The 144,179-nt window shown below is 32.1% G+C and overlaps 6 protein-coding genes across 7 annotated transcripts; 2 read left to right on the top strand and 4 right to left on the bottom strand.

Annotated features, from left to right (window-relative positions):
• Nucleotides 1–30,711: 30,711 nt before the first annotated feature.
• Nucleotides 30,712–33,703, bottom strand: LOC134705445 (carboxypeptidase inhibitor SmCI-like). The gene is made up of 4 exons (XM_063564173.1): nt 33,455–33,703; nt 32,333–32,503; nt 31,351–31,527; nt 30,712–30,824 (listed from the first exon to the last, which is right to left on the bottom strand). The coding sequence occupies exons 1-3, from the start codon at nt 33,585–33,587 to the stop codon at nt 31,358–31,360; spliced, it is 474 nt and encodes a 157-aa protein (XP_063420243.1). The 5' UTR covers nt 33,588–33,703; the 3' UTR covers nt 30,712–30,824; nt 31,351–31,357.
• Nucleotides 33,704–45,437: 11,734 nt separating this feature from the next.
• Nucleotides 45,438–53,170, bottom strand: LOC134708119 (DNA-directed RNA polymerase I subunit RPA12-like). Of its 2 annotated transcripts, none has more exons than XM_063568422.1 (5): nt 53,145–53,170; nt 48,660–48,810; nt 47,517–47,620; nt 46,895–47,004; nt 45,438–46,176 (listed from the first exon to the last, which is right to left on the bottom strand). In XM_063568422.1, exons 2-5 carry the CDS (start codon nt 48,790–48,792, stop codon nt 46,152–46,154), a joined length of 372 nt encoding a protein of 123 aa, XP_063424492.1. In that variant the 5' UTR covers nt 48,793–48,810; nt 53,145–53,170; the 3' UTR covers nt 45,438–46,151. The 2 variants fall into 2 exon arrangements, with proteins under 2 accessions (XP_063424492.1, XP_063424491.1); XM_063568421.1 differs by having other exon boundaries at nt 53,060–53,164.
• A 204-nt stretch (nt 53,171–53,374) lies between these two features.
• On the top strand, nt 53,375–61,382 carry LOC134708118 (multifunctional methyltransferase subunit TRM112-like protein). The gene is made up of 4 exons (XM_063568420.1): nt 53,375–53,492; nt 59,817–59,918; nt 60,334–60,426; nt 61,025–61,382. Exons 1-4 carry the CDS (start codon nt 53,415–53,417, stop codon nt 61,124–61,126), a joined length of 375 nt encoding a protein of 124 aa, XP_063424490.1. The 5' UTR covers nt 53,375–53,414; the 3' UTR covers nt 61,127–61,382.
• A 6,195-nt stretch (nt 61,383–67,577) lies between these two features.
• Nucleotides 67,578–81,170, bottom strand: LOC134708116 (uncharacterized). The gene is made up of 8 exons (XM_063568419.1): nt 81,063–81,170; nt 74,104–74,227; nt 73,616–73,650; nt 73,157–73,283; nt 70,673–70,921; nt 69,785–69,883; nt 68,766–68,864; nt 67,578–68,228 (listed from the first exon to the last, which is right to left on the bottom strand). The coding sequence occupies exons 2-8, from the start codon at nt 74,214–74,216 to the stop codon at nt 68,057–68,059; spliced, it is 894 nt and encodes a 297-aa protein (XP_063424489.1). The 5' UTR covers nt 74,217–74,227; nt 81,063–81,170; the 3' UTR covers nt 67,578–68,056.
• A 2-nt stretch (nt 81,171–81,172) lies between these two features.
• LOC134706031 (uncharacterized) lies at nt 81,173–97,402 on the bottom strand. The gene is made up of 5 exons (XM_063564740.1): nt 97,236–97,402; nt 94,825–94,984; nt 84,418–84,515; nt 83,550–83,723; nt 81,173–81,347 (listed from the first exon to the last, which is right to left on the bottom strand). The coding sequence occupies exons 1-5, from the start codon at nt 97,307–97,309 to the stop codon at nt 81,173–81,175; spliced, it is 681 nt and encodes a 226-aa protein (XP_063420810.1). The 5' UTR covers nt 97,310–97,402.
• A 10,090-nt stretch (nt 97,403–107,492) lies between these two features.
• On the top strand, nt 107,493–142,498 carry LOC134708115 (uncharacterized). Its single transcript, XM_063568418.1, has 11 exons — nt 107,493–107,566; nt 109,092–109,194; nt 109,701–109,894; nt 123,454–124,539; nt 124,890–125,049; nt 126,457–126,604; nt 128,276–128,379; nt 128,963–129,082; nt 133,797–133,937; nt 136,445–136,556; nt 141,374–142,498. The coding sequence occupies exons 3-11, from the start codon at nt 109,721–109,723 to the stop codon at nt 141,864–141,866; spliced, it is 2,538 nt and encodes an 845-aa protein (XP_063424488.1). The 5' UTR covers nt 107,493–107,566; nt 109,092–109,194; nt 109,701–109,720; the 3' UTR covers nt 141,867–142,498.
• Nucleotides 142,499–144,179: the final 1,681 nt, after the last annotated feature.

The following is a 144,179-nucleotide window of genomic DNA, read 5'->3' as shown; positions in this document are numbered from 1 at the left end:
TAGTCTATACTTTTTTGGTAATATAAAAAAGGGATAATTAATGACCCAATGAAATAAGTTCGATGTTTCGAAACATTGTTTTGGTGGTCATAACTATTTAGTTTGTGAATTAAATAAAGGAAACTGTAGTATACCGCTGTCCGTAATTCATAAATCTATAGGGAATGTAACAAAACCGAGTTACAAACTAAAACTGAGGGAAACGCATCAAAAAGAAAACTACGACACAACAAAAACACAACATTAAAATGTAACACACACAGAAACGAACTGTAATATAACAATGGCCATTTCCCTGACTTGGTACAGGGCATTTGAAGGTAAAAATGGTGGGTTAAACCTTATTTTGTGGCATTCCAAACCTCCCGCTTTGACGGCTATGTTAATTATAACATTAAAAGGATAATATTACATGACAGGACTACAATACAATTAAATGGGAGTACATATCGGACAGAGAAGAAAATGATTAATAGCCAACAGCCACGCTAGCAGGTACCTGGTTAAAAATGTAATACGCAAGATGCCGCCACGTCAACACAAGACTAACCAGCGACGCCATGATGAAAAAAGTTTGAAAATACTGAAGACCAAAAGTTATACGTATGCATGTTTTGCACTTATATAATTCTATAAAATGCAGACACAAATGCGAAAATATCTTCGTTTCGAGATCTTGCCATTATTTTTTTTGAAAGTAACAACCGCATTACATACAAAGTCACTTTTCTAGAAAATATGTTTATCAACGTCGTAAATGTGTAATTAAATATCTTTTGGGTTACAGCTAGAACAGTTGCTTATATATATACATAAGTACGTCCGAGTCAGTGACAACCCTACAACAGATGTATCCATCGGATCGCCATCAATTATGGTGATACATGGCTGTGTACATAATGTACATATACAACTCGTCTAAACATCAACCCAACAATGTTAGATCTGTAAATTTGCTTTCGCAAATTTTTGGTTCTTCCCTCGCCGGGATTCGAACCAATGCTACTGTGATATCGTGACACCATATGGGCTCTAAAAAAAGAGCTTTCGGTGGGCATGTGTTATCTTTCCACGTCAGTTTTAATCTAGCGGCGAACTACAGTACATGATATATAAAGCATGAAGATGTTATTGTTACAGGTCAGCTAAATTATCTATAGTTAATTATCTATGATACATCTGTTGTAGGGTTGTCACTGACTTAGACGTACTTATGAATATAATTATTTTCTGTGGCTGTATCTTACATTAATTTGTAGGATCCTTTACTACAGATAATTTAGCTGATCTGTAACAATAACATCTTCATGCCTTATATATCATCTTAACTGACCTCATGGCATATATTAATTTCAATTTTTGACATTTATCATAAATTACTGACACATGGGACCTTCCGACAACATAACGATGCATTTGTGATGCAAAATTCGAGCTATGGTTTTTGAACTATTTCTTGCAAATGAGGGGTTTTCCAATATAAATAATATCCCATCGTTGGTGAAATGAATTGTTTTCACGCTTTATCAATAAAATACGGAATAAAAATATAATTAAGATAAAAAATCTCGACGTCTCGATCTTTAACTAGATAAACATGAGTTTGAGTCCTGTATTCATTACTGCTACAATGGTGGCTTTTTTACGCCCTGGTCTAATAAGTGAAAGCACACCCATAAACAAATAGTGTTAGCATTTAATGTTTGTCAACCTGGATTTAAGTCTAGACATATCTTTTTCTCAATCGGGCTAAATCTAAAAACACCATGTTTATTTTGTATTTATTTAATGGCATCGATCATTCATGACTTTTCTCGTGACTTTCAAATACTAAGGGCAGAGGACAAGAGAAAGTGAATATCAAGTGATAGAATTGTTTTTTTCTTGATTTAAAGACCTTTTTTTATTAATTGTCCTTTATTGACCATTTGCTGATATGCAAAGAGATATAGGTTAGTTTCTAAGGTATACACTGACATATACTAATCGAGGTGTAAATTTCATCTAGCTGCAAATTTTATAAACATATTCATGACTAATATTAATATTATGATGGCATATATTTTACTAAAATTTGATCTCTTTTGTGAAATAAACCGACTTTCGCATCACTAATAAATCCTTTGTTCTATATCTTGTCAATCTGCTTTTAACGTGTGAATACAAAGGTGTTAATTTTTTGACATTATCAAACGTTGCGTATTTGATTTTCAGACATGATTATACTGCATTTAACGTGGCTCAGTACTTGTACATCTCGTCATTGTGTTATTGTTCAATGAAAATTCTCGAATCTTTGTCTTATGTTTTTGGTAAGATACTTTTTCTGTTTTTTTTTTATACATATCACGTGGCTATGTACGTATAAGTCCCGTTATTGTGCTATTGTAAAACTGTTTTGTATTCTTGTCTTTCAATTTTGCTAATGTGATATATTTAATGCCTTTTCATGTTTCTTGCAAACAGATTTGACGTGGCTCTGTACTTATACATCCCGTCATTGTGTTATTGTACTTTGGTAAATTTGGGTATTCCTGTCTTTAATTTTTGCTAGTTTGCTTGGTCTAAATGCCATTTTGTGCTTCTTTGTTACACATCTGGGTGTTTTATAGTGTTTTATATATTACGATTATAACACATTGTTGACTGCTGTAACTCCATTTCTGACTTTTTTACTAATACTGTCTGTTATTTGTTATACATAATTGTCAATATAATGGAATTTGTTGCGACTGGCATACTGTGAGAGGTTAAGCTACCTTTAAAATAATCAACCATTTTCTACATAAGAAAATGCCTGTACCAATTTAGGAATATGAAAGTAATAATTCATTCGAATGATGTGTTCGAGCTTTTGATTTTGTCATTTGATTAGAGACTTTCCTTTTTTAATTTTCGTAGGAATTTATTATTGTTGTGATTTTCTATTTGTTATTGACGATGCAATTTTAGAGTAATTTTGTTTTAGGCTATACTGGTAAATGAAAGTTTTGCCAATAGAAAGTATTGCCCATTGTTTTTGCACATGCATTTGATGTAGCTAAAAATGAAAGTACAAATGTAAGAACAAATGAAGAAGTCCTTCGGTCTTTTTTACGCGATAAATATGAGTGTGATGAACTCACATTTACATTAGATTTTTTTTTACTTTCATTATGTGTTTTGTTTCTTTCGTCTGGAAGTTTATAACACAATTATTGTAAAGTTTTGTTTTGAAAATCCTATAATTTAAGGGAGCTACCATTTTATTTTTATTAGGAGGAAGGGGAAATGTTATCTCCCTTATAGACATTGATATTTTCACCCGGGGTTTCAGTCCAATCATTGTTCTTCTCTCTTTTAGGCATTAATAGTGCAACATTAAAGTAATTAATATAACGCGTTTTAATGCTTGAATTTTAGGTAAAGTACTTTTGAAAAGAGCTTGACTAATTTCGTAAGTTCGGACGTCTTTTATATGCGATACAGAAAATAAGTTGAAGAACTATTAGGTACATTTAGCCGTTTTTTCATAACTTCAGCAATATTTTGTGCCAAGACGTCACAAATATTTTCCCCTACAATAAAGTGTTAGAATTTCATATTTTTCACCCAAAATTCACATCTAGACATTGTTTATTTTCTCTCACTTTTCAAATATAAAACACGATGTTTACCATTCTGTTTATATAATATTCATATCTTTTGGCTAACACGGATGCAATGCTTTCGTTTTTATTCTATAGCTAGTCACCACTTCAGTTTAATCATGTATATATATTATATACTAGTCATTTTATAAAATTTACTGTTTGCATAACTATGTATTATTCTTGATAATTATGATGTTTTTGTCCCAGGCGGATAACCCTGGCCGTATTTGTCACAACTTTTTGGAACTTTTGGTCCTCGACGATCCTCAATAGATATAGGAAGATGTGGTGTGAGTGCCAATGAGACAACTCTCCATCCAAATAACAATTTAAAAAGTAAACCATAATAGGTTAAAGTACGGCCTTCAACACGGAGCCTTGGCTCACACCGAACAACAAGCTATAAAGGGCCCCAAAATTACTAGTGTAAAACCATTCAAACGGGAAAACCAACGGTCTAATATATATAAACAAAACGAGAAACGAGAAACACGCATATATTACATAAACAAACGACAACTACTGTACATCAGATTCCTGACTTAGGACAGGTGCAAACATTTGCAGCGGGATTAAACGTTTTAATGGATCCAAACCTTCTCCCTTTTTCTAAAACAATAGCATAACATCACAACATAGAAAAACATACGATAAAATATCAATTGGCAGACTTAACTCAATAAAAAAAAGTATGATTACACAATGAACGAATAAATTTAACTCTGCACTTGTTTTGGCTTTCAAACTTTTTTCTTCTGAACAATTTTTGTGTGGACACACAAAATGTACGTCTGGCGTATAATTTGTTTAACCTGGTACCTTTTGATGGCTATTATTCGTTTGTTTCTCTGTCCTATATTTTCTCCCATTTATTTATTGTAGCCTTGTCGTGTTATGTTGTCATTTTAATGTTATAATTAACCATGTCATTAAAGCGTGAGGTTTGGCATGCCACAAAACCAGGTTCAACCCACCATTTTTTCATAAAATGCCCGGTACCAAGTCAGGAAAATGGCCATTGTTACATTACAAATAGTTTCTGAGTGTATTACATTTTAATGTTGTGTTTCTATTGTGCGGCAGTTCTCTTATATTTGATACGTTTCCCACAGTTTAAGTTTGTAACCTGGATTTGTTTTTTCTCAATCGATTAACGAATTTCGGACAACGGTTTACTACTGTTGCCTTTATTATATATCTCCCACACATTAAAATATACAAACACGTTGTTTACCGATTCCTTTATGTAATGGCTTGTTTACCGTGCTGTTCAATGAAAAATATCTAACGCACATTCTTCACTCACAGAAGGATAAATGGTTCCCTCCTCCAAGCTGGGAGCCATACTTGGAACCAGTTAAATTCAATGATTTGGTTTCTATGAACAAGTGAAAGGCGTGGTCTTGTTCCCTTCCAAACAAATAGGTTTTCGGGTCAATGCAACATACTATCTGCATCATATTCATTGTTTAAAGGAGAACATGCAAAGATTCCATACTCCTCTGGATCGCTTTATACCTTCCAGAATATATGATTTTTTACACTGGAAACTTTTCAATAAGACTATTGTTCCTTATAAATATGTTTTACGCATGCCTTAAATGCAATGTAAAAAAAAGGTTTGACCAGTTTCGGCAGTTTGGACGTCTAGCATTCGCGATACAATGTATCAATTTACAGACTACGATGTACATTTAGCAAGGTTTTTTTCCCTTTTTTTAACTATGTTTTATGCTAGAACAACGCCCACACAAATTATAATTTTTTCTATCTTTAAAGCAAGTGCTAGAATTTTAAGGATTTACGTCGACACTTTTTTTTTTACACATTTCAAAAAAAAACAAAACATGACGTTTTTCATTTCTGTTTGTGTAAAAGACATTGTTTTGTTTTGTCTCTCACACATTTAAATTATAAAAACGTGGTTAACATGTTTTTTTATGTAATAGGCATTTTTGTCTCCCACCATTGAAATATAAAAATACGTTGTTTACCGTTTCCTTTATGTAAAGGCTTCATTTAGTCCATCAGCTAGTTCTCAAAAGCGCTCTAGTTAAGGAGTTTGTGTTACTACCCGGGGTACCGCGATTTTTTTTGATAGAATTCAACTTCATTATCTTATTGATAAAATACAAGGTGTTATACTAAAAAAAAAGTGTCCAAAAGAGGTTTAAAAACGTCCCTTTCAATGGTCCCCTCATTAAGCAATGACGACTAAGTAATTTTCAATTAAATTTTTTTAAATAAAGCGGTTAAAAAAATTAAAGTATAGGGTTAATCAACTAAAACAGACACAAAACTATCATATTAAATGTAACTCGGAAAGTTTTTTGTTTTAAAAAAAATGTTTTTTTACATTACAAACAATCCGATTTGTTTAGTTCAAATTAAGGCATATTTTCTCCTTTCATAAAGAAATTCGTTATACAATTACCCGTTTTATTTGATTAAACTTGAGAATTAAAAAAAATTTGCAGTATTTATATGTCGTCTAAAATATGAATTATTTGATAAAATATATGTACGTGCAAATACTCGAGAAATACCGGAAATCATCACATTACCGTCTTTGATTCAGTATACAACATGTCCAATGTATTCACACATAAGCATTATCAATTTGCAACTGAAAACAAACATTTAACTGTCGATTTATGATGTTTTTGTGAGACAAATTAGTTTATAAAGTGAATGTGTAACGAAATATTTATGAAAAAATACAAATTTAGGTGATTTTTTTTCCGTTCCGAAAAGGTGCACTCTATCGAACTCAATAAAGGTGTGCTTGATAAAATTTTGTGTTTTAGCTATGTAGTGATTGACTTAAAATTGTTAAGTCATTCAATCGACACACATGGCTTTGAACGATAGTCAAATAGTCAGTTGTGGGATTTGGCAAAACTTTTTACTTTCTTAGGTTTCTTAGAGATACCCCCCTAAAAATAGCTTTGTTGGTTTCAGTTTAAATAAAGATCTCGATTCTGATAAACGTTGGTTGCTAAATGCTCATGAAACAGCTTCAATATCCTTAAAATGTATAGATTTAGTAGGTATGGTTAACCTTGAAACATCCGCCCAAAACACACTCAGAAAAACTCGAATGAAGCGAGACGAAACTAATGTTTGAAATTGTTTTAGACACTGCAAAGCTGGACAAATCCTTTTAAAACACCTGAGCAGATATATGGCTTGTTCTTTGGTTCTGTTGCTTCTTCGGTATTAATGTGCGACCTTCAAAACGCGTATGAAAAGGGAAATTTTGCTTCAGAAATTTTCATTACGGAACGGCTTATTCTAACGTCAACCAATATCTTCTAAACGCTCAAAAGAAAATCATTGCTTATATTTAACAGAAAGAGGAAATAAAAGGCAAGCAGATGGCTGATAAGAACAACAAAACATTGAGAGCAGATGAAAAAAAAATGTCGACTGCTTGTCATATCCCAGACAAGATAGTTGGTTATGCGATAGGTTCTCCAGTTTGATTAAGTCCTCTTCCAATGTATCTTGCAAACTTTGATGGTACACATGTAATGAAAAATTAAAATCTGTCCTGGTGCCACTTGGTGGTCTTTAAGAAAAGGTTAATTCCTTAGGAAAGCATGTGGATTTTTGATGACATGTCAGTTATTCAATCCATTACTAGGATACTAAGCACTTTTTTCGATTTGGCAATTATTATTTTAAAACCTTCCTTTTAGTTTTGAAAAGAGGTCCCGCATTGATTTTGCCACTGATTAGTATCCCACAATATTCATAAAGAAATAAGAACGGCAGGTCCTTGGGAGGGCAAATCGTTACGATAAGTTCTAGATCATCACAATTGTGTTTTGGGGAAGGAAAGAATGTGTGTAAGTTGGGGGAAACAAAGTTGCTCTTGTTGAATACTTTGGTTTGGAAAAGAGTAAACAATCCTTTAGATTTACACTTGAATGTATTGATTTATTTGTATCACATGGAAGTATGTGCCACAAAATATATGTTGAAAATGAAATAGCGTAGAATGGTTATAGCTTATAATCAAACAGGAAGAAGCCGATAAAATAGGTTTCTTAATCCAAAAAAATGCAGCTGACAAAGGTTACGACTCAATTGTGAAAAAAACCTTCTGACACTGATGTGGAAGTATTGGCTTACTATTTTCATAGTTGCATATCAATTCTCACATTGTTAGTCTGACAGATACATCTTCCAAATGCAGATTATTAAATGTGCAATCAATGTGTGCGAAATTTGGTGAGAAAGTTTGTAGAAAACTGGCAGGATTTCACGCAAAGATAGGTTGTGATTCAGTTAGTGTTTTGTCTGGTAAAGAAAAAAAGCAAAGCATTCTGCTTTTTGACATGTAATGTGGACTTTTCTGAAGGTCTATTCCATCTTGGTGAAACCTTTGAAGAGGTGGGCGAAGAGTTGTCAAAACACTCGAGAGGTTTTCGTGTTCTATATATGGCTACGAAATAAAAAAAAAATCGATGAATAAAGATCAGAACGTTTTGAAATGCATTAGATGCGATGTTTACGGATATTAAACAAGCCAACTTTCAGACAAAGATTAGGAAATCTGCTCTTAAACACGAAACTGGTCTGTTGCCAAACAACTATGATTGGATTGTTTAGAACGCTTTGATCAGTATCAATTGGCTAGACCAACCACCAGCGTTAGATGCTTTGATAATTCTGATGTGCTGTTCATGTTAAGCTGGTTGTGCCAACAAAAGATGTTCATGTGTTCAACAAGGTTTTATCCTGAACAGATAGCTGTATGTTATTGCTCGAAAGCTTTTAGATATAAGGATTATCAAATCGTTGATACATATGCTAACGAAGATGATGGAAATGATGATAATGAAAATTCGGTAGATGCAGGTGACCAAATTAAACTGATGATGATTCTATGGATTGATTTTCTGCCTGACCTTTAAATGTGGCGATTCGTTTGTTAATTTTTTTTTTTAAAAATAGAGTTCTAGAAACCCTGACAGTTTTTGTGTGTTTTAATTTGTGAGTTATTTCATGAATGTAAAGTATAAATTTGTGACAGAATCGTCCATTACTGGTTGCTTATAATTGTGTTTGTCGTTGATTCTATGTTTTTGTTTCTTAACTTATTTTTTTTTTCAACAGCCTTTAGTTACTTTATGCCCTATGTTGCAATGTAAAAACATGTACCGTTTTTTCAAGAAAACTAGTACGTATGCTTCTTTTCATTCAAAATCATGACTTTTGAAAATTACCCTCCCCCTTTTTTCTTTGGTCCTCTACGATTTAAAAATTAGCCTGCGTTTTAATAAGATATGATATGTTCCATTTAATAAAAAGAATAGTACTGACTACCTGGTTATTTTTTTACATTTTTCTGTAAATATGTGCAAAACAAATTTTTTGATATACCCTTAAATATGTCCCCTTTTAACCCCTTGTGGACACTTTTTCAAAAGTCTAACACCTCTTAAAATATTCTTCAGATACTACTATTTAAATTTATGCAAAACAAATGCGGTACCCTGGGGTGTAACACAGAATTGAAATTTTGCCCTACCAGCTGATGGACTAATTCGATAACGCTTCTTTTGAATGTTATTGACAAACAGCAGGGGATAATAAGAATTTATAATTTACTGAGAAAACATTTTTTTCTCAAGATATTTTGTAAACTATATATCGGCACAAATATATGTAGCACTATTACAAAATTCTTAAGGTGGTACCTATATAGCTAACACTTCAGTCAGATGACTGTGTGTAATCTGACTGCTAAACATTTTAATCATGTTGTATTGTAATTTTTATATTTTTGTCAAAGGGTTGTCAAAATTTTATAAAAATTGAAAGAGTCCAATTAATATAAGTCAAGTTTTTCGGTATCACCTAAAATGTAATATTTTCTATAAAGGTTAATGTACCGTCGTCCATAAAAAGTAAAATCACAAAAATACTGAATATCGAGGAAAATTCACAAAACAAATTCCTTAAACAAAATAAGATGCATTTTATGCACGCCTTCTAAATAAAATCCGAAACATAAAAAATGATTAAAGTCGAATTTGTGTATGTCTTGATCTAATGCGCTAAAAAAAGGAGTTTTATCTGTGTTTTCTTTATTTTTACAATGGTGTTTTTCTTCCGCCCTAGTTAAATAAGTAAAAGCACGCCTATATATTGTTGGCATTTTAAAATTATCAAACTGGATTTAAGTCTAGACATTTCTTTTTCTCGCACATTCGAAATCTAAAAACAGGTGTTTACCTTTAATTTGTTAAATGGCATTAATCAATTTGACTTTTGCCGTAACTTTCAAATATTATTGGCATGTGGAAAAGGGAAAGTTACTATTTAGTAATAGAAAAGTTTTTCTTCTAACAGAAAGATCTTGTATTCCTTTCCCGATCATCTACCGACCATAAAATATTTCTCTGTTCGGAGGAATGGTCGTCCTATCTCTTGCTGTAATGATGAGAAATAAAGAGGGACGAACAAAAAATCTAAATTAAAAGTATAGTTCAATCAATAAGGTTAAATATATAAATTTAAAAGAAATGATCAAAGCGAAAAGTATCAATTTTAATTCCTGCTTTAGCACAGTAAGTAAAGCCAATTACGACTGCTGTTCAAAGAAATTTAGGTCGGATTTCTGGGATATTCACTGACACGTATTAACTGAGTTGTTAATTTGATACATCTGCATTTTATTTTTGTATTAAATAAACCGATTAAAGTATCAAAGACTAATCGTGTATTCTATATTTTGTCAATCTGTTTTTGATGTGCGAATACAGATTTGTTATTTTTTGACATTATCAAAACATTACTGACGTATCTGACTTTCAGACATATTTATATTGCGTTTGCTAATCTGCATTTAGACAGAGTTTCCTGTGTGAACACAGGGGTCCGAATTTTTGGCTTTTTCAAACATTGCGCATGTGAATCTCAGGCATGCTCATAGTGCATTTGTTATTGACGATGCAATTTAAGAGTAATTGTTTTAAGTTTTACTGGTAAACGCAAAATTTGCCCATAGATAATTGTCCATTGTCCTTGCAAATGCATTTTAAGTACGCTTTTAATGTAAGTAACATAAGGAGGTAAAACAAATGTTAGAAGTCCTGCGGTCTTTTCTACGCGATCAATATTAGTAGGATGAACTAGAGTTACATTATCCGTTTGTTTTCTTACTGCCATCATGTGTTGTTTGCTTACATGAAGTTTACAACATAAACCCTTCAATTGTTTTTGTTTTAAATTCTTCAAATGTTAGACATTGATATTTTCACGCAGGGTTTATGTCTAGACATCTTTTTCTCTCTTAAGCATTTCAAATCTGAAACGCAATGTTTACTGGTTTATTCATGTAATGCCATAGACATATTAGAAAGATGTTAACATAAGACAGGCGACATATACCAATGTGACAGTCAAACTCATAAATTGAAAACCAACTTACAACGACATTGCTTAAAAAGAAAGAAAAAGAAACAACAATACATACAAAAAAGTCTCAGGAAAGATTTTGTAGAGTCCCAGTGTTATTACTGGAATATCATTCAATGCTGTATATGTTGATGGGTGTGATGAAGAATTCATATTGCTGATTTATACTACACTTCTACTGTATCGACAACTGGAACCCAAAAGAAAAGTAGAAATGATTGCAGATTTTAAATAATGGTATGAGTAAGTTTTGATCTAAACATGTTATACATTTTAGTACCTAGTACTGTTTTGTAGTAGCTCTTTGTGCTATCTTGTTTGGCGCAAATTACACTGTTGATATACGATACATAGACTGGTTGTAAGAATTCTATAGACATTCATCCATACCAAAACGAACATAGACAAAATAAATAACAAAAAACAGCTTATCTCTTAACTATTCTAGAGTGCATGAAATCACCTCTGTTTTGATTGATTTCTGATAAAACATTTTTTTCTCCAGATATTTTGTAAACTATATATTGGCACAAATATATGTAGCACTATTAAAACTTCGTAAGGTGGTTTCTAACACTTCAGTCAGATTACTCTGTAAAAATATGCTAAACGTTTTAATCACGTTGTATTGTAATTTTTTTATTTTTGTCAAAGGGTAAAATAAACTTTTAACTCAAAATTTTATGAAAATTAAACGAGTCAAATTAATATTAGTCCAGTTTTTCGGTATCACCTAAAATGTAATATCGAATACCTCATGCTTTTGCAATATGATTTTAGATGTTCTTATTCGTGTTGATGGAATGAAAACGTTTAACTTGTTGAAAATAAAAAATGGCTTACAAAATAACTATAATCAATTAATGGATTATAAGGTATCAATCGTATGACTTTTTAGAGACAAAACCTTAACTGCCATGTGTCATATATCAATTCAACTTTCGATATTTACCATGAATTACTTGGTAAACATTGGACTTTCAAAAATACTTAATTGGATTGGTAAATATGGGTGATGCATCATTCGCAATATTGTTTGTTTGAACTATTTCTTGCAAACGGTGAATTTTCTAATAATTAATGTACCATCGTCCAGAAAAAGTAAAATCACAAAAATACTGAATATCGAGGAAAATTCACAAAGGAAAGTCCTTTGTATATACTAAATTTAGTCCTGGTATCTATGATGAGTTTATTCCCTAATCAAAATAAAATTCATTTTATGCACGCCAACTAAATAAAATCCGAAATATAAAATGATTAAAGTCGAATGTGTGGATGTCTTGATCTAATGCGAGAAAAAAAGGAGTTTTATCCGTGTTTTCTTTATTTTTACAATGGTGTTTTTTTTTCTTTCGACCTAGTTTAAACAGTCAAAGCAAGCCTATATATTGTTCAAAATTTTTGAAAATGTTGGCATTTTAAATTTATCAAACTGGATTTCAGTCTAGACATTTCTTTTTCTCGCACATTCGAAATATAAAAACAAGTGTTTACCTTTAAATTGTTAAATGGCATCAATCAATTTGACTTTTGCCGTAACTTTCAAATATTAATGGCATGCGGAAAAGGGAAAGTTACTATTTAGTAATAGAAAAGTTTTTCTTCTAATAGAAAGATCTTGTATTTATTGTCTTTTCCTGATCATCTACCAACCATAAAATATTTCTCTGTTCTCAGGAATGGTCATCCTCTCTCTCGCTGTATTAATGATAATAAATAAAGGGGGACGAACAAGAAATATAAATTAAAATTAAAGTTCAATCAATAAGGTTAAGTATATAAATTTAAAAGAATTGATCAAAGCGAAAAGTATCAATTTTTATTCCTGCTTTAGCACAGTAAGTAGAGCCAATTACGATTGTTGTACAAAGAAATTTAGGTCGGCTTTCTGGGATATTCACTGACACGTATGAACTAAGGTGTTAATTTGGTACATCTGCATGTTTTAAAATATTAAATAAACCGATTAAAGTATCAAAAATGAATACAGAGTTGTTAATTTTTGACATTATCAAAACATTACTAAAGTATCTGACTTTCAGACATATTTATAATGCGTTTGCTAATCTGCATTTAGACAAAGTTTCCTGTGTTAACACAGCGGTCCGAATGTTTGGCTTTTTCAAACATGGCGCGGGGGACTATCAGGCATGCTCAAAGTGCATTTGTTATTGACGATGCAATTTAAGAGTAATTGTTTTAAGTTCTACTGGTAAACGGAAAATTTGCCTATAGATAATTGTCCATTGTCCTTGCAAATGCATTTTTAAAGTACGCTTTAAATGTAAGTAACATAAGGGGGTAAAGCAAATGTTAGAAGTCCTGCGGTCTTTCATACGCGATCAATATTGTCGCGATCTAGTATGATGAACTAGAATTACATTAGCCGTTTGTTTTCTTACTGCCATCATGTGTTGTTTGCTTACATAAAGTTTACAACATAAACCCTTCAATTGTTTTGTTTTTTTAAATTCTTCAAATGTTAGACATTGATATTTTCACGCAGGGTTTACGTCTAGACATCTTTTTCTCTCTCAAGCATTTCAAATCTGAAACGCAATGTTTACTGGTTTATTCACGTAATGCCATAGAAATATTAAAAATATGTTAACATAGCAACGTTTTGTAATCTCGTGTGCCCTGGAAAAATAGATTCTGCTACACATGTGGTACATGTCGAGTTAATACAAATTTTAAGAAAAGGCACAAAACCCGGGGATAAGTAGAAATCGGTAAGTCACATTCAAAAAAAGGGGGAATGGATCAAAAGTGACGATAACGCGCCATCCTCTGACAACAAACAAATGGTAGTCGAGGGTTTATAGTTACTGTTAAGATATTTAATAAATATTAAAACATAAACTTTTAGCTTCCGCTTACAAGCAAACCAAATGCAATGAAAGTCCCAACTATGTATTGGCTGCCGAAGCTCCACAAAACTACTTACAAATATAGATTTATTTCGTCTTCAAGCCATTGTTCCACAACTAAATTGTCTATTCTTCTTACCAGTACACTTGGTACTATAAACAAAAACCTGATAATAAATTGTTCAAATAAGGCTTTCTAAAATAGTGAAATTAATTACTTTTGGAGTGTCAAGTACTCGTTGGAAGTACTTGATAAGTTGCATGCTTATATTGGTGATTTTTAATCTGTTCAAAATTTTGATTTTTCTTCCCTGTATACCACATTGCCTAACATTCTCATTAAGTAAAAAATCACCCACCTAATTAAATGGGCATACAAAAAGTCAGAATGTGAATATTTATGTTTAAACTCTTTTAGGTCATTTTTTAGTAGCGATAAACAAAAAAACTAATGTCAATTGGACATGCTTTGATACTATATATGCCCTTGAAATTTTACTAGATAAAAGTTTTTATTCGCCTTGGAGATTCCGTATATCGTCAGGTTATCCGAATTCTAATGGGAACTAACAGCGCACAAACTGGTCAAAACATTAACTAAATCTTATCACCGGTATAAGGAAATAATGCGTAAATATAACTCAACATGCAGACATCTTATACGTTCAGGTATTACACATATATTTTTTGGTAATATTCTTTACAAAGCACAAAAATGTCAGTATTCACCTCAAAAGCGTACAAAACCTTTAAACAGACTTATTAAGAAGGGATATAGTTACGATATTGTTGTCAGGTCATGAAAGATTGCATATTTCGGCTTTAATATTGATTCACTTATAGGGTCTTTGCATCGGAACTAAATACATTTATTTTTTAAAAACACTTTTCGGAATGACACGGGTTATGTTCTTCTCATATATATATTTTATGATAGTATGATACTGAACCCCTAACGGGAGGGATTGTACCTGATATTAATATGATGAAGACAAAATCTTTAAATCAGTTTAATTCAGGTCTGGAGCTGGCATGTCAGTAAACTGCTAGTTGTCTGTTGTAATTTATGTATTATTGTCATTTTATTTATTTTCTTTTGTTACATCTTTTGACATCGGACAATACTTCTCTTGAACTGAATTTTAATGTTTGTATTGTTATGCGTTTACTTTTTTCTACATTGGCTAGAGGTAGTTGAAGATCTCATAAGCATGTTTAACCCCGCCGCAATTTTGCGCCTGTCCCAAGTCAGAAGCCTATGGCCTTTGTTAGTCTTGTATTAATTTTAATTTTAGTTTCTTGTGTATAATTCGGAGTTTAGTATGACGTCCATTATCACTGTACTAGTATACATATTTTTAGGAGCCAGCTGAAGGACACCTACGGGTGCAGGAATTCTCGCTACATTGAAGACCAATTGGTGGCCTTCGGCTGTTGTCTGCTCTATTATCGGGTTATTGTCGCTTTGAAACATTCCCAATTTCCTTTCTCAATTTTATTGACTAATTTCGAAAATTATGACGTCTTTAATACGCTATACGATAAATATGTTTACGAACTATGATGTACATTCAGCCGTTTTTTTCTAACTTTAGCAATGTTTTGTGCCAAGCCCGCACAAATATTTTCCCCTAAAATGTGTTAAAATTTCATATTTTTCACCAAGACATAACGGTATTCTCTAACACTTTTCAAATATAAAAACTCGATGTTTACCATTCTGTTTATATAAAATTCATATGTTTTATATCTCCCACATATTAAAATATACACACACGTTGTTTACTGTTTTCTTTATGTAATGGCCTGTGCTGTTCAAAGAAAAATATCTAACGCACATTCTTCACTCACAGAAGGATAAATGCCCCCTCGTCCTACCTGGGAGTCAGACTTGGAACCAGTTTCTCGATTAAGAATTCAATAATAGAGTTTATAGAACTAAGTAAAAAGTTGGGCCTTAATCCCTTCAATTACAGGTTTTCGGGTCAATGCAACATATATTTCTGCATCAAATTGATTGTTTAAAGTGGAATATGCAAAGATTTAAAACCCCTCTAGATCTCTGTTTCGCTTTCAGAATATATCCTTTTATATTTTTATTGGACAAGATTCATGCCAGGCACTATCCTTTCTCTGTCCTTGTGCCATATTTCAAATGAAACGTGGATTTGAGCCTGCTGCAAGTTAAACATATTCACGACTCTAACAATGAAAACATAAAGGCCTGTATATAACTTAAGATAAGCGGCATATATGACACAACCAAACATAGCCATCTTTATAAGTCCATTATCTTGTATTATTTCACTCTGATCTAATAAAACTTTGAAATGAAAAAAAATTTGTCAAAAAACGTAAGTTCCTTCTTTTATAAAGCGATTCAACATTTAAGTTATAATTCTTTGTGGTTTTTCGAGTACACTGGACATTTTCAATATAAATAGTGTTCCATCGTCCTTTTAAATACTTATTGTATGCATACATTGACCAATTTAACTCACTGTAGCAATTTTACCTCACCATATCGGTAAATAGGTATTTAGTCGGATCTTAACACGTATATTGTGATTTGTTTAAACCGGTTTTAGATAAAAAAAAAATATACGAAGAAATGTCAAAATGTTCAGGACCTAATTTAATCCGTATTTCGGTAAGATTGTGCAAGCATACGATTTTAATTGGGTCTTACACTTTGAGAAGCGAATAATCTGTAACTACTTTATTCAAATATTCTGTAACAACGTTAATTTTGAGCTATGAAAGTCAAATGGCTTGAGAATTTTTCTGAGGAATTTTGAAAAAAAGTGCAAAGAAAATTTTTTACAGTGGGTAAGCTTTCATTAGTCTTCACTATCTATAGATTAACAACTTTTGGTTATATTTATAATTCAGAATCATCATTGAAGGTGGAGCACGATTGCGCAGTTAATTAATTATATAGATGTGCTATTTGTATGAAAGAGTGACATTCCGTGGTATTATGTGCCAATTCGAAAAAGTTATACGAGTATTGTCTCCCCTTAACAGGTTCATTTTTTTATAATTATGTTTAGATTTCTGATATAATTTTGAATAATTACAAAATGAATCAATGCAATATATTTCAGTTTTTGTTATTAATGTATCAAAACAATTGATGTACGAATATAATTTCATAAATTTGAAACGTTTAATATTTTTACATACCAATATAAAGAACCGTTTATCATTTTTGAAATAGAAAATGAATAAAATTTGCAATAATTATCTTCCCTTCATGATAGATTGATTGGGAAATGAGCCAGAGTTATCTATTTGTGATGACAGAGAGGGACTGGCAAGCAAATTATAATTGTAGCTAATTCATTGTTTAAACAATTTCACACTATAAATGAATGTTACTATATACAAATATAAGGACTTTGTTAGCTAAATCTACACATTTTATTAGACATTATGATTTTTTATTGCAATAGATTAATATGCTTATTTCAGATGTTCGAATGTCTTTAATATACGAGATAGTATATTTACGAATTACGATAAACATTAAGGCGTTAATTCCTAACGTAAGCAATGTTTTTGTGCCAAGACAAAATCAACACAAATATGTCTTTCCCAAGAATAAAGCAAGTGATATAATTCTATGGGTTTTTTTCATCCGGGATTTACGTCTAGACATTTTTTTCTTTCACACATTATAAATACTAGAAATAATAGATCCAAGATGTTTACCATTCTGTTTATGTAATAGTCATTTCTTTTGTCTCCCACACATTTGAATACAGAAACAAGATGTTTACAATTTGCTTTATGTAATGACTTCATTCATCGTCATGTTCTTCATGAATTTAATTGACAAATAGCAGGGGAAAAGAGAAAGGTAACAGTTAGTGATTAAACATTTGATTTTGATATAATTGATAAGTTGAGAAGAATTCTATTGTCATCTATATGATATATTATTCCTTGGTTTCACAGATTTTTGTACTTTTTTCCCGGTATAATAACAAAAAAGGGAACAAATAGGACATTTTTAAACAAAAAATCTTTTTCAATCAATAAGGTGCTCGACTCTTACGTTTGCCGTCAATAACAGAATCTAAAATTTGTTGTTTAAAGTCTATATAGTAAAGTAAAACAACATTTGGAGCTAATATCTAGGAGATCATATATTGATTGAGATGGTACGTGTAGTATGAATTGAACAGCAATTAAACTACGATAGTATTAAATGTGCATCCTTCATATTGCACATTATGAAAAGTCCATGACTAATGATGAATGCTGAGATATAGGTCAGTTTCCTGGTAAATACACTGACATACAATTACTCAGGTGTTGATTCATCCAGGTGCGAATTCTTCACACATGACTTGAATGATAATATGATAAAGACCTACATTCTATTTACTGTATATTCCTAATATAAAACACTTTAACTAAACCATCCCTTAGAAACTCTTTATCTTATATTTCGACATTCTGACTTGATTCAAAATTGAATGTCTGAAGTCCATACTAATAACATAAGTCAAGCATTACTTCATTTAGTCCTGAGTTTTCTGTAGTATTATATGTACTGTTGATTGTATTTTTTTCTTTTTGTTTGCCACTGATTGCTCACTTGCTATCTACATCTTTATTTCTAACCTTTACTCAATAGATTCAAAGTAATATGAAGATCCAACCCTTGTGTACAAATTTGTTTTTTAAATGTTTAAGAGTCTCGTTTCGTCGTACTTAAAATTCCTAAACAAGGTATTATAATTATATTCCTGAATTTAAATTCAGATGTTATGGTATGAGCGTTTAGATCAATTAAGTAAAGTGTTACTAGCTTACGAGCCATGGCATTGTCAGTTTGTTTTAAATTTACGAATTTGACTGTCCCTTTGGTATCTTTCGTCCCTCTTTTACTAGTTTATAAAGTAAGATTTTAATCACTAACTGTTCTTATGGTATCCACTTTTTGCAAGTTATATGATGAAAACCATTTCAATAAACATATATCTAAACCTCATTATAGTCACCAAACCCATGAGATCACTTACTCTATCGCAATTAGACAAACAAAATAATGTTAATTCTTTTGTTTTCCTCTTGTAAGCCCTCTGTTGGAAGTCTGTCCCAAATGAATAATAGAACTAATCGCAGAGAAGGGCTGAGCAGAATATTCGCGTTAAAAAATCAAATATTGGTTAGAACATAAACACACTTGAAAAATGCATTATTTCTGAAAAGCAGGAATATAATTTTCCTACTGCACTTTTTGCATTATTTGATAAAGTTGATTGACGTTTTCAAGATGTTAGAAATTTATAAAGAATATATGAAAAATGCTTAAACTCTGCAAGGGCTAAATTGGACCGCAATTTAGTTCCAGCATTTTTTCTTTACTTGATTACATAGTTCAAGCCACCGTTTTTCAATGCCAAGAGAACTTATCTAATATGAGATAGACTTTTATTTGTTTTATTTCCTGTAATATATATCAGTAAGTGGAAATTTCACGTTGATTCGTGCAACCTTAGTCTACGGATGATTCAAACGTGTGTATAACAAGCAAATAAATGAGGGAATCTGACGAACTTCAAAAATGCAAGATGGTGTGCAGTCCTCTCTTGCTAAGCATGCATCATCAGCTATGTACATTAACATATAATTCAAATGTATTACTCGAGCGAAGGACATAATCGGTAAAATTACAGATCATTCGACTATACTGGATCTTAAACCGGCAATAAATGTCGTTAGTCAGTTGATAGAATTAATTTGACGATCCTAAAGAGAGCCTAACAAAAATTTAAGAATGTGCACCTCTGAGAAGCCAAAAATTTCTAGAATTAAAATCTGTTTCTTAACCTGATGTTGATATGACAATAAATAAATTTGGTGTATTTACTGTCTTCTGATTGGCTAAAATAATTAGCTTTATTTTCAATGTTATTAATTTTTATGGCGACACACTTCGCGGATTATTCAATGTGAAGAGTCAAAAATTAATTTTATGGTTCAATAAATTCAAAATAAACAACAGCCATTCATTAAATAAACAAATAATTGGTGAAGAAAATATCATATGATGGTGCACTTCTTTTTATTGTACTTTATGGAACAGCCCTTTTTAAGTACCCAATGTTAATGATTTCCCCATTTTTCATCTTTTTTTCTCCTATTTTTGGGTTATTATCATGAAGAAAAAAAATCATAGTTCCACCATCTAACTTTTTCTCATACTTTCAAAAAAGATGAGGTGGACCAATCTGAATAAAAACTTAAACAAAACTATACGTAGGTGTAAATATAAGTGTTATCATTATGTTGATGCTTTTTTGTGTCAAATTTACCATGATGTCAATTTCAACTTTTTTGCTATAAATGATTGAGAAAATACATATCTAAGAAGTTTGAAAAGAAAAAAAATGATATGGGATGTACATATTCTGGTAAAATCATTTCTTGTACATTTCACCCATTTTCCCAAAAATTTTGCTAAAAAGACGGACTTATTTGGTCGTAGAATTTGAAAAATTTATTACTCAAACTTTCTTATTGGAAATACACAATTTTTTAACAGAGTTAAGTTTGATTATAACACATTTAAAATTCATTAATATATTTCACTTGTATCACATAATTAGGAAATAATTCCAAAACGAGATTTTAACGAGACCCAAACGTCAGAAGAATACATCCTCAAACTCATTATTCGAAAATTAAATAAAAACGTCATGACCAAAATACAAAAATTTCCAAAAGACAAACAATACAAAACACAAGATGGACAACTAAAATCTAAGCTAACAGAAAATCAGTAAACACCTGGAATGAACGTCTGGGAAACAGTACAAACATCTGAAGGTCAACAATAAGGCTTAACTGTTTGCAAAGGTTGTATTTCGATTTTTCTCTCATTTTCGAAGGTCTTAGTCGTTTAGATCGTTTCAACTTATTTGCCATAACCTTTATAGTCTACATTGTTTTTAACCATATGCCAAGGTTTAATCGTCTAGACTTAAAGCCATAGTTCATTGTTATCGTTAATTTTTTAGTTGAAAACTGCTAATATGTTAGTCGAGGAACGACAAACTTTAAAAAAAAAAGAGTTTACAAATGATCAGCATGCTAAACTGTTAACAAGAAGAAAAAGAAAAACAAAATAAGAACGAAGGACAAATATATAATCGAAACATAAACAAACAAGCAACACGAATATATAGAATAAGTCAACTTGGATTTCAAAGTGTTCCTAAATAAGACAACAAAGAAAACTGATATTACAAACATAATTATTGGGTACAGGTGATTACAACAAAAAGATAACATTACGCAAATCATGATGTTTGTCAACAACTATGTGATTGATCAGCTCTGCATATCTTCGTTTATATATATAACCCTAATCCACTCCTTATATCTTATAAACGTTGCTTTTTAAGGATGTTTGCTCCTCTACTTTTTGATTTTTTGCAAGATTTTCAGAATCCTCTGGTTTTATCCATGTATTAACATTAAAAAAAAAAATACCCACTAACCCCTACTTTTCTTTTCATATTTTTATTACATATTATTTAAAAAGCCATATTTTAAAATCTTATGAAATCCTAGTTATTTTTTCATAGTTTTTTTTCAACAATAAAGGTGCCAATGTTAAGTGAAAGAAAAATCTAGATATAATTATTTCTCGCCAAATCTTTAACGGCTTATATCTCATAAACAAGCACACAGACCCTCCATTTTTATCTGCTTTTTCAGTTCCTTTTTTATATACTTTCAATTCATAACAGTCTTTTAAAAAGCTTATTACTTCAAACAGAGTAGCAAACATCGTTAATTGGTTTTAATGTCAACATATGTAGTGGGTATACGTCGTTAATGTACGTCAAAGCGTTACTTTATACACTAAACATTTCAATGATTGATGATCATTGATGAAAATCAATCAAAGTTTTGGGAGAATATTATCCAACTATAAGTTGTTATTGTCTTTGGAGTAGCTTTTAGATTTACAAGTATTCTATATCTGTCTTTGGCTTCTAATGTCTGTATGCTAGTTGTTGTTTCATTGCCAACTAATTATAATTTGTTCTCATGCTTGGCTATTACACCGCTTACTCGGCTTTCTAGACGATTGAGCGCTCGCAAACAAGTTTTACACACATAATGCATGCGTATGGTCCATTTCAGAAGTTAAGTAGTTGACGTTGTTGACTGTTTGTTGTTTATTGTTTTGTCTTTTAAATCAAACCGCCTATGTTGACGGCCGTATCATGACATTTATATTCATGTCAATTGTTCTCTGTTATATAATTTTCCTACTGGCAATCATTCCTTAACAACTCCTTATTTGTAGATCAAATTTTGAGTATCGTCAGTCTACCGGTAATTGGATATTATTGACGGGAAAATCAAAATATAACAAAATTAAGAGTATAACACAAAATTATACCAATTTCTTATTCAAGCGCTGTTTTTTCACTATGATGTTTTTAAAACTAATATATCTTAATTAATAAGGCATTCAAAATACCACGAAAACATATCTATAGCCAGTAAGCAAAACTATTTTTATTAGTTGTTTAGTATAAAACATGCAACATAAATAATATATAAAAAAGACATCAATTAATATTAGAAACTTTTTTTTTTTTTATTGAAATCTATTTAACAATATTTTATTTAATAATCATAATATTTTGTCCCAATCAGTAGCCTCTACTTCAATGGGTGTCGTTGATTTGTTTCTGTCATATTCATGTTTCGTTAAATGGGTTCATAAATTAGGCCGTTAGCTTTCTCTTTTTGTGTTTTTTTCGATTTTCGTCTGGGGGACTTTTATTACCAACTACACGGGAAGAGTCTTATTTCATTTTTGAGGGTATGATGGATGTCTTTAATTGCTTACATGAATTTCATCGGAATTGTGGTGGATATGAATCTCATTGCCAATAAAAGTAATCTCTTTTTTTTAAAACTGAGGAAAACACATCAACTTTAAAAGGAAATAAAACGGAAGAAAATAAACACTTAACTGCTACAAATTCAAACACCAACATACTATGCATCGGATGGATACGACCTCGAATACATGAATGCGTTTTTTTCATAAAGACTTGGGGGATAGTTACGATAATGATATATAATAATTTAATAAGTACAGTTTACGTATCATTATTGGTCTTCGACGTAACTAAACACATACATCATGTTGTGAATAGATATATGTATAAAATTGAGAAAGGAAATGGGGAATGTGCCAAAGCGACAACAACCCGTCCATAGAGCAGACAACAGCCGAAAGCCACCAAAGGGTCATCAATGCAGCGAGAAACTACAACACCTATAAGTGTCCTTCAGCTGGCCCCTTAAAACATATGTATACTAGTACATGTACAGTGAAAATGTATGCCATTTTTTCATGATTCGGTTATATGGTTCTTACTGTTAGTATCTTCGATCTCTTTTTTTAAACTCATTTACAATTTTATAAACTGTGAACGATTCAGAGTTAAACATAATAAAGAGTGCATTTTTTCTCTTACAGAAACTTTACAAACGGTATGTCTTTTAATTAGCATGTATTGTTTACATGCTGTTTTATATACGTTTACTCACTTCTCCTAATTTATTATCTCATAAGATCAGTGAATTACTGATGAAAAACTTGAATAATCTTGTAAAATAGCTGGCTTCTATTTTAACCTACAATGCTAATAATATACGCTAGTAAAAATGGTATACCAATTATGAATTATGGCTACTAGTATGAATATGTTTTACACGGAACACAAAGTAAAAGGTTGTAGTGTACAAAAAAGGGACGAAAAACACCGCAGAGACAGACATACTCATAAATCGAAACGTAACATTGATTATTTGAGAATCGTTTATTACATCATTGGATGCTCCGAAAAAGGTTAATGAAACGAATGTTGTACAAAATCTTCACTATTTCATACTGGTTATTTTAATTTCTTAACATCGTTATTCAAATTCAAGAAACAAATACAAGTAGTTCTTTATTCATTTGTATGATTGCATATTCATATCATAATGTTTCTTTATAAAACACGAACATTACTTTTACTCAGCTTATTCTAAAATAATCTTAAGTTCATACTGCATTAAGGCACACACATTGATATCTCAGACAGAATCTAGGAGACAACGATAAACACTTCATAGCATTGTTTCGTTTTCTTCACAAGGTGTTCTGTGGATTGGTGGTGAATGATTTGACTCACTATAATTAAGAAAAAAATGAGTTTATGGTAAACATAAGTTGAATCGTATAAAAAATATGTTTCTTGTCATGAATAACAGTCAGTGGTCAATTGTTACTTTTGATTTTGTTTTCAAAAAAATATATTATTTCCGTAAATGACAGGTATATATTGAGATTGTTGTTATTTTCAGATAGCCTCGATTACATTTCATGTTTTGGTTAAGCGATACACTATATTAACGATTTAAAACATCTCAGCTATTCAATTCATTACTGAAGATTATAGCGTATAACGCATGTTGACACTGGAATATATTACTGAAGATTATAGCGTATAACGCATGTTGACACTGGAATTCATTACTGAAGATTATAGCGTATAACGCATGTTGACACTGGAATTCATTACTGAAGATTATAGCGTATAACGCATGTTGACACTGGAATTCATTACTGAATATTATAGCGTATAACGCATGTTGACACTGGCAGGTGATAGATAATAGCGTATAACGCATGTTGACACTGGCAGGTGATAGATTATAGCGTATAACGCATGTTGACACTGCAGGTGATAGATTATAGCGTATAACGCATGTTGACACTGGCAGGTGATAGATGATAGCGTATAACGCATGTTGACACTGGCAGGTGATAGATTATAGCGTATAACGCATGTTGACACTGGAAGGTGATAGATTATAGCGTATAACGCATGTTGACACTGGCAGGTGATAGATTATAGCGTATAACGCATGTTGACACTGGAATTCATTACTGAAGATTATAGCGTATAACGCATGTTGAAACTGGAATTCATTACTGAAGATTATAGCGTATAACGCATGTTGACACTGGAATTCATTACTGAAGATTATAGCGTATAACGCATGTTGACACTGGAATTCATTACTGAAGATTATAGCGTATAACGCATGTTGACACTGGCAGGTGATAGATTATAGCGTATAACGCATGTTGACACTGGCAGGTGATAGATTATAGCGTATAACGCATGTTGACACTGGCAGGTGATAGATTATAGCGTATAACGCATGTTGACACTGGCAGGTGATAGATTATAGCGTATAACGCATGTTGACACTGGCAGGTGATATATTATAGCGTATAACGCATGTTGACACTGGAATTCATTACTAAAGATTATAGCGTATAACGCATGTTGAAACTGGAATTCATTACTAAAGATTATGGCGTATAACGCATGTTGACACTGGAATTCATTACTAAAGATTATGGCGTATAACGCATGTTGACACTGGCAGGTGATAGATTATAGCATATAACGCATGTTGACACTGGCAGGAAATCTACATATGAGCTCATCAATATGAAATATATTTACTGACAGTTTTATGTAATTATTCAAACAAACAAAATTTATCGTGTTTACTTTTATATTTTTATGATTAAATCGGATGCTCTCTATTTCATTTGAGAGGGTTTATTTATGAAGATAGGTGTAAAATATACTTCGAAAAGTTGTAAAAATTTAAGAAATTTTCAGAATAAGGTTAATTGATATATATCTGACAGTGTGAATAGCTTCCTGTACTGTATCAGGTAGCTTGGTTTTTCCAGTTTCCGGCAAAAATATGGCAAGTAAGCCGGCTAAAGTTCCAACTGAACCAAATATTATCAGTGGTAACGCTTGGCCAAAACCTTGTGTCTACCAATACACCCTAGAAATAAATAATTCGAAACCATTGAAAAGTCGATCAAAATTTATATGATATTCTGTTCAAATTATTGACGCGCGTATAACTTTTTGTCTAATTCCAAATCTGATTTTGTTAAAAATATCATCTTTTACCTTTTGGTCGTATATTTTAATAATTCCAAAACAAAATATTTCATTCTAAGCAAACTAACAAAAAACAATTCAATAGAGGCCTATATGTGATATATTTAATGACCAAATAAAAGAATATATCTTTAAATAACGTTCCATCACTGAACCGATTTCGTTGCAATAAAGAACGAAGTTGAAGGGCATTTGGGACCCTTCATTACGAAAGAAGTAACGTTCAAATAGAACTCAAACGGGTTTAAATTCTAATAATCAATTTCAATATTTTAAGTGCTGAGGGACATTCAAAACTCATAGGTTGAGATAATTTGACAACGCCATGACAAAAAACACGAAAGACAAAGAGAAGACAATACATCATATACAAAACTAAATATTAAACAACACAATCCCTACCCAAATTTTTCGGCGATCTCAAGTGCTCAAGAAAGTTAAGCAGATTCGAAAGTGTAAGATGAGTATAAGTATCAACTTTACTAAATACTATTTCTAGGCATATTATTTTTTATTTATATGGATCTTGTCTGTACACCAGCTTTGATTATTTGTAATATCTTCAATTTTTCACTTATTCTTACTCCATTTGTATAAGCTTTAAGATTATAATTATTTTTTTTAAACCGGTTTTTTTTCTAAAGTGAATATTGATCAATATTTTCGAAGGGTTAGATCTATTTCTCAGTGGTGTCCTGCCATGGCTTTGTTTGAATTTGTTTGTTAGCTTTTTGGTCATGAATGTTTGTCTCTAATATTTAATTAACTGTGCATTTGTATTCAGATATCGCAGATCAAATTTATTCGATCATTGTATAATCAGACATTTTTTGATTGAGTTAAGTCTGCCAATTGATATTTTATCGTGTGTTTTTCTATGTTGTGATGTAATGCTATTGTTTCAGAAAAAGGGAGAAGGTTTGGATCCATTAAAACGTTTAATTCCGCTGCAAATGTTTGCACCTGTCCTCAGTCAGGAATCTGATGTACAGTAGTTGTTGTTTGTTTATGTAATATGTACGTGTTTCTCATTTCTCGTTTTGTTTATATAGATTAGACCGTTGCTTTTCCCGTTTGAATGGTTTTACATTAGTAATTTTGGGCCCTTTATAGCTTGTTGTTCGGTGTGAGCCAAGGCTCCGTGTTGAAGACCGTACTTTAACCTATAATGGTTTACTTTTTAAATTTTTATTTGGATGGAGAGTTGCCTCATTGGCACTCACACCACATCTTCCTATATCTATATAAATAAATACTAAAAAACTATATATAGCCGATAGCCCAGTAATACTGGTGGACCCCATATGTAATTAATATAAATGTAATGGATATACACAATAGAAATGAAGCATAAGTATCAATGCACTATAAATAAACTTTCATAAAGAATTCTTTAGGAAAACTAGTAAACTGTGTTAAAAAATATGGGCTCTGTCATCAACGATCCCGCCGGCCAGGAAAAACCAACAAAAACGAGTTACCTCGGTTCAAACTCCATTTAAACTGCATTCAAAAGACTACATTTTAAATAAAGTGGAAAATTTTGGAAACCTGTGTCCAAACCCAAATGCTCGGAAGACTGTATATAACAGAATAAATTTAACTATATGGAATAAGTAATAAATCAAGTTACTTTTTAGTAAAATATAAAAATACAAATAGAATAACAAATCAATTGAACAGGAAATTTATGTCACTGTTGTCCAGTCTGATGCTTGGCTAAAAGTGATCAACAAAGGAAAATATTTCCGCTAAATATCAGTATCACGTGATACATGTATCAAATTTGATCACATTTAAACTAGTCAAAGGGGAATAACTCAAATTAATAAATACACCCAAAAAAAACCACGTCTATCAATACTTGACCGCCGTTAGATATTCTTTCACGATCATTTCTCTCGATAAACCGAATGACACCCGTGCTTTATATAAGTTCTTAAAAGCTGGCCAGAATTGTACACACCAGAGCATTTAAGATGCAATTTTCCAAATAATTAATGTTTTCCAAAGAGAATAACTCTATTAAAAATAATTGATAGTCGTCGGATGTTCGTGCTTGTTCATGGCATAGCTGATATAAACCTATGATAACGTTGTTCAAAAAGTTTAGTAAAAGGTCAAACACGTAAGTGCTCTAACAAGAAGGAGGAATGCCCGGTATTTTGTTTACGCGCATCTAAAAAATTCATCATAGTTACAAGGATGTAATTTTGTATTTGCGACAGACGCGAGTTTCGTCTACACACGACTGATCAGTGACGCTCGAATAAAATATATAATGATAAAATGACCAATAATAGTAAGAAGTTAAAAAGCATTTAGCGGGGGACAATAATAAACGTAGTGTACAGCAAAAGAGGTACAAAATAGTAGGCTTCAAAGAGCTTGAATTGCACACATGGTAATAAGTATGCCATTTTGATATTTCTGTGTTTCCTTTATTTCAATCAGTTATACTTAGAGATGATAAGATTTCAGAAATTCTTGTAATGTATTTCCTGAGAAAATGTGACGAAAATGTTCAACCCTGATGTCAAGTGTAAAATGATGCAAGTGCTCGGTAAACGGGAAGTTTTAGAGTGATGAATCTGAAAACGCATCACACGGTATAACGGACTTACTTTGACGATGTTTGATGTTATATTTGATAATCTCATAGGATTTTGTCCAATGCTTGGTTCGTTTCTGTGTGTGTTACATTTTAATGTTGGGTCGTTTTTCTTCTTTTATATTTAATGCGTTTCCCTTAGTTTTAGTTCGTTACCCTGATTATGTTTTTTGTCCATGGATTTATGAGTTTTGAACAGCGGTATACTACTGTTGCCTTTATTTGACTTTCAAACAGCGATATACTAATGTTGCCTTTAATAATATAAACCCTGAAACCAAATTTCAGAAATCCTTGTAAGGTAGTTCCTGAGAAAAATGTGACGAAAACTTTCAGCTTGGATGTCACGTGTAAAAGGATGTAAGTGTTCAGTAAACAGAAATGCGTTGGATGATGAATCTACAAACGGACCAAACGTTATAGCTGACTTATATAAATCCTGAAACCAAATATAAGAAATCCTTGTTATATAGTTCCGAAGAAAGATGCGACGAACGGACAGGCTGACGGATGGATGGAATGACGGATTGATGGATGGATGAACGGATGGACGGACACACAGATGTAAAACAATATACCCCCACTTTTTTAAGCTGGTGTGTTTAAAGTCAGTAAATGGCTATATATATTTAAGTATTGTAAAACAAGTTCGATCATGCTGATTTTGCTAAACAATTCAATTTTCCCAATTTCTCCTATTCAAGTTTCAGCAAAACAAACCCTCAAAAAACGAATGAAATGCGTCTTTTGTGTTTAAAACTTGCTGTGATGGTTAAATTGAGGAGTCTGCAATGTTTATTTATTTGTAAATCGTATTTTGCGTAACACTTCTGAGGTTGTTTTTTTTATACAATATCTCTTTATTGATTATAATAGTGTATGTAATAACACCAGTAAATGTCGTCTGTTTAGAGCAATTAGGCCTAAAAAGAGATATTGGACATGTGTGCATAATGATTAAACCTGGGTTATCTTACTGTTCCAAAAAATTGTTTTTTGTTTTTAAATATTTACCAAACACTTGTACTAAAAAAAGATAAACATTCAGGGGCAATAACTCAAAAACGTGTGGTTTGATTTTCTGAAAAGTTGTAATGATAGAACTTGACCTGGGGATATCTTTACCTGATGTCAGATCTGATGTTCCTGATTTCGATTTGACATATATTTAGGTATATAATAAAACAAAGCGGCAGTATTTGCAGACGGATTAAGTCTCCATATGCAAGGTTTAAGCTTGATACTATTAGGGACATTTTGATAAAGTTTGGCAACATTTACCCCAGTATATTCATAAAAGAAGATTATTTTACGATCGGCGAAGAAGTTCATCAACCATTCTCCTTTGGTTTGATTGAAGGAGGGATCTTTTCATAATGTCCAACAATATTTTGGTCACCTTCTTAAGTAATTATACCAAATTCCACTCACATTTATGAATAAAGTCTATTGTTGCTGGTTGACAATCAGACCCAAGGGGTTTCGACAGATCAGTAGTCAGTACTTCTGTGTTACTTAATTCACCACGACTCTTTTTAATATTCTTCGTTTGTAATTTTGGAAATTGTAAAGAAACTAATCTTGGGACATAAAAGCTGACTAAGAAAGCAATATTTCTAGTTTTCTTATAAAATTCAAAATGATAAAATAACTCGTAATGTACTCTATTTAAATATTGGGCTGCATAAGAAAATGTCTGTACCAAGTCAGGAATATGACGGTTGTTATCCATTCGTTTGATATGTTTGAGATTTTGATTTTGCCATTTGATTACGGACTTTCCAATTTGAATTTTCCTCGGAGTTCAGTTTTTTTGGTGATTTTACTTTTTGGCCAATATAGTTCACCGTTTGATTTTTCAGGTTTTGTGGACTTCTTCCCTTTTGCATTTAATTTGCAGATCGGTGTTTTTGTCAATACGGTTTGTGTATACAATTCTTATATTACATGTATTATTTTTTTGTATATATGCGGTATCTTGTATCGATCGATTTTACTAACATTGCATATTTCTTTAATTTTGAAAGGGTTTTCGTTTGCAGTGTCAATTTGCTGTCTCGTTTTCATGTTACGTGTATAATTCTTTTATAAAGGTAACACATAATTGAAATGATGATCTGGAAAAAATAAGAGTTCAGACATCTTTAATAAAGAATATCTGCAAAATGAGTCAATCCTTTTAATATGGCATCCACCAATCGTATCGTCAATTTATTTTCACTGATTGTCAAATCTTCAAAAATTCCTAAAATTCAAAAATGAAAATTCAAAATCAAATTTTTAAATTAAATATTTAGCTTTGTAATTTGGCAAATGCATGCATTGTATTTAGTTAAATGAATTAAGAATATAATTATGAATCAGACAACCAAAATATTAGACTTTACATCGCTAGTAGTTAATTAATGACAACAATAGTATACAGCTGTTCAACATTCATAAAACGAATCAGAGAAAACAAATCCTGGTTACAAACTATCATTGGTTGTCTTATTGTCTTGTCTTTTAATCCTGCCTTGTTATTGTTCTATTTGTATAGCATTTAGCACTATATTTCATTGTCTTTCAAAGTATGTACAGTGTTCGAGATAACGTGGTGTGTTGTTGCTTTTGGTTTTGTATGCTAGTGTGTCACATACAGGCACACTATATCTTCAAATTCGAACTATGCCATAATAGGTGAAAACGTCAAATACATTTGCAAAAACTATGTCCAACAGAACTACAAGGATTGTCTCCATTAGATAAGTATTTGTATTAAACAGGCTTACCATTGACTTAAGCCAACTGCTTGCAATACTCTTCACATTCCTCTTTCTCGTAGAATCTGTTTCTATTACCCAAGGCTCCTTTGTAGAGGAACGTTTCACACGAGCCCGTCTGTGCGTTATAGTGGTAGAATGAGGCACTGTAAGGACCAACTCCTGGATCTGCTGGGAGCTTACAGTCTGTAAATACAAATACATGTTATGTAAATTTTAAAGTACTCTTGAATATTGGTAGAACTACTATATACGTGATCGTCAGAGAACGATTCATTTATGTATATAACTCGATAAATGCCAATAGACGTATTTAAAACAGGAAAACTATATCACAGTTTTACCTAAGCTGTATTTGGCAAACTTTTTAGGAATTTCAGTCCTCCTTGCTTTTCAACTTCGTACTTTATTTAACTTTTCTAACTTTTTTAGATTCGAGCGTCATTGGTGAGTCTTTTGTAGAAAAAACGCGCGTCTGGCGTAAACACAAAATTTAATCCTGGTATCTACAAAGATATCAACCACGAAGTAAGTGTTTTAATATTGACATATCTATCAAAACTGTTTAAATTTTGTTTGTAAACTTGCAAGCAGTTCATACATAATGTGATTGTATCAAATTCTTTGTTACTTAGAGAATAGTTGACATTAAGCGGATTTGACTGTTTTTGTTAAGAACCTGAGTGTCCTCCTCAATTGTTATCCCTAAATACTAAATAGTTTGTATGTTTGTCTTTTAAATGTTTGGTGTTTATATCGTTTTTCATTGTTAGGTATTCCTGACTTAATCCAGAATCGGCGCTATTTAGTGCAAGACAAATGATATAAAGAAAAATTGGCTAATGTAGTGTTTACTTATTTGGGTGATTTTGTTGTTCCATTCATGTCTCTTTCGTGTGTGTGTGTGTGTTTTACGTCTCTCGTCTGTTAGGTTCGTACAAACTTTGTGAAGCCAGAGACAAACAAATTTATGATATGCTATTTGTCTTACCATCTTCTGGTATTTTACAAAGATCCTCACAACTATCACGGTCATGGAACCGATTATTGTTTCCATAGCAACCAGTGTACACAAACGGTTCACATTCATTTGTTGTTTGGTTGTAGAAGTACTGGTCGAATTTAAATGGACAGTCTCCGATTGACCTTGGTTGATCACATACTAGCAAAATGAAAAAAAAATTAGGGTATTTGAACAGAAATGTACATTTGGTAAAGAGCTATCAAACGATGTTATTTGACTTATTATTCAGGTGCATAATGTGTCAATCTAAATTATAGAAGCCAGATAATTGAAAGGTCTGTAAATGGACAGTGAAAACATGTTGTGTGTTTTTTGCAATCAAGTCTTTCTCGTGCTTCAATAAAAATTCCACAAGTATGTGCCTTCAAGCTTTGTATTTATAATTATTCAACTTGATAAATAATGTGCATCTCATTTATGCAAATTTTTTACAGATGGGAAACACCTGCTGGCTATGCTTTGAGCAAGATCATGTTATATCAATAAAACTAAATTCAGGTATTTTGATGATAATTTAGAATATATGTGACAAAGAAAATTATAAAAGGAAATGGGACCATTTTCCAAAGCGCCTTTCTACCGGCATTAACCGACACCATATTATTAGGTTATGTAGTCGTTAACATGTTTAACCACTGTGACACCACATTCTGTATGTATGTGCCTTTCTCAAGTCAGCCTGACAGGAGTCTGTAATTTAACGGTTGTCTATAGCAAGCCGTTTTACTTCTTATTTCAAGATATCTCATATAATATATAACAGTCTAGTATCTTGTTTAATATGTAAGATATCTTGCCATAGTTGTCGTGTTACATACTATATTTTTTGTTCATTGTATTGTTTTGTACTTTTTTTTGTCAGTGAATGTTAAAACTAAAGTTCTGCAGTTTTAGGTACTGATTTTCATGTTATGCTTTAATGTCCTATGTAATTACATATAATGTCTTAATTAAGCATTTAGTTATTGATTAATTTAAGTAAAAAATGACACCAAAAACACTTTTTTGTCAGTGAATGATAAGATTGAAGTTCTGCAGTTTTTAAGGTACTAAGTTATTTCACACATATAACGTCTTAATAAAGCATACCTTCTGGTGATTGATCTTCCACGTGACAAGCTGCCTCGCATTCCCGATAATCATAGAACCTATTGGCATTTCCAAGACAACCACCATAGTTAAACTTCTCACAGGTTTTAGTATCAGAATTATAATAGAACATTACAGAGTTAACATCACATGGGCCTGCATCCAAAGACAAATTGCACACTGGAAATAGCACAATATAATCAGTTTACCCATAATAACAATATCAAAGTAGAACATAGTGCCCTATATTTAAAGCGAAACTAACATCAATGTGTCTCTGTGTTATATGATGATAGGGACGCCGGGTTTTTTGTTTGTTTATTTTGTGGTGTTTTTTAAATGTAAAATTCATACATTCCCGTCAATAAAGAAAAAAATCAGACATGTAATAAAACAGACATGCGTGTCATATATTTTTGCATAACATTCTACATTCAGATTATTTTTGTTGGTTAAATAAATCGTTGAAACACACTATCTGTGAGAAAAGTATGCTTTATTTTCCATCAAATATTAATGAACTATTCTTTAATTCTTTAAATATAAAAATAATGAGATGTGGAATAATTGTCAATGAGACAACGCAATCATAGGTTTGAGTTTAGTACTTCATGCCTTATATATAATGTACTGTAGTACGCCGCTAGATTAAAACTGACGTGGAAAGGTAACACATGCCCACCGAATAAGCTCTTTTAATGAGAGCCCAGGTGGTCATGTGGTCTAGCGGGACGGCTGCAGTGCAGGCGATTTGGTGTCACGATATCACAGTAGCATGGGTTCGAATCCCGGCGAGGGAAGAACCAAAAATTTGCGAAAGCAAATTTACAGATCTAACATTGTTGGGTTGATGTTTAGACGAGTTGTATATACATTATGTACACAGCCATGTATCACCATCATTGATGGCGATCCGATGGATACATCTGTTGTAGGGTTGTCACTGACTCAGACGTACTTATGTATATATATATATATATATGTGTATCTACTGAAATCTAGATTAAACCCAGTCCCAACTATAATGATACATAAACCATGTTTTCCCAGATTGAAATATAAATCAGTACACATCCAACAGATTTCCGAAGACAACCGAAAGCTATCTTGCTAATTCAAGCTAATTACTAATTACTAATGTACCGTCGCGTACTGTAAGGTCTATACTGTATACTTTGTTATAACTTAAAGAAGACTAACAGACGCTACGCGCGATGTTCGAACATGTAAGAGTAACACAACGTCGTAAATATTTCGTAACGTTCTAACCAAAACTTCGACTGAAACGTTGTTTTTAAGCCAGTGCGACATTATTGTAAGACTCCGCAAAATCGACGGTGCTTTTTAACTACTTATTAAAGATTAATGTATTTAAGATTTTTGAAAAATTAAGAAAAATATTTTTTTTTAAAATCATAAAATTCTACCATTATAAGAGCTCTGATCAGCGAACAATTGACGTAAATGTGAGTTGAGTTCGTTTTACGTCAAAAAATGGCGGTGCGACAACCTAGTCAGCCTATGAAAAATCGCTCATAATTTACCATATATGTCATTTTTGGGATATTTGTCTTTAAATTAATAAAATTAAGCAAATTAACATTGATGTAGTAAAAACAAATACTAACTTTTTTTCATTTTAGATACATGTTTTTTTTATTCTCAAATCTGGAATCCCATTTGTATTCCCCGTGGGACAGATTTGCCCTTGTAGTATGGAACACTTTTTTTTCTATGACGTCATCATAACGTCATAAAAAAATGCATAAAGGACTGTAGAAACCTTTCTGTCAAATAATGGAAAAAAATGTTTTTCAAAATATTAAATAGTTTAGACGAAAATCATAGTTTAGTGGTTACAATAAATAAAATATGTTACGCGGGACAAGCCTAAACATAGCCGGTTTTTTAAAAAGCGAAGCGTGTCGCATGCAGCATAATATTAAACATGCATTATTGTTACATTAAAAAAAACGGCAATGTACGATGGGACTAGTAATATGTACTAAATAATAAAAGTTGAAAACATTTATTTTATATTATTTTACAATACATACAATTATAACATACAATACACATCCAGTAAGTGGTTTTTGGAGCATTTTAAAGTTCGACAAATTTTGTCGAGCCTTCGACTTTAGTCGAAAAAGCGAGACATAGCGATCCTACTTTCCGTCGGCGTCGGCGTCGTCGTCGGCGTCGTCCACAAATATTCACGCTGTGGTTAAAGTTTTTAAAATTTTAATAACTTTCTTAAACTATACTGGATTTCTACCAAACTTGGACAGAAGCTTGTTTATGATCATAAGATAGTATCCAGAAGTGAATTTTGTAAAAATAAAATTCCATTTTTTCAGTATTTTACTTATAATTGGACTTAGTTTTTCTGCTGGGAAACATTACATTCACTCTGTGGTTAAAGTTTTTAAAATTTGAATAACTTTCGTAAACTATCCTGGGTTTGTACCAAACTTGGACAGAAGCTTGTTTATGATCATAAGATAGTATCCAGAAGTAAATTTTTTAAAAATAAATTTCCATTTTTTCCGTATTTTACTTATAAATGAACTTAGTTTTTCTGCCGGGAAACATTACATTCACTCTGTGGTTAAAGTTTTTGAAATTTTAATAACTTTCTTAAACTATACTTGATTTCTACCAAACTTGGACAGAAGCTTGTTTATGATCATAAGATAGTATCCAGAAGTAAATTTTTTAAAAATAAATTTCAATTTTTTCAGTATTTTACTTTTAAATGGACTTAGATTTTCTGCCAGGAAACAACACATGCACTTTGTAGTTAAAGTTTGATTTTTTTTAATAACTTTCTTCTTTCCTATACCATTTTGGATTTGTACCAAACTTGGACAGAAGCTTTTTACGATCAAAAGATAGTATCAACAGGAATAATTTTATTGATTTTTTTCCTCATTTTTGTTGAGCCTGTGATTAACAGCAAAAGTAGGCGAGACACTGGGTTCCGCGGAACCCTTACGAATTTTTTTTATAAAACCTCTCCAAACAATATTTGTATGTAGGTATATAGATTTAAAAAAAAGGGAAAAAGTTACCTTTGGTTTAGGCTCAATCTGATTTTGAAACGAAATACGTCCTCCATGGATACATGTATACAGAAGTTCACAGTTAGCAAACTTTGCTTATATACTAGTATCATTTTTTCAGAACTGCGTTTGTATAGTTGTATGACATTTGTGTCTTGTTATTAAATCAGTTTCGTTTCAAACCAATCCAAAGTTTTAAAATTTTCACCCAAAACTAAATTGGTAATAGGAATCTCTTCATCTTTTGTTCAAAGTATAATAACAGTTATGAGAGTAGGTGTGCAGTTAAATACTGAGAAAAGGACATTTCTCTCGGCCCGACTCGGTTCCCAACAACAAACCATTGAACTATAATTTTCGCCTTTGACACTACTTATCTTAAATAAAATTGAGAATGGAAATTGGGAATGTGTCAACTTAAAAGTGACAACAACCCGACTATAGAGCAGACAACAGCTGAAGGCAACAATGGGTCTTCAATGTAGCGAGAAACTCCCGTACCCAGAGGCGTCCTCCAGCAAGACCCTTAACAAATATGTATACTAGTTCAGTGATATTGGACGCTAAGCGAAACTCCGAATTATACACAAGGAACTAAAATTAAAAATCATACAAGGCTAACAGAGGTCAGAGGTTCCTGACTTGAGATAGCATGATCTTAAAGAACATCAAAACCATTACGAAAAACTAATCAAACACAATGTGTTGAATAATAATATTTATTATTTGTCATTATTACAAGTATTATTAGGTACATATGAAAGAATTCAGCAACAAAACTATAGATTTACATTTAATAAATCCAGCGTATATTGTTGTTTTTCATGTAACAATAACCGGCAATGTAACCGCAGCCTCAATAATTATTGTTACATTCGTATTTTTATTATTGTTACATTTCCATGTAACCGTAGCCAGTGCCAATAAAAATACCAAACGAATGCGGAAGATGTTCATAAAATAGAAAATAAAAAATAGGCTGACAAAAGTTTTGTTTTGAATAGGCGTATTGTAAACCAACTGTACATTTCGAGACCCATTTAATTTTACGACTTTCGCGGTTAGGAAAATAATACTTTTTATGACTTACGGTAATCGAAAATATGGAATAGACAACGAAAATTAGAAAATCCCGGAAAAGTCGACTGACAATTCACTATTGCTATACTCTTATTAAAGTATCCGTGAAAATAAGTTGGTTAACAAGAGTTATTTCTACATACCGTCATCGGGATCGTCAGGCCCCGAGGTTACTAATCCTTTAGTTGTTTCTAGTTGTGAATTAGTGGCACGATCATTATCCAAATCCGTAGTCCTAATTATATTTGCCAAAGAAAAATTCAAGAAAACAAGAGCTACTACAAAACATTGTGTAATCATCTTTACACAGATATTGTTTGAAGTAAACTTAGAACATCTTGTGCTTATGAATCAATGTTGTACGTACATGAATCATAAAATTTCAATAATAAACAGGAAGAAATCACCATAAAAAGTTAATCGCTTCTGTTAAAATCATTTCGACTTGACGTTTTTCAGACACGCAGTGTAACCATACATAAATTATTATGAATCTTAGTAAACATCAGTCAAAGGATATTTACATGATAGTACCGAGTGCTTATGACTACAGCGATGACTACAGCGATGATTCAATTTCTTTAATTTGCCAAATTGTAAAGTTCTACCACCATAAATCTCTAAACGAGTGTAAGCTTACTGCGTTGTAAAGTTTGACTGTTAAAACTGAATGGGTCTCACTCATGCAAAACAAACTGAATGTGAAACTAAGTTTGCTACACAAATGAAAAATAAAAAACTAAAACTAAATGTATCCGAATTTTTCGAAAAAAATACTGAACTAAAATAACAAGTAAAATCACAAAAATACTGAACTACGAGGAAAATTCTAAAGGGAAAGTCCCTCATCAAATGGCAAAATCAAAAGCTCAAACACATCAAACATAAAGATAACAACTGTCATATTCCTGACTTTGGTACATGTATTTTCTTTTAAAGAAAACGGCGAATTAAACCTAGTTTTAAAACTAACTAAACCAATCACTTGTATGATAGTCGCATCAAAGTCCATTATATTGACAACAATGTATGAACAAAACAAACAGACACAATAGATAAAAATGTCCAAAATAGGGGTACAGAAAGGTCAACATTGAATTATATTCTTAATCATTATAAAAGCAAACATATATGCAACAAAGAGGCATAAAATGACATACACTAACAATGGCTAGGGGATGTATAACTACACAGCAACCTCATACATGTATCAAAGTAATAAAAATAGGGCATAATGTATTGTATGGAGTGGAGTATTGGAGTGGAGTGTTGAAGTGAACTTTTGGAGTGAGATTTTGGAGTGAAATTTGATGAAAAATTTTGAAGTGAAGAATTCAAAAACAAACTATACTGAAATAGAAATAAAAAAATGCATGCAGTGAAGTATTCGAATAATAATGTTTCGAATAATTATGTGAACGACCTCATATTAACAGTCCTTTATAAATAATGTCAAATTCTCCTGATCTACTGATGCATTACTAAGAGTTATATAATTATTTAGCATTGTGATTTCCAAATCTCTTAAGAATCTGGCAGCATCCTCATTAGGAGAATTTTACATGCTCGTGTATTAGGTTTAGTCCCCATTTCCATTCTTTATTATATTATATTATTTTGTTAAATGAACAAAAAATCTTCACATTAACATGTTTAAAAGTATCATATTAATTGTTTTTTCAGAAAATGTTTTTAGACATAATTTGTAAAACACGTTTGAGCCAAACTTTGTAAATTTATTTTCTGAAATCAGTATTTGTTTTGCAACATATATGTTATATGGTCAAGTAAAGAGTGTTAAGATTTCTAGATTATTATTTTCATGAACTTAATTAAGCAGACTGTCTAAATGACAGTTAAATTTAATGCATTGATGCAGCTGTGATCTAACTCGTCACATCCTCTATATTTTATGACTTTGTTTATTTATATTCTGTCCCTATATTTGATAAAATGGCAAATTACTCCCCTAATATGAGATTTGTCAATGACCTTATCATTCGGCAATAGGAATTTGAGAACTATGCACAACTTTGTTTTCAAAAAGTCAACAGCCTCTGAATAGAATTGTCAATATTCAGTATTTGTTTTTATACAATAGAGTTGTGTTGGCATTTTAGAACAGTAGGTTTATAAGTAAGCCTCAGTTACCCTCTGAAAAAATAAAATAAAATTGAGAATGGAAATGGGGAATGTGTCAAAGAGACAACAACCCGACCAAAATAAAAAAAACACAACAGCAGAAGGTCACCAACAGGTCTTCAATGTAGCGAGAAATTCCCGCACCCGGAGGCGTCCTTCAGCTGGCCCCTAAACAAATATATACTAGTTCAGTGATAATGAACGCCATACTAATTTCCAAATTGTACACAAGAAACTAAAATTTAAATAATACAAGACTAACAAAGGTAAAAGCATAACAATACGCACATTAAAATTCAGTTCAAGAGAAGTCCGAGTCTGATGTCAGAAGATGTAACCAAAGAAAATAAACAAAATGACAATAATACATAAATAACAACAGACTACTAGCAGTTAACTGACATGCCAGCTCCAGACTTCAATTAAACTGACTGAAAGATTATGATTTCATCATATGAACATCAGGCACAATCCTTCCCGTAAGGGGTTTAGTATCATACCATCATAACATATATGAGAAGAACATAACCCGTGTCATGCCAACAACTGTTTTTAGAATAAATGTGTTTAGTTCCGACGCAAAGACCTTATCAGTGACTCAATATTAACGCCAAAATATGCAATCTTTAATGACTTGACAACAGTATCGTAATTATATCCCTTCTTAATAAGTCTATTCAAAGGTTTTGTAAGTTTATGAGGTGAATACTGACACCTTTGTGCTTTATAAAGAATATTTCCATAAAAAATTGGATGTGAAATACCTGAACGTATAAAAAGTCTGCATGTTGAGCTATATTTACGAATGATGTCTTTATACCGATGATAAAATTTAGTAAATGTTTTGACTAGTTTGTGATATCGAAAACCCTGGTGTAATAATTTTTCAGTAATACATAAATTTCTCTCGTTAAAATCTAAAACATTGTTACATACACGAGCGAATCGTACAAGTTGAGATATATAAACACCGTAAGATGGTGACAAGGGAACGTCACCATCTAAAAACGGATAATTAACGATAGGAAATGAAAAATCATCCCTTTTATCATAAATTTTAGTATTCAGCTTTCCGTTAGTGATATAGATATCAAGATCGAGGAAAGGGCAGTGGTCATTGTTAGTATTAGCTTTATTTAAAGTGAGTTCACCAGGATAAATTTCATTAATATACATACTGAAGTCGTCATTATTGAGAGCCAACATATCATCCAAATATCTAAAAGTATTATTAAATTTGTTTATCAGATGTTGTTTTGATGGGTCTTTGCTTATTTTTGTCATAAATTGTAACTCGTAACAATACAAAAAGAGGTCCGCAATAAGTGGTGCACAGTTAGTCCCCATTGGAATTCCGATAATCTGACGATATACGGAATCCCCAAAGCGAACAAAAATATTATCTAGTAAAAATTCAAGGGCATATATAGTATCAAAGCATGTCCAATTAACATAGTTTTTTTGTTTATTGCTACTAAAAAATGACCTAAAAGAGTTTGAACATATATATTCACATTCTGATTTTTTGAATGCCCATTTAATTAGGTGTGTGAATTTTTTCTTAATGAGAATGTGAGGCAATGTGGTATACAGGGTAGAAAAATCAAAACTTTGAACAGATTCAAAATCACCAATATAAGCATGCAATTTATCAAGTACTTCCAACGAGTTCTTGACACTCCAAAAGTAATTTATTCCACTTTTTTCGAAGGCCTTATTTGAACAATTTATTATAAGGTTTTTAATTGTACCAAGTGTGCTGGTAAGAATAATAGACAATTTAGTAGTTGAACAATGGCTTGAAGACGAAATAAATCTATATTTGTAAGGGGTTTTGTGTAGCTTCGGAAGCCAATACATAGTAGGAACTTTCATTGTATTTGGCTCTGCTTGTAAAGCGGTGGCTAAAAGTTTATGTTTGTTACAGATTTCGTTTTCTGAAAATGGAGTCAGTTGGAATGTTGGTGAATTGGTGATTTCCTTTTTCAGAACCTCGATGTAAAATTTACGTCAAACAATAATAATATTATTAGCAGCTTTATCGGCCGGGACAAAAACAAATTCCTTTGCTAGTTCTTTTAGTTTATGTTTGATACGAGAAATATGTTTATTACGAATTTTATTCTTTGCACAAAGATATGAGCATTTTTATGATATTCTGGTTCAATGAGTTTTCCCAGATTTTTCCCATTAGGACTTTGAAATTCTGTGCAATTCAATGTGCACTTTGTCACCACAAGTCAAATGACACTCCCACAAGGTGAGTTAATGAGAGGAGCATATTTCATATTTTTAAATAAACATGACCAAATAATTATTCTGTGATCAAAATTTAAATCAATATTTTGCACTGTAACTTTTCTTTATTAATTTTCAATGAATACTTGTTCAAATAAACAAAACATTTAACCCCCTGACATTCTACTACTTCTAGAATAATATACTATATACTCTAAAATTTCACACAAAAAAAATCACTCCAAATCACTCCAACACTCCACTCCATAAAATACATTATGCCTAAAAATAGGCATATAGACAAAGCATATTAGCAAAAAAGAAAGACAAGAATACAAGAATTATCTGACCTTTCTGTGCGTGTGATAGGATATTTACCAGAAGATTTTAAACAATTTCCAGACTTCGAATACATTATTTATTTGAATAATTCCATATTCCTTGTCGATTTAACCAATATATGTTTTCAATACATAACACAATATTATCAAGTATTGTTTTCAGTTATTTTCAATTGGTAATCTGTACAATTGCTACTCGTAATTTATAATATACCTGGTTTGCTTGATACTAGTAACTGGTATTTTCCCCGAATCAAACCAGGTGCTCCGCAGGGCGCAGCTTTATACGACCCCAGTGGTTGAACCCTATACAGTTGGGTCAAATTTGGTCACAATATTCAAGCTTGGGTTATTCAAGGGAGGGTTGAGATCTCATAAACATGCTTAACCCCGACGCATTTTAGCGCCTGTCCCAAGTCAGGAGCCTCTGGCCTTTGTTAGGCTTGTATTTTTTTAATTTTAGTTTCTTGTGTACAATTCGGAAATTAGTATGGCGTTCATTATCACTGAACTAGTATATATTTGTTTAGGGGCCAGCTGAAGGACGCCTCCGGGTGCGGGAATTTCTCGCTACATTGAAGACCTGTTGGTGACCTTCTGCTGTTATTATTGTATTTTTTATATGGTCGGGTTGTTGTCTCTTTGACACATTCCCCATTTCCATTCTCAATTTTATTGATTCTGTCTGAATTTGGATTGTGATAAAATTTTTGACATAATATAGAATTTTGGCACACAATTAATGTGATCGAATATCTAACAAATCTATTGCACAATACTGTGCAATTGAAGATTTCTTCTTGAAACTTTTCAGAATTCGAAATTTGAAGCCCTTCAAAAAATGGCAAACAACCCCACCCCACCCACCCCCTACTTTTTGAAACCCCCGTGGAGCAATAACCCTTAAACTCAATCCCATGCTTTCCATTGCAGTATTAAAAATCTTGGTAGTACTATTTCAGAGAGATCCATGGACTTAAACACAAGTTATTGTCATGACTGTTTGGAAACTAAAAACATGCTTCTTTTTGGCCCCTAATTCCTACATATTTTGGGCAATTAACCCAAACCTTTATCCCAGCCTCCCCTTTGTTATATGGTACATTGTGGTACAATTTCAGAGAGATCCATACAATTGCACATACGTTATTGTCATGAAACTAGAAAAATGCTTGTTTTGACCCCTTTTTGGCCCTGAATTCCTAAACTATGGCCCTGTAACCCCTAAAATGAATCCAAACCTTCTACTTGTGGTATTAAACATTGCGGTATGATTTCAGAACAATTGAAATACTTCTACACAATTTATTATCCTGAAAATAGTTAAATGCTTGTTTTGGGCCCCTAATTTCTAATCACTTGGGACCAGCATCCCCAAAATCAATCCCAACCTTCCTTTTGTGGTATTGAACCTTCTGAAAAGATTTCATGAAGATCTATTCACTTAAACTAAAGTTATTATTCGGAAACAAAATAAATAAATTTTTTGGGTCGTATAAAAATGGGAGAGCTGAAAAAGTATAATAATGTTGTGGTTTATTGTGCCTCTCCAATTTTAGGAATCTTGTCAATTTTGTCAATGTCTTTTTCATGATTTTCAGTTCTGTTTTTTTGTTGATTGCATTTGTCATAACCACTTCATCTTAATTTTATATGCAGTTTACAAGACAAATTATGGTAATAAGTAATTGATCTTTTTTCTTTGAAATGCGATGGGAGTATTATGCTATACAATTAGATTTAACAAAATTTTTATGAAAACTACATGAAGAACACTATAATCAATTTAGATTTGCTTTTTTAATAATTCATTCTTGTTTGTTTTTAAAACAATGGGTCAATAGCTTTAAAATTATTACTTCAAAGCAATAAATTAAAATTAGATAAATTACATCGCTATGCGCAGCTGGATACGACCACAGATCGAGGTCCAACCATGAATATTTAGGGCAAATATGGACACAATATTCGCACTTGTATACAGGTCTGAATTTGGATTGTTATCAAATATAAGGCACATAATAGGTTTCTGACACAGAACAACTGTGTTCAAAGGAACTAAGAATTGATTATAGGATTGTAACTTTTTTTTTCAGGTGGAAATTTGCTTTCAAGGACATGGCATGATGCTTTCACTGCTTTGAGACAAGGTCTATTTTGGGGGAGTTACCCCATCAATCAAAGCAATATTTAAGCTTGTTATAGAATCAAAATTTCTTTCAGAAGAATTAAAAAGGTTACTAAATTAAAAAGATAAATATATATAAATTAATTTTAGATGTAACACATCTTCTGATTCACTGAAATTTTTTGGCTATCAGCTCATAGACATTTTGTTATGTGAGTGTTAACATTTTGTCATGATTCACTCCTTAAAAATTGAATTTAGAATTAAATTATAAGGAATGAGCTTATACTTTCTTCTGTTTATTAGAATTCACCTAAAATATGTGGTGCACACTTTTGAATAAACTGCTTTGCTGGTTATCTGTGTGCACCACATTTTTTAGGTTTTTTCTTCATAGACAGAAAAAAAATTTTTTGTCATTCCTCATACTTCTTTAAAACCATAAAAAATGTTGATTTCAAATGACACAAAGATCATATGTGAATTCAAGACACCTCCGAGTTTGTATTTATAAAGCAACAAGTGCCACATGTGGAGCAGATGCTGCCTATCCTTTTTGGAAACATATGTTCATGTCTTGCTTTTGGTGGGGTTCTTAGTCATCAGATTTCTATATTATGTTTTGTATAATATAGTTTGTCTTTTGGTAATTTTTCGTTTTTTAAGCTGTATCTTAGACATTGGCATACGATTTTGAATATCCCTTTGGTATCTTCCATCTCTCTAAATCAAATACACAACATAAAGTGTTTGGTTCATTCAACCAAAGAGGTGTTTTAACTTATCTAATTTGAAATACCTTTTACACAATTGCTAATTAAGTCTTGAACATCTAAATTGAGTGGAAGTTTCTTTAAAGATTTTGGTAATAAGGAATTATGACTGGTTTCTTGAATCAATAAAATTTTACAAAAATAAACAAGTTTTAGTCTTGTTTTATTATGTGTTTGATTGCAATCCCTTTGATGTTCAACACACAACTATTAAACAAACATTTCTAACTTTTAATGTTTCCATAAACTGCATGTATTTATCAAACTTTACAAGTTCAATTCAAAATAAAATATGTGAAACAGCATCTTCTTACTTTAGGTTCAGGTAGACTGATGTTTATTAACACTTTCAGCACTATAAGTTATTTTGTGGCATTAAGTTTTTCTTGGTGGAGGATCAAAGTGCCCGGAGAGAGAACCATGACCCTTAACAGAAAAACTGACTTTCCTAGTCAATTTAGATTGGGTTGAACCCACAGCCTCAAGTGCTGACAGTATAATGATAAGTAGTTTGACTACTTAGACCACTCAGCCACTGAGGTCCATGTTCAGGTAGAGTAATCAGCAGGGATTGAAGGGAATTTTGTGTGGTTGTCTAAAAAACCCTCCTAGTATTAACTTCAGAAAATATCCTCATTGTGGTTAAGTTTTATTAGGCCAACATGTTTATCCACTAGAGCAGAGACACCAGGACATGTGTACACAATGTCTATATCTTATTTAAACATTATAACAAATCCAATATTTGGTCTTAATAAATATTTTTTTATACAAATAATAAAATAACAATGTAAATATTTAATCCTTGAAGATGCCCAGTCTTGTTGGTCAAAATGTTGGTACAGCATGTGCCTTCTAAAGGAAAAGTTCCACTGGGGAAAAAATCTTTCCACGTAAGAGTAGGTTTATATCTGCAGCTTGGTACTCTGACCTTTAAGAATATTCTATCTCCTGGTGGCTGCAAAAGAAAAAAACATTTCAATATATATATACCAAAATGAATTTGTTTTTTCAAAATTTAACCTCAGCTGCAGATCCTTTACTTGCACTTTTATTTTTTAATTAAGACTGTAAAATGATAAGTAAGACTAAAATATACATGCCCCACGTTAATAACCTGTTAAATAAGTGCATTTTACATATATTTTATGTTGTTTAGCCTTAAAAAAGGTCAACAAATTTTGTTTGCCCAGCTTATATCAGCAAAAGATTATATTCCATGCCCGTCTTTCAAAAATCCTGGATCTGCTCCTGAACATAGGTGTTTACAATAATTGTTAGCAGACTGGGTGAGTGAGTAAATGTAAGTTAGACACACAGTGATCTGCATATAACGTTTGCCAAAGAACTTGTTTAGTACATAGTACGTATTAGTTCAGAGAGGACTTTATGGATAAGCAATTTATGCTTTTTATTTCCATTTATTGATCCTGAGAGCGAGACTGGAAGAGATAACTGTGTAGAAATTTTCCTAGATGTCTATTACACTAAATCTATGCAATAAAGAACATAGATGTGAGATAACAACAAATAACTAAGACATACTGTCATAACTTGTCCGGCATTCTAAAAGTAGTTTGTTTTAATAACATGTATAACTGGAAAAATTAAAAGGCTCTATGACATAACCATGAGATTTAAATATGGTAGGAGAACATAAAATCAGTATAGCTTACGAGCATTTAGGACATGTATAAAACACAGTCTGTCCTTCATCTGCAGATCTTGTTTGCATGGTAGTATAAACCATACCATCATTACCACACTGTGTACACTTCTTGTCTGCCTACAAATAAAATACACATGTATATATTTTATGACAGGTTACAAATATCAACAACTAGTCATAATTTAAATAATTGTGATTAAACAATAAATAGATAGTTTTAGTTTTGTTTTTGTTGTGCTGTTTCACCACTGTCCTAGGTTAGGTGTTGGTTGAGCGCTCACAAACATGATTATAAACTGACACACAGTGTACATGGTGTATAGAAGTACAAAAATGTACAGTTCATCAAACTCAGTATTCTCTACCAATAAAAATCTTACTTATTTTTGTGTGTAATGTAGATTTGTCATACATATGTAAATGTTTTGATATAACAACATTATTATAAAAATAATTATTTTAATTTGAAGTATTTTCAAAAGCCATTATAATTTCTAAATGAATTTACAAAATTATATCAAAATTTATCATTTGAATAAAAGATCATATATATAACATATTGAATTAATTTATTCCGACTAAATTGGTGTAGTGTTCAAGACTGTCTATAAGTGGACAAGACAACATACCATGGGTCCTTTCAGTTCTTTTTCTGCCTTGATCTCAGATGCTGCCTCTTTAATGTCTGCTTCATTAAATATTATTGTTGAATTTATCTCAATTCCATCAAATTCTGCAAGTAAAATATAAGATATATTTGTATTCCATTAGGTGGAATATCATGAATATAAAAAAATAAGCTCTGTTTCCTACCATAAGTTGTGTGAAGAGTTCTGTCCCATTTAAAATGAACAATATTTTTTCTTGAGATCCATAAAATAATATAATCTTCGAGTTCTTACTTGATATTTGGAATCAAAAATAAAACAGAGGGTTCATATGATTGACACATGGTGGAGTTTTTTGTTGTTGCTAATTCTATGAAATCCTTCTTTCAACAGAAGTCGGATCATGAAAATCATGAATTTCAAATAAAAAAACTCAACTGAGCACAATGACCATAAAACAATGTAGAAAGACTTCTGTTATACAATAGGAGACAACTCATGACGGAGAATATTTCTCTCAACTCACAATTCATACCGAGTCAGGTTCACATATCAAATCAATATTACAATTGGCAAGTCCTTAAAACCTTACACAAAGCTTGTTTAATTGATTAGGACTGTTAGGGCTAACACTTATTAGACTTAAAAAGGTAACTAAAATTTTGGAGGTAGAGTTATCTTCCTTTAGTCATTCATGATTTTATTTTTTGACAAGACATATTAAATGACAAATTTTTCTGAATTGCTGTTGTCAACTATAGAGAAATATCATTTTCACATAATTTTAACCATGAATATGTTGTTGTGTTTTTGGTCAAAGGCTTAAGATCATTACACGTATTAATAATTCTCAAAAAATTACATCTAAGTGACTTTCACATTATCTCCCTTTTTTTAACATTTCTAAATAATGAATTTTGTGTCTTACTGGTTTTAATATTGATACATCTCTCTAAAGTGTAATCTAAATTGTCATGATTGTAGGTGTTGACTAACAATAATTACAATTCGTATTCAGATTATCTGTCCCAGCAAACATATAACATCAATTTCTAGAAAAAAATGTGTTACATCCTATAACATATTTCATGAAGCTCCTGTAATCATGGTAATCAAGATAAATGTAAAATAGTCTGTCCCACATTCTGGACAGAGATCACATACCTTCTACTCTTATTTCATATTGACATTTTTTACATGAAACCAAGTCTTGTAGCCCTGGTAAAGGTAACACTGTTCCACATTCTGGACAAAAATCAAGGTCACTTTTAAACACAGCTCTTTTCTTTCCTGACATTCTACTAGATACTTAAATCTGCAAATAAATACACATCTGACGACATTAATAATTTGATACCTTAAGTTCTTAATTTTGAAAAGGCAATAATAACCATGATAACTACTGAACTAGTGCCCAGTATATATTAGAATAACTATATGAATTCTGCTATTAGTTATAGAAATATTCAATGAGCTGATGAGTGACTGAACAACAAATTAATTCATATATGCACATAGTGCACGAGTTAACTGTCAGTGTTGTTCGGTCACGAGTTGAATATTTGAATTCTTATTTAGTTATTCTTTTTATTACAAAAAGTAGCATTGGCAAATGACTTTTTTTTTTTTAATTCTAAAAGTTGAAAGACATTTTCTTCAACAAACTATAACTTTAAAATTCACTAATACATGTACTTTATTCGATATCAATGCACCAAAACGTGCACAATTAAATTCCCTTTCCGAAATGCTAAACAGTTAATAAATCGGACCAACAACCAAAGAGATACCATTTTAAATCCTGGTGGTGACAATTAAAATTGTCATGATTGTAGAGTAGATACATGCTCTCCAGTTACATTTGGCGCCCAACGTAAAAATCCATGAAGGTTATCTGGAGTATAGCCAGGGTTTGTGTTGTTAAGAGACATATATATATTTAAAAGATATGATGACTCTTTTGGTGGGGGAATATATAGTGTAGCAGGGTTTTAATTCCCCTCCTTAGTACAGGTAGAACAAATTAGAAAGCCAGTCTTAATCAACTGAGCTAGAGAATCCATTCCTTGGCTTGGGTTAATGCAATGACTGTCACGGAAGCGACCGGGGTTGGAATACACCTAATCGCTATTTATTCCATTCCGGATAAGTTCTAAAATTACACAACTTTTTCATCCAGTTGAAGCTATCTGGGACCCTGTTTAAACAATTCACCATGCATGATACTTTTTAATGAGACCTGTTTAAACTACCATTAATACTTCAAACAGAATATTTTTTTACTTCAATTTTAATTTCGGAAAAAGTGGACCATACTATATCAAAGTTTCTTGATAATCACTTTCTAAAGTTTATTCTCCCGCAGCTCTCTCCTGATGTCCTCCATTTTTCGGTGAACTAAACAGGAAGGTGTAAAAATGTCTGTTTTTTTCCCAGAATGGACTAAATAGCGATAAGGTGTATCCCGGTGGTGACGATAAAAATTTGTAGAGTAAATAAATGCTCTCATGTTACAAGTGGGTCTCATTGGGGTCTAAGCGTGACGCGGGATTGCTGATTTTTTATTGTGTCGTGAAAACCGTAAATAAGGTCTTGCGGGACCCGGGAAATGACAAAATAATGAGAATTGCTTACGTATATAGTGTAAGCGGGATACGGGAATCTGACAAAACAGTAAGCGGGATCCGGGATCAGAAACCTCCAATGCGACCCCCTTACAAAGTAAATGAACAATTGAGGATCTCAGCTAATATATAATTTTTATGATGTTGCTCAGTCTTTTACTAGATTAAGGGCCATGCCTTTAAAATGTTAATAGATTTTTTTTTTATTTAGCTTTTAAAAAAAAAGTTCAGGAATATTATGGGGACGAAGTCCCCAATTACGGTAGAAAAATCAATAAAAAAAAAAAAAAAAATCGGGAAAATTTCCCGAATTTTTCATTGTACTAATGAACTCAAAATCGTTATCTTTTTTTGTCAGATCTAGTTCCTGTTCCGGTTTTCCCGCATTTGCGCAAAATTCTGTCTTGTTTGCATGAGACTTTTATTTTTTTTTTTATTTATCAGTCTAGTAAGATATAAGATTGGATCTCAATGCAAATTCAATTTTAAGGATGTTCGCTGCTCAGTTTCAGAATAAATATTTTTTCATAAAACTAGTATGTATTGATAGGGAATAAATTGAGGAATCAAAATAGCAAAAAAGATATAGGGGTCCATGTGCTTGTTTTCGAGATATACGCCATTGGAATTTTGGCGGGAAAATGTTCTCTTTTGATTTTTCATTGCTTCATCATTAACCAGTTAACGTTCTCAAATACTATTAATAAATAAATAAAATGTTATAAGACATTTACAAATGACTTATTATTATACATGTAAAAGATTTATAAAAAGAAAAATGGGGGTTCATGGGGAAAATTTTTCAAGGCATTCAAATGGATAAAACCAGAGGTTTCCGAAAATCTGACAAAAAATCCAAAACATGACAAGCAGACATCCTTAAGGTTCATGTGGACCCTATGGCTAAAATGGCCGTATTTTCACCTCAAAATTTTCTCTGAGTACAGACAAACATGTGCATCTGGAAAAGTTTTAAGGCATAGCATGCCCTAGTTAAATATATTTCAAATGCATTGTAGGATTTAGAAAATTCATAACTTAACTGGATTTTACCGTACACTTTTTTTCGTCTCTGCAGAAGATGATAAAATTAACAAACAGCTGAGTTTACCTTGATATGGTCCACTCAGGTTAAAAAAAAAATTGTTGTTGGTACACAGTTTACATAACCAATTATTGTCCATCTAATGTCCATGTCAATTAAAAACGCTCACTTTAATTTTTACCTGTGGGGAAGTTCTCAAACCTGTTTCCCAACTTAGTTTATTTTGGCACCTTCTGGAGGAATGAAAAAAAGTGCACGGCAAAATCCTGGTAAGTTTTTATTTTTCTAAAACATAAAACATATTTAAAATTCATTTATCTAGGGCATGCTATGCCTGAATTCTTTTACAGATGCCAAGGTTTGTCTGTGCTCAGAGTAAATTTTGAGGTGAAAATACGGCCATTTTAGCCATAGGGTCCACATGAACCTTAATAATTGTTTGATATGAAAAAAACGTTACCTGATGAAAGCGTTTCTTTGTTTACATCGAATAGAACAGAACAGAACAGAACATATTTTATTTCCAATTAAGGGCCCACAAGGGGCATACAGAGCATACATGAATAAGGAAAAAGAATATTAATTTGATAGATACATACAATGTAGATACAAACATTATTTTACATACAGTAACAATACAATTACTAACTCATATTCACTTTAATAAATTTACCAACAGCATTAAGGACTTGATTGTCTTCACAGTTTAATAAATAAATAAATTTATGCTGATTATCCAGTAAAGAAAAATTTGGAATTCTTTGGCAAACAAAGTCAAAGAGAGCATCTCTATCTGATTTAGAATTTTCACAATTAGTTAAAAAATGGATTTCATCTTCAACACAGCCAGAGGAGCATTTTTTGCAAATTCTTTCATTTCGTGGAATATTTGAAAAACGTCCAACTTCAATTTGAAGCTTATGAGCAGAAATACGTAATTTGCATATAGATCTTCTTAAATCAAAGTCCTTTATTAAAGAAAGATAATTTTCATAACCAAAATTCTGCTTAAATTTCACATAATTAAACAGTTTTCCATCAGAAGCTTTATTTTGGCTAGCATACCAATTGCTAATATATTTAGTGTGAATTAATTTGCTAGATATGTTCAAAAATTTATATTGTCCAAAATGTTTTACTTCTGGTTTAATTTCAAAAACTTCTAATACTTTCTTAGCAAATGAGTACCAAGAAGTTATGTTAGATTTGTGAAGCTCTTGGCTGCATTTATAAGCATCTTTCAATAGACTGAATTCAGTTGTAAGATTTTCAAATCTATACCAGTATTTTACAATTGACTTTACAATATCATAATGTAAGGGGAAACGCCCCAGTTCTGATAATACAGCAAAATTGACACTCCTTTTGTGTACACCAAGTATAAACTTAGAAAATTTAAGATGGAGATTCTCACACTTAAGATTTTTAAAAATATTTTCAAGATTAAATAAGGAAGACTGTAATTTATTACAAGAAACATTATAACCTCCCCATACCTCTGCATTATATAACAGAATGGGTTTAAGGGTATGATCAAAAATATGAACACAAGATTTTATTCCAGGAGACAAATTGATAAAATCCTTTCTAAGTTTATAGTAGGCCTTAAGAGCCTTATTATAAAGTTCAGTTTTAGCTAGATGAAAACTTCCAGATGCAGTAAAGTGAACACCCAAATATGACGTCATAACTTAAAGAACGTCACAGCTAATTCCCTAACAACAGAACCAAAATCGGGAACGTTACGTACGGTATTTCGGTTTCTTTTATCAACATGATTGAATTAAAAAAAATGATACATACAGACTTCGTCCCCATTCACAGGTTTTGCCTGCCTCATATTATAAGCTAATGGCAATAATGTATTAATTGAGCAACAATATGAAAATTCTTACATAAATTGAACACTGTTACTTGCAATTTCAAATGTGTTTTTATATGTCACGCAGTTTAATTCACATTGGAAAAATAAACTCTCACATGTTTAATGGGCGCAGACATCTTGGTTAATAAAAAGTAAGATTATTTAATTTTCTACTAGATAAAACGAAAAGTAAAAAGAAACACATTTTATATGGATAATAATTATTTTGGATCTGATAAATATAAAAAATATTTTTTATGGATTCTTAATAGCATTTGTAAAAAGAAATGAATTGAAATACATATTTGATGAAACAAATTTTATTTTCGTTTTGATCGAAATTTTGCATTGTTAAGTAATCAACGTAAATAAAGCGAAAGAGAAAGATGAAGCTCCTTACTCACAACATGCTTACTTCTAGTATTATAAAAGGTGTAAAGAAGGGATATCCACTTACAATTCAGGTGAAAATTACAAGTGCAATTACCATCTGACAAAGATTGTATCATAGATGTCATCTGGGTATTACCACAGGCGCTTGGGTCTATGATACAGATTTTTTTTTTTTTTTTTTTTTTTTATTAAAATATTCAATTTTCTATATTTATAATACAAATCTATCACTTCTGTACATGTCTCACCTAGTTTCGAGTGATTTGAACGACCCAGAGAAAATACCTGGGTCGTTTAAATCACTCGAAAATAGGTGAGACATGTACAGAAGTGATAGATTTGTATTATAAATATAGAAAATTGAATATTTTAATAAAAAAAAAAAAAAAAAAAAAATCTGTATCATAGACCCAAGCGCCTGTGGGTATTACATCTATGATTATATGAAATTGGGAAAGTTGTTGCAATGCTGTAGTTTACAATGTAGAAATTGACAAATGAACCTTCTAAAACTCCCCATTTATAACTTGCTAACCCTTTTAAAATCATGTCCTGCTACATTGTATAAATAAGGCAGCTACTATACAGGGGGGACTTTCATGCCGAATAACAGTAAAAATTCTTGCTAAATGATGCAAACGCCATAGTAATTTTTGGTGCATGACAATAAAATGTGTATTTTCTTTATGATGATATAAATTATCGACTGATTTTGACGAATCATGATCAATTTTTTTTTCAAAAAAATTAAGGAAACTGATAATATTTGAAACCTCTGAAGAAATAGGATATTTTTATGAATCACATCAAGTACCTATAATTACAATGTATACTATATCACAGGCACTAGATGTTCTGTCAATGGTATAAAAATATATATTGGCAATTGGAAGAAAAAAGTGTCCATATATATAATATAGCTCTTTACTATTTTCTTCCAATTGCCAATATTTTTATACCATTGACAGAATGTCTAGTGCCTGTGATATAGTGACTATATATGGGCAGGAATTCACTAATGCTACTTTAGTGTGACATTGTAAGAAAAAAATAAAAATCATTATAAGCTTCTAATTTTTTTACAAATTATTGCTACAAATGGTGTCCTTCTATTTGTAACCAAAAAATCATTTTCAAACTTGCGTCAGTTTGGATTACCAATGCAAATAATGAATTTGGAGCATGTAACATGGACACTTTTTCCAAATTGAGATTAATGATTCCTTAACTTATTCAACATTCAATATCATATATATTGATCACAAAACATTGTCTATCATCAAAACTCTAAAATGTATATTTTCATTTCTTTCAGAAATTTTGTGAAAACAAGTTTCCTCTACTTTTCTGTCAATGTTACATGCAATGTTTAAGAGAAAAATACAGTAAGAATCATTTTCTTTCTGAACATGTAAAGGCTCTTTTTCATTGTGTTACCCTCACATTAAAAAATTGTATTAGTATTTTTGCAATTATCTCATTTCTGTCATAAAATAGTGACTTAAATGTTGCATGTAACGTGGACACAAAATATATGAATAATGAACCATGCCAGAATTGACCTTAAAAGATATAAAAAGCCTCCAAACAACCATCTGAATGTAAATTATACAATAATACTGCCACATTTCTCATATATGATATTATTTAAATAGTGGTTAATACCAAAACCATTCACCTACATTTCAGACAGCAGACATATTTTTTAACTATACCAGTAGTTATGCTTGTTCATGGTGGTACACTATGGAAGGCTATTTAAAAGATATTCAAATGTCAAAATAACCAGAAAAATCAAATTAAGACCAAAGATAGATCAATTGATGAAGGAGTCATCCAAAATTTCCACAACATGAAACATTTTTATATCAGTAAGTTTAAGCAACCCGTTTTTTTATGCACAGGGATGAGATTGATAAGAAGACAACCACACAACCATCAGCATCCACAAGTTTCTCACTCAATAACTAATACTGACAAAGTAAGGGTACAAAATGATTACATGTATCCCTCATTCATGTGACACAGTTACACTTAAAATTAATAGTATGAAAAACCAAGACAAAATATGGACAAATCTACGAGAGGTTGATACAGCTGCATTTATTGAGAATCTTATTTTCAATCGTTTACATAACTTCTATAAAGAACAATTTGGGTTTCATCTTTGAGGTTGTTGTCTGATAGACATATTACCCAATATCTCGTTTTATTTCTGCTGGTAAATCTTACATTTATGATAACTTTTTAAGGTTTAAACAATAAATTTTATTTCAAACATTCAAAACAAGTTTCTTGTTTCTTGTTTTCTGTCTCCAACATTTTCAACTATCTATCTGAAAAACAACAACAAAAAAACCCAATTAATCTACCCTTAATCAGAACCAAAATCCATGCATAGATTATAAAATTTACAATAATATAGAAACTCTCAAATATCTGTTTCGTTTTTTCAATGCCATTTCATCTTGAAAACTTGTTACCTAAACTACAGGAAGCCACAATTTAAAGGGCCCCATAATGACCAGTGTAAAACAATTCAGAAGAGAAAACCAACACCCACTAGACCAAAGTCCTGTTTTCAACTTTATTTGGCCTTCTTTTACTTTGTTGTTTTATAATTAGCGTCACTGAAGAGTCTTTTGTAAACGAAAAGCGTTTCTGGCCTACAAAATTTCAATTCTGGTATCCATGATGAGTTTATTATTATTATTTTGAAATCAGAAGGAGCCTGAACCTCTTATAATGCAAAAGATATTCTGGAATGTCAATTATTGGCATAACAATTAAAAAAAATATGTTACAAATGGAATTTCTCATGATTTCTATAATGAGCATCAGTAAATACACATGATACATGTGTTGACTGGTGATTGAAAAGGGATAAATAAACAAGATTTTGAAATAACTATCTTCTACACTGCTGTAGAATGGTCAAATTGGAGATCACTAGTATGTCTGCATACACAGTCACCATCATCTGGTTTTCTGACACAGACAAACACTACTATCTGACTGGCTTAAAGGACCGTCACCACCTGACTCACTAATAGGGACCTTATCAGACTGGCTAACACAGACATCATAATCTGCCAGGCTGATAGCTAGGGTTATCACCATTTGACAGGCTGAAAGGGATATCACCATCTGACTGGCTGACAGGGACATCACCATCTGACTGGCTGACAGGGACATCACCATCTGACTGGCTGACAGGAACATCACCAACTGACTGACTAATATGAACATCCCCATCTGCCAGGCTGACTAGGACATCACCATCTGTTGGCTGACAGGGACATTACCCTCTGACTGGATTACAAGAACATCACAGACTGACTGACTGACAGGAACATCACCAACTAACTGATTGACTGATATTTACATCACTATCTTCCAGGCTGACAGGGACATCACCATCTGTTTAGCTGCCAGGGACATCACCATCTGACTGGTTGACAGGGACAGTATTTTTTTGCAGCATCTTCCTGAGAGTTTTCTTCATCACATTTATTGCTGATCAACTTTTTCCTTTTTAGGTTTATATTGCCTGTAGTTTTTTTTATATTAAAAATTGCATGTAAATTTTCAAGACCGACACCAATTTTGTTGTCAATGCAGAAAATACACTTCTAAAAAGAATGTCTAAATTTAGAAATAAAGATGAAGTTTGATGGTGGTAAAACAAGTTAAATTATCAATAATCTCTTAATAGAGCAAAGGAGTTAGTAAATGTTATCAGTTCTGTTCATGCATGTAACATTGACAGAAAGTAAAAGGTTGTATGTCAATGTTACATACATGAAGACCAGAAGATGAAAGTGGTGTGCTTAATAGTCAACTTTGGAGAAATAATATAAATGCTGCCCAGTAATATCTAATTAATCATTTAGGTTATAAAATGTTATAATATAAATGTCTGACTTTAAGGAAGTAATACCTTTGCATGTAACATAAAAAAATCTGGACACAAAATATTGTTGTCAATGTTACTAACTAGTGTTAAAAGACAAATTAAACAGGAAAACATAAAAACGCTTTAATTTTGTAAAATAAAAAATAAGATAATAGCTCCATATGGCAGTAAGTTTTGTTTACGCATGTAACACTGGCCTGAACATGTGAAAGTCTAAATAATAGACTCTGTCAATGTTACATACACAATTTCTTAATGAAAAAAAAGTTTAATTTGGGTTTACTTTATACATTATTTTTTAAAATAAGTATCATAATAATAACTTTGTATATTAAAAATTAGATTAACTGTTGATTTCAACACAGTAAAATCTTCTCATGTAACACAAAAAAGACCTGATACAAAAATCGTAGTCCATGTTACTCATAAAGTTATCATAGGAGCATCAAAGAAATTGTGTGATGACAATATTTCAGATGTTAGTCATTTATAAACTCAGATAAACTCATTTTAAAGCTCATAACAGAGGTTTGGAAATCAATGCTTTTAAAACATTATAATTCTGGGTTATGTATGTAACATTGACAGGAACACCAACAAATGATGAGGAAAAATTGCTAGTCAATCAGGAAAAAAATAAACACAAATAATTAAAACTCATTTATCTCTTTAATATCATTTTAATGAAGCAAATTTTAAATTTCAACAAGATTTTATTGATTGAATAATTGTATGCACATTTATTAGGTTGTAGCATGTAACCTGGACGCAGAAGATGTGTCAATGTTACATGCCTTTAAACGATAAGAATTACAAGTAAATATTGTAAAGTCTAGAAATCAAGAAAGATCAACAACTTCTCTGTTAAAAATTCAGCATAAATTTACATTTGATTTAATATTATGCACTGGCCAGTTATGCTTTAAGTGTAATAAAGTAATATTGTTTTTATTCTGGTGTCAATGTTACATTTCATGTTTTCAAATTAAGTGGCCAGTTATCTTTATAATGCTGAGAATAAATACAAGTACTAGTTAATCAAATTGGCAATTAATCTGTGGTATTTCATGTAAAAAATTAGATTGATAAGGCAAACCGTACAAAAAAAAGCTTTTGCATGTATCATAGACACCTTTCCTTGGTAAATATTTTCGTGTCAATGTTATGTACAGAAATCTCTCCAGCAATAAAATGAATATCGTAAGGGTCAAACCTGTTTAAATACAAGATAAACTTATATTTTTTGACAAAATTGCAAAGCAAGTCACACATCATTATCAAAGAACCTAATTTACACAAAAAGTGCATGTAACACTTCATTGTGAGGTCAAAATTAACCTGGTCCCACTCTCTTATCATCTGCTTGATCACTGGTAGATGCCAAGTGTGAAAGATGACAAAGCCACATTTTAATGTAATTATCAGTGGGTTGAAATTTGAAAAAAATAGTTATGTTAATGCTTACTATAAAAAATTTACAACTGTTATAAAAAGATGAGTATTATTGGGCAGTATTGACACGAAAATGAAATAAATTTTCTTACCTTCTATATTTTTCAAACTTCAGTTGATTGATAAAAATCATGAAATCCAAATTGTAACCATTGTTGACACCTTTCAAAATTTGCCATGCTGGACCAATAACTTGCTTCCAAAGCTAATCAGCTAATGAAAAGGTGCATGTAACATTTGTTGACCCGAAAAGTTACATGCACTTGTCCATTTTCAAACGTATTTTATTTGCAGCAATAATCGGATTCTGTACAAAATGGGGTTTCTAAATGATAGACCGATCATTTTGCAGTTGATTTTCAACTATTATAGTAGAACAATTCTTCAGGCATATTCTAAATATGACTAGGGGTTTTGCCACTGCAGAAATGTCACACTTTTTGTCTACAGTTTTCAACTGCCAGCACATAACAAGTGCTGATTTTTTTAATTTTTTTTTAATTGGATCCATTTTTTTTGCATGTGGCAATAAAGACTAACCCACTTTGCTATTTAAACAATGTTTATTCTCCATATTTGCATGATTTCTTTATTTTTTAATTGGATAAACACTATTGACCCTAAAATTTCACTAGTGAATTCCTGCCCATATACATGTACGTCCTTAATCACATTAACATTTTAACCAATTTGATTCTTACGAAAGCCATAACTGAGCATTTGACTCTGATGGTCACAAACTATTCCTCCGGTTATACAAATGTACATAGTGCATGAATTTGTGAAACCTTTATAGTTTATTATTACCACAATGACATGTATCAGATTGGCAAGCAGCTCTTCATTTCAACTTGGTTTCATTTTTCCTCCTTCCAAGGCAAAAGAAAAGTTTTTTCTATTCACACAGTGTTTTATTTACCATTGATTTACTCAGCACAAACCACAGCTATATATAAGTTTAGACACCTTGAATATACTTGCATAAATACAACTAAATTAGAAAAACACATATTATTTTTTATTATAGGCAACTAAAGTGGAGGTGAAAGAGGTTGATTTTAATCCAGAGTTCACAGCCAGAATGATTCCTAAAGTTGATTGGCCAGCTTTATGTCAGGCAGCTGAGTCAGTAAGGATATACTCAATATAGTTACATGTAGAAAATACAAAGGGACACAACTCATAATTCTAAGAATATCTGAAATAAATTGATTTTAATTTTAAGTTCTTTACTCTCTGAATGATCAATTAATAACTTGTACATGCATATTTCAACTGGATTAACTCCAGCATGTTCATTTTGAGAATAAATATTAGGTAAATAAACGTTGTAATATTGTAAGGTTCTTTATATATTTACAAATTGAAAGTAAATCTCCTCCTCAGTGCTAAGATTTTCAAACATTGAGTTTGACATCTAAATATATATATAGGCTTCTTGCAATTAAGTTGATCAATGTCAGGGATTTGATCCATAATAATCAAAATATAATATACGGTTAGGTACACTAATCTGTAAGTTTTGTTTCTTTTTATACATTAAGGTTGGTCATAATGAAGGTTTACCAACAGAAATAGCTGAAAGTTATGAATCTGATGAAGATTTTTTGAAAAAGGCACACAGAATTCTTATGGAGGTATATATATATATATGATAACAAGAAGATAAATGTACACGTTAAGATGTATATATGATCATAGTTATATATATAGTTTGCACCAGTTTAAAAGTGAAACCAATTTCTGATATAATCAATTTTACTCTAGAATTATAATTTTAAGTCGGTTATCTCCCTTTTTAGGAAAGTGGAACTGATAATCTGTTTACAATCCCTGTTGATTTAATGATAATACATTGTATTTTGTTCATATTACAATTTTTATTGTATTTTGACATCCAACATACTTGTTATTAAACTCCATTATCAAGCTAGAAATGTTTGTAACCTAAAGTAACATATTGTAAACTCACAGCTGTGACACAAGTAAAGACATGTAGACAACACCATGGCAATATATATTAAGAAATTTGATGAAGCCGTAAATCTGATGACATAATTAGAAATGGGTCGGGAAATTTCACAAACGGAAAAAAAAAAAAAATAAAGATTTTTTTAGAGAACATTGAGATCAAGTGAACAAAACCATAAGGAATATAGTTTCAGCCATGAACACACATATTATGTAGTTTTATGCATCTTGTATTGTAAAATACATCCACATTTTTGTTGACAGGTAGAAGTTGTAGAAGGAGATCTGATCTGTCCTGAGACAGGAAGGAAATTCCCAGTCAATAGGGGAATCCCCAACATGTTGCTGAATGAAGACGAGGTGTGACAGAAGCCATTTTAAACAATCTTATGATAACATTTTTGTGTCATACATTTTCTATGACTTGATTATTGAATATACAACATTATTGTGATAATTCATCATGTGAAATGTAAAGTATCATTGGAAATAGTTGTGTAAAGATATGAACACAATCTTCATATGTTCTTTGTTACAGAATTTGATAAAAAATTTCCTCTATTGTAGAATGCTTGTTTTAAGCATGTGTCTGTTAATAAAGGTATAGCCAAGTATATATTTTATTGAACACTTTTAATTTAGTACCTCCTAAAACAAATGTGGATTCATTTATTTTTGTTGGAACCAATCCTAGATTCAGGAACACATATTTTTGTGGATATTTGATTTTATGGTTTTACAAAAATCTACATAGGACGTCTTTATAAAATTTGAAGTTTGTTGAACATTTAAATTTGTGCTTCATCTGTACACACAATACATGGATATTGGTTTTTAACGAATAAAAATGAACAGTATGCAGGCTTCACCCGATCTGTTTGTCCATGTGCCCTGCTTAAACATGTGGATAAATATTGATGAAATGTTTTAAAATAAAATTGAGAATGGAAATGGGGAACGTATCAAAGAGACAACAACCCGACCATAGAAAAAACAACAGCAGAAGGTCACCAACAGGTCTTCAATGTAACAACAAATTCCCTCACTCGGAGGCGTCCTTCAGCTGGCCCCTAAACAAATATATACTAGTTCAGTGATAATGAACGCCATACTAATTTCCAAATTGTTCACAAGAAACTAAAATTAAAATAATACAAGACTTACAAAGACCAGAGGCTCCTGACTTTGGACATGTGCAAAAATGTGGCGGGGTTAAACATGTTTATGAGATCTCAGCCCTCCCCCATACCTCTAGCCAATGTAGAAAAGTAAATGCATAACAATACTTACATTTAAATTCAATTCAAGAGAAGTCTGAGTCTGATATCAGAAGATGTAATCAAAGAAAATAAACAAAGTGACAATTATACATAAATAACAGACTACTAGCAGTTAACTGACGTATGATCTAATCTTTTATAAGGGGATATCAAACCTACTACTGTAATATTGCAAAATGTGGCAATATTCTCTTGTCAACACAATTCCTCTTTAACCACAGAACAGATATTGATGAAATATTGCATTGATGTAGAATGCCACCTGAGAACTTAAACAAAGAAATATGATCCTTTAATATTGTGTCATGCATGTTTAAGGGGAGATAATTCTAGATTTTTCAATATATGGTTATTATCAGTTGACAGCTGTTCTGATATTGATAAAACTTTACATAGACGTTAAGCACGTTATTGTGTCAATGCCGTGAAATGCGACAGAGCAATTTGATAAATAGCTCTTCTATGAAAACTAACTAGTTCAGCTTTATGAAATTTATATCCATAGATTAGGCAGGTATTAATGTTTCCAAAAATATTTAAAATATTCTTTAACTTTTCATAATAGTTTCAAATAATGATACAAATAATACCAAAACGTCAAAAATATGCGTGTCAGACGTAACAAATTATTTGCAAAATAACTGTTGCGGGAATTTTTGTGGTCTAATAAAAAGTTTATAATCTGCGAAAATTCGCATGAATGATAAACGTCTAATATAATTTATGACGCCATTGCTGTTTTTTGTGTTGATCGAACTGTAAAATTTTTTTTTTTTTCAAAAATGAATTATCCTCGCCATGGTCAGGTTTCAGAAAATGGTAAGTTATCAAAATTTATTGCTTTTTAAAATATCAGATAATATAAAATTTTGTTTTTATAAATTATTCCTACAAATGTGCTTAGATAGACCATTTCAAATCTGGAATTTTACAGCACTCGCACCACAAATAAAAACGCATTGGCCTCGGGGAAAATGTCTTGCAAGATTGTCCAATGTCGAATTTCGCCGCTTTTTACAAAAACACTGTCAGTTTCAACGTCATTTTATTAAATACTCAATTTGTAGCATATTAAACAGTGCTTTTTCGTAATTGTGCTTTCACCCCACAATACGATAACATACTTTTTGATAAGCTGTTAAGTTGAAATGACTTCGTTTTTTAACAAATCAAATGTCTTGCAAGTTTGTCCACTGAGCAATTTTCTTACGTTTTCGATTCGGGACACTATACGTATATGTGTTTTCAAAATATTTCTAAAAGTTTGTTCTTTGTTTTGGTGTTAAACACCACATCATGTATAAGCGACATTTGTTGTATTTTATTGACCTGCCATCAAAGGTAGGAGAAGCCGCGAACTTAAGTTACAATATAGTTGCAATAACTTGATTAGGATCGGAGTCGAACAAATCTCGCCAAGAGCGTATCTTAAAATTACCATGCTTTTTATAACTTTATACGAACTCATTAGGCCAATCCTCCTTCTAGGCCATCGAATTTGAAAGCAGTTCGTATTATCATATGATATATGAACGATATTTCATTGTTTCTAAATAACAAGTACGGTTCGATTTTATGTTTTAAGATCAGAGGACAAAACAAAATAAACAATTTACAAATTTCGAAAATAAATAGAATCATAGAAACCACGATAACAACTGCAATATATAAAAGTAGTTATAATCAAATAGAAAATGAATAATTATCTAACATGAAAAAACAAAAAATGGTTATTTGTCAATAAATAGGTAAACTATTAATTACAGAACAGAAGAATTTCATATCGGAGACAGACAGAATTAAATATTGTAAAGAGATAAAGAAACTAAAAAGAAAAGGGCAAAAAAATAAAAGTTGCAATAAATATAAAGAAAAATACAACACAAGCCGAACAGTTCATTTGCTTGCGTATCTACCAGTAGCAAATATTTCATACATATTCAAGACTTTGAAGTATCCATATCAATCAAAAATGATTACAATCAAAACGAACAAAGTATACTCGATTACCGACATAAAACGTCAAATTTTGACGTTACCAATTGGGATGCAATATCGTGCGTAACGTCATAGTAGTAGAGCCATAACTGAGGTGGTTCAAAAAGATATAAAAACCTGGACCTTCATGATAAAGAGGAGATAATTCACACACATATACTCTGTATTTCAATATACTGTTGTGTGGTTAATTTTGCAGCACATTCATGTTGACATTTATAATGTAGAACCATTTTGGAGGGTTTCTTTCGTTATGTTACCTGTTCCTGTCCATAAACATAAAATTTTGCAAATGAAAATTTTACTTCTTACAGGACAGAAAAAATATGGTTTTGCAAATTTTTCAGTGTCAAAAGGTGACCTTTAGTTGCGTTCAATCATATCATTTGGCCTTTTTATTTAAAATTCCACATGTAAATGTGTATCTGATAAAATATTGCTAGTGTAAATTAATTGATTATTTGTTGGTGTTTTAACACCACTTTTTGGGCTATTTCTTAGCAGTCGGCGTTTATAAGTGGAGGAAGCCAGAGTGCCCAGTGAAAACCACTGATCTTTGATATAAAGAAAGTTGACCATCCAAGTCAATAATGATTGGAGTTCAAGTGCATCGAAATGTTTTGTTAGGTTATGGTCCTTTTCTGTATGCCAAATGTCACTGTTGTTTTGTCGATATAAAGACAGCATACTGAGGTGTTTAAGTAGTTTATTGCACACTAATTATACAATCTGAATGGATTACATGTAGTATAGTAAAAAAACATTATTTACAAACAAGTATAATATGACAACACAACATTTACAACAAAGTTAAATAAACAAGGCATTCATATAAAGATATCTGTACAATAACAAATTAAAAGTAAACCAGATGCTCCGCAGGGCGTAGCTTTATACGACCGCAGAGGTTGAACCCTGAACAGTTGGGGCAAGTATGGACACAACATTCAAGCTGGATTCCGCTCTAAATTTGGATTGTGATTAAATAGTTGACACAGCATAGGTTTCTGACACAGAATGAATGTATTCAAATGAACTTAAAATTTTTGTTTTCTCTTGGAGCAATTCACTATGCTGTTGAATATTAATCCTCTCAAAAAAATGTTTGAAGAAATTTTCTTTTTATTTATGAAATTTCAAATGAGAAAAATTGAACCCAATTTTTTAATCACATCCCCCTTTCCCTTATTCCAAAACTAATTTCAATTAAAATATTCTAATGGAGTTTGCAACAATTACTACTCATTTAAATACATCATAAAATATTAAGATGTAAAAAAACTGCTTGTTATCACTGAATGGTAAAGATTATCTAAATTTATCAGTTGGTAGTAAAAAGTGAATATACATTGTATATTGTATATAACAAAGATTTAAGTTGATTCTGGACAAAGAAAGATAACTCCAATTAAAAAAAATTCTTGCAGATATTTCTTGCTTACTTTACTGGACAAAGAAAGATAACTCTTAATTAAAAAAAAATTTGCTATTTCACAATATTGTGAAATTAGATATTTCTTGCCATTGCACAATACTGTGCAATTGAAAAGACTTGCTATTGCACAATACTTAATATAATAATTTTAGATCCTGATTTGGACCAACTTGAAAATTGGGCCCATAATCAAAAATCTAAGTACATGTTTAGATTCAGCATATCAAAGAGGCCCAAGAATTTGATTTTTGTTAAAATCAAACTTAGTTTAATTTTGGACCCTTTGCACTTTAATTTAGACCAATTTTAAAACTGGACCAAAAATTAAGAATCTACATACACAGTTAGATTTGGCATATCAAAGAACCCCAATTATTCAATTTTTGATGAAATCAAACAATGTTTAATTTTGGACCTCAATTTGGGCCAACTTGAAAACTGGGCCAATAATCAAAAATCTAAGTACATTTTTAGATTCAGCATATCAAAGAACCCCAAGGTTTCAATTTTTGTTAAAATCAAACTAAGTTTAATTTTGGACCCTTTGGACCTTATGTAGACCAATTTGAAAACGGGACCAAAAATTAAGAATCTACATACACAGTTAGATTCGGCATATTAAAGAACCCCAATTATTCAATTTTGATGAAATCAAACAAAGTTTAATTTTGGACCCTTTGGGCCCCTTTTTCCTTAACTGTTGGGACCCAAACTCCCAAAATCAATACCAACCTTCCTTTTATAGTCATAAACCTTCTGTTTAAATTTCATAGATTTCTATTTACTTATACTAACGCTATGGTGCAAAAACCAAGAAAAATGCTTATTTGGGTCCCTTTTTGGCCCCTAATTCCTAAACTGTTGGGACCGAAACTCCCAAAATCAATACCAACCTTCCTTTTGTGGTCATAAACATTGTGTTTAAATTTCATTGATTTCTATTTACTTTAACTAAAGTTATTGTGCGAAAACCAAGAATAATGCTTATTTGGGCCCTTTTTTGGCCCCTAATTCCTAAACTTTTGAAACCAAAACTCCTAAAATCAATCCAAACCTTTCTTTTGTGGTCATAAACCTTGTGTCAAAATTTCATAGATTTCTATTAACTTAAACTAAAGTTATAGTGCGAAAACCAAGAAAATGCTTATTTGGGCCCTTTTTGGCCCCTAATTCCTAAAATATTAGGACCAAACCTCCCAAAATCAATACCAGCCTTCCTTTTATGGTCATAAACCTTGTGTTAAAATTTCATAGATTTCTATTTACTTTTACTAAAGTTAGAGTGCGAAAACTTAAAGTATTCGGACGACGACGACGACGACGACGCCAACGTGATAGCAATATACGACGAAATTTTTTTCAAAATTTGCGGTCGTATAAAAACATGAATAGAAAAACGTAAACGCTATTTTTTAAACAGGAATTTATTAAGTCACAATTTTAACATTTTTCCATTTTTTAAGATATTTGAAAAATACAGTTTCAAATCTTTTGGGTTTTAAAATTACACATAAATATAATATAAATAATAAATAAAATAATGTACAGCAAAAAAATCACAAAGTTGCATGACATATTTTTATAACAAAACCAAGCTGTAAAAAAATTGTATATATATTCTAAATGTATAAGTAACTGTTGTGTGCTATTTGTGGTAGTTAAAACATAACAAACTGTACAAGATAAAGATTAATAAATTTAAAAGACAATTCTCAGATGTTTTAATTCTGCATGCTAAAGTGCACACCATGAAAAAGTGTAAAACTAAGTGGTGGACACCAAATACAAAGCTATTTAAGGGGTTTTGTGGGTCTAAATCATTTTTTTAAATTAATATAATTTAATTTTGAATGTAACACGTCTTCTGTTTGGATGATGTGATTTTGTTACTGTGGATTCATTAATATTCGTTGGATACCAATTTTTTATGGATTTCATGGGTAAAGGAGAAATACGAATTCAAATGTTCAACGAAATACAAATTTTGTAAAGGAATGAGTGTAGACTTTGCCAAAACCACGAAATTAAATATCCATGAATATGTAAGTTTTCCTCAAACCACGAAAATTGGTACCCATGAAAATAAATGAATCCACAGTATTCAAAATAACATAAAAAATATGGTGCACACTGTTAAATAACCCCCTATGGGCGTTATTCAGTGTGCATCAAATTTTTTAAGATATTTCTTCATAGACAGAAAAAATATTACAGTCAATCAGTCAAATAAATGTTTAAATTAACATGGAACATTATTTTTTTTATTCTTAGATCTTTTAAGGCCTCTGAAATTTGCAAAAAAAAACTTATTAAAATGATTTTTTTTTTAAAACTTCACAGATAAAATTTATCACAATAATACTAAACAGTAACAAGACAAAACTTTGCAAAATGCATTTCAAACCATTGTAATGTACATAGTAATGTAAGATCATTCAAACATTAATTGCTATTTAAATGTACACAAAAATTTTCTCATAAAGTTCATATAGAAACTTGACTATTCTCTTATTGTTTGATTGTTAGTAAGACTGGAAAAGATTGCCATGTTTAAACATAACATGCAGTGATTTATTTGTAAAATTAAATTGCAGTAATTAAAGGACGGTTATCAATAAAGCTGTGATGCAAAGCTTGAGGTCCACAAGCCAGTGATGGGTCAGGTCCAACAGCCCCTTGTGACCCCTGTACACGACTTCTATCTGGCCCTTCTCTTAGGTCTGGATTAGGGCCATATATATTCACGTACTCAGTCCTGTTAAATTAAAGAAAACAAACCATCAATTTATTATACAGAAGAGCCAGATAATTAAGGGAAAAAAAACATCAAGGCATTATACATAAGAGCTAATTAAACAATGATAAATTAAAGAAGAAAAACCACAAAATAAGTATACTTATTAAGAGCTAAATAAAGTGAGCATAAATAAATGTTCTTTTCTTTGATGTCCTTTTTATTGATGGCAAACATGTTTATAATGAAACATTTAAACCTGTAACAAGTTCACATTCCCAATAATGAACACAGCTACATTTTTAGATGAGAATTTATAAATATGCTCTTTGTTTGGCAGTTTGACATGGTTCTTGTATTATGTATTGTCATCTTACCAATTCTTTTATATGACTAGGCTTTCACTGTGCTTTTTAAATTAAATGCGTTTTGTGATAATCGCATTGAAAAGTTAAAATAGTCATAATAATTTAGTCCATCAAATGTAAATCCAAGACTTGACCTGAACTATTGGGACCTTTATCATTGTATGACCTGGGCTGAATATATAAAACTTACAATAGCAGTTCCTTGTCTGGACCTTTCCTTAAATCTGGGTCTGGACCTTTAGCCAAGTTAGATCTTGGCTGATTTACTACCACATGAGTTGGACCAGTGCTGGAAACAAATAATGTGATTACTATTATAGTAGCTTTATCAACTTTGATAAAAATGAAATACATAAGTCACTCTAAATGTTTCATCAAATTATTTATAGATTTGAGTCATGTTTGCAAGGTAGGTTATGTTATACACGTTTCCACCATACATGCCATCTTCTTTACTTGAAATATATATTTATACTATTTGGTTTCTGTATTATTTAGTAGATACAAAATGAATTCTGAATTCAGATATATCACCTGTTAATGTGAATTGACTTAGGCAAGAGAACAATAAGCCTGGTGTCGAGAAATTAGATTCTTGGAACATTTGGATATTGGACCAATAGTATAGGTCATAGATATTGAAGTTGGCAGACTTAAAACAAAAGTGGTTCCATATACAATGTATGCAGGCATACTTAAAAGTCTAGAAATGTACAATGTTAAAGAATTTCTTGAAAAGCAAACACCATTGTTGTTGCAGAAAACACATAGGCAAATCATATATTCTTAGAACTGCAAATTCAGATATTATTGCCAGATTTTTATTAATGCGAATAATGTGCCTGGGTGATTTTTGCAATAATAAGCACAAACATTCTGATAACTGAAATATAGATCTGTATATATAAAAAAAGAATATGGCATGATTACCAATGAGAGAACTATCCACAACAGACCAAAATGACACAGACATTAACAAATGTATGCATTTTTTTTTATATAGCAATAATAAAACTTGCATTTAGGTCCATTCTTGAAAGATAATTATAATAAATGCACGAAATAATTTCTGAATATTCAGTACCTGCAGTACCAAATGTGTTTTTATTTTTATATAACAATTATTATGCTGATAAATTATAAAATTATACTGGCACGACATGCAGAAAAGGTGAAATAAAAAAAACAACAACATGCAAATGTATAGACCTGGAATCTCTTTGGTTGCCAGTAGCCATTTTCAAACAACATTTGGTTGCTAGGTTACTTAAAATCCCATTTGTTGATGACAACAAATTTCCACTGAATCTTTAGTGTGAGCAATAAAAAAAGATATAAATTTTTTATTCAAAATATGCTTGCTTTCTGACTTTTGCATTGTGTAGTATACAGTCAAATAAATCTGCTTGGAACTTGGTTATGTTGAAAACTTGGATGAATTGAAGTAATATCTCTGTCCTGGTAAAAATTCCTTTTGCTCAATGCATATTTACCTCTGATGAGTCAACATTATTTGAATTCTTGGTTTAGTCAAGTAGATTGAATAGTCCCATTGATGTAAAATTATGACTCTGATCTGTCAAAGTTTGGAATTTAAGAAATTTTCGAAAGATGCAGACCTTGAGATAAAAAAACAAATTGAATGTTTTTTATCGTTACCTTATCATATGCATTTTCAATAAAGATTTAAGTTTTGTAAACATACTTGTTAGAATAACAGTTAAATTGGCATGTTTATGAGATTGAATACAAGCATATAAAACATTTTCTTGCTGCATTGAAGACACATTGTCAGCCTTAGTCTGTTGTCTGCTATTTGGTCGGGTTATTGTCTCTTTGACACATTCCCCATTTCTATTCACAGTTTTAATATTCAAATATCAAGTTTACACAAATCTTACATCTTAATTCATGCATACCAAAATTATGAGGACATACTTGGACCATTGATGAGTTTTATCTAGGATAAGTTGAATAATTAAGTCTGGTTCCTTCGACTTTGACTTAAAAAGGTCCAACTGTATGGAAAAGATAAAAGGAAAAGGGTTGGAAACAGTTATGTACATTATTGAAAATATATGGTTCTGAATATCTTACTGAGCAACATGTTTAGCTCTGGTTTGTTGAGTTCCATGTGATTTATTATCAGCTTGTATTCTTGCTGCATGGTGATCTATGGTTTCTTTCTTTGGCTGTGCTGTTTTTTTAGCTGTTGTCTTGGTTACTCCAGGAGTTATCTTTGTACCTGACTTTATTACCCCAAAAGGTATTGTTGTTGATGTCTTGGTTACCTTGGTAGCTGATTTCTTAGGTGTACCAAAAGGAACAGTATAAGCAGTTGATGTGCTGTAATAAAAGAAGATAACTATATCATCAAAACTTAAGCAGTTATTTTTTTCTGTGAAACCTTCCTACGACGGCATCACAGAAAAAAATAAAATTGCCTTGCCAGACGTCATAATTATTTGATTTAATGTTAACGCTGCCTTCGACCAGCTTTGACTTTCATTTATATCTGACATGAACCAAAGTCCTGTAAATTGAAGAATAATTGCGAGTAAAATCGCCAAGTTTTCCTTACAGAATATTTATAAATGCAATGTAAAAAATGTGATAATTGACCAGTTTCAAGTCTTTTAGATTTTTATTGATAACACTGGGACACAAGAAAATTTAAACACTCAGTCTCTAGGGTTGTAAGTAAGATAAGACGAATGCTTAGTTTTTGCTCTTTTAGTTTTAACTGGTTGAATGACGATGATGGTGGGAAAAGCACTGAAATATACTAATCATGCTAATAGTCCCAGGAACTTTAATAACAGTAATGATCAGTAAAATCATATTAAACAAAAGCAAATACAGACAAAATGATATAAAATAAATTCTAACATGATGTCCTTCAAATGCTTTGAGTACACACCCGTGGTAAAATATGAATATATTGCCAGGGCTGTTTCGATTGTACTCCCACGTCATATGCTTTTTTATGAATGAGGTACCCAACGTCATAGAAAGATGACGTTAGAATATAAGCAATTTACAGGAAAATACACGCTTGTGAAACCGAAAAAAAGAAACGTAAACAAACAATGCTTAAATCTGGTACAAGCCAATTATTTTTCTACATATAATACATTTAAGTAAATTATCATTTAAATTCATCCAAAACTATCTAAACACCTTATTGAAAATAGATTAAGCATGTCACTACTTCAGTTTGCTCCGTTCTTTTACGTCAATTTAAGTGTGTGTTTATTTATGGGAACGGCAAATATTGTCATCCACCTAGAGCGCTTCGATCAAAAAGAATTGTCCTATAAGAATCTAAATAATTCATGGGCGCTTGAAAATATTGTGATTTTACCACGGGTTGTCCCTTAATAATATGCTGATATTTTACCCCTCCCTTACGCTCAGGGTAAAACATTTGTCATAAAGGGCCAACCCGTGGTAAAATCACCATATATTCAAGCCCCCATGAATTATTTTGATTTTTTCTCTCTGACTGCTGCTCATTAAATGCCGTGTTTTAAAGCCGAAATTTACCGATTGACACCTTATACAGTAAACAAATAACAAAAAGCATGGGTATTGAGCACAGATATAACATGTATAATCAGATAATTTTTTATTTTAAAAACAGATACATGCATATTTTGATCACCTGAGTTGTGCAAGGAGTGTCACGCTCAGGTCACTATGCATACGGAAAATATGTCGGGCGTATTATTGCTTCCTGGAAGGAAGCAATTAATCTTCTAAATGTGGACGAATTAAGGAATTTTCCTCAGAAAAAAGTATACATGCGTTGGTTGTATAATGAAAACTATCCATTTAGTTAAAAAAAAACATATGCATATTTTTTTTAATTTGAGGTTTCATATGACTTTAATAATTTTTAACTATATAATATTTAGTCTTTCATTGAGGTTAGGTGGTGATATAAACTAAACCCACATGATATAGTACTAGTGCTACTGCAAAGGGTAAGAAAAACTGGACATATTCTTAGTCATTTATAAAATTCTATAACAGTCATTATTGTTGGTACTAGTATTGTGCATCAGAAGATTATAAAGATTTACCTCCACAGGAAATCTCTAACTTAAAGTTAGGGGCTACATAACCAAAACAGATCTTAACGGAACAGTAAAATTTAGCAAGGTCAACTTTACCTGTTGCCTGTGTAGGATGTTGGAACTTTGATTTAATAATTTCTAAAAATTGGGAGAATTAATTGATTGATAATGTAATTGGTGTTTCATGCCACTTTTTTGCTACTTCATGCCTGAGTTGGTATTCATTTGTTCAGGAAGCTGGAACAACAAGAGAGAACCATGACCTTTAGTAAGAAAACTGTCAAATAGAGCATGTTTTCTCAAGACTAAAATAGTAATCAGTACATATCCTATGGATTTAGTGAACAATCTGGGAAAGCATGACTGGTGTGCAATGAAGAAATATAAGTATAGTCAGGATGTGGTAATAAAAGTGTTCATCAACTGTAAAGCTATATGTAGACATAATTTAGTTATGTTTTAATTTGATTAAGTTAACATGGATGATTATATAATCTGTTACCTTGGTAACGGTTTATCATCATAGTCATGTCCAAAAACAACTGGTTCCATGCCCCCAGAAAAAGATTCAGGTACCAGAGATCCTGTTGGTTTAAAAGTTAAATCATCATCCACAGTTTTTCTGCCTCCTAAAATAGAAGCAAAATATTAATAGAAATAAAACAAATGGATGTTCGTTTACACTAAATGACAAGATAAATTACATTTAATTTAAAAATTATCAAGATTATTGAAGAAAGAACAGAACTGTGGGATTAAATATTTTATAAAATTCTGCATACTGTATATGTATTGTCAATTTGCCTATTCAGAATATAAAGGACTATGGGTAATCAAAATTAATTTAGCATCCCGTCATTAGTTGAATTTCTATTGCTAACAACGTTATAAACCAATTATAATGTTTTGGTGTACGCTTTCAAAATATATGAGATTCTGATACCGAATTAATAGTTCTTACTTGATGATGAAGCTGATGAGCCCTTTGCTCCAGACCTAAAAAATATATATGAATAAATCTGTGTTAATTAAATACAAGATACAAAGATGCAATACATATATATATATATTCCTTTTTGCACATACTCTCTGCACATTTTGTTATCAAAATAAAATCAAATGTGTAATAGTAAAAGTGATCAGCACTGATCTGACATTTTGTGTAGTACATGTAGTGTGTGAAGAGATTCTGTGTATTTAGTATTACAACATATCTTTATTTTTGATTTTACGATGAAATTATATTTTCTCATACATGTCAGATTAAAAAATAATTTTTAATATATTATGACATCCTTAACAAGACAGAGTATTTAAAAGATTTATGATAATTTCATTATAAATCGCAAGCACGCTAAAACATCATATTGTTATTTGTCTGTCAACTATTTGAAGATTTCTAAATAACGATAAGGTCTATATAAAGGTACACATAATAAACTGATATACCCTGACTTTTTATAAATTTCCACCATTCTCTTGAAGTTAGCTTCATTATAATGTACTGACTCTAATGCCATCTTAATAAAACTCTCCTCCATATCACTGAATTCTCCCTTCATCTTCTGAAACACTGAAAATTGTAAATATAATATAAATTATATATATATATATTTAGTATATATATGTCTCTGATTCATCATAGAATATTTTCAAAGATTAAGTATACAGAAAATCATATCTTTTCATTCAGCCAAATAGACAGAACATAATAAATACATGCGAAAAATAAAAGATATTATAAACATTGATAAACGCTTAGCTGGCCCCTAAATAAAAACATGTACTAGTTTAGTGAAAATGGACGTCATACTTAACATCAAAATATATGAGAGAATTGAAATTAAAATAAAAAACACACAAGACTAACAAAAGCCAGAGGCTTCTGACTTGGGTCAGGCGCAAAAATTTGAAGGGTTGAAATATGTTTAGGTAAATCTTATTGGCATAGAATGACGTCCATTATCACTGTACTAGTATACATATTTTTAAGGGGCCAGCTGAAGGATGCCTACGGGTGTGGAAATTTCTCGCTACATTGAAGACCCATTGTCTGCTCTATGGTCGGGTTATTGTCGCTTTGACACATTCCCCATTTCCATTCTCAGTTTTATACCGCATCTACTTATTTTTATATTCCCTTGGCTTTTTAGAAGTACAACACAATTAACTGTTATGTATATATGCCTACATATTTTCATTAAATCACTCCAAAATAGATTCCCATAACACAATAAAGACAGCTTACTTGAAACATGAGCTATTTGAAATGAAATTTAACTGTCTATAGTGTATTAAGACCTATTAATAGCATACACTTTATTAGTATTAGTTTCAATTTCTATCATGTCTATATTAACCTTTAAAAGATCCACACAATATATACTGTAATTCTTTTTTTATAACCTTAGTGAATTTTTAATTTTACAATAATAGCTATAATACAGATTTAATGCTTCTACCATGACTAAAGAATTTTATTGTCAAAATTTCATATGGCCAATGCAATGAACTACTGAAAACATGGAAACACATAATAATTTTAATAAATTGCTTCACTGAGCCCAGCTGGATACGACCCCAGAGGTCCAACACTGAACAGCTAGGAAAAAATGGACACAATATTTCCCCCCTTTTTGGAACAAATAGTCCAAAACCCGACATTTCATTATACATAATTTACAAGTAGTGTAAGGGAGGTTAATTCGAACATTCCCAACATTGTATTTCAAATATTTTTGGATTACCTGCCTCACATAGCTTTAAAATTGTCTATTGACCAGAAAAACCTAGTCTTTCTCCCTATCATACCTCGTCTTTTGTCTGCGTCTGATACTTTAGGTGGTGTTGGTGATGGTGATCTAGACTTAGGTTTAGGGGCTACTGAGATTGATGTTGTATGAGAACCTCTAGATTTATATCATACCTCGTCTTTTGTCTGCGTCTGATACTTTAGGTGGTGTTGGTGATGGTGACCTAGACTTAGGTTTAGGTTTATGGACTACTGAGATAGATGTTGTATGAGAACCTCTAGATTTATATCATACCTCGTCTTTTGTCTGCGTCTGACTCTTTAGGTGGTGTTGGTGATGGTGACCTAGACTTAGGTTTAGGGGCTACTGAGATAGATGTTGTATGAGAACCTCTAGATTTATATCATACCTCGTCTTTTGTCTGCGTCTGATACTTTAGGTGGTGTTGGTGATGGTGACCTAGACTTAGGTTTAGGTTTATGGACTACTGAGATAGATGTTGTATGAGAACCTCTAGATTTATATCATACCTCGTCTTTTGTCTGCGTCTGATACTTTAGGTGGTGTTGGTGATGGTGATCTAGACTTAGGTTTAGGGGCTACTGAGATAGATGTTGTATGAGAACCTCTAGATTTATATTATACCTCGTCTTTTGTCTGCGTCTGATACTTTAGGTGGTGTTGGTGATGGTGACCTAGACTTAGGTTTAGGTTTAGGGGCTACTGAGATAGATGTTGTATGAGAACCTCTAGATTTATATCATACCTCGTCTTTTGTCTGCATCTGATACTTTAGGTGGTGTTGGTGATGGTGACCTAGACTTAGGTTTAGGTTTATGGACTACTGAGATAGATGTTGTATGAGAACCTCTAGATTTATATCATACCTCGTCTTTTGTCTGCGTCTGATACTTTAGGTGCTTATGGTGATGGTGACCTAGACTTAGGTTTAGGTTTATGGACTACTGAGATAGATGTTGTATGAGAACCTCTAGATTTATATCATACCTCGTCTTTTGTCTGCGTCTGATACTTTAGGTGGTGTTGGTGATGGTGACCTAGACTTAGGTTTAGGTTTAGGGGCTACTGAGATAGATGTTGTATGAGAACCTCTAGATTTATATCATACCTCGTCTTTTGTCTGCTTCTGATACTTTAGGTGGTGTTGGTGATGGTGACCTAGACTTAGGTTTAGGTTTAGGGGCTACTGAGATAGATGTTGTATGAGAACCTCTAGATTTATATCATACCTAGTCTTTTGTCTGCGTCTGATACTTTAGGTGGTGTTGGTGATGGTGACCTAGACTTAGGTTTAGGTTTATGGACTACTGAGATAGATGTTGTATGAGAACCTCTAGATTTATATCATACCTCGTCTTTTGTCAGCATCTGATACTTTAGGTGGTGTTGGTGATGGTGACCTAGACTTAGGTTTAGGTTTATGGACTACTGAGATAGATGTTGTATGAGAACCTCTAGATTTATATCATACCTCGTCTTTTGTCTGCGTCTGATACTTTAGGTGGTGTTGGTGATGGTGACCTAGACTTAGGTTTAGGGGCTACTGAGATAGATGTTGTATGAGAACCTCTAGATTTATATCATACCTCGTCTTTTGTCTGCGTCTGATACTTTAGGTGGTGTTGGTGATGGTGACCTAGACTTAGGTTTAGGTTTATGGACTACTGAGATAGATGTTGTATGAGAACCTCTAGATTTATATCATACCTCGTCTTTTGTCAGCGTCTGATACTTTAGGTGGTGTTGGTGATGGTGACCTAGACTTAGGTTTAGGGGCTACTGAGATAGATGTTGTATGAGAACCTCTAGATTTATATCATACCTCGTCTTTTGTCAGCGTCTGATACTTTAGGTGGTGTTGGTGATGGTGACCTAGACTTAGGTTTAGGTTTATGGACTACTGAGATAGATGTTGTATGAGAACCTCTAGATTTATATCATACCTCGTCTTTTGTCAGCGTCTGATACTTTAGGTGGTGTTGGTGATGGTGACCTAGACTTAGGTTTAGGTTTATGGACTACTGAGATAGATGTTGTATGAGAACCTCTAGATTTATATCATACCTCGTCTTTTGTCTGCATCTGATACTTTAGGTGCTGTTGGTGATGGTGACCTAGACTTAGGTTTAGGGGCTACTGAGATAGATGTTGTATGAGAACCTCTAGATTTATATCATTACTCGTCTTTTGTCTGCGTCTGATACTTTAGGTGGTGTTGGTGATGGTGACCTAGACTTAGGTTTAGGTTTATGGACTACTGAGATAGATGTTGTATGAGAACCTCTAGATTTATATCATACCTCGTCTTTTGTCAGCGTCTGATACTTTAGGTGGTGTTGGTGATGGTGACCTAGACTTAGGTTTAGGTTTATGGACTACTAAGATAGATGTTGTATGAGAACCTCTAGATTTATATCATACCTCGTCTTTTGTCAGGGTCTGATACTTTAGGTGGTGTTGGTGATGGTGACCTAGACTTAGGTTTAGGTTTAGGGGCTACTGAGATAGATGTTGTATGAGAACCTCTAGATTTATATCATACCTCATCTTTTGTCTGCGTTTGATACTTTAGGTGGTGTTGGTGATGGTGACCTATACTTAGGTTTAGGTTTAGGGGCTACTGAGATAGATGTTGTATGAGAACCTCTAGATTTATATCATACCTCGTCTTTTGTCAGCGTCTGATACTTTCGGTGGTGTTGGTGATGGTGACCTAGACTTAGGTTTAGGTTTAGGGGCTACTGAGATAGATGTTGTATGAGAACCTCTAGATTTATATCATACCTCGTCTTTTGTCTGCGTCTGATACTTTAGGTGGTGTTGGTGATGGTGACCTAGACTTAGGTTTAGGTTTATGGACTACTGAGATAGATGTTGTATGAGAACCTCTAGATTTATATCATACCTCGTCTTTTGTCAGCGTCTGATACTTTAGGTGGTGTTGGTGATGGTGACCTAGACTTAGGTTTAGGGGCTACTGAGATAGATGTTGTATGAGAACCTCTAGATTTATATCATACCTCGTCTTTTGTCAGCGTCTGATACTTTAGGTGGTGTTGGTGATGGTGACCTAGACTTAGGTTTAGGTTTATGGACTACTGAGATAGATGTTGTATGAGAACCTCTAGATTTATATCATACCTCGTCTTTTGTCTGCGTCTGATACTTTAGGTGGTGTTGGTGATGGTGACCTAGACTTAGGTTTAGGTTTATGGACAACTGAGATAGATGTTGTATGAGAACCTCTAGATTTATATCATACCTCGTCTTTTGTCAGCGTCTGATACTTTAGGTGGTGTTGGTGATGGTGATCTAGACTTAGGTTTAGGTTTATGGACTACTGAGATAGATGTTGTATGAGAACCTCTAGATTTATATCATACCTCGTCTTTTGTCAGGGTCTGATACTTTAGGTGGTGTTGGTGATGGTGACCTAGACTTAGGTTTAGGTTTAGGGGCTACTGAGATAGATGTTGTATGAGAACCTCTAGATTTATATCATACCTCGTCTTTTGTCAGCGTCTGATACTTTAGGTGGTGTTGGTGATGGTGATCTAGACTTAGGTTTAGGTTTAGGGGCTACTGAGATAGATGTTGTATGAGAACCTCTAGATTTATATCATACCTCGTCTTTTGTCTGCGTCTGATACTTTAGGTGGTGTTGGTGATGGTGACCTAGACTTAGGTTTAGGGGCTACTGAGATAGATGTTGTATGAGAACCTCTAGATTTATATCATACCTCGTCTTTTGTCAGCGTCTGATACTTTAGGTGGTGTTGGTGATGGTGACCTAGACTTAGGTTTAGGTTTAGGGGCTACTGAGATAGATGTTGTATGAGAACCTCTAGATTTATATCATACCTCGTCTTTTGTCAGCATCTGATACTTTAGGTGGTGTTGGTGATGGTGACCTAGACTTAGGTTTAGGTTTAGGGGCTACTGAGATAGATGTTGTATGAGAACCTCTAGATTTATATCATACCTCGTCTTTTGTCTACGTCTGATACTTTAGGTGGTGTTGGTGATGGTGACCTAGACTTAGGTTTAGGTTTAGGGGCTACTGAGATAGATGTTGTATGAGAACCTCTAGATTTATATCATACCTAGTCTTTTGTCTGCGTCTGATACTTTAGGTGGTGTTGGTGATGGTGACCTAGACTTAGGTTTAGGTTTAGGGGCTACTGAGATAGATGTTGTATGAGAACCTCTAGATTTATATCATACCTCGTCTTTTGTCTGCGTCTGATACTTTAGGTGGTGTTGGTGATGGTGATCTAGACTTAGGTTTAGGGGCTACTGAGATAGATGTTGTATGAGAACCTCTAGATTTATATCATACCTCGTCTTTTGTCAGCGTCTGATACTTTAGGTGGTGTTGGTGATAGTGATCTAGACTTAGGTTTAGGGGCTACTGAGATAGATGTTGTATGAGAACCTCTAGATTTATATCATACCTCGTCTTTTGTCTGCGTCTGATACTTTAGGTGGTGTTGGTGATGGTGACCTAGACTTAGGTTTAGGGGCTACTGAGATAGATGTTGTATGAGAACCTCTAGATTTATATCATACCTCGTCTTTTGTCAGCGTCTGATACTTTAGGTGGTGTTGGTGATGGTGACCTAGACTTAGGTTTAGGTTTAGGGGCTACTGAGATAGATGTTGTATGAGAACCTCTAGATTTATATCATACCTCGTCTTTTGTCAGCATCTGATACTTTAGGTGGTGTTGGTGATGGTGACCTAGACTTAGGTTTAGGTTTAGGGGCTACTGAGATAGATGTTGTATGAGAACCTCTAGATTTATATCATACCTCGTCTTTTGTCTGCGTCTGATACTTTAGGTGGTGTTGGTGATGGTGACCTAGACTTAGGTTTAGGTTTAGGGGCTACTGAGATAGATGTTGTATGAGAACCTCTAGATTTATATCATACCTAGTCTTTTGTCTGCGTCTGATACTTTAGGTGGTGTTGGTGATGGTGACCTAGACTTAGGTTTAGGTTTAGGGGCTACTGAGATAGATGTTGTATGAGAACCTCTAGATTTATATCATACCTCGTCTTTTGTCTGCGTCTGATACTTTAGGTGGTGTTGGTGATGGTGATCTAGACTTAGGTTTAGGGGCTACTGAGATAGATGTTGTATGAGAACCTCTAGATTTATATCATACCTCGTCTTTTGTCAGCGTCTGATACTTTAGGTGGTGTTGGTGATAGTGATCTAGACTTAGGTTTAGGGGCTACTGAGATAGATGTTGTATGAGAACCTCTAGATTTATATCATACCTCGTCTTTTGTCTGCGTCTGATACTTTAGGTGGTGTTGGTGATGGTGATCTAGACTTAGGTTTAGGGGCTACTGAGATAGATGTTGTATGAGAACCTCTAGATTTATATCATACCTCGTCTTTTGTCTGCGTCTGATACTTTAGGTGGTGTTGGTGATGGTGACCTAGACTTAGGTTTAGGTTTATGGACTACTGAGATAGATGTTGTATGAGAACCTCTAGATTTATATCATACCTCGTCTTTTGTCAGCGTCTGATACTTTAGGTGGTGTTGGTGATGGTGACCTAGACTTAGGTTTAGGGGCTACTGAGATAGATGTTGTATGAGAACCTCTAGATTTATATCATACCTCGTCTTTTGTCAGCGTCTGATACTTTAGGTGGTGTTGGTGATGGTGATCTAGACTTAGGTTTAGGTTTATGGGCTACTGAGATAGATGTTGTATGAGAACCTCTAGATTTATATCATACCTCGTCTTTTGTCAGCGTCTGATACTTTAGGTGGTGTTGGTGATGGTGATCTAGACTTAGGTTTAGGTTTATGGGCTACTGAGACAGATGTTGTATGGGAACCTACAGGTTTATATCCCATACTCTCTAACTGGCTCCTGGCTGTTAATTCATTATTGTTACACCTAAAATAAAAACATGTAAAAATGTTTATATCCCATACTCTCTAACTGGCTCCTAGCAGTTGATTCATTATTGTTACACCTAAAATAAAAACATGTAAAAATGTTTATTGTGTGGTATTAACACAAACCATTTTCATAGGTTGAGAGCCTTTTATTATTTAACCTTCATCTGTAATGCTCAAAGTCAAATATTTCGAAATTTTTTAGGGGGTTTTACATTCTTTTTGAGAACTGGTAATGATGAAAAAGCATGTGTTCTTGACATGTTTGAACAGTTACAGACAAAGACAATGATTGTTTTACCATAAGATAGATGAAGATTTATACTAAAGAAACATTTATATTGTAGGGTTTAAATTTCATGGTTTTGTATCTTTATTAGATTTCATGGGGATTTAATTTCATGGTTTCTAGTAAATTGCAGTGATATATTATATATTATACAGTTTAAATTTCATGTCACAAATTTCTGCTTTTTCAGTATACAGTACATTTCAAACTACATGCATCATTGATGTAGCCTGCATACTTCTACATAAAGAAATACTATCAGAAAACATTACAGATGTAAATGAAACATGGTTGAAACCTGAAAGTACATGTATGTTTGTTTGCCCTTATTCCACCAATTATTTTCTTTTCAGGTGGATTGGATGAGAACGTGGAAAATAAGTTTATTTTTCCATTTGTATGAAAATTTAGAAATGAGTTTCATTCGCAATATAAAAAACTTTAACCTTTTGCCAAATAACAGTTCATTTCTTCAACAGTCAGGGGACTTACTGAAATAAGTGATTTCTAAATCACTTATTTGAGTAGCAAATTCGAGGTTTTATCAAAAATTGGGATTTTGTAGTTTTTTCAAAATTTTAAACACATAAGTTAACAAAGGTTTATGCCTTTGATGCTATCATTTAGCTGAAAATTCCATTTTAGTTGAAAAAATGCTATAATAACGGCTTTACATAATGAGCTGATACTTTCTTCAAAGATTTTTCACAGCAGTGGGAGTATTTTTCCTGTGAAGTTCAAGGTTTCATCTTTCAGATTATGTAATAAAATTCTACTGTTCGCGATAAAAATTTCACTGTTCGGGGGTGTTGAAATAAGTGTGGGTTATTAACAGAATGATACTTAAGGAAATGATTTTTGGGAAGGAAATTGAGGTCTGATACGTAAACAAGTGATTTTTATGTCATTATCCTAGATTCAGTACAAGGTCATCACCTGAAATGAACTGGTCATCCTAGACAACACAGATGTTGGTTCTGATAAGTTTAGAAACATAATTAGTCCCTGGATCATTTGTATTCTATATTTAAAGCTACATTAAAATTAGATCACTTCTTCTAGTGATTGATTTGTACTACTTAAACAGGTGATTATTAAAGAAAGACAACTCTAATTTCCAACCTTTATGGAAATAATGTTACTTGAATCAGTGATTTAGAAAATCACTTGTTTAAGTAAGTCCCTGACTGTTTAAATCATGGTGTTTTGATTGAAATTTTTACACTGAAGGTTACCAGAGTTCATTCCATTTCAAATCTTAGGAAAAAAAGACTTCCCCAATAAAGCAATTTTTAGTTATTTCTACCGAACTATTCACATAATTATGTCATAACATTTTGTATGTATGTGTCTGTCACAAGTCAGAAGTCTGTACATTGTAATTCAGTGGTAGTCATTAGTTGCTATATATATATTTTTTTTTTGGTTCATTTTTATGTACATAATAGTTATAAAAAGACAAATATACCAGGATTATAATTTAGTACGCCAGACGCGCGTTTCGTCTACATAAGACTCATCAGTGACGCTCATATCCAAATATTTATAAAACCAAATAAGTACAAAGTTGAAGAGCATTGAGGATCCAAAATTCCAAAAAGTTGTGCCAAATACATCTAAGGTAATCTATGCCTGGGATACGAAAATCCTTAGTTTTTCAAACTAGGCTGTTAGTTTTATAGCTTGAATTATTTTACCTTTGTCTTTTCCATGCCTTTTATTGCTGACTATGCAGTATATGCTTTGTTCATTGTTGAAGGCTGTGCGGTGACCTATAACTCCCAATTTCTGTCATGTGGTCCCTTGTAAAGAGTTGTCAATCACATCACATTTTTTTTCAGTTTATTTATTCATACCCAGCAACTAAAACCCTATTTATTTAATAACAGACAAGTTTATAGTTATTCTTACCCAGCAACTATATCCCTTATAATGTCAAAACGGGCAAGTGGGTAAACCTTTTGTAACTTCTTTACAATATTATCCATTTGAAGTTGTCCAGCAGATGAATGGTCAGTTTCTCTTATGGGCCTATGTCCACTTTTAGCCAGATGTGCTCTTGCTTCCTGAACATTATTATCTTTCCTATAATATAATAAAATAAATTAAAGTTTAATTATTACTTTCTATATATAGATACTCAAGATCTATTACTTTCTATATATAGATACTCATGAACTTTAGCTCTAAATGTCAGCATGATTGCACTCTAAAATGGTTTTCATTTGATATTCATGGTATACTTTAATGAATTATTAAAACATTTATGATATATTTAATGACGTTATGTGAGCAATATATAACAAAGTTTTATTTTCAGTCAATTTCCGTCATTATTGATTTCCTATTTATAGCTGATGCTATGTACTCTTTGTTCACAATTTTTATGTCTTTCTATATTCAAAAAGTAAAATATGAAAGTTTAAATGAGTGCATGTAAACACATATACATATATATACCGTATATAGATAATGATATTACTCCACTCAAGGCATTTAAAGTAGTCCTAAATTTTTATATGGTGTTACACAGAAAATAGGGAGAAGATTTATATCAAATGAAATGACTTATAAGCAATTGATTCATATGGTAAAACAAAAACTCCTCAATCCAGTTAATAAAATCTGTTTAAAATAACATGAATAAACAGTGCTTTTGTTAATTATGTTCTTACACTCACAATCTCAAGCCCAGAACAAAAACTCACACCTCAATACAAGTTCAAGGCTCTGGTTTGCATATGAATAGTAATTACTCAATGGTAAAGTGTGTACCTACATCTTCAGTACGACTCTGAGAGTGTCATCTGCCACATCTGGAAACATTTCTTTAAGGTTGATAAATTTGACATCCTGATGATCAAGGAACGTCTGCTCCTGTAAGAATATATATGGTCATAATTAAAAAAATTTTTATCTAATATATGAGCTGCAACAGATAGAAATAGACCTTATGCAAATGAATAATAATACATCTATTTAGAGTTTGCGAAAAGTGGCGGTCTTTAGGATTTTACCACTAAAATTTTGCATAGGACTGACACAATTTTAGTAGTTTTCAATAGAACTAATAGTGAGGATCAGCAGATTTTCTTCAAGGACTACCAGGGAAAAAAAGATTTTGCAAACTCTGTCTATTAAATGTCTATTAAATAACCTATTTCGGGTTGAAAAAAACTCTACGAAAAGTCTGTAACCATTTGAAAATTGAGTTGTTAAAAAAAACCTACAAAACAGACCAACAAACATCTTATAATAATTTCGTATTTTAATGTTCCAAACCTTAAATCAAAGTCATTTACACATGCACTTGCATATTAAGGTCTATTTTTATCCGACACATATCATAAGTGTTGATATCTGTGCTCATTCCTTCTTGTATCACACTGTGTGTATTGTATGTATTATACAGATTTACCTATTTCCCAATTTTCATGTGCTTATTTTTTTTTAGTAATTCTACTTAATTTACAACAACTTCTGTCAATAATTTGTATCTCTTTCCAATATATATATAAACATATCAATATACATTTTTTTTTTGAAATGCAAAACATTATATGTGTTAAACTTATTTGGTCCATGAGCATCATTTAGCTGAAGGAGTAAGTAACAAGTAACACTTTCCCTTTCACTTCTTTTATTATGATAGCAAAAATACAAAGCCACATATATGATTGCATCAGTCTAATGCTGGTTTGGTGTGTTATCAAATTTTTGTGATCTGAATCAAACCATTCTGTATTCATGACAGATATAGACCGACTTTTATTCACAAATTTAAATCCCTCTATAAAAGTGAAATATCATATTACCTGGTTATCTAGTACAGGTAGAATTAAAAATGTTTTCTTAATGTTAGTCCCGATCAGGTACAAATATTCCCTATTTTATCATGTTTACTTACAGGTATGCAGACATTCAAGAAAAGTGAAGGAAAATATCTCTTGCCGACTGAGGTGACGTTTGATCAACTGAAGGTATTCATAATTTCTCAAATTTTAATGTCATAATGTCCTTTAAGTCTGTATGATCATGATGATACAGACCATATCATGAAAACTAATTACTTTCGTTTTGTTTTAAAAAGAAAAAATTGTCAAAACATCAATGAGATAGCAACCCAACAACAACAAAAATCAATGGATGTGTAGAGGTTAATAAAAATGTCTTAAACAATAAACAAATATCTATACTAAACATGTATTTTAAGCTCTTAATGACTCTAACTACACATGTATATATACATGTAGTCAAGAAGTAAATGAATTAAAAGAAATCATTAAAGGTCTGATTTCAAAACTAAATTGTCTGACACAGGTTATCAATGGACAAAAAACATTACAAAATCCCTTAATGATTTACTAATAATTACATTAGATGTATGTTTCATTATAATACATTATTCTGATTGGCTAACTAGCAATCTCGTGATATTCCGTAATCAATTGCATTACACAATGCAACTTTTCATTCATGATGACACGAGGTCCCACAATAAAATGCACAGGTAAATGAAATAAAAACTTGATAAAAGGCGTGCTTTTGTGATCCTATAGGTGACCAGATGCTCCGCAGGGCGTAGCTTTATACGACCGCAGAGGTTGAACCCTGAACGGTTGGGGCAAGTATGGACACAACATTCAAGCTGGATTCAGCTCTAAATTTGGATTGTGATTAAATAGTTGACACAGCATAGGTTTCTGACACAGAATGAATGTGTTCTTATGAACTTAAAATTTTTGTTTTCTCTTAGAGCAATTCACTTTGCTGTTGAATATTAATCCTCTCAAAAAAATGTTTGAAGAAATTTTCTTTTAATTTATGAAATTTCAAATGAGAAAAATTAAACCCAATTTTTTATTCACATCCCCCTTTCCCTTATTCCAAAACTAATCTCAATTAAAATATTCTAATGGAGTTTGCAACAATAACTACTCATTTAAATACATCATAAAATATTAAGGTGTAAAAAAACTGCTTGTTATCACTGAATGGTAAAGATTATTTAAATTTATCAGTTGGTAGTAAAAAGTGAATATACATTGTATATTGTATATAACAAAGATTTAAGTTGATTATGGACAAAGAAAGATAACTCCAATTAAAAAAAAATCTTGCAATAAGATATTTCTTGCTTACTATTCTGGACAAAGAAAGATAACTCTAATTAAAAAAAAATTTGCTATTTCACAATATTGTGAAATAAGATATTTCTTGCCATTGCACAATACTGTGCAATTGAAAAGACTTGCTATTGCACAATACTTAATATAATAGTTTTAGATCCTGATTTGGACCAACTTGAAAACTGGGCCCATAATCAAAAATCTAATTACATGTTTAGATTCAGCATATCAAAGAGGCCCAAGAATTTAATTTTTGTTAAAATCAAAATTAGTTTCATTTTGGACCCTTTGGACCTTAATGTAGGCCAATTTGAAAACTGGACCAAAAATGAAGAATCTACATACACAGTTAGATTTGGCATATCAAAGAACCCCATTTATTCAATTTTTGATGAAATCAAATAAAGTTTAATTTTGGACCCAGATTTGGACCAACTTGAAAACTGGGCCAATAATCAAGAATCTAAGTACATTTTTAGATTCAACATATCAAAGAACCCAACCGATTCATTTTTTGTCAAAATCAAACTAAGTTTAATTTTGAACCTTTGGACCTTAATGTAGACCAATTTGAAAACGGGACCAAAAGTTTAGAATCTACATACGCAGTTAGATTCGGCATATCAAAGAACCCCAATTATTCAATTTTGATGAAATCAAACAAAGTTTAATTTTGGACCCTTTGGGCCCCTTTTTCCTAAACTGTTGGGACCAAAACTCCCAAAATCAATTCCAACCTTCCTTTTATGGTCATAAACCTTGTGTTTAAATTTCATAGATTTCTATTTACTTATACTAACGTTATGGTGCGAAAACCAAGAAAAATGCTTATTTGGGTCCCTTTTTGGCCCCTAATTCCTAAACTGTTGGGACCTAAACTCCCAAAATCAATACCAATCTTCCTTTTGTGGTCATAAACATTGTGTTTAAATTTCATTGATTTCCATTTACTTAAACTAAAGTTATTGTGCGAAAACCAAGAATAATGCTTATTTGGGCCCTTTTTTGGCCCCTAATTCCTAAACTGTTGAAACCAAAACTCCCAAAATCATTCCCAACCTTTCTTTTGTGGTCATAAACCTTGTGTCAAAATTTCATAGATTTCTATTAACTTAAACTAAAGTTATAGTGCGAAAACCAAGAAAATGCTTATTTGGGCCCTTTTTGGCCCCTAATTCCTAAAATGTTGGGACCAAAACTCCTAAAAATCAATACCAACCTTCCTTTTATGGTCATAAACCTTGTGTTAAAATTTCATAGATTTCTATTCACTTTTACTAAAGTTAGAGTGCGAAAACTAAAAGTATTCGGACGACGACGACGACGACGACGACGACGACGCCAACGTGATAGCTATATACGACGAAATTTTTTTCAAAATTTGCGGTCGTATAAAAATGTTATTATAAGTATTGAATGCCTTTTTTCGTAACTTTATAGGGTTGTAAAAGCGTTGACCGTGCGCACATTTTTAGTATGAAGCACTTCCGCGCTTCATACAAAATGTACTTCGGTCAACGCTTTTACACCCCAATAAATTTACAAAAAAGAGCATTCAATTCTTAAATAAAGTAAACTATGGCTCATAAGATTATATTTATGTTTTTAGGTCATGGCATCAAGTAACTCTATACCCTGCCGACCATGTAACCAAGGTAAACGAGGAAAACGAGGTCGAGACAACACTAAAGCTGACTTCTGGTGTTATAACTGTGATAAAGGATTATGCTCAAGGTGTTCAAGTCATCATAAAAGAATGAAATCCTCATCCCATCATAACACCATAGATATCACAATCTATAAAAACTCTACCCCTCCCATTGGCTCTATCAACACAGAATGTGATACACACCATCAGCAGCTCAACTTGTACTGCACAAATCATTTCATGCCTTGCTGTGATGAATGTATTTCCATTTGTCATTCAAAATGTATAGGAATAAAAAGTCTAGCTAGTGTAGTGGAGAAAACTAAAATTGAAAAGTCCAAAGAATCTGTAGAAAAAGATATAAACTCCATCACATATTTCTTGGATAAACTGGTTAACAGTAAATCAGAGAACGTAAAAAGTGGAGAAGAACAATATAACAGTATTAAGGGATTTGTGAGTAAAATACGTAATGATATCAATAAACATTTAGACCACCTGGAAAAACAGTTATGTAGAGAGGCAGATATTGTATGGGGTCAGGAAAAATCAAAATTAACAAGTTTGATCACTGAAATTGAAGATAAAACGAAACAACTTAAGGAAATGCAAGATGATTTAAAAACATTTACAGAACATAATTCAAAACTGCAATCATTTCTAGGAGTTCATCAGATTGAACAAAAAGTTCATCAATGTCAACAACATGTTGAAGATATGAAAGGCAGTGAGAGGGTTAGTGAAGTTAACATCAAGGTAGAACAAAATGATGAGATAGAAAAAATATTTAGTGAATTACTATCGTTAAAATCATTAGGAAAAGTGAACGTTGTTAAAACAGAGTTAATATTGGAGAGAGAAACAAATGTGAAGAGGGAAGACATTGAATTCTATGTACAATGTAACCTAACCAACATGACAATGAATATTGATACAAAGACCGAGATTGGAAAGGTTTTTAGCATGATTAGTGACATAATGTGTCTGATGGATGGCAGATTTATAGTCATTGAATGGAGACAAACAGTTAACCTACTATCTCCTGATGGCAAATTTCAGAAACAATTACCAATACAAGGTAATGCCATGAATGTTACACAGATAAACCAGGACAATATCGCCATAACTTTTCCTGATGAGAGATTGATAAGGATCTTTAGTATGAAGAATGAAGAAGTTATCGATGGTATCAAATTAGACAAAGAATGTCGGGGAATATCATTCTACAATAATTCTCTTCATGTTGGTTTGAGTTATGATGAAGTCCGTATCATAGACTTGAAGGGTAATACACTGAAGTCAATACGGGTAGAGAGTAAATCAAACCTGTATTACCTGGTTTACTGTAATGGCAGAATAATCTACACTGACTATGTAGAAAATGTAGTATACTGTGTAGATGGATCAGGTAAACAGATCTGGCGATATACACACGATTTATCTCGACCAGAAGGACTTTGTGTAGATACTTATGGTAACATTATTGTAGCAGACTGCGACTCAGATAGAATAATAGTAATATCAAAAGATGGACAGGATAGTAAAGTACTAGTCACCGGACTGAAGAATCCAAAGTGTATTTATTTATACAATAACAATTCTAAAGGTTTTTTTTGTGCTGAAAAGGGTGAATACTTGGCATCATTCAATCTATCTTATGAATAAATGTGGAATGAAAATTCAAATGATGATACTTGTATAAATTGTAAATGAAGTATCAATGAACCTGAATATTAGTGTAGATTAATCGTATGTCAGAAGACATATAGGAATCATATAGACAAAATGAAATGAAGAATTGAATGATTATTTTATATATAGATATAGGTAGATGTGGTGTGAGTGCCAATGGGACAACTCTCCATCCAAATAACAATTTAAAAAGTAAACCATTATAGGTTAAAGTACGGCCTTCATATACATGTATAAATGTAGCTCTCTAAGTTGTTCCTTCAGTTCAGGAAAATTTAGCTTAGACTGATTTGGTTATTCTGCTTTTATATAAGTGCCTCTTGGTCATGTATAACTTATAAATTAAAAAAATTTCAGTTGATTATGACAGAAATATACAAATTACAGGCATGACCCCCTGTCATTGTATGAAGCGTGGAAGCACTTCATTCTAAAAACGTATGCACGGTCAACGCTTTTACAACCCTACAAAGTTACAAAAAGAAGCATTCAATACTTATTATTAGATTTTTTAGCTAGGATCATGAAAACACAATTTTTATGAAAGTTTTATTTAATTTACCTGTGCACTTTATTGCGGGACCTCGTGTCATCATGAATGATAAATTTTATTGTCTAATGCAATTGCTTACGGAATAACATGTGATGTGCAGTTAGCCATTCAGAATAACGTGTTATCTTAATCTTAATCATATGTTAAACAATGTTGAATGCAGATCAGTCTATCTACAATAATAAACCATTTTGATTTTAGAAAATTAATTTGAGAAACACATTGTCAATAGAACAAGAGGCTCTCAAGAGCCTGAATCGCTCACCTTAATTCTTTTGGTTAAATCTCTCATCAATGATTATTTTGGCTTATCAATTTATTTAAATGTTTTTTGGATCGTCCTATTTTCTTCAAAAGCCAAAAAAAATAATAATTTTCTCCTATGTTCTATTTTAGCCATAGTAGCTATGTTTCTTGACATACAAGGAAATAAAATATAAAATTTATACTAGATACTCTGAAACTCATTTAGCATAAGTTTGGCTGAAATTGATACAGCAGTTTCAAAGGAGAAGATTTTTTAAAGCAAGTCAACATGATGAACAAATTGTGAAAAAAGTCTTTAAAGGGCTATAACTCCTTAAGGGGTCAATTGACAATTTTGGTCAAATTGACTTAATTGAAGATCTTACTTTGCTGAACATTATTGCTGTTTACAGTTTATTTCTATCTATAATTATATTCAAGATAATAAACAAAAACAGCAAAATTTCCTTAAAATTATCAATTCAGGGGCAGCAACCCAACAACAGGTTGTCTGATTCATCTGAAAATTTCAGGGCAGATAGATCTTGACCTGATAAACAATATAACCCCATGTCAGATTTGCTCTAAATGCTTTGGTTTTTGAGTTATAAGCCAAAAACTGCATTTGACCCCTATGTTCTATTTTTAGCAATGGCGACCATGTTTGTTGATAGATCAAAACTTCGGATACAATTTACAAACTAGATACCCTAAGGAACATTCAGTTAAAGTTTGGAAGTGTTTGGTCCAGTAGTTTCATAGGAGAAGAATTTTGTAAAAGATTTTTAAGATTTACGAAAAATGGTTAAAAATTGACTATAAAGGGCTATAACTCCTTAAGGGGTCAACTGACCATTTCCGTCATGTTGACTTATTTGTAAATCTTACTTTGCTGAACATTATTGCTGTTTATAGTTTATCTCTATCTATAATAATATTCAAGATAATAACCAAAAACAGCAAAATTTCCTTAAAATTATCAATTCAGGGGCAGCAACCCAACAACAGGTTGTCTGATTCATCTGAAAATTTCAGGGCAGATAGATCTTGACCTGATAAACAATGTATCCCGGTCAGATTTGCTCTAAATGCTTTGGTTTTTGAGTTATAAGCCAAAAACTGCATTTGACCCCTATGTTCTATTTTTAGCAATGGCGACCATGTTTGTTGAAAGATCATAACTTCGGATACAATTTACAAACTAGATACCCTAAGGAACATTCAGTTAAAGTTTGGAAGTATTTTGCCCAGTAGTTTCAGAGGAGAAGATTTTTGTAAAAGATTACTAAGATTTACGAAAAATGGTTAAAAATTGACTATAAAGGGCAATAACTCCTAAAGGGGTCAACTGACCATTTCCGTCATGTTGACATATTTGTAAATCTTACTTTGCTGAACATTATTCCTGTTTACAGTTTATCTCTAAACTTCGGATACAATTTATAAATTAGATACCCTAAGGAACATTCAGTTAAAGTTTGAAAGTATTTGGCCCAGTAGTTTCAGAGGAGAAGATTCTTGAAATAGTTTACGACGACAGACGACGACGGACGACAGACAACGGACGCCAAGTGATGGCATAAGCTCACTTGTCCCTTCGGGACAGGTGAGCTAAAAAAGCAGGCATTGTAAATGTTTGCAGTATATTTGAAAATGATATTCATTTATTCTTCACTACCAAAAATAAACTTAATATAAAAAATAACTTAAATAGATCTAAAATTATTTAAAAGGTATAATATCAAAACTTATAGTCAGGAGACAATTATTTTTTAATTAAGCTGTTTGTTCAACTAGTTTTATTATTTGTATATTTTACCTGAGACACCTGACCTGTAAGTTATATAATTTTAACACTTCAATGCATTCAAGATGTCCCTTTATCCTTGGCTAGTTTTTGAGTAATACCTTGTGTATTAAAAAAGCAACAGGGGGTATGATGATGGTCATATAGGGCCACCATGGTGAACATATTTTTTATGGCCACCATTAATAAGATAAAGTCACAGGTAGTACTGTAATTATTTAAGAGTAAATCACTTATTTCAGCAAAGAAAATAAATATTTAAAAAATACTTATTACAAATACTGGTAGTCCTTAATACAGTCATCACTATACAAATTGTCAAAATAAAAAAAAATAAACTACTGTTGATCCATTCTTTAACATTGGGTATCAATTTTTGTTAATTCATGGGTTTAGCAGAAACATGAATCTATATGTTCAACGAACTACAACATGTACAATTTTTATATAGGATTGTATGCAGACTTTACCAAAACCACGAAATTAAATATTCTTGAAAGTGTAAATTTTCCTGAATCCAAGAAATTGATATAAGAATTCTTTTCAAAAAAGAAAAAAAAAAAACACTATTTTAAAGCGGTACCTAACACTCTAGGGAGATAACTCTGTAAAGTCATCTAAACGTTTTAATTACGTTGTGTTGTAAAAGGAATATTTAGCTTCTCAATGATCAAAATTGGTGTTTGTCAAACTGCTATATAATCAGTGTAATTTTTCTGACATGTCACCAGTTAACAATGGTTAACCAAAGTTACCCCATTTAAATAATAAGTTGATGCCCGTAAATTATCAAGTACAAGAAACTGTTCTCCTAAATACAAACAAAATTAGGTACTGCTTGTTGAGTGCAGTTTCTGGATTGTAGAAAAAATGTACAAACTGTAGTTTTGATATGATAGTTTTCAGGGTTGGCAAAAACCCGGGTTTTATGAGTATTGCCCAGCCCAGTGGGAAATACTGGGAAAACCCGGGTTTCACTGGGTTTTTGTGGGTAATACTGGGCAATACTGGGTAATATAAAATCAAGGATTTGTATAGTCTAACTATACAAATCCTTGATAAAATCCAAGTCTGAATTTATAGAGGATTCAGTGATCAAACACAAATTTTATACATTTAAGATATATATATAACCTTTTTTGTTTGTCTGGATTGGTAAAACTGTAAATCATAAATCAAAAAACTGTTTTTTACATAAATATAACTCCCATTAAGAATTAACAATTACATGTAAGAAAAATAACATTTAAATAATGTATATATGTACTGTCACTAATTAGTAAGTAATTATTCTGATTAGAATGCAGATTTGTTTATGTAACAATAATCAGTTCTTTCAATTCTATAAGTGTTAATGGCATGACCCCTTAGGGTGTTTATTTAGCAATATGACAAATGTATGAATGCATAACATTTAAATTAAAAATTCACTTAAACATTGCAATAATTTTTTTTTTTCGAAGTATTGATTATTGAAACAATGCTTGGTACATGTAATTAACAAGGTTTCCTTAAATGTGCAAATCTTGTATTCCAGCTACATAGAAGGGAATGAAACTGAATTTTCATTCTATTAGAAATGACTGTCAATGGTTATCTGTATAAAAAGTATATATTTAGCTGTAATACTATGAAAATACACCAATACTTTACTATTTTATATTGAAATAAGCTTAAAAAATCATATTGCCCAGTAATGCCCAGTATTCCTCATTTCTGGGAGTATTGCCCAGCCCGGGAAAACCCGGGTTTTCCCACCTGGGAATTCCCAGGCGGGTAATACTTTGCCAACCCTGATAGTTTTATTTTCAAAAGTAAACACATTTATTCAAATGAAGGTTTTGCTGAATTTGTTATTAAAAATGTACATGTTCTTTTTGTTTCCATGCATGTTCTTTTAAACAACATATATACAAAAGAAATTACAAAAAAAAACTTTTCAATGAACCAATTCTCCTTGCTTGTTTCTTAATTTTAACTTAAAATGACATTTATGAGTCAGTAGCCATCTATTTTTATTTTCAAAAGCTCATAATTAATCTAAAACTAATAAATGTGATGAATATATAACCATGATAAATCAAATATTCATGTATAATGTGTAGACCTACCTTCTTAGGGCCAATACCAGAACCTCGGAAACCAAATACTGGTTGACCTGCAGCCGAATGCTTTGGATTTGGTGGAGGATGGTCCTTTGGTTGGTTGGCATAATATTGTGGACGTGGATCATGCCAGGTGGTAGATTTATCAGAGTGGTTGATAAAAAAGCTGAAATAAATTGTTGCATAAATTAAATACAGCCATATATCAAAAGTTTATTAATGACAGATTATTTCATGCATGATTCAGCTGGCCCCTAAACAGAAATGTATATTATTTCTAGTGTGTGAACATCATGAACATGTAGGGGGCAAATATAAATGGGCACTATCATGTTTTTCAGTGAACAGACCTTTATATATCCTATATATTTTAGGCTTGCTAGTTTAATGCAGACCTCACAACTTCCAAGAAAGGCCTTAAGGGGGGACATTAATGTTTTGCATTTGAATGCATTTAGAACAGAATGTCACTCTTATGTCTTGCATTATGATGCTAATACATGTAGATTAACCTTAAAATCAAAAATTGAATTTTGTCACTTTTTTGTAACTTCTTCACCTTTCATTACTTTTATCTGTACATTTGCTAAATTATAATTTACTTATAAGCATGATAATTAAAGTATGAAAACTTGCTACATCATGTACATGTAGTGTTGAGTTTTGCAAAGCCAAATATAAAGGATCAGAGACTCAGAATCTAGATTCAAACTTCAAATTTTGAATGTAAAATTGTATGTGAAACAAGGCCTACTCGGACAAAAAATAGTGCACTTGATGTCATTGATTACGAGAACTAACCATCTCTCGTCATGTCTCACTTGCAACCTAAAAAAATTGCAAAAGAATCCATTTTTAATTTTAATTTTCACTCCACTAAACTTTAAACCCTGGATCCACCCCTGAGAAATACATTTATATTAACCCTCTTGCAGCCAGTATGTTTTTCAAGGTTTAATACATTTCATGTGCCATAAAATACAACAGCTTGACGTCTGTGACCTGAGATGTCAAACAATGATGTTATTTGATATATGACATCACACAACAATGACCGTTACATGTACATTTGTGACCCATTGACAAATGATTGAAAAAAATTATAACACTGTTTAATCTTTTATTTTTTTATTTCATTGAGATACATGTACAGCAATGAGGATCCCTGGACAAGCTTGCATGAATTAAAACATGGACATCATGTACAATGTATGTGTCCCTCCAGCACAATATTTCATCACAGGTGCTTGAGGACAGGATCCTGTATGAGCCCTATATAGTCCCTCCCCCTTTTTTTTTTTTTTTTTTTTTTCATCATTTATCTCAGATTTTTCGATATATATCACTTATTTGTACCATATATATACTAATATACCATATTTATACTCTAAATATGCATGTTTACTATCAACGTGAATCTCGACTATAGAGCGTAGTCGAGATTCACGTTGATAGTAAACATGCATATTTAGAGTATAAATATGGTATATTAGTATATATATGGTACAAATAAGTGATATATATCGAAAAATCTGAGATAAATGATTAAAAAAAAAAAAAAAAAAAAAGGGGGGAGGGACTATATGGGGCTCATACAGGATCCTGTCCTCAAGCACCTGTGTATTTCATTAGTGAACCCGTACTTAGGACATCTCTAATGATCTGAAATGGAGTATCATAAACCAACTGGGATTTGGTTTGCATTTAACTTTTATATATCTACATGTAGTGGATGCTAGGCCTCAAAACTTTCCAAACAGCACAGGTTAGTCTGTACACAGAGTAGTTTTTGAGGTGAAAATACAGCCATATCATTGTCCATTTGTTATGAAGAACCTTAAACCACAGGCACTTGTTTCTATACATTGGAAGACCCACTATCAACATATAGCTACTTGTTTCTATCCATACACCTTATCGCTATTCCCGGCTGACCCTGCCACTTGAACTTTTGACGCATACAACAATCACTTTTTCATTGTGGCGTCAGCTATTTTGTTTTATGACGTCATTATTTTACGGGAACCTGTGTGATATTCAGTAATGGCGGACAAATAGCGATAAGGTGTATTGGAAGACCCACTATCAACGTATATTTATGTAAATATAAGTTGATATTGGGTCTTCCAATAGATAGAAACAAGTAACTATATGTTGATAGTGGGTCTTCCAATGGATAGAAACAAGTAACTATACGTTGATAGTGGGTATTCCAATGGATAGAAACAAGCCTGTGCCTTAAACAGTTAAAACTGTACAACATAATTTTAATAAGTCCAGATAATCATGCCGTCTGCTGCGGGTATTTTTCGATTTTGATTTTTTTTTATCCCACATTGACAGGAAGGCGTCCCAGAAAAAAATTAAAATAGCCTTGCCAGACGTCATAATTATTTGCCATTTATGTATTTTCATACTATGCTTTTTGATTCGCATCCCAACGAGCTTCGAAACCAGGTGGCAGTGGAGGTATCCACGTTTGAGTAGACATGATGCTTCTTCCTAACGTTCTTTTCTCTTATATATTGGACCTACGAGCTGACACTTACGCCTGTTTAGACGTTTGTTTATTTTGAAATATGACCGGAAGTGAAATGTTTAGATAAAATGTCTAAATTGTGTATGCTATACCGAATTCATGATTTGTAATGGTACGTTCATGCGTTGTAGATTTCCAATGGGCTTTATTACAAATTCAATATAAATTATAGGATAATATTATGTTTTTGCGTAAATATTTGTTATAAAAATTAGACCCAAAGAATATCAAACATACAGATATAGATGAAACTTTGTTATAACATTTTTGGCGGACCCTTCAGAGCAAGGATTTATATACATTACAAATCCTTGTCCAGAGTTGCCAGTGATTAAAAAAAATGTGTATTCTAACCAGAGACATATAATAATATTGTATCATTATATTTGTCTCTGTTCTTGCGAAACAAAAACCCATCAGTCAATAATTATAATAAAATTGACAAAAATAATTAATGGAATACATGTATTTTCTAAAATATCTTTTTAATATTTTTAAGTGAAGACGAATACTTCATGCGGAATTGTCGAAATCTTTAAAGATTTTTTTATTACAATTTTACCACTACCAATGATGATAACATACATGACATATAAAGGGTACCCACATTGCACCTTATATTTTGAAAGTTCTTACCTACGGTTTTTTTATGATCAAGACAAAAGTTTCCACCTTATGTTTATTTTGTAGATGTTTCCCTATATATTTAAGTTATATAGTGGGGTAAAGTCCCACCAATCTAATTTTGAATCCATATTGGAACATTGAAAAATGGGTTGGAATATTTCTATCAAATTTGGAATATTGTTTCCAGAAAGAGTCTTATCTTTTATTCTTCTCTTTTTTTTATTTATATTTTTTTATTTTTATTTTTTTTTTGGGGGGGAGGGGGGTTGGAGTAGGCATTTCTTGCCCCCTTAACAAAATAATGTATATTATAACAATCTAATAGGGCCTTGGCTTATCTCGTCCTTTTTTTTTAAAAATAATTTCAGATACAAATTATTCTGTTCTGCTATCTTTTCGATGTCTTTCACTCGTTGTTCTGAGTAGAGAAAGTTCCTCTTATCTCTGACATGTAACCAATGGTCATGGCATCTCTTAACATTCTTATATAAGGCCTCATTGTCTTGTTTCTCTATCAGTCCTTGTTCTTTAAAGGTGTCACACTTTGCTTTTAGTATTGTTGTTTCTCCTTGAGTTCCACTTCTAGCAAGTAAGTCTTTTGTGGAAGGTGTAGTGTGATTTTTTGTATTTTTATCTCCCCTTTTTTTCTGTTCGCGGCGTTCCTTTCTTTCTCTACCAGTTGTCGATTGATCTTCGACACTTAACATGCCTAAAGGAGAAGCGGGACCTTTTTGGCGATGATGTGGCTGTTGGTAGTGGAGGAGCTTCATCTTTCTTAGTGATTAGCTCAGCCGGTGCGTCCGTTGCCGAATCTGTCTCTATTGGTTGAGCGCTATTGCCTAGCTCATCATCAGATTTTCAGGAGTCATTGTCTAACATTTGAGATGGAGTTCCAATCTCTGGCCAACAATGCCCTCAGTCTCTATCTGTATAGATACACCGTTGTGTCTATATGATCCTATATCTTATCCCTTATAACCATGAATTTTTCCTCCAATGTGTCGTGTATTTCTATTGGCTCTTTTTTTCCGTCAGTTTATCAATTTTCTCTGAACTTTTAGATAATCATGGATTTTGTCCAATTTATTATTTATCTAATTTAATGAGAAATATAATGAATTATCTCAAATATGAATTAAGCTGAGAATATCCCTGTTTATCTGAAAATTCTCAAAAAAGCTGAATTATTTGAAAAAAATCGAGATAATCCCGGTTTATCGAGCTTAATGTAAAATAGTGAGGTAACCATAGCTCCTCTGAGATAAACCTAGTTTATCTGAAATAATGTAGGATTATTAAAAAAAAAGTGGTCCAGGCATGTCATAGACCTCCAAACGACCCAATTTTAGCTCTGTTTACAACAGTTCAAACGCAAAATAATAGCTACCACATGTACGACATGTGATCGATACCGTTAAGTTTAAGAAGGTTGAAGGGATTTTTACCAAGTAACTCCAGTGGTGTTGATACACTAAATTATATTTTTTTTGGGTCAAAAATCATCAAATATCTTAGTTGTTTTTTTTTTATATCATTTGTATATTGCCAACCTAACATGTAATGTATCGACCTTACTCCTCTTTATTGATGCCAGCTGTTAAGGAAATTAACCCATATTAATTTCGTAAGACAAGTATACATACATTGAACTTCTGGAAATAAACATAAAGATTGGCGGAATGATTTCAAATGAGACACAATTTAACTTGAGTCAAGACGAACGAGGAAGTAAAAAGTAAAATAACAAAAATATTCAACTCCGATGAAAATTTCAAAAAGAAAATCCTTGATTAAATTGAAAAAAATCAAAAGATCATGCATATCAAACGAATGGATAACGATTTTCCTATTCCTGACTTGTTACATACATTTTCTGATGTAGAAAATGGTAAAACATTATAATTAAAATCACCATAGGGCCTTCAACAATGAATAAAACATATACCGTATTATAAGAATAAAAAGGGCGTGACTAAATGTATGACATTTTTAAAAGAGAAAAAACAAAACGCACGATTTCTGTAAAGGTTTATTAACGGAAACAATATTGACAGAAAGCAACCAGCGACTGCCACTGAATTGCAAGATCCTGACTTTGGACATGCACACAAAGAATATGGCAGAGTTAAATATGCTTGAGCGCTCCCTCTCCCTCCTAAAAAAAACACCCCTCCCCACGCACACACAACATACAAGTCACTCGACCTGAGAGAGTCATTTCTTTCAGTTAGAAGTATTCTGCATTTATCTCAAAATTGAATGAAAAATGTATCGTTGCATGATGTTAATTCTTGTCAGATGATTGAATAAGGTCAACTATATATATATATTTGTCTCAGTTAAGATTTGCACTGCCAGAGCGGTACTAAAATAAGATGGTAATATACGAAGATGAAAGTTATTAAATTATTGACCCTGACGAAGGCTATTTGTTTAAGCCGACATATTTGTCAACACGATGTTATAACATCATCTTCGTATATAACCATCTTATTTTAGTGTCGTTGTGAAAATCTTTAGACTTATCTGCGATATATCGTCTATTCTAGACGATCCGGTACATATTAAATTTGCTAGTTGGCCCTTTGTATAGACTTTTCCATCTATATAAAACAGCATATAAAACATGTCAAATTAGCCTACATTGGTAAGTACGTTACGATCGAACTTTGGAAATCCTACCATAACAAACGTTTGAACGATAATGGAAACCAAAAAAGATGTTAACACAACTTTTATATATTACTATATTTCAAAACATTATACTGATGTGAAACTAAATCTGAAATTGACGTACATTTTGTAAATTACTAATTTATTATTCTCATATCACCCATAAAGGCTCAATAATGGATATATTAATTAAATCATTAATTGAAACCCGTATTGATTTGAGAATAACAAATACGTACTGTTTCGTCACAAAGTTGAAAATTTGGTTTCACGTGAAGGTCATCTTTTGAAATTTATAGTTTGAATATCCATTTGGGTGATATTCTCCACTTCTTCAGCTATTGACGTCAGTGAAGTTCAGATTTAGTTTTACAATAATATTATGGTTGAACATATAGGTTACAGTAGGGCTGAACATTTATGGTCAATATGGTCAATATAATTTGAACTGCAGATTTGAATTTTTAAAAGGAATAAGAAATTTGAAAACAAGATATTCCAATAACGACGGGTGCCACATGTGGAGAGGTATCTGCTTACCCTTCCGGAGCACCTGAGATTACTCCTACTTTTTTGGTGAGGTTCATGTTGCGTATTCTTTAGTTTTCTATGTTGTGTCATGTGTACTATTGTTTGTCTGTTTGTCTTTTTCATTTTTAGCCATGGCGTTGTCAGTTTGTTTTCGATTTATTAGTTTGACTGTCCCTCTGGTATGATCTGGTATCTTTCGTCCATCTTTTGCAAAAACCTCTAGGCCAACTAAACATACTTCACATTCAAAGCTTACACCACATCTTGCTATTCCGAGCGAAACATTAATAACTCTCGATACAAATTGATAACAAAATAGCTAAATAAGTTCCTTTAAAAAGGCATGTAATCATTATAAGATATACAACAGAAAGTAAAATATCAATAATACCGAACTCAAGGAAAATTCAAAGCGGAAAGTTCTTTATCAAATGTATTAACAAAAAAGTCCCTTATCAAATAGCAAAATCAAAGGGAATCAAACAAATGGAAATCAACTGTAATATTCCTGACATGTCACAAGAATTTTTCTTATGTAGAAAACTATGAATTTAACCTTGTTTTATAACTATATTAACCCCTTACTTAGTCTTGTATGACAGTCGCATACAATTTCATTATATGGACAATGCAAACAAAACAAACAGACATAATAGGTGAAAAGTCAAAAATTGAGGTAGAGCAGTCACCATTGTGTTATAATCGTAATCACTATAAACATAACACATATATCAAGAGAGAAAAAATGCATATAAACAAAAGACCTAATAACGCGAGAGTCTATATCATATTACTTGAATTGAAATTTTTTAATTGAATCTTGTTTATGGTGGAGATTTATTTCCCCGAGGGTATCCCCGTAGTCAGCACTTTTTGTGCTGACATGAATTATCATTGATATGGTTATATTTATGAATTAACTGTCTACAAAATTTAGAATTTTTGAAAAACTAAGGCTTTTCTACCTCAGGCATATATTACTTTAGCTGGATTTGGCAAAACTTTTAGGAATTTTGGTCCTCAATGATCTTCAACTTCGTACCTTATTTGGCCTTTTTATTTTTTTTGGATTCGAGCGTCACTGATGAGTCTTTTGTAGACGAAACGCGCGTCTGGCGTATATACACAATTTAGTCCTGGTATCTATGAGTTTATTTACAACCACTGGATCGATGCCACTGCTGGTGGAGATTTATTTCCCCAAGGGTATCACCAGCCCAGTAGTCAGCACTTTTTGTGCTGACATGAATTATCATTGATATGGTTACATCTATATATTAACTGTTTACAAAATTTAGAATTTTTGAAATACTAAGGCTTTTCTACCTCAGGCATAGATAACCTTAGCTGGATTTGGCGAAACTGTTATGAATTTTGGTCCTCAATGATCTTCAACTTCATACTTTATTTGGCCTTTTTTAAACTTTTTTTAGATTCGAGCGTCACTGACGAGTCTTTTGTAGACGAAACTAGCGTTTGGCGTATATACAAAATTTAGTCCTGGTATCTAATAGTATGATGAGTTTATTTACTTCTATTTTTATGAACTTTTATAATGATAATAAAGTATATAAAACAAAGGGGTTAGTTTTGAAGAGTCAATACACTACTGCATAATCATATCAACCAGAGTTTTTCTTCAGATTAAATGGTCCTTTTATAAATCTGGTTGAAAAATGTGGTACTGCAACTAATCTAAAGCCTTTCTCTGTAATGCAAAAGGGGACATATACTAGATGTACTTATAGTTGCGGAAACTGTGATGAAAAAATTGACGGTACACATTTTATTGCACCAGATGCACAATGCCAAAATATTGGAAAATACAAACCTTATAAATGAGTGATGAGATGTAAATTTCTCCTCGATGAAATCTATGTACGTTTCAGCATGTTTATCGACAGGTTTAATGGATTCAAATGGGCACCAAATACACTCCTTTAATAATAGACTTCTGTATGTATATTTATGAATCATGTCTGATTTATGGACAAACTAATAAATACGATTACATTTCAATAGAAATTATACCAGTTGAATAAAAAAATTGGCATTTAATTGAAAATCAAACTAAAAGGGAGGCGAGACATGCCGAGGAGACATTCACATTCACATCAAGTAGAAAATAAACTGACAATAACAATTCAACCAAACAAAGGAAGAAAAGGATCAAAATACAAACAACAGTATACAAAACACAACACAGAAAACTAAAAACTGAGCAACACAAACCCCTCCAAAGTATGTAGTGACACAAGTTGCTCCGAAAGTATAGAGAACCTCTGTTCTACATGTAACCCCTGTCGTGTTGCTCATGTAAAAATAATCCGTTAATATGTTTGATTCGGTAGGTCGAGTTCGGGAAAAAGTGGTTACGACAATTGAAACATACCCTCGTGATGCTTTTCGTAAAATTTTCGAAGAGATAATTTCAACTTCACCGCTTTGACATCTTGGAGAGTAATTAATGTATCATAAAGTAAAATCCCAGAAATACTGAACTCTGATAGCTTTATTTAAGAGCATGGCAACTAAAATTTCATAAACATTACAACAAAAGAATCGAATGTTAATATATGTGTTAGTACAATTGCACTATAAAATCTATTTCAAAATTTGCGGGATACATACATGTAATACACATAAACATATATGAATACTAATTACAATCCAAACATGATATTTATATAAACATAATGTTGTTTTTTGTTTTTGTACAGAGTAACATCAGTTTCATTCTAAATATGAAACTGAAACTGATTAAGTCTGGATATTTAATGAAGACTGTTAATACATACCACTTGAAAAAAAATAATAGATAAAGACATAAGGATTTTTTTAATCGAAGGCATATACTACCTAAGCCGTATTTGGCATAATTTTTTTTGAAATTTGGGATCTGCAATGCTATTTTACTTTGTACTTCTTTGGCTTTATACCTATTTTGATATGAGAGTAACTGATGAGTGGTATGTAGACGAAACGCGCGTCTGACGTATTAAATAAGAAACCTAGTACCGTTGACAACCATAATTCCTTAAATGTGGAACAAACAATAATATATTATATGGGGAAAAAACCCGTTATTGGCGAGAACGGTTATAGTACCATTTCAAAATAGGAAATGTCGAATGATTGCAAATGAGACAAAAATGCACCAGAATACAAATGGCGTGGATGCTAGCAAATAAAAGTTCACATGACAATCAACAGCAATGAGAAAAATACATATCGCATAATCAGCTATAAAAGTATCCTGAATGAAAAAATGGGAAACCATTCAAACGATTAGCCAACGGTCGCATTTATAACAAATACAAAATCAAAGAAAATCATCTATTACAGACATAAACAAAACACGAAAAACCGCGCGCGCGCCCAAGGTCACAGCTTAACAACATACATAGTACAATTACTAAAAACACTTACATGCGATATGAAACGTGTACATGTATAAAAGCATTGTAAATATAACTATTTGTAAAAATATATATTAATTATAGACGACACATATATACTATTGGCTAATTTTCCTAACACGACATTGATGTACTATTAAACACATTACGATATAAACAAACCATTATCAAGGTACACTCGATTTTCTCATTTTGGAACAATTGTAACTCATTTTTAGGAATTTTTCTTGAGTCACACAATTGAAGGGCAGACACGAACATTTCTGTAAAAATGGAATAATATGTTCTCCGTCCGTGGTAAGTTTTTATTAAATCGGAGGTTATGCATTTTCTACATCCAACAAGATAGATTCTCGTGTCGTCGACTTGATATCTAATTGTTCTGCTTAACTCTGTTAATAAAGGCAACAGTAGTATACCGCTGTTCAAAACTCATAAATACATGGACAAAAAACAAAATCGGGGTAACAAACTAAAACCAAGGGAAACGCATTAAATATAAGAAGAGAACAACGACATAACACTAAAATGTAACACACACGGAAACGGACCGAGCATTAAAAGATAAATTGAAAACTTATGCAAATGGTGTGTTTAAAATACTTCGTAATTGAGCAGAAAAAAATCATTTTATTTGTTTCTATTATCTTTAAAAAAATGTGTTACTATAGTAAACATTACAGAAAGTATTTATCGCCGTCTCTAACAAAGAGCTTCGGTTCTTTTGTTCTATTTCAACCGGGGTTTCGCCTGAGAATATTCATGGAATACGAAGTAGAATGCAATAATTTAGTTTTTTCGTTTAATTCTTTTTTCAACAAGAAGAACACTTTGATTGATTTTTTGATTGGTTGTTTTTTAACGTCACTTTCGACACTATTGTGTATTTTCGTGGCGGTGGAAAACTTAAAATTCTAGTCAATCAAGATTGTAGTAAATAAGTAAAAAATAACTTGCTGTAGTTAACGTCATATCATCATTAGAAAAGAGTCAATCGTTGGGTTTGTCAGCTATGATTGACTTCCCCTTTCTAAATTTTCTTAATATTTACACGTGTATTCAAATTTATCTGCCATCACTTAAAGTCACACACATTTCCACACAATATTGCATTACAAAATAAAAATTTTGACGTCAGAAAGTTATTATAAGACAGATCTAGTAACAGTGATTGGAGACAATTCAGTTTAATAGTTTTAATACCACAAAGTACCCCTTGTAAACTTAGAGTTCGGTAATTGCAATAAAATATTCACATTCGTTTACTATTACGTATATTTCCCAACGTAATAACCAGATTGACGTGAAACTATAAAATTTAAACTTAATGAAATATTTATAAGACAATTTAGTTTATTAGTTTTAAATATCCCAACGTACTTCTTGTAAGCGTAAGAGTTCGGTATTAGTGTTATTACATATTTTCAATAAAATATTCACTTTCGTTAACTACTACGTATATTTCCAAACGTGACGACCAGATTGACGTAAAACTATAAAACTTAAAGTAAATGAAATATATATGAGACCATGCAGTTTAATAGTTTTAAATTCTTATAAACTTAGCGTTCGGTTTTGTTGTTATTACACATTTTGCAATAACGTATTCGCATCTGTTTAATACTACGTATATTTTCAAACGTAATAATATAATAAGTTTGACGTACAACAATAAAACTTGAATATTATTTATGGTAAGTCATTAAAAAGTTATGCGACAGGCGAAATTAGAATTTTCTGAGAAAGAATAATAAAATTTGAAAATGTGTCCTGAAGTAAAGAATTACAGTACAAAGTATCAGTACAGTTGCAGGCCTTGTGAATAGCACAAACAAGATCGTAATAGGCGTTTGTCGTAAAATGATAATTTCATAGTTTAACATATTTATAAATATCCATATATGTAAAACAATTAATTGGTACTAAAGGTTATACAAGTAATTGAGCCATATAGATGAAATCGAGCTGGTTTATTATTAAAGAAGTGAATCAGATTTGATTTCATATGAAACAACCTTATCTGAAACGTGTGCTTATAAAACATTAATAACTGGATCTACCAAGTTATACCTTTGTAATTCAGAGAGCCATTTGAAAAACATTAACCCATTTTACAATGAGTCTTGACAGACAAAACTAAACTGTTTTTTTTAGCAATTCGCTTGAGATGAACGTTCAAGTCTTAAGTTTTTTTTTGAAACCATTGACATCTCTCTCTCTGATTACTTTAAATAGCCAGTAATGTTATACCAACAGTTTTTTTCAAAGTTGACCCAAACGTTTTTGTTCCTTATTTATATTTTCTTTACATTGTTTTCTTTTTCTTATATGGTAAAACATATACACCTAAGAAGAGCCACCTAAAAGTTTAGATGTAAAGTACTGAAGTAGATCTTAACATTTTGAGAATTTCCACCCATGTCATCTCTTCTGTCTATATTGGGTTTTAAGGCAATAGATTATCCTGCACTTTTTGTGTTGAAAACGGCCACCACATAATGGGATTGGTTTGGGGAAGAGTAAAGGAATGGGACAAATGGAGGACTTTTGATTTCCATAAGAAATACATGGACATTTGGGAAGTGATATATATAGATTAAGCCTTTTGTTGTATCGAAACAGAACTACAAGTAATATTTTTCGAAATATACATAAAGTAACCCTCATCTCCTCCCCCTTATGAGCCTGCTGAGAGTTGAAAAGCTCTATTAACAAAAGCTAACTCTCGTAAAACGTACGTCTTATACTACTGTTAGGGTGCATCGCATTTTCTTTCTAAAGAACGGTTAATTCGTTGGATGCATATACCAGAACGGGGTTAACTTATTTTTAAGTTCAATAATTTAAAATTGGAAATTTAAAAATCTAATAAACCTGTTTTAATGTATAATGCGGAAGTTAAAATTTACACTCTTGTGACTTTGTAAGTGTGTTTTTAATGTTTGTAAACTCAATGCAGGTAAGGATTTAATTTATCATATTTACGATAATTCAATCTATAAACTGTAGCCTTTTGTACGTTGATTGGTTTTCAAATTCGGAATGGGAATCTTTATATACATGTGTAGGTATTGGAATCTTTATGAAAACGTGAAGGAATGGATAAATGTGGGTTTATGTCGATTAGACACCAACCAACTTTACAACATAAATTACATAACTAGTTCAAGAGGTCAATATAGACACACTGTATTATCATCTACATTGATAAATATATTTATTTCAATGTGATCATATTAACTGACGTATTCGATACAAATAATTTAGATTGATTGATTCAGGTAAATAAATTCTAACGAATCAAGCCGGTATCTTATTAATACCAGACATGCGTTTTCTCTTTTTATGGCTAAATAGAAGAAGACAGAATATACATGGATCTCTATATAGCTAGTTTCATTGGTTCATGACTGTGTAACGTCAAGTAGGAGATGTTACATATACAAATGAACATACAAATTCGGAAGGAGATATTAAGATACATTGTTTTGTACCTTATTGTTAGAGTTAGGTCAGTGTATATAGTCTTTATACATACATTATAAATGACAGGGAAAGGAAACTTAGAAAAGGTCCAATTAAACATGTCTGTTCAGTTTACATAAATTGTACAATATTTCCCTGCAGCACATGTTTGTGCTTGATAAGAATAAAAGAAGTCCAATTTTGAAATCGAAATTGGATCTCTCACTTTCCTTTTTTTACCTCATTATTATGTCCAGGCAAAGTTTACTACAGACAATTAATCAATTAATGTACAAAGGATATGGTATTGCTAATCAAAATTAGACATTAAAGGGATCATCATCATTACTGAATACACGTTGCGACGGTCAGTTCCAAGCAGACTACTGTTCTGGAGTGATATTCTTTTGAACAATAATTGTCGAGAAAAGCGTACATTTTCCCTTTGATCCAGTTTTGACCAACAACACATGAAATGTACACACATTGTTTTTATTATGAAGTTTACAACCGGCACGTGAAGCTACATTTGTTAAAATCTGGGACTACTAGTATTATATATAGTCAATATATATTGTCTAGTTTAAGTCCAAAACCATTGTCTCTTACTTTTCAAAGAAATTGACATAGTTGAAGGACAGACCTCGAAGAGTATCTCAAAATGAACTGTTATGTCAACAAATAATCATTCTATATTTATTTTGGTTATTCATTTTTAACTAGCAATTTACTATGGGACTAATGGGAATGGAAGATAAGCAAGGATACATAAATTCATTGCGATCTGATCCAATCTCGTGTAAAAAATCATATTCGGCATTAGTTCTCTCGCTGATTATCAGATACCTGGTTATTTTGATTGACTCGTATGAATGTATAATTGTCTACTTTTCTATTCGGCGTCAATAACTATCCTTCTTATGAACTTAAAAAACAGTTTCGTATTTTTTTATTTCATTTATTTCATATTATTTAAGACTTATGGTTCCACTGTAAATTGACTCATGTTTTTCTTGCAGATTCAAATATAGGACATGTCCTTTGTGTCTCAGAACGGTGTTGTCAGACCTATATGTACTCATTTTACTCATGTAGGTGTGAAGCGTGGTGTGAATAACGTAGGTAAGTTAATATGCTTTATGATTTATTGTTAAATAATATATCATTAAAATTATAATAAACTGTAAGAATCATGTTCGTTTTTTCAATTTTGCAACACTTCGGTGTTGACATGAATATCAATAATGTGGTCATTTTTATAAATTTACTGTATACAAAACTTTGAACTTTTTGAAAAACTACGGATTTTCTTATCCCAGGCATAGATTACCTTAGCCGTATTTGGCACAACTTTTTGGAATTTTGGATCCTCAATGCTCTTCAACTTTGTACTTGTTTGGGTTTATAAATATTTTTGATTTGAGCGTCACTGATGAGTCTTATGTAGACGAAACGCGCGTCTGGCGTACTAAATTATAATCCTGGTACCTTTGATAACTATTTGACCCCGTCGATGTACATGCCTACTATTAACCAGAAGTTAATTTCAATGAAAAAAAATGAAACTCTAAAATAGTATTTTTGATGAAAAATATACATGCAATACTTTAAAAGCAATTTGTTTACAGATCATTCATGAATTAGTGACATGTTTATAACGGATGACATTGGCGAACCTGGCAGTGAGGATGATGGAAGAATACCTTTTATTGGAAGATTCCGGGAACGCGAGGAAATAAAGACATGCTTCAGGAAAAGAAAAAACCGTATTGTACAGATATCCGGTGCTCCATGTATTGGTAAACAGAGACTTATCCAACAGGTGTGTCATACTTAATTGGAAGTCTCCTCTCACTATGACATCATTATGACCTATTGTAATGATATGTTATCTAATGTCGTGTTTCAAGATAATTTGAAAGTTAGTAACGTGACTGGTGTCACTGGTACGTCATACTTAAGTGGAAGTCTTGTTCTCCACTCAATATGATATCAGTATGACCTATTGCAAAGTTATGTTATTTAATGTCGTGTTTTCAGATAATTTGAAAGTAAGTAATGTGACTGGTGTCACTAGTAGAGATCAGCCCAAGTTATCTGTAGGATTCGTATTACTCATTATCTAATTGTGACTGGTGTCACTGATGGAGATCAGCCCAAGTTATCGGTAGGATTCGTGTTACTCATTATCTAATTGTGACTGTTGTCCCTGGTGGAGATCAGCCCAAGTTATCGGTAGGATTCGTGTTACTCATTATCTAATTGTGACTGGTGTCACTGGTGAAGATCATCCCTAGTTCTCGGTAGGATTCGTGTTACTCATTATCTAATTGTGATTGGTGTCACTGGTGAAGATCAGCCCAAGTTATCGGAAGGAATCGTGTTACTCATTATCTAATTGTGACTGGTGTCACTATTATAAATCAGCCCAAGTTATCGGTAGGATTCGTGTTACTCATTATCTAATTGTGACTGGTGTCACTGGTGGAGATCAGCCCAAGTTATCGGTAGGATTCGTATTACTCATTATCTAGTTGTGACTGGTGTCACTGTTTAAGATCATCCCTAGTTCTCGGTAGGATTCGTGTTACTCATTATCTAATTGTGACTGGTGTCACTGGTGGAGAGCAGCCCAAGTTATCGGTAGGATTCGTGTTACTCATTATCTTATTGTGACTGGTGTCAATGGTGGAGATCAGCCCAAGTTATCGATAGGATTCGTGTTACTCATTATCTAATTGTGACTGGTGTCAATGGTGGAGATCAGCTCAAGTTATCGTTTGGATTGGTGTTACTCATTATCTAGTTGTGACTGGTGTCACTGGTGAAGATCAGCCCTAGTTCTCGGTAGGATTCGTGTTACTCATTATCTAATTGTGACTGGTGTCACTGGTGGAGAGCAGCCCAAGTTATCGGTAGGATTCGTGTTACTCATTATCTTATTGTGACTGGTGTCAATGGTGGAGATCAGCCCAAGTTATCGATAGGATTCGTGTTACTCATTATCTAATTGTGACTGGTGTCAATGGTGGAGATCAGCTCAAGTTATCGTTTGGATTGGTGTTACTCATTATCTAGTTGTGACTGGTGTCACTGGTGAAGATCAGCCCTAGTTCTCGGTAGGATTCGTGTTACTCATTATCTAATTGTGACTGGTGTCAATGGTGGAGATCAGCCCAAGTTGTCAGTAGGATTCGTGTTACTCATTATCTAATGATCGAGACGTAGATTGTTGAGTGAACTTTTGTTTTTCTGCCATTTGTCCATGATGTTGTTTGTCATACCGTGATTTTAAGTGTTTCCTATTGCCCAATCATAAATTCATTATTTTCTAAATATCTGATTTCACTATTCGAAATCATACCAATTATACTGATGAATATTGTCCTGTAAGTGTGTTATTTATCTATGACAAATACATTAAGTACTACTAGTATCAGTATAAGAATCACAAAAATTCTGAATTCCGTGGACCAATTTAAAAACGGAAAGTCAACCAAGCTCATCCACATCAGACGAAAGGATAACAACTGTCATCTTCTTTACTATGTAGAAACGTTTTCTTAAGTAGAACATGATAAATTTAACATGGTTTTATAGCTAGCTTAAACTCACACTTACACAATTCCATCAAATTGACTACGATGTGTGAACAAAACAAACAGACATATTGGTAAAAATGTTAAAAATAAAGATACATCAGCTCCATAATGTATCCCGATGATAAATAATAAAAGTTGAAAGCAGTAGATATATAAAATGCAGAGAAACCAATTTTTGAAAAAAAAATCAGAGGAAACAAACAAAATTGAGAATGGAAATGGGGAATGTGTCAAAGAGACAACAACCCGACCATAGAGCAGACAACACATATGTCGATGAGAAATTGAGACAGATAACACTAGCACCAAACGAAAAGAAAACACAAACAAAAGAACAACATTTAGACAACAGTATTAAAAACGCAACACAAATGAAATAAATAAAAAAAAAAACACGTAACACACCCAACCAAAACATTTGTTATCCGAACTGTTTTAGGTTTTCCCTTTCCAGTGCATGTTCTTTGCAACGACAGGGTATCTTATTTGTCAATGTTTTGTTCGCAGTGCATGTAGACGTACGAATGTGCACTTATCTTTTCTAGGCTTTTCATTTCACAAAACGGATCTTGTATATCAAATTCGATCGTAATGTGTGAAGATTTAATCTAAGAATTAGAAATAGCTTATTTTTAGTATTATCATTATCGGCACTATACAGATAGAAATTTGAAACTAATAGCATGATCATTGAGTAGAGCAGAAATTGTTTGTATCTCAATATACTAGTAGTATCAGAATAGGAAACGTCCAGGACTCTCATCTAAGAGTATTAATATCCCTGATTTCGAAAGCATGCAGTATAGTGAATTTCGAGTGTCCGCTTGTTCGCCCTTCTGTCTGACTTTCTATATCCGCGAATGATCATGAACCATTTGACACTCTTACAAAATCCTACACACATGATTCCTTTTCCATCTCTCATTCATCGAAAAGAATTTGAGTATATTTCATTCCTATTTACTAATAGTTTTTCGTCCAAATCTGTTAGGGATTCCCCCTCATAAAAGAACGAACTTTTCAATTTCTTTATTTAAAGGTATATATTTTATATCTCAATCATACCCATATTATACTAATTTTTTTTTCATAATTTACAAAGCACGGATTTGTCACCATATAATGCTATTGTACAACTCCTATTTTCGTTTTTTAATCAGAATTATTTTAGGGTTTCTCTTTATCTACGCACGGACTCTTCAACAAATAAATCACCATCTATTTTGTCATCGCGTTTATCTAAGAATTGAATGCTTCTTTTTGTAACTTTATTTGGGTGGAAAGGCGTTGACCGTAGTACATTTTGTATGAAGTAAGGAAGCGCTTCATTCTAAAAATGATTGCACGGTCAACGCTTTTACAAACCTATGAAGTTACAAAAAGAAGCATTCAATACTTATAATTATATTTTTAGCTAGGATAATGAAAACATGATTTTTATCAAGCTTTTAATTAATTCACCTGTGCACTCTTTTTAGGGAGCTCGTGTCATCATGAATGGCAAACTTTTAATGTGTAATGAAGTTGATTAAGGAATAACCAGGATTGCAGTGTAGCCAATCTGAATAACGTATTATAATGAAACATACATCTAATGTTAATATTTCGGGTTTTCCCCTATCCTAACCAATGACTTCGGTACGGTTGTATCATCTTGTTTGCTCTTCTCTCAGTCCTTATAATTAGTGACATACATGCACTGATTTTTTTCTGGCTAAGTCTTTGTCATTCATATAACAGATCGTGTATCTTAAATTCCGATATGTGTGGAAATTTATGTCGAGAAAAGCTGAATTATAGTAATATGGCAAATTTATAAAGAGAAATCTGAAGCTAAATGCATGCACATTTAGCAGATAAATATTTATCATGCTATATGATAAGATTAAGAACGTTCAAGGACTAGCATGTACTGGGCATTCACTTTACTAATGAAAGATAACAAAATATCTGAATTCTAAAGCAAATCAACGAGGAACAGTTCATAAACAGTTTCAAACGCTATCAATCAACGGAATAATTAAAAAACAACTGCCATATTCCTTACGTGGTACAGACATTTTTCACAGAAAAGTGCTTATGGTATTTGCGGATACACTTCGGGATCCCATAACTCATACTAGAACCAAAGCATGCATGTACTTTTAAATTGTTATTTGGATGGAGAGTTGTCCCATTGGCACTCACACCACATCTTCCTATATCTATGTACTGTCATACAAATTATCCGTGTTGTGGGAAAACAGGTGACGATTATTCTGTTCCGGTTTTTCTTTCACGGAACAATTTTACAGATTCAAATATTTCTAAAAACTAAAAAACAATTTTTATGAAAATACGAGACATCGTTTTCAGCTTTCCAGATCACCTGATTCTTACCCCAGTTTCTGTTTGGGTTCGTATTGCTCAGTCTTTAGTTTTCTTGGTTGTTGTATTGTGTACTATTGTTGGTCTGTTCGTTTTGTTTCTTCTTTAGCAATGGCGTTGTTACTTTATATTATACTTTTGAGTTTGAATGTACACCTCCTCTTTTGATCTAGATCAGAATTAATTTGGGGTTTCCATTTACCAAAGCATGGATTCCACGCCATATTATGCTATTGTACAACTCCTGTCTTGTTTTTTAATCAGAATTATTTCAGGGTATCTCTTTATCTACGCACGGACTCTTCAACAAATAAATCACCATCTATTTTGTCTTCGCGTTTGACCTCGTGTCATTATGAATGACAACATTTTTATGTGTAATGAAGTTGATTAAGGAATAACGAGAGATTGCAGTGTAGCCAATCTGAATAACGTATTATAATGAAACATACATCTAATGATAATATTTCGGGTTTTCCCCTATCCTAACCAATGACTTCGGTACTGTTGTATCATCTTGTTTGCTCTTCTCCCAGTCCTTATAATTAGTGACATACATGGACTGATCTTTATCTAGCTAAGTCTTTGTCATTCATATAACAGATCGTGTATCTTAAATTCCGATATGGTCCGAGAACACAATTAATTCGTAGTGCATTTCTTTTAGAACATAAATGAAAATAAAAAAAATCCCACCTGCGCTTTCTCAAAGAAACTTTTACAGTGTGTTGTACTACTTTTGGGACAAATTATATCAAATTTATAGAAAACTTCATCGTCTCTAACTCAAAATATGGACAATTTTATGTTTAGGGCGTCTTGAAATCTTTTTACAGCTTCCGAAGTGCTCATTTTCAACCTTTTTCAGCTGGACCAAATCACTACTTTCCTTTAAAATTCTGGACCCAAATTTTTTTACAGTGTAATTTCATCCCCCTTCTTGCAATTTGAGGCAGTGAACATGGAGAAATAAATTTGGAAGGGGTATAAAAATTAATGGCAAGTAACCCACTGTCAACACTAGGGACTATATTTGTGAACAACGAAAATCAAGGGACGACAATGGTGGTCTCGGACCTAATAGGGTAGAAAGAGTTGACAAATCTTAAAAAAACTTGGTATGAACAAAGCTTAATGTATTATAACACTGCTTACAAAGTTTCATGACAATAGGATGTACATTATAGACATTAAGTTAAGTTCTATACTCATCTTTGCATGTACAATTTTGACGTTAAAATTGAAAAATTTCAACTATCAACATTTGGGGCTTTAAAAATTAAAATATTGCAAAAAAATACTTTTTAAATGCCTTAACATATAACTTATCATGTACTAAAAGCAATAGAGTACTCATTTGATTTATCAGACTTGGCATAATTATTCAAAAGTCAAATTTATATGAGCCTGTGCCTAAAAATTCAGGTTTTTCAATGAAGGGGAGCCTTACATGAAGATGTAATATTTTCCAGCAATTTTTAATTTGTGAAGCTTTTTAGTTATAAATAATCCTTACATATGTATTTAAAGTACTTTAAATGGAAAGAAAAGTTACAAATAACATATCATATTAGTTTAAAAGGGTCTTAGGCCAAGTAAGACTGGAAAAAATTTAGGGTCAATTAAGGCTGTGCTACATATTTACATTAAAAAATGCATATTGAGGCTATAAGAAATAAAAAATGTGTGTCTTTTTTATCATTTCTATACTAATGTGACATGATACAACAAATCTGAGCACAAAAAGACTCTTGCAATTAACTTTTCTTACAAGCAGTATGGGCTGAAACAAAGATTTTTGCCTTTTTAGGGAAAAACTTGCATGCAAATTATTCTCAACAGGCTTATATTTAAACCACTTGCTATCCTACAGAAGAAAAGAAATTTATTATGTGAAATGGAACAGGTACAATAGACATTGTAAAGTGCATTTGATACAAATTTAGTGAGGTCTGTAATATGGACATCAAATTTTATATACCAAGCTCCCCACTATTGCCTTCATCCAAACAAGGCGTTAGACAAGGGTCATTTATACAACACATTTTGCACATTTTATCTGAGATAAACTTCTTTTCTGTAGATTCAGAGTTCATAAATAAGTAAAAGAAGCAGGTAAAAGCATAGAAACACAAATATTGACCCATAAAAACCTGTCAGATAGAAAGTCAGGATGCCATTTATGCATCAATATTGAAAAAGTTATAAAATGCCTATTTTGGACCATAAAATGCCAAAATTGGTCATTTTTGCAGAAATTCTATAAAATAAAAGTTCAAATCCTTTAGTTTTATGCTATTTGACAAGTTGACACCATCAAATCATTTAGGGAAGTTGCCAGAGTACAAATTCTATATTTACAGATTTCACCTCTTAGGTCCGAGAACACAATTAATTCGTAGTGCATTTCTTTTAGAACATAAATGAAAATAAAAAAAATCCCACCTGCGCTTTCTCAAAGAAACTTTTACAGTGTGTTGTACTACTTTTGGGACAAATTATATCAAATTTATAGAAAACTTCATCGTCTCTAACTCAAAATATGGACAATTTTATGTTTAGGGCGTCTTGAAATCTTTTTACAGCTTCCGAAGTGCTCATTTTCAACCTTTTTCAGCTGGACCAAATCACTACTTTCCTTTAAAATTCTGGACCCAAATTTTTTTACAGTGTAATTTCATCCCCCTTCTTGCAATTTGAGGCAGTGAACATGGAGAAATAAATTTGGAAGGGGTATAAAAATTAATGGCAAGTAACCCACTGTCAACACTAGGGACTATATTTGTGAACAACGAAAATCAAGGGACGACAATGGTGGTCTCGGACCATATGTGTGGAAATTTAAGTCGAGAATAGCTGAATTATAGTATAATGGCACATTATAAAGAGAAATCTGAAGCTACATGCATGCACATTGAGCAAATACATATTTATCATACTATATGATAGGGTTAAGAACGTTCAAGGACTAGCATGTACTAGATATTCACTTTACTAATAAAAGATAACAAAATATCTGAATTCTAAAGCAAATCAATGAGGAACAGTTCATAAATTCTTACAGCTTCAATGGAACAATTGAAAAACAACTGCCATATTCCTTACGTGGTACAGACTTTTTTTTACAGAAACGTGCTTATGGTATTTGCGGATACGAATTTGATACACTTAGGGATCCCACAACTAATACTCGAACCAAAGCATGCCTATCCTGTCATACAAATTATCCGTGTTGTGGGAAAACCGATGACGATTATTCTGTTCCAGCTTTTCTTTCATAGAACACTATCACAAATTCAAATATTTCTAAAAACTAAAAAAAGACATATTTTAAGAAAAGACGAGACATCATTTTCAGCTTTCCGGACCACCTGATTCTTACCCCAGTTTCTGGTTGAATTCGTATTGCTCAGTCTTTAGTTTTCTTGGTTGTAGTATTGTGTACTATTGTTTGTCTGTTCGTTTTGTCTCTTCTTTAGGAATGGCGTTATTAGTTTATATTATACTGATGAGTTCGAATGTACACCTCCTCTTTTGATCTAGATCAGAATTATTTGAAGGTTTCCATTTACCAAAGCATGGATTCCGCGCCATATAATGCTCTTGTACAACTCCTATTTTGTTTTTTAATCAGAATTATTTTAAGGTTTCTCCCTTCTACGCACGGACTCTTCAACACATAAATCACCATCTATTTTGTCTTCGCGTTTATTTAAGAACTGAATGCTTCTTTTTGTAACTTTATTTGGGTGTAAAGGCGTTGACCGAAGTACACTTGTATAAAGTAAGGAAGCGTTTCATTGTAAATAAATTGCGCACGTTCAACGCTTTAACAACCCTATGAAGTTACACAAAAGAAGCATTCAATACTTAAAATTATATTTTTTAGCTAGGATAATGAAAACATGATTTTATCAAGCTTTCAATTAATTCACCTGTGTACTCTATTTTGGGACCTCGTGTCATCATGAATGACAAAACTTTAATGTGTAATAAAGTTGATTAAGGAATAACGAGAGATTGCAGTGTAGCCAGTCAGAATAATGTATTATAATGAAACATACATCTAATGTAATTATTTCTGTTTTTTCCCCCTATTCTAACCAATGACTTCGGTACGGTTGTGTCATCTTGTTTGCTCTTCTCCGAGTCCTTATAATTAGTGACAAACATGGACTGATCTTTATCTAGCTAAGTCTTTGTCATTCATATAACAGATCGTGTATCTTAAATTCCGATATGTGTGGAAATTTAAGTCGAGAAAAGCTGAATTATAGTATAATGGCACATTATAAAGAGAAATCTGAAGCTACATGCATGCACATTGAGCAGATACATATTTATCATGCTATATGATAGGATTAAGAACGTTCAAGGACTAGCATGTACTAGATATTCACTTTACTAATAAAAGATAACAAAGTATCTGAATTCTAAAGCAAATCAATGAGGACCAGTTCATACATTCTTACAGTTTCAATGGAACAATTGAAAAACAACTGCCATATTCCTTACGTGGTACAGACTTTTTTTTACAGAAAAGTGCTTATGGTATTTGCGGATACGAATTTGATACACTTAGGGATCCCACAACTAATACTCGAACCAAAGCATGCCTATCCTGTCATACAAATTATCCGTGTTGTGGGAAAACCGATCACGATTATTCTGTTCCAGCTTTTCTTTCATAGAACACTATCACAAATTCAAATATTTCTAAAAACTAAAAAAAGACATATTTTAAGAAAAGACGAGACATCATTTTCAGCTTTCCGGACCACCTGATTCTTACCCCAGTTTCTGGTTGAATTCGTATTGCTCAGTCTTTAGTTTTCTTGGTTGTAGTATTGTGTACTATTGTTTGTCTGTTCGTTTTGTCTCTTCTTTAGGAATGGCGTTATTAGTTTATATTATACTTATGAGTTTGAATGTACACCTCCTCTTTTGATCTAGATCAGAATTATTTGAAGGTTTCCATTTACCAAAGCATAGATTCCGCGCCATATAATGCTCTTGTACAACTCCTATTTTGTTTTTTAATCAGATTTTTTTTAAGGTTTCTCCCTTCTAAGCACGGACTCTTCAACACATAAATCACCATCTATTTTGTCTTCGCGTTTATTTAAGAACTGAATGCTTCTTTTTGTAACTTTATTTGGGTGTAAAGGCGTTGACCGAAGTACACTTGTATAAAGTAAGGAAGCGTTTCATTGTAAATAAATTGCGCACGTTCAACGCTTTAACAACCCTATGAAGTTACACAAAAGAAGCATTCAATACTTATAATTATATTTTTTAGCTAGGATAATGAAAACATGATTTTATCAAGCTTTCAATTAATTCACCTGTGTACTCTATTTTGGGACCTCGTGTCATCATGAATGACAAAACTTTAATGTGTAATAAAGTTGATTAAGGAATAACGAGAGATTGCAGTGTAGCCAGTCAGAATAATGTATTATAATGAAACATACATCTAATGTAATTATTTCTGTTTTTTCCCCCTATTCTAACCAATGACTTCGGTACGGTTGTGTCATCTTGTTTGCTCTTCTCCGAGTCCTTATAATTAGTGACAAACATGGACTGATCTTTATCTAGCTAAGTCTTTGTCATTCATATAACAGATCGTGTATCTTAAATTCCGATATGTGTGGAAATTTAAGTCGAGAAAAGCTGAATTATAGTATAATGGCACATTATAAAGAGAAATCTGAAGCTACATGCATGCACATTGAGCAGATACATATTTATCATGCTATATGATAGGATTAAGAACGTTCAAGGACTAGCATGTACTAGATATTCACTTTACTAATAAAAGATAACAAAGTATCTGAATTCTAAAGCAAATCAATGAGGACCAGTTCATACATTCTTACAGTTTCAATGGAACAATTGAAAAACAACTGCCATATTCCTTACGTGGTACAGACTTTTTTTTACAGAAAAGTGCTTATGGTATTTGCGGATACGAATTTGATACACTTAGGGATCCCACAACTAATACTCGAACCAAAGCATGCCTATCCTGTCATACAAATTATCCGTGTTGTGGGAAAACCGATCACGATTATTCTGTTCCAGCTTTTCTTTCATAGAACACTATCACAAATTCAAATATTTCTAAAAACTAAAAAAAGACATATTTTAAGAAAAGACGAGACATCATTTTCAGCTTTCCGGACCACCTGATTCTTACCCCAGTTTCTGGTTGAATTCGTATTGCTCAGTCTTTAGTTTTCTTGGTTGTAGTATTGTGTACTATTGTTTGTCTGTTCGTTTTGTCTCTTCTTTAGGAATGGCGTTATTAGTTTATATTATACTTATGAGTTTGAATGTACACCTCCTCTTTTGATCTAGATCAGAATTATTTGAAGGTTTCCATTTACCAAAGCATAGATTCCGCGCCATATAATGCTCTTGTACAACTCCTATTTTGTTTTTTAATCAGATTTTTTTTAAGGTTTCTCCCTTCTAAGCACGGACTCTTCAACACATAAATCACCATCTATTTTGTCTTCGCGTTTATTTAAGAACTGAATGCTTCTTTTTGTAACTTTATTTGGGTGTAAAGGCGTTGACCGAAGTACACTTGTATAAAGTAAGGAAGCGTTTCATTGTAAATAAATTGCGCACGTTCAACGCTTTAACAACCCTATGAAGTTACACAAAAGAAGCATTCAATACTTATAATTATATTTTTTAGCTAGGATAATGAAAACATGATTTTATCAAGCTTTCAATTAATTCACCTGTGTACTCTATTTTGGGACCTCGTGTCATCATGAATGACAAAACTTTAATGTGTAATAAAGTTGATTAAGGAATAACGAGAGATTGCAGTGTAGCCAGTCAGAATAATGTATTATAATGAAACATACATCTAATGTAATTATTTCTGTTTTTTCCCCCTATTCTAACCAATGACTTCAGTACGGTTGTGTCATCTTGTTTGCTCTTCTCCGAGTCCTTATAATTAGTGACAAACATGGACTGATCTTTATCTAGCTAAGTCTTTGTCATTCATATAACAGATCGTGTATCTTAAATTCCGATATGTGTGGAAATTTAAGTCGAGAAAAGCTGAATTATAGTATAATGGCACATTATAAAGAGAAATCTGAAGCTACATGCATGCACATTGAGCAGATACATATTTATCATGCTATATGATAGGATTAAGAACGTTCAAGGACTAGCATGTACTAGATATTCACTTTACTAATAAAAGATAACAAAGTATCTGAATTCTAAAGCAAATCAATGAGGACCAGTTCATACATTCTTACAGTTTCAATGGAACAATTGAAAAACAACTGCCATATTCCTTACGTGGTACAGACTTTTTTTTACAGAAAAGTGCTTATGGTATTTGCGGATACGAATTTGATACACTTAGGGATCCCACAACTAATACTCGAACCAAAGCATGCCTATCCTGTCATACAAATTATCCGTGTTGTGGGAAAACCGATCACGATTATTCTGTTCCAGCTTTTCTTTCATAGAACACTATCACAAATTCAAATATTTCTAAAAACTAAAAAAAGACATATTTTAAGAAAAGACGAGACATCATTTTCAGCTTTCCGGACCACCTGATTCTTACCCCAGTTTCTGGTTGAATTCGTATTGCTCAGTCTTTAGTTTTCTTGGTTGTAGTATTGTGTACTATTGTTTGTCTGTTCGTTTTGTCTCTTCTTTAGGAATGGCGTTATTAGTTTATATTATACTTATGAGTTTGAATGTACACCTCCTCTTTTGATCTAGATCAGAATTATTTGAAGGTTTCCATTTACCAAAGCATAGATTCCGCGCCATATAATGCTCTTGTACAACTCCTATTTTGTTTTTTAATCAGAATTTTTTTAAGGTTTCTCCCTTCTAAGCACGGACTCTTCAACACATAAATCACCATCTATTTTGTCTTCGCGTTTATTTAAGAACTGAATGCTTCTTTTTGTAACTTTATTTGGGTATAAAGGCGTTGACCGAAGTACATTTGTATAAAGTAAGGAAGCGGTTCATTCAAAAAATTTGCGTACGGTCAACGCTTTAACAACCCTATGAAGTTACAAAAAGAAGCAATCAATACTTATAATTTTATTTTTTAGCTAGGATAAGGAAAACATGATTTTATCAAGCTTTTAATTAATTCACCTGTGCACTCTATTTTGGGACCTCGTGTCATCATGAATGACAAAACTTAAATGTGTAATAAAGTTGATTAAGGAATAACGAGAGATTGCAGTGTAGCCAGTCAGAATAATGTATTATAATGAAACATACATCTAATGTAATTATTTCTGTTTTTTCCCCCTATTCTAACCAATGACTTCGGTACTGTTGTATCATCTTGTTTGCTCTTCTCCCAGTCCTTATAATTAGACACAAACATGGACTGATCTTTATCTAGCTAAGTCTTTGTCATTCATATAACAGATCGTGTATCTTAAATTCCGATATGTGTGGAAATTTAAGTCGAGAAAAGCTGAATTATAGTATAATGGCACATTATAAAGAGAAATCTGAAGCTAAAGGCATCCACATTGAGCAGATAAATATTTATTACCCTATATGATCGGTTAAGAACTTTCAAGGACTAGCATGTACTAGGCATTCCCGTTACTAATGAAAGATAACAAAATATCTGAATTCTAAAGTAAATCAATAAGGGACAGTCCATAAAATCTTACAGCATCCCACGCTATCAATCAACGGAACAATTAAAAAACCCAGCCATGTTCCTTACTTGAAGGACGCCTCCGGGTGCGGGAATTTCTCGCTACATTGAAGACCTGTTGGTGACCTTCTGCTGTTGTTTTTTTTATTTGGTCGGGTTGTTGTCTCTTTGACACATTCCCCATTTTCATTCTCAATTTTATTGGTACAGACATTTTGCACAGAATAGTGCTTATGGTATTTGCGGATTTGATACACTTAGGGATCTCACAACTAATACTCGATTCGGATTTTCTTTCATACAACACTATCACATATTCAAATTTTTCTAAAATCAAAAAACAAAATTAATAGACCGGATCACCTGATATTAAACCAGGTTCTGGTTGGGTTCATATTGCTCAGTCTTTAGTTTTCTTGGATGTTGTTTTGTGTACTATTGTTTGTCTGTTCATTTTGTCTCTTCTCTAGCATTGACGTTGTCAGTTTATATTATACTTTTGAGTTTGAACCCCTCTGGTATCTTTTACCTCACGTTCAGAATGCGGATTCTAAAAAATAAATGAACCCTTTGTATTTAGACTAAATAGATTCAATGTTTAAATACGTCATTAATAGTCAAAGAAAAGCATGTCCTTGTGTGCATTGTCAACATGTATGCATGTAAAGGATTTGGGTATTTATTGATTGTTTTACCATTAAATATCTTTTTATTATTTTTTTTTAGATTTGTGAAGAACTTAACGACGAAAATGAAAATGAAAAAAATAGCAATCTTCATATTGGACAAGTTTCGTGTAAATATATACGGACATGGGAAAACTTTGTAGAACATGTAATGGATTCACTGCCAGAATATGGTTTTTCGGAATCCGCAAAACTCAGTGAAAACCAAATCATCCGAGTCATCAAATCTCACACAAAATCGAACAATTACGTGCTTTTAACGTTTACAAAGCTTGATAATTTTCTATTTGATAAAGATATTAACGCAGCATTGGGAAAGTTTTCGGATATGTGTTCAAAAATCTTACGGTGCTCTTCGAATATATTCTTGTTGTTAAGTAGTGGAATACGTTTGAATTTAAATGTGGGTTATAACATACGGTATGTATCCCTTCTAAGGTTATCAGAATCGGAGGCTATATCGTTATTGCGTAAAGCAGCTCCAGATACCGATTTCGGAGATACAGAAAGAGAAATAGTGAATGGGTGTCACTGTACTCCTGGTTTAATATTAGAAGTAGCCAGTATTTTAATGCACCCAGACGGCATTATCAAGCCTACATACTTAGCCAACTTACTTTGTGACCCTAAAAATGTAATAGATTTGTTCTCATCAAATTTAGTAACTCAGAACGAACACTTGCGAGTGAAAATACAAAAGCTTCTGGAAAGGCTGCCATCCAGTCTGCAATCATCAGTAAATGAATTAATGTTACTCCAAGGCTCTTTTTCAACAGAGGCATTACAAGCTGTTTTAGGTCATAAACAGTCACATGAAACAACTCTTCAGATTATACCCTTGAGAGACTCTTCCGTCCTAGAATTTGACAAAGAAACCCATTTGTTTTCGCTGAATCCTTTTCTCAGAGCTTGTATTGGTGAAAGTCCGAATTTTTCAACTTCCGACCTCGTGAGACTGAGATTTGTAAAGTTTTTTGTTGATCTCATGGTAACTGTAGACAATAAATTGTACAGAGACTCTCATAAAAGTGTGGTAGAATATTTCCATCATGATTATGCCAATATGAAGCAGCTGTTACAGCAAGCTATACACTGTACAGAGGATATCTTTACAGTCCTGATGAAAGTAAGTAATTATCTGCAGTGAATTATGATACCATCACCATTTCACAATGTAAGTCCTGATAATATTCAGTCTTGTATGTTATTATTAATTCACGCATGCTATAATAAAGCTATAAAATTTCATATTTTCAACATCGTGTTCGAACATGTTACCAACAATAGCTTGATGCTTAAACTGTCGAATGACTTATCAGTTTTCTTTACCTTTAATGTATATTCGAAAAATCATATCCTATATATCTAACTATGGAAATACTAGTTTTAAAGACTTATCTCATGGAGTAATGAGGTATATTTATAAAAATATAGGAAACAATATTCCCCTCTGATAAGTGTGTTTTTTTTCATTAGGCAGTCAGTGAAGCTGAAGAACTTTTCATAAAATGTTTTCCTGTAGAGCAAGTCAAAGATTTTTACAATCATCTTATAACTGCAGCAAAACAATATGGTAAACCTGAAGAAATTGCCGTACTCAAAATGTTTCTGGCCCAAGCAATGACACAGATGAAAGGTTAATATAATGTTTTGTACGTTATGGTCTACCGGGTTATTGCATATTTCGACACATGAACGCACTTATTTTACTCTGCACATCATATTATCGTTCATAAGACGTAGACATCAGTTTTGAACATTTCAATAATACTGCTGAAGAGTAAAAAGAAACAAAAGCGATATTACAAAATCAAAAACAAACTGACAATGCCATGGAAAAAATCAATCCAAACGATCACACAACAGACAAACAATAGTTTACAAAAAAATGTATAGAAATAAAGTCTGGTCAACACTTACCACTCCAAAATGAGTTGAATTAAGTACATTTGCGTAATTACTATTTCTTTTGCAGCATACAGCTGTGTCAGCTTTGTCATATTTGTTTACTCTGTCTAATACATTTTAGTACATTACTATGAAAGAAGGTTTTCAAGTGTTTTGTGCGTCTCAGTAAACTGTTAATTCGACATTCAGTAGCATGTTTGTCAGCAAGTCAGAATCACGTGATCATAGTTAAGAGAAATGTGAATGACACAATCTCAAAGGAGCTTTAAATTCGGTAAAAGCATTTTACTTTAAACAATTTATAACCTAGAACGTTTCAGTTCATCAGTGTCAATATTTCGTCACGTACGCAGACTTATTTTTGAAATAAAGTTTTATTTCAAATCCTATAACATTCTAAGAGTACAATTCATTGTTGTAGCCCGTGTATTGTAAAAGCGCTCTCCTCTCCTTGAAATTCAGAAATTTTCGTCAAATATCTAACCTTACTTTGTATAAATCGGGCGAAAGATACCAGAGGGACATTAAATCTTCACTTTTTGTATATATTCATAATTTGCTATAAAATCAACATTAAACTATTACAAATTATAATTGTATACAAATCTGATGAATATAATATAAATAAGTGAACATAACATTTCAAAACAATGAAAATGTTCCTTATAAAATAAAGAGAAATAATTTTCGATAGCACGACAGATTTGCAAATTAACAAAATGTACTAATAATGAAACGTGGATTACAGAAATACCGAACTCTGATGAAAATCGAAAACGGAAGTTCAAAATCAAATGGCAATTTCAAAATTTCAAACATAGAACGAATGGACACAAACTGTTTTTATGATGCAAACTTCAAGTAAGAATCGGTTTTCATACGATATTAAAGGTTATACAAGTATCACGTGATTTTTGTTTTTTGAAACAGATCTTATCAATTAAAGGACTGTTGTAAAAATGTTTTGATAAAGCTGAATTAGTGTTCTAGTCTAAAAATTACAAAGTGGTAGTAAAATTGTGTGTTTTATAGGTTTGGCTATAATTGTCCACTCTCTAATGAATGTCTTCCCCCGTCATACGACCGAGAATTTTTAATTTTTGTTAACAAGAGAAACGCTTATTTTCTTTAACAGTGGATACAAATAGACAGGAAGTAACCCAGTTGTTTCAGGAAGCATTCAGATCTTTGTCATGGGACCATCCAGGGTATCATCACATGACCTTACTTGGATTTCTGGGAAGATTTATAATACGACAGGGAAAATATCAAAAAGGACTGAGGTAAATTATTCTGAACATTTAGTTAAACAAATCAATTATATAAAGACAGATAGAAATAAATGATTGGAATGTAACAGACAAACATAATGATATTGATGCTTATACTAATATAACTAACAACACATATAAGTAACAACATTTAACCCTATTTTTTGAGATCATCCCTAGTTTTTAGTGGGGTCCATGGTGCGTATTATTTAGTTTTCTATATTGTGTCATGTGTTCTATTGTCGGTCTGTGCGCCAGGCATTGTCAGTTTATGTTTGATTTATGAGTTTGACTGTCCCTCTGGTATCTTTGGTCCCTCTTTTATAGACCTAAGAATTTTTGTCTCCAAATTTTCAAAAGCAAAGCATACAAAATTCTTGAGGATGACAAAATTTGTAAATTACATTGCAGTTGAACGCATGGGTGAATGTGTCAGTTGCTGTACGAAACCTGATTCCAAATTACTAACATTTTTTTATATCAGCAATTAAAACAGAGCTTTATACTCAATGAATAAGCGTACTATATGGGAGTACTGTAAATTAATGTTGTTGTTCATTCGTTTGATGCATTTCAGCTTTTGATTTTGCCTTTTGATTCGGGACCTTTTGTTTAGAATTTCCTAGGAGTGCAGTATTTTTACTTTTTTTTTTCATAGAAACAAACATAGAATGTGCTTTGTCTGATCCTATGAACATATTGGTACAATAGAGAATGTTAGGTACCTCACAGACTAATATCTGTGATTAAATCAAATGCTAACGAGAGTAAAACTTTGGGAAATTCATAAATTCAATTACTTCCCCTAAACACAATATATGTTTAAAAAAAACTATTTATTAAACATTATTAAATTAAGTCATAATAATTATTTAGAAACGATACAGGAAATAAATACTAAATAAAATCACATGTTAAGTAATTGAATACATTTTTTTCCCATTTCAATCGAAAAACAATTAGTACACTCTTTACAGGCCACTTATATAGACACGCGACGCGAAATCTGTAAAATCACATGAGTAAAATGATTGACGCAATATTTTCAAACTTTTAATATCGAACCGCTACCAAATAGAGTTAGAATTAATTTCAATGCGAAATCTAATTTCCCCTAAATGGTTTTGCCAACATGTAATGATACTATATCTTCCTGCTGTATTATATTGAAACTTTTATAATGAGTATTAAATATTAAAAGCGTGTGTATATTTATCATGCTAAGGATTATTTAGATTTTTTGTCGTACTTGTATGCTTTAGCAATATCAACTAAGTAAAATTTGTTTAATGTCAAATGTGTTAAATTTTTGTCATATTCCTATTGTACATATATGCCATATATAAGAGGATGTTAACCCGCCAGCGTATTTTAGTTATTCAATTGTATCATGTTATATGCAAAATGATAGATTTTTTAATTTGCATGGAATAGCAAGTATTTGATCTTATTTTAGGTTAAAGTATGATGTACAATCATTGTCTGTTCAGTTATATATTTACCATAATCAAAGTAGAATGTATATACAATCCATCTACATCATCATGATCATAGCAGATACTTTCTTGATAACATTTTTGTTAGAAGAACTTGTATAAGCTTTATGTGGGAGTATTTATAATTCAATTAAAAAAGTTGATATAATCACTTAACATTAAGTTTTAATTTCTATTATTTTTTCAGGTTTATACAGTCCGCTATTAAGATGAAAGTAGATGGGAATACAAGAGTACACAGAAGGCTCATTGAATTCCTCGTTCAGAAAGCTTTAGCAGAAGTATTTAGAGGTATGCATGTTACAACATAGTTAAATTTTATCAGTTGATAACGTCTTTATCATTGATATCATATATGTGTCAAATGTACTTTGCTTTCCTCTTAATTTAATACAACAACGTCTGCTGACGCTACAGAAAAAGAATATAGTTTACAGACCATTTGGTCAAGCTTATTTTACATATTGTCTCAAAATCTTTAGGGAAGCGGCAGATTCAACATTCGAATTTCGAGTAATATGAAGTTCCTCCCCATTCGACAATTACATATAATTATACAAAACGTTCAACAAGCCATATCTAATTTGACAATTTATCTTTCTCAATTTAAAATGTATCACAAAACATCCTATTCAGTGGTAAAGTCTCTCTGTTCTTTATATAGATAATCACAGTTATACAGTTGTTATACTGAGCAGCAACCTTTAAGAGACATTAACAAAAATAGAAAATGTTCGCAAAATGTTATATTTTAAACTATATCGGCAATAATCGTTCTTTTCTGGGCTTTGTATGGAATTTTTCACTATAATTGAGGACTTTGTTCCATAATAATACAATATTGTTTTTAAATTTTTTTCTATTTGTCGATTAGAAAATTACGATGCAGCAGAAGACGCCTTAAATGAAGCACTGGACCTAGCTCAGAAAGAGGCTCCGTACCATTCAGCAATAGCTATCATTTTTAATACATTTGGACTCATTATGGACAGATGTAAGTTAACAAATACTAATACAAGAGCCAATTCTGTTAGAATCGCAGTAATGAATTAAATCCGGTGGTTTATCATCTCGCCTTTAACATGGACACGGAAAAGTTTTGCAATTTTAGAAATTTACCATTCCCTGCGGTAAGATAAAAAGGTGAAACCTTCAAGGTCACTATAAGAGCTTACCTATTACAAAATCAACATCGGTCTGTTATCAATTGTTTCAAAATTACGACAAATTTTCGTATAGTTTGTATATAAATATTCCTTTCGACCGTTTGGATTCTAGCTTCAGTGATTATAGCCTTAAATAGACTAAACTTGCATCTCGGGAACAACGAGATAAGCATTGAACAAAAATTTGAGAGACATGCACGAACTAAAAAGGAACACGAGAGAGGGTGTAGTAATGCTGTACTAGTATATGGTTTGTAGACAGGACAGTGTAAACATGCACATGTATCAGAGAGGGACTAACAATAACAGAAGGACAGTCAAATTTATAGATCGAAAATAAAACTGACAACGCCATTGCTAAAAAAGAAAAAAAACTAGACTGACAGACAGACAAATAATAGTACTCAAGACATAACATAGAAAACTACAGACTAAGTACCACGAACCCTACCAAAATCTGGGATGATCTCAGGGGTTCTGGAAGGGTAAGCAGAACCTGTTCCAGATGTGGCTCCCGCCGTGTTGCTCATGATATTACAAACACGGTAAATAGTCAGATTCGGTCGGTAAAGTATAAGTTGTTAATTTTATTGTCATACGACGGAGAAGAGTGTTTGTTGTTGCTGGGAAACGGCAAGTTTACAATTAGAAAACTGCAATCATTCCGCTTGTCATTTTATTTTAGTTTGGAATCGTACATCTGTGTCACAATCGAGAAAAATATCACGACGATTTGAAGCAGACACACTAATTTTGGTAGTATCCCTAGTCTTAAGTTTTCGGGATACATATGAATATGATGATTGAAAATAGAACATTCTTCATATAATTATCTAAAATTATTTTGTTCTTTTCGACTTTGATAAGGTTTATTAAAAATTTTGTTTCAAACGAGTACCAAAACAAGATTACCAGTAGGGGTGCCGAAGTAGTAAATTGGAATACCGACTTATAAGAATAGCCAAACTCAACATATGTGTTGTTGATAAACAAAATAGAATAGTATCATCAATGTAATTGCGTTTAGAATCAGTGTGATTCTTTAGAATTTGAAGTTTCTTGTGAATTAACTCATCATATATACCAGGATTCAAATTTTATATTTACGCCAGACTCATCAGTGACGCTCGAATCTAAAATTGTTTAAAAGTCCAAATGAAGTACGGAGTTGAAGAGCACTGGGGACCAAAAATTCCTAAAAGTTTTGCCAAAAACAGCTTAAGTAAAAAGAGCGTATATACGTTGTCCAAACTGTTCTGCTGCGGGACTGTTAGTTCCAGATGTTTTCTTCAGATTGGTAGCCAGTACTTCGGTACTCGCATAAAATATATATAAAACATGTATATTGTAAGATATGTCTCCCACTTGTCAAACTTTCATTCTTTTCCCAGCTTTGGCTATGCTTCTGTCTTTTGTTATATGTAATCTTTTCGACATTCAATAAGTTTACGATTTGAGTTTACGGTTTTGTTGGTCTAGAGCAATACCCAAGAAAGAAATTTTGTTATAAAATTGATAGCGTTAATACTATTCTATATTCTGAAGGCCATCTTAAAAGCATCGGGAAGTGTCATTTACTTTATTTTGCCTGTACATTTTGTACTCTTAAAACAAACAGAGGTAAATATTTAAATATATGAAAAAAGTAAAACCACAAAAGTACCGAACTCCGAGGAAAATTCAAAAAAGAAAATCCAAAATCAAAAGGCAAAATTAAAAGTCCAAACACATCAATCGAATGGATAACAACTGTCATATTCCTGACTTGGTACAGGCATTTTCTAATGTAGAAATATGAAACTGAATGGTAAACTTCATTAAAGACTTATAATTTGATTGGAACCTTTGATAACTATTGACCCACAAGTGCTGCTTTTCGTCTTTATCTGACACAGTAGAGGTTTCCAGATTTGCTACGTATCAGGTACGGTTGGTACGTAACTCAACCGTTGGTGCTGTTTCGGAGATATCGTTTAACGCATGAAAGTATCTTTTTTATTACTATGAAATTTAAAGAATTGATTTACGTATCATCAAAAAACTAGCTTAACGATTTATTTGATAACGATTTTAACGTTTCTAGAACACTTTGTATATGATTCTTTATGGAATAACGTTGTTATGCATAAGTGGATGAATCAAACAGACCTTAAACGAACTGAGTTGAAATTGACACGACCTTTAGATTCTAAATATAGATTTGTGTTTCTGTTTGTTATAGGTATTTTGTTTTGGTTCGGGTTTTTTTTTATAGAAAAAAATGTTTTCGTATATACAAATGGATTATAATTAAAATAATAACTATAAACTACTTTCTAAAACACATGATACTGGTGTTGGTTATATTTGTTTACGTGTCAAAATTGCGTAGTTTTCGTGTTTTAATTAGTTGTTGCATGATTTTTCATATTATTTTTATTACTAAAATTATTTATTTCGATCATTACACAATATTTTTGCTTGAGAGGATGCAGGAGCTGAGATTTCATATTGAGTGAGAAAAGGGAATTCTTCGAGATTTTTTTTCTCGAAACGATTCTGTATCGTAAAATGAAAAAATATTGAAAAATCAGTATTTATTATTCGGTTGCCAATAAAAAAAAAACACATTTCTTGAATCATCTTATTTCATTAACTAGAATAACTGTCATATAATTATATTTATGGGGTGCATGAGGCAGGGGGAGGAGGTCCGCTCCCTTTTCTAAAAAAAAATTAATTAAAGAACCTTAGTGAGCACGCTCACAATCCACGTCCCCACATTTTCATTGGAGAAATTAAATAAGTGTAAGAAAAAAAAATTGTATAAGAAAAATTAATTTCCTGCCAATATGCACATCTAAATAGAATGTCCTTATTATCTACAAAATTTCATGAAATTCTGTTGTGTGGTTTCAGAGGAGTTGAGATGACAAACTGTTGCAGAAGTACATTGAAGCAAATAAGTTCAAAGGGGCGTAACTCCTATAAAAAAAATTGAATCGCAATTTCCCGTCGATATGCACAACTACATAGTATGTCCTTATTATCTGAAAAGGGTTCGTAAAATTCTGTTGTGTGGTTTGAGAGGAGTTGCGATGACAAACTGTTGCAGTAGTACATAAAATAATAAAGTTCAAAGGGGCATAACTCCCAGAAAAAAAAATTGAATCGCAATTTCCCGTCAATCTGCACAACTACATAGTATGCCCTTATTATCTGAAAAGGTTTCGTGAAATTCTGTTGTGTGGTTTGAGAGGAGTTGCGATGACAAACTGTTGCAGTAGTTCATTAAAGTAAATAACTTCAAAGGGGCGTAACTCCCAGAAAAAAAATTGAATCGCAATTTCCCGTCGATATGCACAACTACATAGTATTATCACATATTAACATATTATCTGAAAAGGGTTCGTGAAATTCTGTTGTGTGGTTTGAGAGGAGTTGCGATGACAAGAAACAGGACTGACGGACAGACGTGTCAAAAACATTATACCCTCCGCAACTCGTTGCGTGGGGTATAATAATATAGGGAAGCATGACTGGAGAGGGCCCCCTTTAGGCAGTCAGTGGTCCCCAACTTATGAAAAATTCTGGATCCGCCACTGTTATCATGACTATTAAAAATACAATTGCACTGACACTTGTGTTCTTTGAATATTTTATGTGTGTATGATTTATCTTTTTTTATATATTGTACTCGAACTTTTAACTTTTGGTAAAATTTCTCATACGTCTGAATGATTTTTGCAACTTGCAGAAAAATATAATAACGGTGTTAAAGATAATGAATTTGAAGAAATAAACTAACCATCAATTTGTAATTATATGAAAATTGGAAGAAATCCTCCTGATAGTTTTATAGATAGAAACTTAGTTAATAGACGTCGTGATTATTTTTATTCACTGTACAGTAAGTAGCTTGCATTTTTTTTTTATCATTAAGTAAGTAGCTTGCATTCACATGCAAAAATTTATCAGTCTCTTCAAATGCAATCCAGGTTTTGTATTTACTTTTAGATTTTACATTTTGAATGGGGTCAATTTTGAAAGTTAAAATAGCTCTTATTCTATTATCTTTTCTTAAAACCTACCCCAAAAATATGCAAACTTTTCAATTTTATACTGTTACCATAATATCACAGTCAAACATAAGATAAATTATGAACGTGATATATGTATAGCTTGTTTTTGTCTCTGGAATTTCAGGGGAAGTAAATCTTAATTACAAACCGTTCGTAGCAACGGTTTGTTGAAAGCATAATCGAGTACACACAATATCGTTTGCTATGAATAGGAAACATATCTATATAAAAATTATACCAAGCTGTAGCTAAAAATCAACCAAATTCTTTTTATAATGATTTATAAAAAAAAATACATTGACATTAAGGACATAAATGAATGAATTTCAAAAGATCAATGACGGCTCCCAGTTCGTACTACGGTTGGTACGGTAGCAAATCTGGAAACCTCTAGTAGCACCCAAATAAAAAATGTTGGATTGCCAAATAAATTGCCAGGATAAGAAAACAATAGTACAACAAAAGAGTGATTGTTTTTTAGCTGGGCGAGATGAAGACAAGGCTCTACAGTGGTACAAATCATCTCTCGAGGAGAGACGGAAGTTTGCTGATTTTTCACCAGAAATACTGGTCGCACCACTTAACAACATAGCTAATCAGAGTGTCAAAAGAGGGAATAATGGTAAGTATTTATAATTAACATTACCATTAAAGCGGAAGGTTTGGTATGCCACAAAACAAGGTTCAACCCACCACCATTTTTTTTTCTTAAAATGCCCTGTTCCAAGTCAGGAAATGTCCATTGTTATATTATAGTTCGTTTCTATGTGTGTTACATTTTAATGCTGTGTTTCTGTTATGTCGTAGTTCTCTTATATTTGATACGTTTCCCTCAGTTTTAGTTTGTAACCCGGATTTCTTTTTACTGTATCGATTTATGAATTTCGAACAGAGGTACACTACTGTTGCCTTTATTTAATGTAAAAAAGAAAAACAAAAATACTGATCAAGTAGATGAATTCAAAAAAAGGAAAGTCAACAAAACTGGCAAAATAAAAAAATATTAAAAAAAGGAACGAGTAGAAAATAATATGAAACTTAGAATGCTTTGCTATAGAACCAACTCTAACCATTTCTAATTTTCATCTCACAAATTGTTACCACAAATCAAAACTTAAGATATACATTTCTTGGGAAACTTTTTTAGAAATATAGACACAATTAAAATCTCTCACAGAAAACAGCCACAATTCTGTTGATAATTCAATGCAAGGTGTAAAAAGTTGAGTATTAAAATAAAAAAGCAAACTTAAGATTTTGTTGGTCATTTTGGGCAATTGACACTACATTTAAAGTATCACAAAATGGATTCGTACAACCATCTATTGTATAACGGTCACCCAAATTTAATGGCATTGGCGAAACGTTCAATGCATTCCCACTTTGTACGGTAGAATTAATAGTATCATTATAAGCAGAAACATTAATGCTTCAACTAGACAGTTTTCGTTTTAAAAAATGCGATTTATTCCTTCCTTAAACAAAATAGTTATTAGTTGGCCATGTTATTTAATTAAACAACTTAAGACACATTTTTTTATCTGTCTTTTTGTTTAAAATGGGTGAGACGTCGTGTAGCGAGGAGAGTAGTTGAGTGCTTTTCATACTATTGCAAAAGGAACGAGACTTATATTGTATGTACTCTAACGTGTCTTTCGAATTCTAAGTTAAGTACAATAATTTCATTCTAAAAAATCCAAAGCATATTATACATCACTGTCAGATTCTCATATATAATGTGCAATGATACTATAATGCAGCTTAGTACAATTTTTTACACAGCTTATTGTTTTTTGTAATACAAGATGCTCATCATGAAATAATCCTGGTACCTTTAATAATTATTTACACCACTGGGTCGATGCCACTGCTGGTGGACGTTTCGTTCCCGAGGGTATCGCCAACCCAGTAGTCATCACTTCGGTGTTGACATATCAATTATGTGGTCATTTTGATAAATTTCCTGTTTACAAAACTTTATATTTTTCGAAAAACTACGGATTTTCTCATCCGAGGAATAGATTACTTTAGCCGTATTTGGCACATTTTTTGGGAAATTTGGATCCTCAATGCTCTTCAACTTCGTACTTGTTTGGCTTTATACATATTTTGAAACGAGCGTCACTAATGAGTCTTATGTAGACGAAACGCGCGTCTGGCGTACTTAATTTGATGATTCTAGTACCTTTAAAATTTAAGATTGAGATGAAAATAAAAATAAAAATATACTATGATAGACTGAAATTGTATGTTTTCTAATTTGTATTTAGAAATTTTAAGTACAATAATTTTCTTCTAGACAATCCAAAGCAGATTAAACATTGTGATCATATTTTCTGTCGTGCATGTTATCAGTGTCAGATTATCATATATAATGTGCAATTATACTATAATGCAGCTTATTGAATTTTGTAATACAAGATGTTCATCATGAAATAACAACAATTATAAGGCTGTGATCAATATAAAATACAGCTAACAGGATGTTTAAAAAAAACCAGAATCAACTAAAAAAGAGTCCAAATGAAATATCAATTAATTGAAAACTTAAAACTTTTACCGAATAAATTAATACTTTTAGCCCCTTCAATATAACTGCTAATTTGACCTCTTGGAAAATCCTTAGAATATGTCGGTGAGAATTAAAAGGAATCATACATGCATTCAGTTTTTGTTTCGTGTAAACTAACAATATTTGCATGTAAAACTTGTAGCAGAAAAATGCAGATAAAAGTTTAACTTTTCCATTTTTGTCTCGGTTTTTTTTCTCGTAACACTGTAAAGATATTAGTCGCACTCCTTAGTTTCATTCTATATTCTAATGAAAACAAAAACTGAAAAAAGTAGTGATTTGAAAGGGTTTCAATATATATGTATTATTCAAGAAGATATTGTATTTTTTCAGTAGGAGTTTGACACTTGAGTTTACATTCATGACCAGTTTTTACTTTAAAATTAAATCTTTAGATAGTGTAGGGTAAACTTAAACACTTCATTATTTTAAGTTGTGCATTGTTTCAAAAGAAATAGCAATCAACATCTGTTTATGATGAATGGAAATTTCTTCTTTGTCAAATGCATTTTTTTTGGTACAGTTTGTGGTATTTTAAGATAAATTATTGATTTCAGGTTATGCACTTAAACTTACAGAAGAGGCGTTAAACATCAGAAGAAAATGTGGATGGAATGATTATTACACAGGCCTAACCTTACGACAGAAAGCAGAAATATTCCTAGTACAGTACGTTTATTTAACTTGTTCTTTAAAAAAAAAGGAGGAAACAAAATATCAGAGATCAAAATAACCTCATTTACACGCTAAGTTTTTATCTCGAATGTAATACAGTCATTACTAAAAAACATAACTTATCTATAAACATATATTGTTATAAGCTGTGAGCAACGTCCACTCTTAAAGAAAGCATATATTAAAATGGTCATTCGGAAAAGTTAATTACGTTAACGGTAAAACTACTTATTGCACAAGATCGGCGTTCAACAATAAATAATTGTTCAATGATGCACAAACCAAACATTAATTTTTAAAAACCAAATTTGATACAAAAGTCGAGGAGCTGATTAACCTCAAACATATCAAACGAAAAGTCAATCAGAACGAGGATTTAGAGCCTTGCATGAGGACGTTTCCTTGATTTTAAAGTAATTACACAATTTTATAAATTTCAATAAAGTAATATCTGTATTTTAAAAAACTTTCAATTTTTCTTATAAATAAGGAGATTTCAGGCATAGATTACCTCAGTCGTTTTTGGCACAACATTTTGGAATTTTAGGTCCTCAATGCTCTTAAACTTTGTACTTGTGTGGCTTTATAACTTTTTTTTATCTGAGCATCAACGATGAGTTTTATGTAGACGAAACGCACAACACAAGAACCTTTGAATAATTTGGTTTAGTCTAAATCCTCTTTCAATGCAAAACGAGAAATTAAAGTTCTAATCCACCTTATCATAATATTTTCAACAAACTTATCCTTTTACAATGCCAGCATGTTATAAAATACAGATTTTGTTTTAGAGGTTAAGGAAAGTGAGTCGCAAAACGTTGTTTGCTTTGATTCATATAATTAAAAGTAGACAATGTGAAATATATAATCAGGTTCTAAATATTTTCGAGATATAAATCTATATTTGAGAACAAAAATAAAAAAAAACTTCCCCGGATAATTCAAAAGATTACAAAAAATGTCTGCACATTCGGATTAGTTTTAACTTAAATCATCTAGTTTTTGATTAGTTTTTTTTTTGGTAGGCAGTAGGCAGACAAGTCTTCATCCCACTTTCTCATTACCTGTATGTACATACAGAAAATTGTAAAAAAAAACCACGTGTATCTTATCATAAAATTGAGAATGGAAATGGGGAATGTGTCAAAGAGACAACAACCCGACCAAATAAAAAAAAAACAGCAGAAAGTCACCAATAGGTCTTCAATTTAGCGAGAAATTCCAGCACCCGGAGGCGTCATTCAGCTTGCCCCTAAACAAATCTATACTTGTTCAGTGATAATGAACGCCTATTAAACTTGCATGAAGTAATCTTTGAACTAATTTTATCATCGGTATAAAGACATTTTTCGTAAATATAGCTCAACATGCAGACTTCTAATACGTTCAGGTATTTCACATCCAATTTTTATGGAAATGTTCTTTATAAAGCACAAAGGTGTCAGTATTTACATCAAAAGCTTACAAAACCTTTGAATAGACTTATTAAGAAGGGATATAATTACGATACTGTTGTCAAGTCATTAAAGATTGCATATTTTGGCGTTAATATTGAGTCACTGATAAGGTCTTTGCATCGGAACTAAACACATTTATTCTAAAAACAGTTGTTGGCATGACACGGGTTATGTTCTTCTCATATATGTTATGATGGTATGATACTAAACCCCTAACGGGAAGGATAGTGCCTGATGTTCATATGATGAAATCATAATCTTTCAGTCAGTTTAATTGAAGTCTTGAGCTGGCATGTCAGTTAACTGCTAGTAGTCTGTTGTTATTTATGTTTTATTGTCATTTTGTTTATTTTCTTTGGTTACATCTTCTGACATCAGACTCGGACTTCTTTTGAACTGAATTTTAATGTGCGTATTGTTATGAGTTTACTTTTCTACATTGGTTAGAGGTATAGGGGGAGGGTTGAGATCTCACAAACATGTTTAACCCCGCCGCATTTTTGCCCCTGTCCCAAGTCAGGAGCCTCTGGCCTTTGTTAGTCTTGTATTATTTTAATTTTAGTTTCTTGTGTACAATTTGGAAATTAGTATGGCGTTCATTTTTACTGGACTAGTATATATTTGTTTAGGGGCCAGCTGAATGACGCCTCCGGGTGCGGGAATTTCTCGCTACATTGATGACCTGTTGGTGACCTCCTGCTGTTGGTTTTTGTTTGGTCGGGTTGTTGTCTCTTTGACACATTCCCCATTTCCATTCTCAATTTTATTTGATACGATCCATGCGTTTGAAGCACTTTTCGTGATTTATTGTTAAAAGGAACACTCAGACTCAACAATTTAAAGCCAGGGGTTATTAATACGTAGAAAAGCTAGGAGTCTTTTTTGAAGACGAAACACGCGTCTGACGTTAATACATAATGTAATCCTGGTATCTATGATGAGTTTATTTACAAAAAAACATGAAAAGAATCTCTCATTTGCATCTTAGGTTGACTTTGCCAACTTAAACTATGTTGTCGAGCTACAATTAAATATTCTAATACCGGGTAGAAACAAATCGCTGAATTTAGACAGAATGAATTGCGCTGTTTTGTATGTATTGATATATACTAATTTAAATCTGTAGTATACATATATAGTCGTCTAAATACGCGTTGAGTAAAATAGTTAAAAGAATTTACCACTTATATGCACACGACGAGAATCGAGGGAAGATTTGTTTGATAGGCAATTTCAAATTGACTGTTCTATAAAAAATATGTAACGCAAAACGCGTGTTTGATGACGCATTTGCACTATTTAGTTAGGAAATATGAACTGGTGGGTGAAACTTTAATCTGTCATTTTTGTTCTGATGAAATTATCGAGGCAAAATCTATCGAATGACCAATTGTAATTTATCTATTATAAGCCTCTTATTAGCATATAATTTACACGATCTATGCTGCAATTTTTTTTGAAAAAACAGACTCAAGTTAAACGTGTATTCTATAAGGGGATGACCTTGTAATGATCTTGTAAAAATGAATTGAATGTCAAAACATTTAATTATACGAGTTTGTGAATGTAACTTCAGTATATCTTTCGTTTGAAAAAAGGATTTGAATAACTAAAGAAAAATGCTATGCGATCTTTTCATTATTGAATATACTGGTTCGTGGCATTGATAATTATTTTAGAACATGCAAAGTTAGTAAATAGATATAGCCATTATAATTTTTTTTCAATTTCCCATTCCTTGTCATTTGCAATTTATACTTTCCTAAAGAGTTGTTTTATGAAATGTTGTATACATTTTGTTCTTTAAAAACCAGTTATTATCATTTACCTTCCTGGGCATGTGTGATTACATGCTTTCATCACGGATTCTCCTTTTCGAACTTGCACTTTTCCGTGGACGACTGTTTTTCGAGTGACCTCTTAGTTAAGGTGACTGCATACGGGTAAATATAGGCGAATAAGTGAACGACAGGACCATCATTCAACCGCAGTACATGTATAAACATGTTCCTTACCAAGAAAACTTCACGTACACCTATATACACTAGCTGGATAGTAAAACTTAGTTATGAGTCTTATGAAGACGAAACGCGCGTCTGGCGTAATAAATTATAATCCTGGTACTTTTGATACTGTTTACACCACTGGGTCGATGCCACTGCTGGTGGACGTTTCGTCCCCGAGGGTATCACCAGCTCAGTAGTCAACACTCCGGTGTTGACATGAATATCAATAATGTGGTCATTTTTATAAATTTCCTGTTAACAAAACTTTTAATTTTTCGAGGAATTTCTTATTCTTATAGATTACCTTGTCGTGTTTGGCAAAACTTTTTGGAATTTTGGGTCCTCAATGCCCTTCCACTTTGAGTTTGTTTGGCTTTATAAATATTTAAATATGAGCGTCACTGATAAGTCTTATGAAGACGAAACACTCGTCTGGCGTACTAAATTATAATGCTGGTACTTTTGACATTAGCCTTTCAAGCATTTAAAACGTATTACTTTTCTTAATTTGCAGTTGCTTATGACTTAAGATATATATCACATGGAAACCATGTTGTAGGTATTTTTTAATTTGAAGTTGCTTATGACTTTAGATATGTATCACATGGAAACCATGTGGTAGTTTAGTCCAAAAAAGATGTACTTGATTCATCAAATTCATCATGAAAGCTTGATAAGAAATACGTAAATGTAATAGCAGAAATAATCGAAAACACAAGTTTTGTGAAAAAAGATTATTTGACTCAAATCAGATAATGATTCCACAATTAAGTTACTGCCCTTCAATAATAGTCTTTCCTATCATGCATTTTATCTGATAAATCAAATACTGAAAATCGTTGATAAAACATATTCTACCAGACTTACAAACCAACACTCGTTCCATTAAATTTTGATCGATTGATTCTCACACTAACCTCTTCCTGAACATGCATGAAATATTTGTCATTTGCAAAAGTAAATTGTTCTAGGTTAGAACTGTCCTAATCAATTGTGAAATAGAACTGTCCGAATCAATTGTGAAATAGAACTGTCCGAAATTGTTATGGAGAACAACTGTCAGTAGTTGTTCTAGTTAGGAACTGTCAAATACATGTTTAGATTTGAACTATTCAATAGTTATCAAAGGTACCAGGATTATAATTTAGTACGCCAGACGCGCGTTTCGTCTCATCAGTGACGCTCATATCAAAATATTTATAAAGCCAAACAAGTTCAAAGTTGAAGAGCATTGAGGATCCAAAATTCCCAAAAGGTTGTGCCAAATACGGCTAAGGAAATCTATGCCTAAGAACACTGTTCTAAGTTATAAAATATAATATGTATACTGTTACACTTATCATTACAGAGGAAAGCAGACATCAGCCATTCAATTATGTGACGAGGCTTTTGAAATATGTGTGGAATGTACACCGAGACATTTCTTTTTAAATGAGATTATATTTCTTCGATTTCATTGTCATTTACCTTCAAGAGACTTGGAAGCCGCCAAAACCGATTTCAAGAAGATGATGATCGATAGGAAACGTTATAGTCAGAACACAGAACGTGGCGAGCAGACGATGAATATCTTATTTCACGCGCTGTTCTTGCATGATGACGATGAATGGGACAATGCGTATAACGAGTTGCAGGTTGAAGTGCGTCGACTCAGAGACTTGGCATTTGAATGTAGCGATTTCGACAAATATTTGCATTTGTGTAAGAAGATAAATGAAATATCGCATCTTTTTACTAGTAAGAGGGTAGATACAAACGATATACACAAAATTAAATGTCAAGAACTTGTGAGAAAAAACTGTAAAATATGTCCCTTGATAAACGTTGATAGTCTATCATGACCCATGGAGAGGTTTGAATGATACAGCTTAATCAATCATAAAAACTGGCGAGGCTTCTCGTGCAAATTACAGGAAAGCAAGGAAATATAAGACCGAAGGAGGGATATGTAGAATTAGCGACAATTATCATGGTATTACAATATTTGACACCAGAAAATGGAAAAGAGCAGACTTATATAACTATGCACTAAATAGTGTGTTTTGTTTGTTGTTTAAGGTATAAAGAATGATACAATCTGGTTATGTTATGCACACAAATCCCATACTATGCCATTGTTCCACAATAAATCATACTACCGAAAAACTGCTTCATCTGAAAAATACAAATCAATTATACTATAAAAATTCTATGGTAATTCTATGATTACGTTACCATCTTAATTATTTCAAGCAGATGAACCTATTTGTATGAATGTTTATCAAAATATTGTATGGTCAGACTATTGCTTCTGTTAGAAAAATATCAAGTTGAAGCAAATGTGTCCTTCTGCAGTTTTTCAATATGTTTAAAGGTTTATCCTACCATGCCAAATTGAATTTCTAGTATTATTTATATATGAAAGCAAATGCGTTTTTTTTTCTTACGTGAAATCCAATGGCAAAATTATAATTTGCAGTTGTCATTACACATAGGCAGATATATATATATATATTAAATTTATATAAAGATCCATTTTGTTACATCTTGTGATCAATTTTATTTGGCAATCGACAAAGGCAGTCAGCAGGGTTAAAGAATATCCGTTATTCGACCTGTTAGTTAAATGCGTTTTGTTTAAATATAGTTCTTCACTTTTTTTTTGTCTTTTGGAAAATGTTGTATGTGCATTATTTAGACCCTTCTACAACGAAATTTGTTAACATGCACACGTATAAAAATTGCGGTTTTTATCCAATGCAATCATAGGTTTGAACATAGTTTTCAATTTAGACTTGTTTATATTTTTTCGTTTGGGCTTGTATCATATTTTCCCTCCGGTTTTTATGATCCGTTCATTCTATATTGACTTTTAAAATTCAAAAGTCTATCTAAAAATGAGGGTACATTTTATATGGCCTTTCAAATACCGTTTCGATCCCTATCATCACTGAAGAGACCTTTATTGTCGAAATCAGGATCTGGTGTACAAAAAAATATTAACACCTGATGTTTGTGGCATAACATCGTGGCCACAAGTTAATTGTTTTCTGTTTAGTATTAAATTTATATTAAGATCCATTTTGTTACATCTTGTGATCAATTTTATTTGGCAATCGCCAATGGCATTTAGCAGGTTAAAGAACATCCGTTGTTCGACCTGTTAGTCAAATGCGTGTTGTTTAAATATACTTCTTCACTTTTTTTGGTCTTTTGGAAAATGTTGTTTGTGCTGTTTTTAGACCCTTCTACAACGAAATTTGCTTTAAATGCACACTTATAAAAATTGCGGTTTTTATCCAACGCAATCATAGGTTTGAACGTAGTTTACAAATATGAAAATACGGTTTTTTTTGTGTTATTTAAATTTGCTGTTACAAAATATTATAAATTATCATAAATTAAGGAATGTATCTCCCTCATGCAAAGCTCTGATTCCTTTCACGAATTTGACTATACTTTTTGGACCTTTAGGATTATAACTCTCTATCTTTTATATAAGCTTTGGATTTCAAATATTTTGGCCACGAGCATCACTGAAGAGACATGTTTTGTCGAAATGCGCATCTGGTGCAACAAAATTGGTACCGTTGATTTTATTACAATTTAGACTCGTATATATATTGATATATCTACAGAGAGAAATATAAATTCACAGAGCCTGTATGCTAAAAGTGGTTTACAGGAATTATATTAAAGAGATGAGTAGATGATATTTCTAATACATTTAAATATTTCGTGTATTGTGATCACGCGTTCTTGTTTAGTAACTATAAGTTGGTAACACGTCTTGCAATGAGAGCTGATTCACGAAAGCGAAAGGGATAATGCAGCTGCAAATTGATTATAATACTTCGTGTTTATGGTATTTGCAAATAATAGTAAATCATTGATTGCAAGGAAAATGTCGGTTAAAAAATGAAATTTGAGATTACGGAATTCATATAATATTAAAGTCAAACAAAATAACCAACAACCACTGCAGATATATGACAAAATAATAAACTAAAACATGTTCGAAAATGTAGTCATTAGTCAGGTTTTACCTGATCTGTGTTATCAAAGGAAATGGCCTAATATTATACTATTTGAACTGTAGATTTCAGATTTCAAATCATGTCAGGTTTTGAGTTAAGAAAATGCCAACTAAAATTGAGTAGTTTTTTACCAATTGA

The sequence above is a fragment of the Mytilus trossulus genome, chromosome 2 (assembly GCF_036588685.1).
Source record: "Mytilus trossulus isolate FHL-02 chromosome 2, PNRI_Mtr1.1.1.hap1, whole genome shotgun sequence".
NCBI lineage: Eukaryota > Metazoa > Mollusca > Bivalvia > Mytilida > Mytilidae > Mytilus > Mytilus trossulus.
Note: the sequence above shows the minus strand (reverse complement) of the source record. Positions and strands in the feature narration are given on the sequence as shown.

Coding starts and splice junctions, on each gene's coding strand:
- LOC134705445 (XM_063564173.1), bottom strand. CDS start 33,587: ATGTTCTATTATAATTCTGATACTAAAACCTGTGAGAAGTTTAACTAT. Junction 32,504..33,454: donor GGAAGATCAATCACCAGAAG/GTATGCTTTATT, acceptor TCATTTTGCTAG/TATGTGATCAACCAAGGTCA. Junction 31,528..32,332: donor TTGTAAAATACCAGAAGATG/GTAAGACAAATA, acceptor TTGTATTTACAG/ACTGTAAGCTCCCAGCAGAT.
- LOC134708119 (XM_063568422.1), bottom strand. CDS start 48,792: ATGTCAGGAAAGAAAAGAGCTGTGTTTAAAAGTGACCTTGATTTTTGT. Junction 47,621..48,659: donor ATATGAAATAAGAGTAGAAG/GTATGTGATCTC, acceptor TTTTACTTGCAG/AATTTGATGGAATTGAGATA. Junction 46,177..46,894: donor TATACATGTCCTAAATGCTC/GTAAGCTATACT, acceptor TTTCTTTTGCAG/CCACCAGGAGATAGAATATT.
- LOC134708118 (XM_063568420.1), top strand. CDS start 53,415: ATGAAGCTCCTTACTCACAACATGCTTACTTCTAGTATTATAAAAGGT. Junction 53,493..59,816: donor GATATCCACTTACAATTCAG/GTGAAAATTACA, acceptor TTTTTATTATAG/GCAACTAAAGTGGAGGTGAA. Junction 60,427..61,024: donor CACACAGAATTCTTATGGAG/GTATATATATAT, acceptor TTTTGTTGACAG/GTAGAAGTTGTAGAAGGAGA.
- LOC134708116 (XM_063568419.1), bottom strand. CDS start 74,216: ATGAAGGGAGAATTCAGTGATATGGAGGAGAGTTTTATTAAGATGGCA. Junction 68,865..69,784: donor GGCAACCAAAGAGATTCCAG/GTCTATACATTT, acceptor ATTTGTTTCCAG/CACTGGTCCAACTCATGTGG. Junction 68,229..68,765: donor CCAGACAAGGAACTGCTATT/GTAAGTTTTATA, acceptor TTAATTTAACAG/GACTGAGTACGTGAATATAT.
- LOC134706031 (XM_063564740.1), bottom strand. CDS start 97,309: ATGTCTACTCAAACGTGGATACCTCCACTGCCACCTGGTTTCGAAGCT. Junction 84,516..94,824: donor CTGGTATTGGCCCTAAGAAG/GTAGGTCTACAC, acceptor ATATTCTTACAG/GAGCAGACGTTCCTTGATCA. Junction 81,348..83,549: donor ATAAGGGATATAGTTGCTGG/GTAAGAATAACT, acceptor TTTTTATTTTAG/GTGTAACAATAATGAATTAA.
- LOC134708115 (XM_063568418.1), top strand. CDS start 109,721: ATGTTTATAACGGATGACATTGGCGAACCTGGCAGTGAGGATGATGGA. Junction 125,050..126,456: donor AGCAATGACACAGATGAAAG/GTTAATATAATG, acceptor TTTCTTTAACAG/TGGATACAAATAGACAGGAA. Junction 133,938..136,444: donor TGTCAAAAGAGGGAATAATG/GTAAGTATTTAT, acceptor TATTGATTTCAG/GTTATGCACTTAAACTTACA.